We start from the raw sequence: 132276 nt of genomic DNA on the forward strand, positions 1-132276 counted from the left end.
GATATTAATAGATTTCTCAGACAATGTTAGAAGTTTTAATAGTCTAAATTTGGCTATTTACATAACCATTCACGTGGATCCAAGCTTCGTCGTCGGAAAAAAACTGTCTAAAATGTTGTTTATGAAGGATTGAAACCAATGCAATACTCCATGTACTTGATTTCATCTGTAGGTCATGGATAACCTGTTTACAATATAGATATAAACCTTTGATTTTTTCACAGCTTGGAATGCTTCCATTTGATAAACCTACTTATGATGAAAGTTTTCATGGTCTTTTTGAGGAGAATGGAATAAGCTTGCTCTCACATCATTTATGTTATCTGTTAAGACAGATGGTCATCCACTCCATTGAAAAGAGAAGAAATATTAATAAATTTACTGTAGCAAATACACAGTACGAGCGTCTTACACGTGTTACGGATATCATATATATATCACTAACAAGACATATCGCAAAGTGGATTTGGATTATCCTAAATTATCTTAGTTTTGAATAATGTTGAATAATTTTATTTTATTTTATATTTAATAAGTTAATTTATTATTGAGTATTATATAATATTTAATAAAACTGAAAAATTAGTTTAAATTATCTTTAATTAGATATAAAATCTCACTGTTAAAACCATCATTCAAAGCTTTGATACAGTCTGCTAAAATATCCATAAGAAATGACGACCGAGGATTTTTATGTCTTCAGTACATGATAAAGGTCGAAGATGGTCAAACTTGCTTTGTAGAATATTTTGTAAGTTTTTATTATATATTTATAACTTATTGTGTTTGTTTTTTACATGTTTTTAATACTACAAAACATTTTGACTATCTACAATATATGTAGATAAAAAGTTCAGACCGAATTAAAATATCGATTAAAGAAGCTACAGTTTAAGATCTTAAATTATAAGGATAGAGTTTACAGCTTTACACTTTTAGAATAATAAAACCATAGATTAAACGGGTAATAGAATAAAAATTTATTTTCACAAATGATTTTGTTGCTACCCGAGGCCATCAAGAGGGGAAGGAAATAGGGATTTTTTCCCGAAGCCATTAGTCATTCCAAACCCTGTAAATTAATGCTGGTTTTACTAACAAAAAATAAAATCTTTAAGACTGCTGTTTATTAAATACATAAAGTGAGTAGTCCAAAATTCAAAGACTGCCTATATATAGTTAACTTTCAACTGAATATTTTTTGTAAAATAATCTGAAAAATGGTTATATTAGTGACTAAGGAATATTTTGTGAATGCATAAATAGATTTTATGAACATTTTGGCAGAGTAATTGGTCTTAATTTATGTAAATTTTCGTTTATTTGACACTCCAGAAACAAATTTTACATAAATTAAGACTATTATGTATTTATGAAGATGCCCACCAGTGTCTGATGGTTAAAATCACTGAACATTTGTGGGTTTTGCATTCCACTGACAGGGAGTTTTCTGGGTTTTTTTTGTCTAACCTGTAGAAACTGAGATTTATAGAAAGTCTTCCTGGAAAGTATCCTACTTGGCAGATCACTGGTGTGTTGTGTTGCTGTATTTGACCATTTCTGAAGAAATTTCAGTCAAAAATAGGCAACACATTTTTATTTTTTTTAAAATATTATTACTATTTATATATTAATTGAGTTTATTTTATAATCTCAACTAGTTATTATTTATTTTCAGTGTGCACCAGAAGAAGATACTGTCGATTAATGATGTATGACATTAATTACATTAAAATTTTAAAGTTGTTCTTAAAAGAAATAAAAAATTAAACTTTTGTAATATGTTTATGATAGAGTTAAAGAATTTTTTGGAAAGAATTGTATTTTAATATTAAAATTTTATTTATAAATTAAAAAGTGTATTTGATTGGCTTTTTCTTATCCCTCATAGATTTTGGTTATAAAATTGTATTAATTATTCCAGTCATATTTTTGCTACCGTTGCAAATTTTCATAGCTATTGGGCCACATTAATGCATGGTCTGCCCAGTTACATCCAGGGCTGGACTCGGACATGGCTCTAAGATTCAACACCAGGCCCTAAGTTCTAGATTTATCTTATGTGCAAGCCAGCCCCAGTCATAACAGTGGCATTCTTAGACCCTCATCTCGCTGTTCATAACTAAAATTTGTTCTGTATCTGTATAATACATATGAAGAAATTTGATCAAAGATATCAAACGTGCTTAAAACGGCCCTTGTGCAACCAATAGAAATCCAGATATGTATCCATACCTTTTAATAATGGAACATAGTGAATGTCTGCGAAAGGATTGTTGCTAATTGTTACCGACAATTGCAACAATTACTATTACGAAAGCTTTTAAAGTATCTAAATTTGTTTTACATGGGCCTAAGTGAATAATCTGCTATGGACAAAGCAACTCAAACAGAAAAATTCGTTAAACCCAAACTGCAACAGGATGATGAGAATTCGAATGACGACCATTCTTCAAAATCGGAAGATGATGCCGGATATTCATTGATGCAACCTTTCGATCCTTTAAGGATAAAAACTGAAATAGATGACGATCTGTTAGATTCTTTATATTTGCATTCGTTCGAGTTGAAATTGGATCCTAGAGAAACGATTGATTATAAACATTTACGTCCCGAGAAATTCGTTCGGGATCTCCCGAAATATTTGGAAGGAAACTTTTTGGCTCCTAAAAATAACATTTTTGGATGGTTTTGTGGCTGCAAACAGAAAATGGACGGAGAAATTTGGAAAAATGTTCGTCCTAATATCTTTGTACGTTGTTGGAGAAGAGTTTTTGGGTGAGCGCTTTTCTCTTAATTTCATATAATTCGTTAAAACAACCCGAGTGGTGTTATCCACTCGGATTGTTAACAATGAGTGGATAACACCACTGAGTATTGGTCGTGGGTTCCCACCTCGCCAACGGTTGGCCACGTTTGTAATACTTGAGTAGGGGATAATTTCCCATAACAAAGTCCTCGGGAAGCATCCCTTTGGCACATCGCCCACGTGTCGCAATCTCGCGTACAAACAATCTACTCCAATATGCGGATAGCATCTAGGTTTGTAGGTCTTTTTTCCTCAAAATAATCACAAAAAATTTAATTTTTAGAATTTTATACTTATGCAATATATAATTTTTATTTAACAATACATTTAAATTATTAATTATTATTCATGTGCAGGACCCCTTATCCCACTCCAGACGAATTACTGGCTAGCATTTACAAGCATCAGAAGAGATGGGATGTGTTATTGGAGCTAATTAAATCTGAATAATTTAACCGTGATTTTTAACCTTTCTAAATGAAATTTTATTTAAAAAATTATAAATCAAACTTATATTTTCTAAGTAAAATTTAAAAAATGTGATTAAAAATTGCAGCCTCGTATTATCAATTCTATTATTAACAAGCTTTAAATAAATTCGGTTATATTTCGCTCATATTTAGTTAAATATAATTAAATTTAACTTATTGTTAATTAAAGTTTACATTTTTAACTAAATTTAAACCGAGAAATAATTGTTTAAGTAGAATAATTTAAGACTAAATTTTTGAATTTTTTTCTCTACGTTGGCTTTAAAGTAAGATTTTATGACTTTTAAAGATATAAAAGTAAGAATTTCGTTAAAAATTTCATGTTTTTTTTAACGTTCGAATCACGCAGAATCGCAATTTATTTATTTATTTATTTTTCTTAATTAACTCTTCCACGAGACATCAATTAATAACATTAGTAGAGGAGCGCCAAGCGCTAATTCCGATGAGATTCGCACGTTTGTTTGTCAATCCAGTCGATAAAGAACCCTCAAAGAAGCCACAACTTTAACACCGAACATCAATTTTTCGATTGGAGTAAGAAAATTCACAATCTCGAGGAGAAAAGGTGAGCAAAATTTTATATAAAATCCATTTTTTTAACGGTCGACTCAAATTTTTATTATTTTTTTTACTTCAAAGAAGAAAAAAAAAAAGACAGGATTTTTAGATAAAATTAAACACTAAGAAAATGAAGAAGAGTTTGAAAAGCATCGTGAGAATTAAAAATAAACCCGAAAAGTAGCAGAAAAAGCAAAATTCGTTACGAAAATGGACGATCCAGAAGATTATACAGAGCTTTTCTGCCCGTGTTACTCGTGTTGAAGATATACGGAATCTATCTAGAAGATAACTCGAGGTGTTTAAATATTTGGAAGTATATAGTTAGTCTGATAATATTCATTAAATCGTTAGTTACGTTTACTAACATCGTGTGTTACGCACTGAGAGAGAAAATCGTTACGGAAGTTCTCAATCTAACAACGGATGCCATGAGCGAAGCCATCATCTTCGTGTCCATAATATACCTGAACAAGAAGAAAAGATCCATCAAGAAATTACTCGTAAATATCGACAGAAAGTACCCAATTTGCAATCAGTTAAGGTTTCTACAAAAGCGTTTCACACTCATTTTGGGTTTCTTATGGTTTTTCTGCTTCGTTTTAGCGTATTTATGGTTAGAAGCAGCGATTCGTACATCGTTGGAAGTTTATTACAATAGATATTTCTTTGGAATTACGGTAAATAACGATTCGATTCATAAAAATCTTTTCTACTTGCCAGTTTGCTTAGATTCTCTTTTGTACGTTTGGATGGTGGTCTTCCCTCGAGGGCTCTTTGTCGTATTTTTCTCGTTCGTATGCACCCTTCTGAGTATCAGCTTCAGGACGATTAACGAAAACCTTCAGGATAAACTCGAAATTAATAAATATTTAAAGAAGTATTGCGAGTTATGTTGTTTGGTGTCTTCTCTGGAAGACATCTTCTCGCCTTTGGTGTTTTGGTGGTGCACGTCCCTCTTTCTGCACGTCACTTTTAACATGCACAGTACCATTATGTATATTTATAAGCTTCGTGCGGTGGATGTCTTGTCCATGATGTGCATACAAGTGATTTTGGATGTTTGTATTTTTTCTCTTATGTGTTTTGTCGCGGCTCGAGTGACTAAAGAAGCCGAAAATGGCGTTTTTATATTGTCTAACATTACCGTCACTCGTCTGCAATGCGAACAGAGGGTGCTGGAATGTTTTTTGATCAACGCTTCTATCAATCCACCTCGATTAACCGGTTGGAAGTGTTTCGCTTTAAACAGAGGTATAGTAATTATTGCCGCTAATATTATAGCCACTTATTTAGTGATATTGACGCAAATTTAATTGGGAAATTTGTCTTTGTTAATGAAAATCTTCTGTTAGTTTCGTATTGTCACGACCTTAACTTTGTTTACTCGGGTCCGATGATAGAGCACTCGATGACGTGTATCGATCGAGCTTTATTAATTGTTTTAATCGATCACCAATCAAATTTATTTGTTTGCTCGTAAAGTTTCTTTTATGGATTTATGAGTGAGCGGTAAATCGAATTTCGTAATTATTTTCTGTACCGATAGATGGCGCTACTGTATGAGGGAAATAATAATTTTTTATATAGAAAATGGGTTAAAAATAGAAATATTAGTCAAAGTAATTAACGATAAGGTTAATAAAAATGTTTAAAAAATAATTACAATTAGAAAAATAATTTCGCAGTCGACAGGATTCGAACCTGTGCGGGAAGATCCCAACGGATTTCTAGTCCGTCGCCTTAACCACTCGGCCACGACTGCAGCTAGGAGGAAAGTTCTAACTCGCTTACTTATAAAATCTCTAGATGTGTTTTTTAATAACTAAAATTTGTAATATCTTTTGGTCCTTATTAAATACCATCTACCAGTCTAATTTAGCCATTTTCTAATAATTTAACCACGTTGACCTCTTCGTTTGTATACAACACGATACGTGGGCTATCTGCCGAGGAAAGATGCGTTCCGGGAGGACTTTCTACGGAAAATTGACCCCTATTTGGGTATTATAAACGTGAAGAAAAAGCCGGAAAAATCCACAGGACCAGTTCGTTGGCCAGGCGTGAACCCACGACCAACAATGGTTCGGTGGTTTTATCCATTCGACCAACTGTAGGATCCCGTTGATGCGGCATTAAGTTCGAACTTCCCATTAATAAAACAATAAAAGATAAATAATGGAGTAACAGGAATTACCTTCGAAAGTTCACTACATATAGAAAACGTCAAAACAACAAAATATTATATTGTATTGTATTGTATCGATGTTGTATTTAAAAAAGGAAATTTAATTTAAATTTTTTTTGCACTCATTGGTCTTTATCCCCATTCGACGGGACACGGATGCGATCGTCGCGCCTGGCATTTCGCTTCAAAAGTCGAAAATGGGGTGAAAGTGGTGGGTTTTTTGGGGGCATTTAAAAGGAAAAAATAGGCACGGCCTTTAGGGGAGTGATATTTACTAAACACGGAACGAGACAAGGACACCATAACAACTAAATAAGCAATATAAAATTGAATTTTTAGAATTAAATTTGATTTTAATACATTTATTGAAAGATCTGATATCCCAGTTTTACGTGTATCAAGTGTTAAAAACAGGCATTTCGTATGCGTGCAGGTGTGAGATGTACAAGTGAAAGGAAAACAGGAAAAGGAATGAATTACCTATGATTAATTATTATAATTATAAGTATATCGATATAAAAGATAAAATTTTAAATGGTAAAAAGTAGAATATATTAGTGAAATATTTTAAATTTTATTGTTTTTTTAATTAAAGAAACTCGCTAAAATGTGTAGTATTTATTGGAGTAAAGCTTATTTTAAAAAAAAGTAATCAAGTATTTGTTTCGGTTGAATAATTTCTTTACAAATAGACAAAAGAAAAAACGTTGAAGGGAAAGTTATCGTTATGGACGAATTTATCTAGTGAAATTTCAACGGAAATTTTTTTACACGTGACCTTGTTACGTGCAGGTGATCATAGCGAATCTGATTAGGTGATTTTTTTGACACACGCGTCAAAAAAATGGAACATTGTTCAAAGAATGGGACAGATGTTCTGTTAACTTCAATATATTATTAAGCTTAAAAAAATATGGCATAAAATATATATTTGACAAAGATTTGCCTAATAAAATACTATTGTTAAATGATATAAAATAAGTTATACCATTTTAAAATATTATAAAGCAAGTCTGTTTAACTGGAGACGATATTTAAAATTAATGAATAAATAAATATATATATATAAATATTAAATCTTGTTTTTATATGTAAAGTTCGTAATTATATGACAAGCTCGACAATAAATGAATAGAAGATTATGTTTAACGTGTTATTTATATTTAATACACTGGTTTCGAATCAAACATGTGGCATATTTAATTAATTTAAAACCAGATAAACTACGTTGGCAAGGATAAAACATCGACGTTAAGTGTTTAAGAAACGCTTCCGTTAAACAATATATTGTGTTGCCCACATTGTAAACAAGCTTAAGAAATGTGATTCCTAAATAATACCTTGGAGAATGAACTCACCACAACGTTTAAAAAATTCTAAATTAAAATTTTAATATAAAGTTAAATGGGGTTAAATCTTTATAAATTCATCGAACCGGATTGAAGTTTTTTGACATTTATATTTAAAAAATAATAATCCGGTTCGATGAATTAATAAAAGAATTTCCAAATAAAGAGAACTTGTTTCTAAACGTGTTTTCTCTGTCAATATTCTCATTATGTGTATTCTTTCAAAGTATAGGATAGGCAGAATATACTAATTGTTAGAAAGTAGGTTAGTTTCGAATATAAGAAAGTATTACAATGACTTGCACCAACTTAATAAATGTTCTTCGAAAGGGACAATTTTATATATTTAGAATACAATCCAAATGTAATATTATTCTTCAGTAAAAGAATAGAATTTATACAAAAATAACTACATTTTACATTCATTCATTCTTAGTTATAACAATAAACAAATGTAGAATAATGTATAAATACGAAAATGTTTTATAGCTCTATATGTATAGAGAACCATTGTATATTTCATTGCTATGAAAAAAGTATGAGAAAAAATCTAATAAATAAACACATACTTCAATAAGGATATTAATTCTTGTTCCATAAAATACAAATGTTTATACATTTTTGTATTATTTATCTACGGTGTTTTATTTAATTAAAATAAAACAATTTATTTCTGTAATTTATAGATTTATAAATTGAATGTAGAGACAAAATACCATATTTCCATTTAACTTTCTGGGATTTGTAAAATATTGAAGCGGATGTTAAGCCGTGAAGCGTTGAATAACAAAGAAAATTCTGTATACCTATATTTTAAAAATATATTTTGATTTTAAGTAAAATAAATAAGATAGAATACTTTTAAAATAGAATATTTATTTTGATTTAAAGTAGAATATTTTGTACAACGTTAATATAGTTAAGAATATGTACATTGAAGCGTGTCTAAACAAAATATTCACGCGAATAAATCTATTAAACTTGTTGTAAGGGCAATAAATACAGCCTGAGTATTATGATGACTATTTTTGGATGATATAAGAAAAATTTAACGTCTCCGTTGTATCGATCTCCTTCCCAAAAAGTGACAACTTCCGTCATACATGTCAAGAGGATACAGATCAGCGGCTTGTACTTGTACTATTCCATCTTCACCCGAATCCATCCTCCTTACTTGTATGCCTGAAGTGTCCAAATATAAACATAAAAACGTATAAATTATTAATTAATATATTAATCACATTATACACTAACCTCTCGTTACTGTTTCTCTTTGGCTAAGTGACGTACCATACGTGGGTTTCATCTGTTCGTTGGGATGTAATCTTGCTTTGATCTCTTGATCACGCGCTTGACGACTCAATTTTCCGTAAATATAAACTTTCCTCAGATATAAACATATCATGATAAGACTAGCAGATAAAAGATTGGCACTAACCACTATGTGATCCCTATATTTTATAGGAAAATATAGAGTGGTTATAGGCCAAGCTATCCAAATGACAGCAGAAACGAGACAAGCGCTTAAGATCCAACGTGCTTCGCCGAGGTTATCAGTACTCCTCCACGTAACAAAACCAAAAACAATAGTAACGAATAATAAAAGAAAAACATATGTATGTGATACGAGCAATTCGTGCTCGAATGTCATTACCGGTTCACATTTCCATTTTCCATCGAACACGGTAATTTTGGGAGGCATCAATACTAACCATGATGCCATAAGAATTACTTGAATCGTAACAAGTCCTAAAGCAATTACTAGTAAACCTCCTGATCCAGGTAATCGAGAATTATCTTCCATCATTCCGTTACCATGATATCCCATCATTCTCCAAGTATTCATAACTTTTACTAGCATTCCAGCATATATGATTGAATATGAAAAGCCCATCACAAATCTTCTTAATCCACAAAGTACTGGTAAGGGTTCAATTATAAATACAAAATTAGACGCATAAAGTAATAAGAGTCCGACTAAAATTGTATATCCGAGAATAGTAGTGCCAACAGCAACAGGAAAAGCAGCTAAAAAATAGAGAGCACATATTGCGACAAGAACTATGCCCAAAGAAGAAAGAGCTATAAATACAATATTGGGAACAGTTTTAATAGATGTCAATAAAGGTTGACGTTCTAAAAATATAATAGAATTTGAAGTAATTGAACTTCCGTTTTTCTTCAAAGTACAACCGGAACAATTACTAATACATCTTCGAAATTGAATTAAGTCTGAAAATATGGTAAGGTTTCCGTTTTTCCAATCACCAACCTATTGAAAAATAACAATAAATTAAGCACTAATTAAAAATTTTTAAATCAAATCGTTCAAAAATTCTTTCTTACTTTCTCATAAACGTAATGTCCATTTCCTGCAACTTTCTTCAAAATCATAATATCATAATTGATGATAGTTTCTAATTCCTTTTGAATATGTCGAGCTAATTTTGAGCGGGCATCAATCACACAGTCGCTTAATTGTTTAATTCCTTGAGATTGGTTACAATTATTTTGAAACAAACGTTTCAAACTTTGAGTAATGACCGAAATTGATTGATATATTTGAAAAATATATTTACTTTGTTCAATATTATCACGAATCTTTTCTTTGCCACTGCATTGTTTTGAATATGTTTTGGATGTTGTACCTGTACTATTTAAACTGCATTTAAAAATATTTTGCCAGATATCTCGGAACCAATCTTCTGGTATATTTCCTTTTTTAGATGGTGAAAAAGTAGTTAGGAATTTATTAAAGCCAGGTATTTTGGGATTTTCTAGACGAATAGTCATAAAGTTGGCGTTTTTTGGTAAAAGTTCTTCAATCATTTGATTATCTGCCCAGCCTTCAGTTTCAATCCAAATCATTTGTCTTAAAATGTTTATTTTTCGAGCTGCCCATATAACATTTCTTGTTAAATAAATATCATCTAGCATTAAGATTACAACTTTAATATTTTGATCACTTAACATCGACTTCATTTGACTAGCAATATCATCACCGTTATTTCCTGGATGAAGAACCAGTGAATTTGCAATACACTTCCCTCCAGCTAAATTTTCAAAGTCGGAATAAAGTTTTCGTCCTTTTTGGCTTGCGCTATACATAACATAAATGCCTTCCCATCCGTAATTTAAAATAATTGATGAAAGTACGGAGGCATGCCCGTGATCATCAGGTAACGTTCTATAAGTCAGATGAGGAGCATCAAAGGATGTAATGAAAGATGTAGGTATGACTATTTGAGGTATTTCCATTGTTTCCAAAACTATAGCTACTTCTTTAGCCAATTCCTCCCCAAAAGTAATAGCTGCAACCACAGATTCAGACATAGCACTATTTTCGGATGCATATAAATTGAAAACTTGTTCTTGAGCTCTTTGCTGACGACCACAGGTGTCAAAGACAAGAGATCCAATTCTCTGCCATAATTCCAGATCTTTATTATATTCATCGAGAAAATGTTGCATTCCTATGACTATTTGATAAGACCAATCATTGATATCACCACAGGTAAAAAGATTTGGTCCAGGAGAATGAATTGGTAATAGAAATTGTATGATCCAGGAATTTTCAGATGATGTTTCCATAAACTGTTGTCGTTTTGATTTCACGGATATTGTAGAATCTAATTTATTAGCATAAACGGAAGAAACTGCATTAAAGTCTATTGCTCTATCTCCATAATACATTTTTTCTTTGTTCATCATTAATCCGCCATTTTCTTTGAATACTCCAACCTAAAATTTAAGTTTATCATAATCAAACACAGTAGTAACTATACAGAATATAAATTATCTTTTACTTACATCAACTATACTTAAAGTGCTGCCGTTGTATCTTTGAAAATGGACTATTCGGATATTTTGTGTCTTATATACAGAGGTATTTTTCGAAACTGCTTCCAGTTCACAAAAAGTATACAAAATTCCACGAATATTAGCATCAATAGTATTTAAACAGAATTTATCAGGTCTTCCGTGACAAATTGTTTTCCTAAAAATAAAGTAAGCAAAAATATATAAAAAAAAAAAAAAACATATGGTTATTAGAATATATTCAATGTAATTGATTCATAATGCAATTTGTATTTATCAATTATTCATATTATCAGAATGTTTTTAACTATGTCGTATTTCTTGAATGAGATTTACTTTCATGTAAACATTAATTAACAGAGATATAATTTTTAAAATTAAACATAAATGCGAAACATTTTCCAAATTCTATAATCGGTTTTATAATGATTATTATTAATTATTATATAATTAATGATATTAACTTACTTCAGAGCACTTAATCCTCGAGCAAAAATAAACACTGATTGAATAATTGCAGGAACTAACGGATCTTGATAAAGTGCATCTTTCACAGATGTTTCTTTTAATCCACTGTAACAAGCAGCTCCTCTACAGTTGTACATTGATGCCCAATATTCTCGAAACCATGGGTTTCTGCTATTGTTAGAAATATCCAGATTTTGAAAATATTTCAAAAATTCTTCTAAAAGCGGTGGTAACCATGTAACGCTCAAAGCCCCATCAGCAGCAGCGTATTTATTTAAAATATCTATATGATTTATTGCTAACCAAATTATATCCCCCTTTTTATAAAATTCTTCTTGAAGCCAATAATCAGCTCGTTTCATCATCAAATCTATATGTTCTTCATTCAATATGAGTATTACAACTCTGAAAATAAATGGTTGTTATACATTAAAGAAATATTATTTGAGAAATTGCAAAAGAAAAAATGATTACCTGGAACCATCTCTCGATTTAGCAACTAAACGGTGAATGACATTATCCACAACATTTGTAGTAGTAGAACTAAGATGAAGTTTATTCTCTATTGCTATTTTAATATTATTTTGTCCAGCCATTTCTTTAAAATTAATATATAAATCTTCTTCCTTCCACGGATCGTCGCTATACACAATAGAAACGTAATTCCATTCAAAATAATTTAAAATTTCCAGGAGACAACGGGAAAGAATGCTATTTGTTACACCTGTGCGAATAAGATAAGGATAAGTTTCGGGATCTTCATAAATTGAACTAATTGCATTAGGAGCTACTGTAGGGATAACTAATGACATTGTTACATCAGTAACTGGTTGTATGAGATTAGATGACTGTCCTATCACAAAACCAATCACTTTATTTGATTCAGGAAGGTTGAATCGATCAGGATATTGACTAAATATATTTGCCACATCACGTGATGTCTTTTCACGACTTCCACATGTATCCATAATTATACTGCCAAGTTTGATATCAGATAATAATTCTTTATTGTTATTAACTTGATCCAAAGCCCAAAGAAATGCTTCTACTTGTTGCACATTAGTTAACTTTCCGCATTCTAAAGGATTTTTTGAAGATTCATGGACAGTAAGACTGGCTGCTATGTATACATCAGCATTACTTTCTGTAACAACATAATCGGATCGTTTTCCTGGACATAAAGAACATTGAGAAATACATTCTGAAATCACAGTTTTTTCTTGATCAATTACCATTCCTGCAAGACTCTTCAATCCATTTTGATATACTCCTACCTAAACACAAGTATATAAAGTTCATTAGTATTCTTTTGTTTGAATTTATTAAAATTAAAAAAATAATAATTTACTTACTTTTTGAAAATATGGCCAGTTTGATTTCATCCTTTGTATTTTATATATTTCTATCGGTAGGTCTCCTGATCCGTCGCCTTTGAAACCAAAAACGTCATGAGGATCGTCGATTCTAGTAGTTTGCCTCCGAATGTATAAATTTAATAGTTGTCGAAGTTGACGGTGTTGTAAAAGTGTTGGACATAAACCACGTTCAGTTCTACACGCTTCTGATCTTAAAAGGGCTAAGCCTGAAGTTAAAGAAGAAATTGCTCGAATCACATTTACAACAGTATTCTTAGGTTTATTGCAACCAAAGTTTGAACAATTCTTCAAATTCCAATAGTCACGCAACCATGGATTTTTGCTGTTTTCCGGTGTTAAATGTTCGAAATATGACGAAAACTGTTCAATATTACTTTCCTTAACTCGAAAAATAAAACTTCTATCGGATAGCATTTTCTCGTATTTTACTAACATATTATTTTGTGACTGCTCAGTCCAAGAACCTGCACCAATCCAAACAAATTCTGTCGAATTTTCAGCTAAGTCAAATATAATTTTTGCCGAAGAACTACTTGTCCACAAAATTACGACTCGCGCACCTTGTAGATGAGCTTTTAGCAATTTACTTTGTAAATCAACGTCTCCAACTTTATATTCTAAAGCAAAACAAATTCCATTTCGATTACTCTCATCTTTAAAAGCCATAAAACTTTTCGAATGCTCTTCGTCATAAATAACAACTATGTAATTCCAACCAAGATGATGAAAAACTTCGGCTACAGCTCTTGCCATTGATGTTACATCTAGAGTTATCTAATTAAAATAAAAGTTATAAATTACTTAATGATAATAAGTTGAGTAAAAGTGTATTACATTTTTGAATTACAAAGAATTTTTACGTATAAGTTATTTTATATTTTTATATAATACAGTAGGCTTATTACATTTCGAGTTAATCTAAATAAGTATGTGTAAACTAAATATCCGAAATATGAAAATGAATTTATTCTGGAAGTTGGGGATTACAAAATGAACAATGCATTCAAAATAAATTTTAAAAATATAAACATATTTTAGCAGTCTATCAGTTTAACAAAATCGAATTTATTCCGTGGTCTGCTGCCTCTCCAATTTTTGTTTTCACACGTTTCAAAAAATTTCGGAAGTTTTCAGTGGTAAATTAATGGACCTTGTGCTAAATTCTTTTGAGAAATTCTACGGTGGAATTAGCCTCTCATGCCCCATTGTACACTTTCTGCTTTAACTAGTGGGGAATATTAGGTACATTGTTTCCTTGAGGAATGTACAGTATCCTATATTGATTAAAAGCATCAATTGTGTCTTTAGCTTAGTTGGACGTTGCAAATCTGGGGAAGAAAACGTAATCTCTATTCGGATAATTCTTTTTTAAGAATAAGATTAGTCTCTTCTTGTGCAATTCGTATTAAGAGCTTCCGTGTTAATGAAAAGTTTAGACGGCGAGAGAAAGGTTCGAGTCTACCTTCTAGGGTTTATAGCTAACCCACACCAAAACTTTTGTCAGAAACTTCACTTCTAGAATAACCTCCTTTCCTTTTACAGAATAAAAACTATTATTTCTTGCATATTCAGAGCCATCCGGTATAAAATAAGACCGGTTGTCCATAACCATATTCAGGTTGCTTTTGGGCCAAAAATTCCCTTTGTCGTTGAAGTAACCTTATTTGATTTTCTAATTGCTCTACGATGTATTTGAGTGCAAAATTCCTTTTCCTAATAAGAATATCCCTTTCCTCTAATATCCCACGCACAAATATGTGTGGGATGTTTTGAACTTTTGACCCAAGTCACCCAATTTACGGAGAGTCTCTCCGTAAATTGGCCCACCTTACCAACATCAACATTTGTTAGATGCTTATGCTTCGTTTCAGTCATTTTCACCTCCTTTTTTCACTTCCTTTAGCTCTAAATAGTATTTTCTTCTTTTCCACTTTCTTAATTATATCACATATCGTGTTATCTAGAATGCCCATATATTTAAAATATTCTATAGAGAAAAGTTTACCCTTCATCAAATTTCCGGTATAAAAATTTTCAATAATTTTTTTCGTTTATCTTCTTTTAGACCTGTTTTTTGAAATCGAAGATCAAACGACTTTTAAAGAATGAACATTAGGAATCGAATATGCAACTGATATGCAACGAAAAATTGCATGTTCAATGTCTTTTCGTGAATGCATGTATAGAAAGCAAAAATGAAATAAATTATTCCGAATTTTTAGTTTACACGCTTATACAAAAAGTATATTTTTTGTATTAACATTAATTAATTAAAAGTTAATAGCCAAAAAATATTTTCTAATATTAAAATAATTTTGAATTTTTTATTGTTAAATTCATCTTAAAACAGATATTAATCTGAAAAATAATAATGAAAAATGGGAATAACATTCTTGTTTGTCAGTTTTAAAGAAAAAACTCTGAATCCTAAACGCAAATACAAGTTTTTCATGTAATAATAGACTTGAATCCTTCAATATCATCATTAGTAAAATGCTGAAAATCAAGATTAATTGCAACCTTCTCTGTAATCTTCTTAACGTAGTCTATATACTGTATTATTAAACAGTTAACGCTATCTAAAATGAAATTTATTTAATTTTAAAACTTAAAAAAGAAAAAACTAGTCTTGAATTTTATTTATGCTAATTATTATTTACTAACAAATGAGAAACACTAAGCAAAAATTTCAGAAAGAGCTTTCTAATTTTTACAATTAATGAAATATTACAAAGTTTATTTTAAACTATTTACTATTAATTCAATATTATAAAAATAGACATAATCTGATATATGTGTAATACAATAGGCCTATATATAATACGTAGCATTATTAAAATATTTTAATACAATTTAAAAATAATATAGGCTATATATTTGTATTACTTTTAAATCCCATTATAGTATTTTAATAAAACAACAAGCAATTATTTATTGCGACAATGCCAAACTGCAATTTTTAATCATATTTTTAATTTATTTAATTTACAATATATGCTCTCCATCAAATTAGTACTGTTGTGTTTTAGCCCTGTACATCATACTTTTCCAGTTAGCAATAGAGTAGTGTCTATCATACTAAATAATATATAGAATGAGATGTATTTATTGTGTATAGTACTTGGTTTCTACTTTTAATTTTTGTAATATGGTTTAAAATAAAACTACGTTAGGATGGGGACAATTTGCTGTCCCATAAAAATCGATGCCCATATTATAAACAAAATTTTATAAAATAAATTTACAATTCAGAAATTTTGACAACTAAATGCTTTTGATATTTCACACAAACAAAAGCTTTTTTTACAAAATATACAGCTTTCAATCCTAAATAATTTGCCCTCGTATAGACATACAATTAAATACTAACAAATTTATTTTATTTGTTTTTCATTAAAAGTATGATTTATAAATATCTTTAGTAAAATTCAAAGTCTAATCGTAAAAAAGGAAATTATAACAATACCAAAAATTATACATTTCTATTAATAATTTAGCAGAGAATTTTTTCGAATATCGCAGTATATTTACATAGTATAATTTCAAAATTTCAGTAATAAAATTAAAATTGAATACATAACTAGAAAAACTTGAAGGTCAAATTTACTTAATTTATTTATTCACCTTCCACAATTATCGAGTAAGAAAATTAATTCTGAACAATTTTGTTTTTCATTAGTCTAGTTCTGGTGTATAATATGTAGGCCTATATGATAAAGCTATACAAATATCAATATTTATATAAATACAGTATGGTCTTGTTTTACGCGAGGTTGCGTATCATCAGGTATCACTTAAAACGAAATTCCGCGTAAATTTATGCTTCACCCCAAATAATCTCACTTAATTGCCTAGACTTGTGCCGAGCATGGCACGCCAAACTTTTTCCGGCGCGCATACCCTAAAAAGTAAATATCCAATATTTTCGCTGAATTTTATATTTTATTTTAATAGATTACAATTTTATTGGGTGGAGCGATGCCAAATAAAACTACAATAAAGAAACAACACTATCAACTGGTTTAGTAATAATGAGTAATAAAAAAATAAAACAAAGATCCTATTTTCAAGACATCTATATCTAATTCAGTATAGTTCAGTATTCAGACTAATTCAGTATGTCGCAGATATATCTATATCTGCGATATACTGAATTAGAAGCAAAGTTGCCAATTTAGTGGAAAACCGCTAAATCTAGCTTTCCTGTAACATCGTTTCGTCGCTAGACCAAATAATAATATGCCCCCAAAACTTTTGTTTGACACGTGATAAAGTTTAGCATCATAGGTTTGGAATTCTGGCACCTACACTTAAAATTGTTGCCCAACCCAGGCCTAGACACTTGTGCAACTAGTTACAATTAAGAGAATATGATTAAAATATGTTTAAAACGTTTTACTTATGTTCTTACGGTAATGAATATCTTAATCAAATGTTCTGGATATACAGTACAAAACAAAATTTTTTATTATACAATATTCAATTGAGAAAATACATGCAAAACCATTTGAAAAATACATGTATTTACTCCAGAAAGTAACAACCAGTAGCTCTAGTAACTGTGCACCACCCAATTATGCCATTTTACATAATTAGTTATTATTAATGCGCTTAGTCCATTCGTGTAGTGCATAAATTGTGTATCATGAAATCCAACTCACTAGAATTTTTAAATAAGTACAAGTCTTTTTATACTTTTTCAGAATTAAGTTATATTTTTTCCCTGTTAACACGAAAAAAGGCAGAGAAACAGTTTCTTACAGACACTTTTACTTCTGTTTTGTGACTAACCTTACAAGTTAAGTTAAAATTTATAGTCAATGCATGTATGACATATTAATATAATTATACTATATACATTTTATATAATACAAATATAGTATTTATTCTCTTCCTAAGGGCTATTATTTCGTTTATTTTGTTTATATTATTTAATTATACTACTAGAATATCAATTACTATTACATAAAAAGAATGCCTAGTCTGGATCTATCACTCCAAAAAATATAGGCTACATATAAATACTATATAAAGATACAAATATAGATTTTACACGTATCATTTGTTCAATCTTTTTTCTAAATTTCAGTACAAATTCTTACGTCTTTTATTATTTAATGTTAACTAGTTTATAATAATTCATTCAATACTTTATGTTTTTATTTTTATAACTATCAATTTTCTACCACAACATTCTTTTATAGTTTTATGAATAAATTATTTTTTTTTAAATTAAGTCTCTTCGTTAAATCATAATGATATTTAAAATAATCTTCTGTTCGCGATGATTATTAAATTTTAATTTCATTTAAAAATTGTAATGCAAACATTTCCTTTTAAATTTATATGCGTTAAGTCGTTAGGACATCAAGGCAAGGCAATGATGATAACAAGTGGGCAATCTCATTAGAAATGAAAAAAGAAAATTTTCGTTCTAATTTTAATTTCATGGGAGAATTTAACAGAAAGAAGTTTCTCTAATTAACTTAACACTAAAATTACAGTGAGCAGGTTTTTTCCCGAATGAATAGAAAAATCTCATGGAAAAGACTTAAAATATTGAGATCAAAATTTGAATGAAATCATACAAATCTGAAATTTTTCAAAAGCTTTATATGTAACACAAACTATATTAACCAGTATATTGACAAACAATTTATGATTTATTTATTAATATTGGGAATTTGGACAACAGATGTATAATTTCGCAATGAAATTAGCTAGCATTTCTACTTCCTTAATCTATTTCTGCATCATTTGTAATGACGAAAAAATAATAAAAAGTGACAGAACAATATCTGCTCTACTTTAAATTTCAGTCTAGTACAGTTAATTATATATTTAATTAGAAACAAATATAGCAAAATTTAAGATATAAAATCATGTAATGAAAACCAAAGAAAAACGTGCTTTTTCTGTGTTCAGTCATTTCTTTTAGTAGTATTGATGTTATTTAAAGGATCTTTTTGCTGAAGAATTAACTTACAAATGAAATATTTAGTATATAAATATATAAAATATATATAAAATTTGATATTTTTATTATTTTTTATTATTTTATTTTGTTAGTTCTTAATACAGGCGTTGTCACGAGGAAAAAAATTGCCGCCGCCAATATATGAATACAACAGAAATAAATGACAAAACCTATTAAAAATAAGATTGAAAATTTCATTTCAAATTAAAATTAAATAGAAATTTTTTCATTTCATTTTCATAAAGCATTTTCACCTAATATAATGCGAGTATCTAGCTCAAACATTTTCTTAAAATACTGTGTTAATGGTCATTAAATGTTGCGCAAACGGAATCTTACTGTATAGTATCATGTTGTATAATGTTGCTGCTTAGTTATAACAATTGCCGATTGTCAAATTAATATTTGAAAATTTCTCTTCCTCAAGCATAACTGGATTTATAATCGTGCTTATACAGTATTACATTATACTGTATCTTATAAATGATAATGCATTATACTATGTTGTACAGGTTGAACGACAACATTTCATTTTATTTAAGAAAGATTTATAAATATAAAAGACAAACTATTACATTAATATTACTTCTACATCTTTTAATGTAAAAGATTAACCTACATAAATATATTATCATTATTAATTATATTGTAATTAATTTTTGTATATACAACAATTACAGTATTTTCTGTTTATATAACAATTTTGAAACGGTTAATTTTTAAATTAAAACTTGAAAAATATAACAAAATATTCAACTTTAACTTTACATACATCTTACGTAGGGTAAACATTGGTATTTTCGTGATGCTTTTTAAATTCATCTACATCAAATAAGTAATGTAAGATGAGATTTAAAATTTTGCTCGCAGATAGAGTGGAATATATTAAATTCGAAAATTTTGTTCGTTTGAGTAAACTCTCATTTTATAAATGTTAGCAAAAGATTTCTATTGTAAGAAGGAAAAAACTTGGATATTTCTAGGAGACCAGTTTTATCTTAAATTTACAAAAAATAAAAAAATAAAAATAAATAATGCTGATAGTAAATGAATCATTCTTTGATAATTACGGTATCATATTTTTTTACTGTGTTGGGAGTTTAAATTTCCTTAGATATTTGGATAACGTTCTTAGCTTTCGATGTGAAATTCTAGATACATCAAACAATGACTATTCAATAATTAATTATTGTCGATTAGAGAAGTAAAATAATTATATATGTAACTTATAGATAATGTTAGTTGACCAAATCCTGTGTTTCTTTCATATTCTTTAGGTTCAAAAGAAGATACGACTAAAATAGCCAATATATCACGAAATTACTACTCGAGATGCCATTGAAATATCGTCAATGTGAAAAAGATAAACTTTTTAAAGCCACGAGGATGGAAAGTGTTCAATATACAAGCAATTCTTTATTGTGTGATTGTCACAATGCCGGGCTGTAATGCTCTCCACCTCAAATTAGTAGTGTGTTGCTTCTGTACATCATACTTTACTGTTAGCAATAGAGCAGGTCATCTATCTAATTCCTTTCGGAGAAAAAGTTTTGAATTGAAATAACGTGACTTCCGGCCCAAAGCAGAAGTTCCTATATAGTTAATTGGGCATTTTTCCCCTCTAAGCTTACCATATCTGGGCTTGACTTTCATCTATCTAACACCGTTCTCGAGATTAAAAAAGGACAGACGCCAGACACGAGAATGGGAATTTATAGGTCTACAATTTTTTCAAATTGCAGCCCAATATATAGGCTAAAATATCCTCTCAGGAAATTAGCAATGTATTATCACCAACTTACCCATGAAATCACGAAATAACCACCTGTACGCAACGTAAGAAATATGTCCCTAGAAAACTAAGATATAAATATATTCATAATAACAAAAAACAATGTTGTTATCTTGAGAATATGGTCCCTTTAAAAATATAGTTAACATTTTCATTTACGAAATACATGTCCGATAATTAAAGAATAATTAATTTTATAACGAATTTATCAATGTTTACCCTACATGTTATGTGTTTATAAATGTACACAGTATGTATAAATATAAATATCTTATATATTTACTGTAGTGTACTGTACATATAATGTTTAAATATTTTGTTTTTTTCATTTTATTTTTCTGTTTTCAGTTGATAAATTTTGTTTCAAATATTTTATGCTGTAATTATTTTATAACATAACATCATTAATTGTTCTCATTTAATTATAAAACCTTAATGAACAATAATTGTGTCAACAACGTAAAACTTCACTAACCATTTATTTCTAAACAAATTATAAAACACTTATCATTAAACTATTTCTTAAGTAACATGTTTATACCAATTATTTTAATAAAAGAAAAAACTGTTTTGTCAAAATGAAAAATAACCTGATTTTTTAAGTAGATTTGTTATAAATTCAATAATTAATTAACAATAATCTGATTATAAATTAGACAATAGCTAGAGTTTAAATCAAATAAAATAATAATAAATTATTAAAAACTTTTAATCATATTTCATTTGCAAAACCATGTGAAATAATTCGTTCATTTCTTATAACTCATTAACTTGCATGGTAGCATATTTAGCCTATAATTTCTTTCAAAAATATTGTATGTAATAAGAACATAATTAGTTAATAATATTATTCAAGGAATAATATCAAATGACAATAAAAGATTCTGAAATAAAAATGAATTATTCTGTAAAACTTATGCTTTCATATAAACATATTTATTGTATGCATGTACTGTACATAAATTACAGAATTCTGTAAAAGCTATTGAAATATTTATCACGCAAAATTTAATTCTGTTAACTTCTTGATGTTAACTTAGAATAGAGCTATCAAATTTCGTGGAAATTATCATTTAATAACGTTAAAGTTGAAAAATATTGCTTATCTCTTAACAGATTTTGATATTTTCACTAATATTTCAGCTGATTCTAGTATTTCGAGTTTCGGAGTTATTTTCAAATCTAGTTTTTCTAGTTGTTTAACTTTTCGTAAATTTTCGTATTCTGAAATCTAGTTTTATCTTTTTCTTGTTACGATTTTTTTAATTTGTTTTTTTTTTCTTTCTATCTACAATAATTTATTTGTTAGTTATTTTGTATCGAAACTTGTTCTTTTTCATTTAAAAAATGATTGTTAAAATATAATAATAATTTAATTTAGTCAAATGTACAAAATTATAAATAGGATACTCCAAAAGTTAGATAACCAAGATAATGAAGCTTCTAAATCAATAATGCAGCTATTTCAAAATGTAAATTATTTAATATTTTAATAAATTTTCAAGCTGAAGCATATTTTCATATCCATAAAAATAAAGAATAAAGTTTATTAAAAATTATGTTTATATTCATTTCAGTATTCAGTAATTTTTTTAAGTTCTTTTTATTGTTCTATTATATTTCACTTTTATAACTTATTTTATTAGGTTGGTTCAAAAAAATTATTTTTTCCCAGAGGAAGTTAAATGTAACAATAGGTTATATATTATGCTGCACTTTAGTCATTAGTTAAAGTATAATAATAAAAAAATTTCATTAAAATACATCAATTTGTAATGCTCAACTTGAAACTGAAATCGTAAATTTCAGTTTATTTATTATAAAAATAATTGTATTTTCAAAAATAGTTTTTGAAAATAAAGGAATTTTTATTTATTACATTATTATTGAATATCAGTCAAATACATTTATTTTATTTAAGAATATAGTTGTATTATATAAAAACTATATTTTATATAAGAAATGAATAATTTTAATTTTTTTAAACTAATCATTTCTTATTATATCAGAATTGTTTTGCATTAAAAGTATGCTAAATCAGTATTAATAAATGTATGAAAGTATTTTTCCAAGAATTAATTATCCTATTAATTTTTAATAATAAATCATTTCAAGATAACTACTATAATTATTGATATATGTGTTTAAACTCGTCCAACTGACAATAATTTTGTTTTAGATATAAAAATCATAATTTTCAGAAACTTTTAAAAAAAATGATAAATAAAATAAAAACATTGACATTCTGTAAATGTAGGAATGTGAGAATTTTAATTTAAAAACAGCACAGTATAAAGGATTTTATCCTGTTCAGTGTATTCATTTGATTTTCCAGATGTTATTAAATGTTATAAATTTCTTCAAGCATACATTTTCAATTCTCTGAAAATGTTTCATGAAAAATTAATTGAAATTTAAATGATATAAGGAGAACAAACGGAATATTGTGTTAATGAAGTATTTTATTAGTTAATTAATTAATTGATTTATTGTATTAAAAATTGTAATGTGTTAATCAAATTTTATATTTAAAACTTATAAATTTAAATTTAAAATATCTGATTGAGTTTGATCGCATTTTCATATTACAGAATAATATAAACTAACTCAAGGTAAATATAAATATTTATTTTTAGAAAATTAAATTATCGTTAAATTATTAGTTTTTCGGCAAAATTGACCGGTTATCATGCTTTTCCTATATTGTATAGAATACAACATAGGTAAAGCATGGTGACTGGTCAATTTTGACTCACAGTTTTCTTCCATTTCTCAACGTCTTGACACTTAAGGACCTCAAAAATGTAAAGAGAAAAAAAACTTACAGAATTCTATATATGTATATAACTTATATATATGTGTATGTGGTAGGATGTATATTTTGTATTATATCTCAGGATTGGATCTACCAGAAATTTTGAAAGTTGGCAGGATTATTTCTATATATGGCGCATTGATGCTATTAAATATTGGTAATTAAAAGTCAAGAGGATGGGAAGATAGAGATCATGTTTCATCTTAAGTAGAATCAGAATTAATAAAAATTTTACTCGTTATTGGCATTTACAAATCATAAGTCTTTTGCCTTTTTATAATAATTAATAATATAAAAATGTGTGTGGCGCTATCTGTTATAAGATTTTTTAAATAAAATCTCTTAACAGATAGCATCACACGCAATTTTAACTTTGTGCTAATGTGTCTTACTGCTTTTTAAGTTTAAATATTTTTTAAAATGAAGAAATTTCTCACAATTCAATTGAATTGCTCCTCTTAAGTTTTGTTATTATTTAAATTATATATCTTAATACAATTGAAAATTATTTTATTTCCTAATGGTTCCCTTAACATACTTGTTCGCGTGCCGGGAAAATAGAGTAAGTTTTTTTTTTTTTTAATTAAATATTATTTCTGCTTCTTGGCTTTTAAATTTTTTCATTTATTAAAAATTAAATTTATTTGTTCTAGAAATAATATATATAATGTGAAAATCTTACTTGAAGGTCATAAACATCTCTCTTTTCACCTCTTGCATCTGGAGTTACAGAAGTGATGTTGAGTGATGATAAAACCATTGAGGCAGCTTCTAATTCTTTTGTTTCTCCTACGGAGATAACTCCAATTACAGATTCCAATTTGACTTTAGCATTGATATCTGTTTTATCAGATAAGTAGGTAACCAATTGATGAGTTAATCGAAGAGGAGAAGAACAAGTATCTATCACTACTACTCCAAGATCTATTCCTGGAAGATACGTGATATTAGAGTTTATCAGATTAATACTCCAAAGAACTGCTTCTAATTCTTCTACTGCTTCCGGTTTAATATTAGTACTACAATCCAATGCGTTACTTCCCGGTTGATGAAGTGGTAACAACACAGCAATAAAGATATCTTCAGCTTCACCCAAAGTAAGAATATTAGTAATTTCAGGATCAGTTGACTCATCAATTCTTGACTGACGATTTCTAAATAAACAACTCAATTTTTATACTAATAATAGATAAAGTATATATTTAAAATTTAATTATAAAATTTCCCTATTTATAATTGAAACGGAAAATGTACATATTTAAAAACACGTAATTTTTATATCAATTTTAAATTGAATAAATTCAAAACTTGAGTTAATTTTACTAACATTTCTTTGTGGAGTTAGTTGGAAAATAAGAAGAATAACTAATATTTTCCATAGGTTATATTTTAAAAATAGAATTCTATCAAAACAAAGTTGGTTTAAGCAAATATATTAACTCAACTGTATCTTAAAATCTGATATTTAATAACAACCTAAAAACAAACAAATTTTTTTAAAGTTTACATATCTCGAGGTTCTATCAAATCTGGTTTCGATATTAAGAAGAAATTAAAATATTTTAGAGTCGCAAAATATCATCCGTCGTAAGTGTTTAGATTTTTTTATTTTCGATAAAATAATTAGTCTCGATAATTCTAGAGAATTATCTGGGTTAAAAAAAAATTTGTATGGCTTCCAGACTACATTACATAGAATACATATTTTCATTTACTGAAACTGTAATTAAAATTATTGATAGAGTATGTTTTAAATGTCTTTGTTTTAAAAAATCACTCTCACTTGATAAATCATATTTGCATATCACTTAAAAATCGTTTTCAAATGATACAATATCCATTGTTAATTGTTACATTAATTACTGTATAAAATCAAAAAGAGGTCACAGACATTTTTTCATTCAAAATTGAAATTCTGATTAGAGACCAGTGTTTACCAAATGTGGTATTAAAATCTTACAATTAATAAACGTGTTTTTCGACATTTTCTGTTTTTAGATCCCAGAAAAATTTGAAATTTGTGAAAATGTCTTGTTTTCTTTTCGATAATAATTTTGCATTATAACTAATAAGTTAAGTCACAATCTTAGTGATGATTAACATTAATTGTTTAGTTATTGTGTCCTAGAAAATGTATGAATTGCTAATAAAATATACCTTGGAGGTACTGTACATTGTACGGTACATTGACTATATAAGTATAGGTATAGGTACAATGTAAGGTATAGGCAGGGCCGGATTAACACACTTTGGGCCCTAAACATTTTCTTCTTTCCGGGCCCCCTCTCTCACCCACAAAAAATAGAGCACACAAAAAATATAAAACAATAAATAAAACAAAACTAAATAATGTGAAAAATTAAAACAAATCTTAAATTTTTATTAATAAAAAATATTTAGTATACAACAATAAATTTTAGTTTTTTCTAGAAAAGTTTGAATAGTTTGTTTATAAATTTTAAAAAATTGAAATTTATTTTATTAAATGTTTAACAAAAGGTAATGTTTAAGGTAATATTGTTATTGTTATACAATAACAATATTACCTTAAAATATTAATCGTTTAATTTAACCTTTTTGGTTAATATTTAAATAATATAATATTTTACCCATGAAAGATAAATTGAATAATGAAAAAGATAATTTAAATAAAAGCCAAGATAGTTTTAAAAAAGTAAGTACTGTATAGTATAAAAAAGTATAAGTATAAAAAAGTAGTATAAATATAAGTATAAAAAAGTAAGTATGTTTTATATAAATATGAATATCCTTGATTTAAAAATTCAGAAAAGTAAACTATCTTATTTACGAATCTTTTCAAAATAGACAGTTTGACCAGGCCCTTCAAAAAACTGGGCCTAGACATTTGTCTCATTTGTCTATGCGATGATCCGGCCCTGGGTATAGGTATAGGTACAGTACATTGCCTAAAACCGACGCTTAGAATACTTCAAATATTTAACTTTTCGTTTTAGTTTTATAAATCAAATGATCAGCTAGATGTGTTTCGAGAGCTGACACCAATCCTCCCAAACCCTTAAACGTAAAGTGAAAAAGAAAAAAGATACAGATACGAGCGAATGACTATTGCGGTATTGATGATGTTAAGAAAGTAGCATATCTTGATTGTTATCAGTCAGTTTATATTTATTAATTGTATTTAAGCAATATATTGGATCTAACAATTGTAAGCATCTTAACGTATTACTTTTCTCGTTTTTTAAAGATGTCATTACTTTATGTATTTTAAAATTTTTAAATGCTTAGATGTTCTGTAAGAGCTGCACTGTATCATTCGAGAACTGCTTGCAGCACATGAGCCGTGCTTTGACTGTTATTGTATAAATAATAGGAGTAAATTACAGTTAAATAAAATAAAGATTTGAATAAGATTTTTAATAACTATTTTGAAGAAATACCAGTTTTTACATTTTACTTTATAAACTCACTTGATTACTCAGTTGCTACTTTTCTGTTGGTTAAAAGAAAAGTTCGTGGAACTGTTAAATGTTTGGCAAATAATGTGGTGCTTTATCAATTTACATTAATATCTAATATTATTTATTAATTTTTTCAAAAGTAACAACTAAATATAAAACAGAGATTCTTAAAATATGTTTCATTATATTCACAATTCATATTTATTATTATTATTCCATAATTCTGGAAATTACGGATTAAAACTGTTCTCAGAAAGCAGATTACAAGCAATTATAATAAACTACTTTCTTTTTAATCATAAAAATGTGGTAATTTTAAATAAACTGCAACATAAATTTTCAATATTTATAAAAAACAAAAAAACTAAACATAATTATGTTTAGTGATTCGAAATTAGTCAATCAAATGGAAAGCATTGTTAATAAGACATGTTACTTGCAGAACAAGTTAAAGTGTGTTACTATAACTATAATAAATTGGTCCAATTTAATAACCAGGATGGACTGCTAATATCCTAGTTGTATAATTCAAAAAGTTAAAAATATATTTTCTTAAATGAATTAATATACAGTATTTTATCAATATTATAAACTGTAACTACACATTTCAATAGTATTAAATAGCGCACACAATTTCTTATAAATGGTTTTTTGCATAGAATGAGTAACCAAGTGTCGCTATATTGAATCGGTCCAAATTGAACAGCGTACTGTAGTCTAATTTAAGAGAAAGCGTCATTTTAATTTAAACATTGATGCATTCGATAACCAAAGTATTTCATATAACAAAATATTAACAAATAAATGTAGCTTAGCATGAAAAATTTGTAAAACACTTGTAAAGCAATTCTGACGTATTACAAAGGGCACGTTGCCTGGTGAAACGGCTTTAATATAGCTGGATAAGCAAACCAATGATGTTAGTCCGTTTCAAATAAAACGAGCTTTTAACGAAAAGTTATGAGAACTTAGCAATCAACATAAGAAAATCATATAAAGAAGAGGGGGAAATACTAGTTTAATTGTATTGTACAAAATGCTATTTCAGAACAACAGATGGCACCTTGTGATTATTTTATGGTGCCTTTTGCATTGGTTGATGAACTAACTGCTATACTTCTCAACTGACTACATAGTTAATTTTCTGTATAGTTCAGAAAACTTAGCAATAGTACAAAATTTAGGAGTAGGTCCAATAGTCTAATAGTCAGATAATTTAATTCTTACCTAGTGCAATGTCCACATCCTAATTTTGAACATGTGGATGATATAGTACGAAAATCAGTATCGTAGTTAATAACGTCATCATCTTGATACAAAGCAATCTATAAAATTAAATTACTTATTAAAGTACATTTCAAATACTATTAATATGTTATTATACAGTGCGTGTATATTTGACGCTAATTTCTGAGAAAATCTTTGTAGTTACGTAATTGTTGTTGCATTAATATCATATGAAAATTGTACACAAGTTAAATAAAATAGTAATAAATAATTAAGTTAATTAAATGACTATATTTATCGACAGAATTGCGGCTTCAGATTGATTGTTTTTCTATTTTAAATTACTTTTATATAATATTAGAGAAAAATTAATATATTTTTGAAACTAATTGAAAAAATTATCTTTAATTAATCAAATTTATCAATTGAAAGTTTTTGTTAATTCTTTTATTATTGCATCAATTTCTTGGCTATTGAAGTAATCGTTTAGTTATTAAAATTTCAAACAACCTTGTTAAATGTTTAAAAATCCAATAGAGTACTTTGAATATTCTATAATAGTTGAATAATTATACAGGCTATCTATAATGTTTATTACGTAAATGCTAACTAATTAACTCATTATTTTAATGAATTAATGTAATTTCAATTAAAACTCTAATATAAATTTATTTAAAATTTATATTTTAAAAAATACTTTTATTTTTTTTTTAAATTGATCATTAAACTTCGCACATAATAAAAATGCTAAACAAATTAAATATTAATCGCTCTTAATTCCAATCAGATCAATAGTTTAAAATTATTTACCAGAAATTATATAATTTTAAAACAAACATTAACTGGTATTTTTTTATTTATATTGAATCAATTATAAAATGCATCTGTTATTTTATTACAAATATCAGATGACTGTATTGTTGTATTGCAAAATATTTTGTTGTATATTTTACCAAAAAATTACAACAAACATATTTTTATACGCATTCAAAAAATTGAATAATTTTTATACATAAATTTGTAAGTTTTATTATTGTCATATAAAGTGAGATTATGACAATTTTAAATAACTATTATAAAGTTAACAATAAACAATTACTATAATGTTAAAATAGCAATTTACTATAATATAATAAACGTAATTTTTTTAATTTTTAGATTATTGATAATAGTTTCATGGCACTTCAATGAAAATAAATGTTTTCGTTACGCATAATTACAGCCAACAAACTAAACATTTGTCGACAAAACAATCTTTATTAAAAATAATTTCATTCCTTGAAAAGAAAGAAACAATAAAAATCGTTTGATTAGCTTATTTCCATCCACGGTTGGCTGGGACTATCCATTAATGAAAATAGCACGAAACACCATATACAGAAAGCCATACGAACGGACATAATTACGCTATTACGAGCAGCCTAATTCTCACTAGGGTCGAACACATAAATGACACACAAGAAACGGTATTCTGATCTATACTACAATGACAAATTATGGGGTAATCTATCTGGTTCACTATTTTTATAAAATTTTATTTTACACTCTATTATACTTTCGCTTATGTTTAAGCGAACATTAAAATATTTAAACAACATTCTCCTTACCTTTTGATAAAAGACTTGTTCGTATTTATTCTCATTCTTGACAATATATCTATTAAGAGATAATTTACAATTTTCTAGTTTCCCAAACGGAATATTTTCACTTTTACGTCCATCCAGTCCCGAAGGACTCCGATCGATGACACTATGTTGAAATTCTAATTTGTTTAAATAGTTAGAAAAAAATTCTTCTCTACTTGTATGATGAATCATTTCACAAAATCCGGCAGTAGAATTACATTTATCAATCCACACAGATCTTAATCCATGAGCAAATGAAAAAATATTATTAATAGCAGATAAAACTCGAGAAGTACGATATAATACTTCTGATTCGGTATCGTGAACTGCGATATTGTTGCAATTTCGGCATCCTTTGCGCTGCATTAAATATTCCTGAAACCATATATCGTCTCTGTTGTTGAATTCTTGCGCGGGATCTTTCAAACGAGACCAATAATCTTCCAGTTCTTTAATTTCAGACGGATGCGGTGCCACTGAATACACTCTAGTATTATTCATTAGTTCTGCCAATTTTATTAAATTATTAATTGGGGGTAGCGATGAAAATAGCCATTGCATTCGAGATGTCGCATCTATCATTTCAGTCATAGTATGCAAAAGACGTTCTAATGCTTTTCCCTGAGCAATTACAATGATACCTGTATGAGCTTTCATTCTGCTTGCATGATAAATAAGTATCTTTTTGAATAATTTCACTTCCTCGGGCAAAACCGTCACCGATTTGACACACATCTGATTGCTTAGTTTTTTCATAATCCTGAGACTGTAGTCATTATTTTCGTACAAAATGGCAATTCGTTCCCATTGCAGAAATTCAGCCATTCTTACCAATACCTGTTACATAAAAAAGTTTATTTAAATATAAATTTGAGAGAAAAATAGAATTTTCGAACATATAAAAATACATTTATTATTAAAATCAGATTTCAATAATTAATATTTGTTAACCTGATTTACCGGACGATTTCATAATTTTAAATTTCTTAAAATAATTAAAGAATGCTAAATCTTCAACAGTAGTTTTGCTATAATAAATTAAATTTATCGATTAATATCGATAGACGGAATCAATTGTGTATCCGTAAGATATACTAAAACTTAATAAAATGACTTAAAACACAAAGATATTTTTTGACCAGATACTGGTATACATCTTACTGATTTCAGTCACACATTCTTAAACTATTTAACTCAATTTTATTATAAAAATTAAAATGTAATAGACTAAATATATTAGATCTATGAAAACACAATATGATATTATGATTTGCAGTCGCAGAAATATATTTTTTAAGATCTAAATCGTAATGAATAAATACAAACATATCATATCCAAATAAGAAAATATACCAAGCTTTATCAATACTATTACAATTATCAAGCAATATTCTACTTAAAAGTGCTTTATATAGACTTTTGTGTAGCTTGATACAAATGTAACAAAACAAATAAGCTTACGTAAAATTTGTTATATTCTTTATCGTCGAGGAACACGTTTTAGAAATAGAATAGAATTATTATCCATATTTTATCAAGATAATTCGTAGTTTGTAAATAAAGTTTTGGTGGAAGAAAATTAACAATGGATCAAAAGCATATACTTATAAACTGTTAAAGCATTACATCTTAGAAATTTAGTTTTTACAAATTCTAACTGATCACTTAAATATTTAAAAAAGCGATAGCAATAATTAAGTTTAATAACAAGTTCTGGTCTATGTTTAAAAAATAATAATAATTTTGAGATGTAAATATATTTTATAGAAACCGCTTTACAACTTGCTATTAAGAATTTTTCTTTTTTTCTTCTTTTTTAATGATCTATTCAGGTTTTCATGGATATCTGATTTCAATTTGCTATTTCAGCCAACTTTCGCTAATGATAGAATACTAATATTAGTAATAACTTTAACCGAAAACTCGCCTGTGCCAAATAATCTGCTGAGAGATAAGAATACTGTAGAGGTTGATGAATTAAGTGATATTCCTGGATGGATTCGACTAATTCAATCCTCTTGAGTGAGTTTGCTTCATCAATTACTCCTGAAATTAACCAATTAAAACACAATATTTTACAAATTTGAAATAAATTAGTTTATCTAAAGAAAAAAAAATTTAAGTTTGATTACCTAAAATAGGAATGGTGATATTTGATACAAAACTGCAAGAATTAGGTCCCGATTTTAATATTGGGAAAAGACTTGTCAATTGTTGAACGGCTAAATCTTGATGACCACAACTGTCATAGACTCTCAATCCTATCAGAAAATTATAATTTATTTTTTAACGTTTTTTTTATAATTTGATTTAGATGTCATTTATTTATTTCCTACGCTGGATATGATACCTACCAATCTTAATTCCGGGTATGAAAGATTCATACACTTGAAAACCATTCACTAAACCGGAATTTTGATTAAGTATAGAAACAGACCATTTCATTGCTTCAAATATGGCCAGTCCTTCTGGATTTATTTGGCCACATCCATAAACACCTTGACCAGGGTCATGAACATTTAGAATTACTCCAATAATGACGTCGGCATCTGGAAGCACATCTACGTGATCTACAGATTCACCACACGATTCTGATACAAATTCTTGACAGTTTGTAATTACTATCAATGTGTAAAAAGTAACTAAAATGATCTCATTCATAGCCTAGAAATAAAAACATTTTATAAACTTTTCACATTTCCAAGATATAGTTGAGATAGCTCCAATTTTTACTTACCTTTACTTTTTATTTTCAAATAAAAAAATGCATTATGAAGACTTCTTTATCTAAAAATATACAGAAATTGTATAATTTTTATCTTGTAAAAATTAAAATTTTATATACTATAATTAATTTGAGATATTATTCCATTAATTTAGGTCTGTAACTTTATAGTCCTACTTTTAAAATTAATCAAAGCTGATAAGCTTCAATATTGACGTGGCCCATTTTCAATATTGAATTATTTGATCTATAGATATTATTCAAGACAAAACCAGTAATTTTTGATAAATAATGTTGGGCGTACTTTCCTCATCTTTGGTAATGATTAACTAGTTCAATCGCTAATGTAAGAAAAACACGAAAAAATCTAAAATGAAGGGTTGGGCTTTTTAAATAGCTACACATAATAGAAATATTTTATGTAATTTTTCATATCATTTCAATTAAAAATATAAGCTATTCATTATAAGCTTATTTCAAAACTGTTTAATACTTATCTTTAAAATTGGATGAGTGCTTTTGAATGTAATATAAATAATAATCAAAAAATAAAAACTGAACTATAAAGATATTTTTTGTATAGTTTAAGTTTATTATTTGCTTAACAAATTCAAAAATCAACTAATAATAAAAAATAACATAGACAATTTAAAGATAAACATAATTATATATATATAAAATTTAGTAATTTATGAAATATCAATTAAATGTTTTAATAATATTAAATTATTTTTAAAAAATTAATTTCATTAACTTATTAGTTTAAGCTTAGTTAAGTTTAAGCAAATTAAGCTTAAACCAAGGTTATATTCAAGACCCAAATTTTCTTTTAAAAATAAATCGGAACTGAGAGGAAATTAAATAATACTTTACTTGCAAAACTTTTAAATGAGCTTATCTTTACCTTTCTATGAAAAATACAAGCAAAGATCATTACACTGTCTTCATTTGAGTGATAAAATTTGAACAATGATTATTGGCTTCAGTACTTTCACTCTCTCACAAAGGATATCCTGCCAAATTAAAGCAACCGTATCGCATTTCTATGATTTTTTTGTTTGCGGAGGATATCATTCCTTTGCCACAAAACCATTCATGTTCCCATCTATTTTGTAATCATGAGTTCATAGTGTCGGTTCATTTTTCAAAACAACCAATGATACTTTTTTCAAAACCATGACCTAAATAAAGAACATGTTCTTTCTGTTATAAGACATGTCGACCTTTTCTCATCAGTCACCACACCTGTTTAGAGCGAAAATTATGCAAAGTCATTGGGACAATTTTGATTTAAAAAAACCGCATCCAGAAAAATTTAAAAAGAATAATTTTTTATTATTATTTTTGTGCAGAAAAATGTTGATGTTGTTTTACGAATAAATGTAATTCACAATTAAATAGTTCACATAAATGAAAACTAGCTTTTGGCCTCGTTATACTTTAACCTTTCACCTTTGTTTTCTTCAGACATAATGACAAAGACTAGGTCAAGGATTCGATTCTTCATAGTACTTGAATCAGGCTGTTTATCCTCTGAATATAAAATTCCAGTCGTAACGCCGAATTTAACAAGGTCAAGTTTAATTTATTAATAGAAATATGTTTCTAAAACCTTACAAGTAAAATTTGATCCGCTCCAATTTCTGTAATATCAAGAAAGTAGCTTAAATTTAATATTTTAAATTGTTCGTTTAGTATTGCTGCTATAAAATTACAAAAACCTTTTCTGTTAAAATTTAAACTATCTTCTATTTAAATATTTATTTATCTTACTATTATTTTAATTTGAATAAAACTTCTAGTCAATATATTTAAAATGTATTTTAAAAAATTCAGATATATACTTTAAAATATTAACAATATGAGCAGTGGAATAACTAGCAATTTTATCTCCTTAAATGAAGTGCTATTAGTACGGCTGCAGAAACGATAAAAATTGATGCATATTCTATTATATCATATCATTATACAATAGCATGTTAATCTTAGGTGTCAGGTTTTACCTCAATAATCTTAAATAATATAAATATATACTTCCGTCAAATTAAAATTTCAAATTAAATATATTTGGTATAAGTGATGTCATACATTCTTTATCATCATAAACTTATCATTGGGTAATTACAATCATTCCACGTTGCTCTTTTCATTATTTTTCGTAAATACAATGAAAAATTTTCAGAAACTAAAAAGCTGCAAAAAAACTAACAACTATTCATAATTTTTTCTTATTTTTTTTATAATATGCTGTAATAATGCAGTGTAAAGTGCTTCATTTTGCAGCGGTAAGTGAAACCGGAAAAAATAAACTGTAAAAACGATCTAAAATAAATAGTAGACGTTTATTTAAAATTAATTGTACCTATCAAAAACAAACACAAATATAAATACAGATAAACTTATCTAGAATCGCACGGAAACAAGAAAAAATTTGAGATAGACAGGTTTCGAGATATAGAGGTTCTTACACAGTAAACGGTAATAGGTTTGATTGAAGTAAGGTATTTTATTAATACAATAGCAAGTACAATATATACCTGTGTTAGATATAAATACCAATAAAACGTTTTTGACATATCTTAACAGAAAGTTTGTAAACAATCGAAGAAAAGCAGCATTAATTGCAATAATGCACTGTATTGCAAGAGTTGTTTCTCGAAACTACAATTTATATTATCAAATGAAATTGAGCTTTGAAATTGTAATTGACATTTGAGTCCATAATTTGAAAGTTTAGGAAATATAGAGATTTAGGAAGAGATAAACATGGAAAATATATTGAATTTAGGCTGAAAATGCAGGAGAAAAAATAAATTTCGGGATAAACATGTTTGAGATAGACAGGTTCAACTGTATATACATATTTTTCTTATACAATTAAAAAAATTTTCGCTGTTCTGTTCTGTCGAAACAAAACAGCATAAATATGAGAAACAGTGCCGAGGGCCTGGTCTGGGCCCCTTATGTCATGGGTTCTTAAGTGTCGTTTAACAGAGCTTAATAATACTTATAATTAAATACGATTTAGTGGCGTAAGTTAAACAATAAAACAGAGACTTACTATAGGTCTTTATTGTTCAATTTTTAATTAAATACATATGGTATATTGTTTATTTTCTTAAATATAAGTTTAAAAACGAAAACATTTAGGCCTATATAATTGAGGCTTTTAGATACAAATATCTAACAGTTTAGAAATATATAGAAAAAAAAACGAAATGAATGCATTTATTGGCGAGAAAAATCGATCTCAAATCATCTTAAACAACAAAAGAACATCATGAAAATTATAATTAAGCAATATTATATTATATTATAATTATAATTAAGCGATATTATATTATATTATAATTATAATTAAGCGATATTTAAAATATAGGCCCTATTGCTTATACTTTTAAATACATTTTTAAATATCGCTTAATTAAATTATAAAACCTAAATTATATATGTCTGACTTAGAATTTTAAATGTACAATACCGCTACGTTTAAAGTTCTATAAAATATACGGAAATATTTTCCATAATAAGAATTTAAGAGTCCTTCCATAGAAGAAAGAATGAAATAAGTCTGTTCATTGATCATTAATCATCATTAATCGTTGATTCATTAATTTCAAAAATAATTAAAGACGAACTGAGAAAGCTATGAGTCCTGAAAAGTGCTAATCGCAAAAGTCCTTTTTCGAAAGATAAATAAAGTTAATAAAACAATTAATTAATTCACTTCGCTTTCATATAATTAAACAAAATTTCGAAGCTTTTCTGTTTTCCCGACCCGAACTAATAGCCGGAAGTAATAGAGAACTTTTTAACCAGGCCTAGTTAGAAAACTCCGTGAAAATCCCCTGAAAGCAAACATTTAATGTTTTTTATTATAGAATTTTATAAAATAAAAATCTGTAATAAAAAACATGTTTTCTTTTGTTTTGTAATTATAAAAATAACAATAATAACTTTCTTACATGTTTCCTTTAAGGCCAAATAGAGGTGATCGGCAAAGATTCCCAACCTTTTTCTTGTATTAACTCCACATAGAAAACATTCTTTTCAGTCGATTCCAATAAAATTTTTGTCACTGCCCGTATAGTAATATATCAAGTAAATTATTAAATCACTTAATGATTTCCCCACATAACTTATTTGAAAATTATCTGAAATTCACGAAAAAGTGTAATAAGTATCTGATTTTTCCATTCACCCCTTTCTAAATTTTGTTGCCCCTGGTGGGGAATCCCCGCTTTAAAGTATAATAAATTAAACAAGAGACTATAAGTACAATTTTATAAAAATAAAATTGTATTTATAGAAAATTCGTTAACCATTCACGTATAAAAGGAATGATTTAAAAAAATTCAATTATAATTTCACTGTAATCTTACCTAATCGTACGGCATCAATCAACAGGAAGATCATTTTCAAATGTGAATTTCGCATTATTATTAATAAATGAATAAAAATTCCCGTATAATAACGAATACTCTTCTATCTCGGGGAGTGTTTCCGTCACAAATCGACAATGGATAATAATTCCCGATAAGAAGACTTTCGTGACTCAACTCTCTTCGAGGCGTGTCCCAAATCGCTGATTTTAAATATTAATGACATCCTTTTGATAAACGAGAAGAAAAATGAGCGGATAAATCCAGTTTTCGGTCGAAGACGGACCGAAATAAAGAATAAAATAAAATAAAAAGAACGAGATTAAAAGCAGACGTCATCAAAAAAAACAAACCATCGTCTGCTTCTTTCATCTATTACGCATGCGTAGTCGGATGATTTATTTTAAAAATATATTTTATATAAATATTATATCGTGTTTCTATATTTAGGAAAATTTTTAACGCGACTTTTATGAAACTACATCAATTTGCTTACATTATCTGACGATGAAGAATAAAATAAAATAAAAAGAACGAGATTAAAAGCAGACGTCATTAAAATAAAAACATCGTCTGCTTCTTTCTATCAATTACGCATGCGTCGTCGGGTAATTTATTTAAGAAAAATAATTTAAAAATATTTTTGTATAAATATTATATCATGTTTCTATATTTAAGAAAATTTTTAACGCAACTTATAAGAAAATTAATCTACTTCCATAAATCATCTGACAAGTGACGTCACGGCGTTAACTATAATATGAATTTTTAACTTGAAAGGCGGATTACGTCATTTAAAATGGGTGAAGCTGTTAGAAAAATTAGAAAGCGCTCAATTTTTTTATTTTTTTTTCTTAATAGGGCCTGTGTATTTTGGTAATTTAAAATGGATTATGATATTTTGAAAATCTGGATGGGTTTCAAAAAGTTTTTTTAACGAATTATACGTCTTTCTTGTATTACGTCATCAAAAAAAGTCTCCGATAAGGTTGGGTGTACTTAGATTTAAGGATAACCAGCAGGAAAGAATACAACTTTTCTGCTTGACGTTCGGCGGAGTATATTTATACAATTTCACATAGGAAAGAATACAAACGTTCCCATATCCAATACAACAACAACAGACCGCCAACCGCGACGTTGAAACATTGTCCTTCGAAATTCTTTTACCTATTTATTCTGCTACTAATTTACACAAATAAAACTTGTTTCTGCAATTTGAAAAATAAATTACATTATAAAGTAAGATTATACTGTTGTTATCCTTTCTTGTATAATTTATATTTTATAAAGTACATAAAAAAAGCGTTAATGTAAATAAATAAAAGCTTAAAGTTAAACTATTACACACTTTATATGTTTAATTTTTAATTAAAGATCGTCTTTTAGCTCTTTCTTAAATTATTATTCAGGAATTCTTTAATAATTTTTGGTAGATCGCGTCCTACTGATTGACAAACTTTACATTCAGTAACCTAAAGATAGTATTTTATTTTTTAAAACAAATATAATAAAATGTTATTATATAGGAATATGCTTTAGGAACCTCTTGCGGATCGTGAAACACTAATTAGTAAACATCACCTGACTTGTATCTATCAGAAATACATGTTTTTTCGATCTTCTAGCTTAAAGGACTTACCAACTTAAGACATTAACGAGATGTTAGTTAAACTAGGTCATACCCACCTAGTTCTATTTCGGATGAATTTCGAGATTCATATTTCTTAAAGGATAAGGAATAAAACGTATTCTTAAACAGTTAAGGACATATTTATTATTAACAAAAGCGGAATGGCGTAATGACGAAATTAGAAATTGAACTTCGTTTTAAATCATTGTCTCTATTTCCGGAATTATAATAATAGCTATCTTTTTAATTCTGCGCTGCAGGGCGTAGATCCTGTAAAGAAACAATTACCTCACTCAATTAAGATAAGATTGGGGAAACACCCTAAAAATTGACGAAAGAAAGAAACTCGTCTCGCACCTATTGCTCAAACATAACTTTACATTAACTTTATAAAATTGACAGTAAACAATTCTTTTTAAGATTCTTCGCAAGTATAAATGTGGGAGGTTCGACTTTTTCAGTAGGTGTTTCAAGGTGTTTGAGTGCCACAGTGTAGGTTTTTCTACTCTTCTGCATTGCGGAAGTTAAGGAGTAGACAAGATAAACACCCAAAACATGACTAATTTTGATACGGTTCTTAAAAATTCAGACTTTTTTTTTAATGTTTTCGTAATAATACGTGTCCTTCTCTCTATTACTTCATATAGAATTAGATATGACTCGTCCGGAAATGGTTTTGAGTCATCATCGTCTATACCTTTACTCATGACAATACTTTTTAGTAAAAGGGGGTAAACTTCTGTTAAGTTCAAGGTCGTTAGAAATGGATCCTTCGGGTTGATGACCTTATATCGCACGAATTGTCTTCGATAAAAATATCCTTTTTTTCGTTAAAAATAATCTAAAAACCAACTTGTCACGATTCTTCCTTTCCCTCGATTGAAGCATTTATATATTTAATAGAATTTGTATTTTTTAATTTTGTATACACGTTAAATAATAAAATAAAACATTCGAAACAACTTATTTATGTAGTAGAATAACAGGTTTTTTATTTTATTGGCATATATGTAAAATACCTAAACTATTTACATATTTCAGGCTTAGGTAGTAAATAATGAATCATAAAAATATCCGTCTATGTTTCATTTTGTTTTCCTGATTCAAGAAATAATATACTCGAGATCACATCTGTTAATACGATCTTCAAATTATTATTTTGAATTAAAATAAAAAAAATTTATAAGCTTTAAACACGGTAAAATATATCCTAAATTGCAAACATTTACTTAAAAAAATTGAGAAAAACTCAAAATATTTTCATGTAAATTCAAGGTTGATTTCATTCCTAGCGTAAATTTTTGTGGTCGATTGTAGATTTAATCACAAACCGTGAATTTATGTATATATATATTTATATATATTTAAAGTTCTCTTCTTGCTTTGAATAGGAAAGTGAAGTGACATCAGATAAACAGCGTATAGAGCCTGTCAATATCAAATTATTTAAAACAATGGTTTATACAAACATAAACAAAGAGTCATCCAAACGAAGGCGATTTCATGGTCTATAAAATCATAATACAGTTCAGACAGTAGCCCACCTTAACATCCGATTTTGTTCTCGCTCTGATTGATACAAGTATTGTTGTTGCTGTGCTCTAACGAGCGTGCGAAGGTACAAACCTTTGATACGATATACAGGAAGTTTGCATCTAAGCGTAAAGATTTTTAGTGGTCACTCTTCTTTAATCGTTTAAAAAATTTCAGTAAAATGTAGGAAAATTTTAAAAACTGTGTAAACTTTCTATTATTGCAATAGAACTCTCGTTACAGCTTATATAAATGTATACTATATATATATATATTACACACACAGACAGACAAGATTCAATTACTATGCATCTATGCTACAGATAATATACGTGTACAGTAAACTTTAAAAATATTATTAAACTTTGAATTATTTTCATTACTTAAAGTCAAAAAATATGCATATAAAGCAAATAAATATCATATAAATTAAACAAATAATTAATTATTAAATCACTTTTCTGTAATGAGTAGGCTAACGTTTTTAAAGGAATTACCTGTAGCAAGATTGTAAATCTAGAAATAACCCTTCGTTAAAAGCATCAAAATTAGTTCACACCCCTTTGTATAAAGGAATCTGAACCTTTAACAACAGTTAATTCATTACATTTGTTTGTACTGTTTAACTCATTTTATTAAAATTATTTAAAATTAAAAGAATCGTTTTATATAATATATAAATTATTACTTACCCTGAAATAAAGCAATTTTCTTTTATATAATTTTATGGAATGTCATTCTCGACAATTTCAACTTTTTCCTCCTCCGGATAACACGTAGGATGCATGCAAACTGACATATTTAGCAAGAGCGCGCGCGATCATGACAACACCTGAGCATCTAATAGTATCTCTCCTAGCAAACCGTCGCGTGCAAATTTTATCAAAGATCCAATCAGGTTTTCCGACATTTGCCGAACTTGTACGAACATTTCCTTATATAGATGACAGAAAACGAGACGTCACACATACAACTTTTAAGCATTTAAAACATTTTAGAATACGCCTTGTATAAATAATTTAACGATTTTATTAACAATTATATTTTTTATAAAATAGCGTAATTACGTTTTAAATAATTTGAAAAAAAGTCTTATTAATTGTAAATTAATTTATTAAATTTTATTGTGATTTTTTTTTTTTAGTATAAATAATCGAAAATGTATATAGAAAAACAAAGTTTTTCAGCAATAAATTGCATCATTGTACATGAAATTTACGAATTTCTGTGAACTGAATTATGTTTAAAGATTAATTCTTAATAGTTTAAAAATTAAATTGTAATTTTTCAACTGTTTATAACAAAAAATTTACTTATTTTAAGGAATAATTCCATCATAAAATGATCCTTTTTAATGTATAATTCCCATATAATTTATAAAACGTACTTGATTTTTTATGCTAATGGCAGTTTATACGCGTTTTTCAATGTTTGATTTAAAAAAATATTCGCATTAATTATTCAAATTTAATAATTTATAAACAAAATCTTTAAAAAAAAATATATATAAAATTTTATTTTAAAATTTCGGATGATTTACACACGAGAAAAACATTATAACACAGTAACATGTAAAAATTTAAAATTTTACACTTAAAAAAAGCAATAAATAATACTTAAAATGAATATAACATTTAAAAAAATTACATTAAAATTCGTAATAAGTTCGAATTAATTATATTTGATTTATAAAATACACTTAAGTTTTTTATAACGCGAGTTGCACATTAGTATATTAAGTATATATATTCACACTAAAATAACGCTTTTCGGCTGGTATTATTAATTTAAAATGCACGATAAAATTATTTTAAAACTTCCGAAAATTCAAAAATGTAGAAAAAATAATATATATATTTTTTTAAAATCTGCTCCTTTGTACATCCGAAATAACGCGTTGTTAAAAATAGCACACATTTACCATTAAAGCATTAGAGGTATGTTTACAATTTTCTTTTTTACAGTTTTTAAGTAAAAGAACCGAAAAATTTTATAAAAGATCGATTTACATTTACAATAAAACTTTCAAGATAATAATAATAATAAAAAAAACACACAAATCTTAGATTTGCATCGAATTTAATACATATTTATATAAATAAATGTTTGCACACTCGCTTGTCAGTTATTTACATACAAAAAAGGACGTTTTGTTAATACAGTAGAGCATCGATTATCCGACTCGACTGGGGACTGGGGTTGGTCGGATAACTGAAAAAACGGATAAACGAAAAGTATGAAAAAATACATTATTAGTATAGTATATTAGTATATCCCATGTAATTAGCATATCGCTATTAACCTACTTCGCGTTGAATTTTCTTCGATGTTAAGCCTAACAAATTTTTTTTTTTAAATAATAATCGTCGTTATTGTATGGTTAAAGATTATTTCTTTATTTTGTACAAAATAAATACAAAAATAAAGCAAAAAATAGAAAATTAAGCCTGGCCTCACTTTCATGGTCGAGCAAGTGTTGCCAGCTAAAACACGCAAAAATTTAACAAAATTAATATTAAAGTAGCCAAGACATAGCCAAATATTGTAGCCGCATCATTAGTGGACATTTGAATTTGCCGACTAGAACGCGGCGGTCGGTTAACCGATGTGGCGGTTGATCGGGGGTCGGATAATCGATGCTCTACTGTACCTTACAAATACTCTACAATTTTAATATTAAAAATTCGGTTAATGTTACCCTAGGTTTACAAAATGGCCGCTCGTCTCTGACTCCAGCATACAAAACTAGGAAACAGTGGGGACGCACGTTTTTCTAAACCTAACCTATTCTATTACCATAATTATTAGCAACTAAATTATTAGAATAGGTTAGGTTTAGAAAACGTGCGTCCGCACTGTTTCCTGGCTTCTGTATGCTGGAGTCAGAGACGAGCCGCCATTTTGTACACCCAGGGTAACATTAACCAAAAATTCTTTAACAAACTGTTTTTCTTAGTACTGTCATGTTTTATTGGATCTCACAAGATCCCAAATATATTGTTTTAGATAAAATTCAACATTAGACAATCTCTCTGATCTTTCTTCTGGTGAGACATTTCTCAGACGATACCTCATACCATCTAATAAAATACATAATAAATTCGATTAGAAACATAAATATACCCAAGTCTTTTAACATAATATCTGTTTCATTTATTCATATATCAATATATGATAGTAAAATTGACGTTATGTTTTTTTTTTTTGATATCCAGAGAAAAAATAAGTACAGTAGTATCAAAATTTACATTAAACCAGACACAAATCCAATTATTAAATATTGGATTGTGTCTGGTGTATGTATGTAAATATTATATGTATAATATTATAAAAAAAAAAAAATTTATTCTATTACTTTTAGTAACCATAATCAAGTTACAAATTCAAATTCTATGATTCTACAACGGGGTGAGGAACCTGAGGCACATAGAGTGAAGTCATCTGGCTCCTAACGTGTCATACGATACTAAGCTAAACCATAAATTCAGGAAGTTGAAATGCTCACTATTTGGTATGCTGACTCAGAAAGGTTTGCCATCAGTGTTCTAGAAGTACAGAAACTATAATTCTAGAATTCAATGTGCAATGATATGAGTCACAATATTTTAGAATTATAGGATTTGAATGTGTAATCCAGTATTTTTCAACCTTTTTCTAATAGTGTCATCCCAACTTGATAACGTTTATTCTTGTGGCGGCCCTACTTCTTTATCAATGTACGGTTATTGCCCTGTTTATACTTTAGTGATACATGTAAAAAGTGTTATGGCACCACTCACTATTAATTTGTAGTAATTAATATATTATTTTAAAATTTTTTTTTAGTTCGATAAACTAAATAAACATAAGCAAAAGTTAATTTTTAACTGTGTAAAATTTACTGATTTATTTACATTTATGAACTGCAAAAATATTTACAAATTTAGATTATTATAAAAGTATGTTTGATAATTATCTTATAACAGAAACTTTTTTCCTTTGTGTCTTTAATTAATAATTTAACATTAATTGAAAACTATCAATATTAGAAGTAATAGTAATTATCTATTATTACATAGTATCACTACTTCACTTACTCAGATTGATGAAAAAGTTCATCACAAACAAATAGAAAATAAAAATTATTGTTTGTGTTCAAATTTTGTTCATGTATAGAGAATACAAAATATCATATAATATTATAAAATTTAATATTTGTGTACAGTTAAAAGATCAAGCTAAATGATGAAGTAAAACACCTATAACAGTGGGTAAGATGACCTGTTCATGACTGAAGATGGTCTGTCAACCAGACCAAAGACATCAGTATTTCTCCAACTTTACCCACTGTTACAAGTATATTGCTTAGTTCATAGTTAAGGTATCTGATGAATGCAAAAAATGATAAACTTGTTACAACAACTACAATTTCATAACATGCTTCGAGAAGTAAAAATAATTGTCAGTTAGTTACGTACAATGTTCCCTCTAAGCTGCGCAGCTGCATCGCCACGCAATGCTCAAATTGTTGCTGCGCAGGCGAGCATGCACACTGATTTGAACTGTTGTTTACTTATTTCTCACTCTGTCTGCAACATGATTATTGCTATGTATATTTCGATTAAATATGTTAAATCATTGACAAAAGATAATATTTTGTATGGAAATATGTTTTAAAATGAGTTTTAATCTCTACTTTATAATTAATTATTTTAACTTTTATAGGAAAAAATAAGATAAATTTTCTATGTTAAATTTTACCGTAAGCCAAAAACCTATCCAATGCCAAACAGAAGAGGTTTTTGGGTACAAAGAATGTAACTTATCTTGAATAAGATAAAAAATTAAAATTCCACTTAATAGACAAATAAAAAAATTGCTTCTTTAGGTATAACAGTCATCACAGAGCAAGACAAACTGTATTCTGAAAGTGATTTTGAATCTTTTCAGAGAAACAAAATTCACGTGATAAGGAAACACATAAACGCAAGATCAATGTTAATATTAGTCTTCGTCAAAATTAACCAGAGGCAGAATCAAATACTTTTAAGAATTGAAAACTTTCAAGAATCAAATTTCTGAAAACTAAGTTCTAGAGAACAAGCAACAAATGTAATCTGTTGGAAACAATGAGAATAAGGTAATACATTTTGTCAGTTTTTCTTGTACGGAGTAATCATTAAATAACTAGTATCAATTATTTGAGAACATTGTACGTAATTATAGAGATTGAAGTTAATGATTAATTAGAATACTAAAATTCCTTAATAAAAGTCACATCATAGAATTTCTCTCTGTATTACTGCAATGCAATTAGAATTTCCAACAGCAGAGCAAGTTGCTAGTACTCGAACTGGCTTGAATGAACTAATAAGGATCACTTCCAAAAAGTATTCACAAATACCTAATACAAGTTCTCAGACACAAGAAGTTTTTACAATTGAATAGTTTTCAATTCTTGCATTCAAATACTCTCATCTTTAGTTGGGATCACTTTGGATTAATTTAAGTTAAACTTAGAAATAAAACGTTTCTTACATACTGTATGTAATAAAAGTGATTTTACTATAAAAATGAATGTGACTGTGAGATAAGCAGGGGGTCAGGGTTAATCCCTTCCTGACCACTTAATCTGCACGAGCTAGTAAAGCCCAACCTCGGTGTCGTTTCAGATGGCTAGGAGGGCAAAACATGAGTGGGGAGGTTGTAAGCAAGCCGACAGGTTTTTTTGGATAGACAGGAGACAGGTTTAACAAATAACAAATAGCTTTTGTTATATAATAAACCTCTAATACACATATAATAAAGATACTGGTTAATGCTTAAATGCGGATAATATATGTCTATCGCTAATGGTGATCTAACTAGTAAATTTGTCACGTGCCTAACTTCTAGAGGGAGAGAGTTTACGAAGGTTATTGAATGTCAATATACCTTAATATGCTGTTCAATGACAGTATGCGACGATCCTCTGGACTATGGAAGCTGAAATCAGTCTTATGTCTTCTATCTGTTTCTTCCTCAGACAGGACCGGGATGGGAGACACTGTACTCAGACTTTCCTGGAACGATTGCCCCTAACTTCCAGAGACAATCGGTTTTTATATGTTCGTCGTTGACTCGGTGCCAACAATGAACGTATAAAAACATTTGATGACTAATTAGCTGATGCGCAATGACTTGGGTTTTTTTCCTCTTCCGATCTGGTTGATGTGTAAGATGACATCCAATCGATTTCTGTGGGAACTTGCAGGTCATGAACCCCTTAAACTCAAAAATTTATGCCCTCAAAACCTGTGGGCTCACAGTACTCTTCGTTTTCTTTAAAATTATATTCCTTTTGGACAGTATAATTTAAACATTTGGATTTATGCTCTCTCCCAACCGACAGGGGTATTAAACCCTATCCTTATGACTAGAATACAAAAGAATTTCCAACGACATTATTAAAAACTGGATTGACAAAACTTCACGTGATGGTCTCAACAATTCAACACGTAACATCTAAATCCATGTATTTTTTGTGCCGATAGCATGTCTCAGCTTAGTTACAGCTAGCATTTGTGCTTTTGTCCAAGCAGCTAACTTGGCTATATACTCTAAGGATTCGAAAAATTCACTTATGCAAAGACCCTTTAACTGTCCCGTGAATGCAAGCAGCAAAGGAAACAAATTGCCTAGTCCTCCAAGCGTAGCCCGTGGATTTTCACCTTCCATTCTAAGCTAATATTTTTTTGAATCCTCTATCTAATGTAAAATTGGGCTATCTTCGCCTCACAAAAACCTGTCTATTGCAGACAAAACCTGCCTAAGCGAACCTGTTGTCAGTGGACAAACCTGTCAAAAGCCTGGAAGTTGGCTTTATCCCACTCCTGACATCAGTATGAGATAAGCAGGGGGTCAGGGGTTAATCCCTTCCTGACCACTTAATCTGCACGGGCTGGTAAAGCCTGACCTCAGCGATTGTTCCAGGAAGGTCTGAGTACAGTGTCTCCCGTCCCGGTCCTGTCCGAGGAAGAAACAGGTAGAAGACATAAGACTGATTCCAGCTGCCATAGTCCAGAAGATCGTCGCATACTGTCATTGGACAGCATATTAAGGTATATTGACATGCAAAAACATTTGTAAACTCTCTCCCTCTAGAAGTTAGGCACGTGATAAATTTACTAGTTTGATCACCGTTAGCGATAGATATATGTTATCTGCATTTAAGCATTAACCAGTATCTTTATTATATGTGTATTAGCTTTTGTTATATAATAAACCTCTATTTGTTATTTGTTAAACCTGTCTCCTGTCTATCCGAAAAAACCTGTCAGCTTACTTACGACCTCCCCACTAACGTTTTGCCCTCCTAGCCATCTGAAATGACACCGAGGTTGGGCTTTACCAGCTCGTGCAGATTAAGTGGTCAGGAAGGGATTAACCCTTGACCCCCTGCTTATCTCACATAACTGTGTGACATTTATCTGGTATAGTATAGATTAAAACAAAATTGAAGATACTAAAGCTTATTCAAAACAGAAACCTGCCAAAATATAATTTGTCACTATGCAATTCTGATTTACATAGGTTTTACTGTATATAGGAAATAAGTATAAAAGGAACATATATTATGCTAAGTAATTATAGTAAAAAATTAAAATAAATCTATTGAAAATTTTACTCAACCTTTCATTAATTCAAGTTTGTCCTGAGGAATTTCTTTTAACAGTTCTTTACTCGACATATTTTCACAACCAATTATTATATTTGATAATGCTTTTACAAAATCGTGATCTTTTGGTATTTCAAGTATTGATTTCCATCTTTCTTTAGGAATCCATACGAGTCCTCCTAAATATATCTAGAAATATAAGTAATGTTATTAATGTTTTAAATTATACATATGCATACTATATATTAAAATATACAATTTATACATTAAAGATATTACTATACTTTAAATGAATTATGAAAAATTATAACAGTTTATAATAAAACAATTTTATTTTAAAATACACTTGTGTCCAAAATTAAAGCAGCATGCACAACATGGCAAAAATGCAGAAATAAACAGCCTCTGTTGCAATGAATCATCCAAATGCCTTCTCTGAGGAATATCTAATAAGCTACTGATGTATCAGGAACAGTTCCTCACTGTTAAAAATCCTGAAAACAATTGTTTGTCAGAAATGAATGCTATATATACAGTCCACTTTGTCACAAGTGTACTGCTATCTTGCCTCATTTGCATAACACTTACATGATAGGATGGTACTTTGACTATTTAGATATGTTTTAGGCATTCACATTTCACAGTGTTGATTTTACACAGATTTAGTGTTTATTGCTTTAATTTTGGATATCAGTGTAATATGCAAACCTGCTATTTCTGAGTAACAGGTAGATATCAGTATTCATTACTTATTACTCGATTACTTGTTAGAAAGTAACAGGTATAGAATATATAGTAGCCAACTGTTATAAATGTTCATTTACTAAGTAGTTACAATTCGAATTTCTTTCAAATATAATTTTATTGAATTTAAGCTAGATTAGAGTATTTCTTTGTTGTTTTCGTTTATTTTATTTTGCTTCAATAGATGCTCCTAGTCAGGTTAATAAGGTTTTTATAATAAAAATTACTGTAGTTGTATTCTGAGAAGAGTTTCGTGGAATTGACAATAGTTTTATGGCAATTATATTTCAAGAGTTTTCTATTGAGGTTCTTTTTAGGTTAAATACTGACTTTTTGTTAGTTGTGAAACTGAAATGGATTAGTTGGTCTCTTAATCCATTGTAGAGTTTGTGACTAAACTAGCATTTCAGAGAAACTTTCTTAGCTGAGCTCAGATTTGGATGTTTTGTTATTTTTTTGCTTCATTTCTTCTGTTTGTTTTTATTTGATTTTAAGTTTGACTTTATGGAGGAATTTTCTGGGTTTGAGAATGAATATTTGCCGTTTTTCTATTCTTTAACAGCTATGATAAATTTTTTTATTGCTGAATTATTGATGGAGAAATAGCCCAGGCAATTAAAGAGGCATTTCTGAGGAATTCATTTTTAAAGTCTGATATGTATCAACAGGAATTTTTAAGATATTAACACAGAAATTTCAGACTCTTCTCTTAACATTGGCCACCACCTTGAAAACATAACTGAACATGTAATGTAGGAAGTGATGTATACTGTCACTGTCCAGATCAAAAAAGATTTAAAAAAAACATTCTCTTGTAATTCCTTAAAATCAATATGTACTTAATCTAATTTATTTTAAGTATCTCACTTAACCTGTAAAATAAGTTTCATTTTTGTGTGTTTTTGAATTGTCAAATTTCATAATTAAATATATAACCAATGATAACAGAACATATATAGAATGTTACGTCATTGCATATGTTTTGTGATCATTGGTTATATATTGTAAGTTGTAATCATTTAATCATCATTACTCTTCCTTTGTTATGTTGATTCAACAGTACCAAGTAATGAATACTTTAGAAAAAGAGTATTTGTTACTTTGGATCCAATATTAAATAAGATACAAAAGTAATGAATAATTACTAATATTAACACATTAATAATTTATTAAAATTTCTACTTGTAAACTTGTATTTAACTGTAATCAATAAAAATTATCTTTTGAAATACAGGATATCCATAAAGTCTATGTTAAGTTTTAGAAATTCATTTTTAAAACAGTGAAACTTACAGATGTAATTCCCTGCATCAAAAGATAGGCAAATGCAAACAGTTTTAGTCAGCATATCAGTACATCTCCACATGTGCACCTTTCGTTGCCCATAGCACATCAAGGCAATAATCAATTTTCCACTGAATATCAGGTATCATGCAATGACTTCTTTGATTCATTGTTTCAATGTTTCCACATCTCACAAGTAGAGTACACTATGTCCTTATAGCCCAATAGAAAGAAATCTAGAAATATTATGTCAGGTAAACCTGGGGCTAATGAGTAGGACAATCCTGATCTATCCAACAGATGGGAAATATAGTATTCAGAAAAGTGTGTATGATTACTCCCCAATGTGGTGGTGCACTGCCCTGCCGGAAAATGCAATCTGTCATCACAAGTGTGTCAGTGGACATTTCAACAAACATGTGGCAGAAAATTGAGTATCACCTAGATGTACTGTGGGTGATGAAAGGTGCACTTGTGGAGATGTACTGATATACTGACCAACTGTTTGTGTCTGCCTGCATTTTAATGCAGGAACCACATCTCTGAGTTTCATGCTGTTTTGAAAATAAACTCCTAAAACTCAACAGACCTTATAAACAGCATGTACTATACATGTAAGGCAAATTAGATAAATAGATTTTTGAAATTCACCACTAGCAGTTTTTGTTCTTAAATGATACCATGCAGAACACTTAAAATTATACTATTTATAAATTTTTATGAGAGAAAATGTTTAATTTCATAATTTTAATAAATTTGTTTCCAACTTAAAAAATAAGATTTAATTGAATGAAATTTTCTTTCAAATAATCTTTCCTTTTGTTTACACTGAAATAAAAAATAATTTAATAAATTTAAATTACTGTGGCATCTGGAAAATTTAGCTAAGCTCTCATACAGTGTTTATTTTACATAATAAAGAAATCTTGTATTTAAAAAAAATTAAATTAAAATGTAACATTCGATATCATTTGTTGTTACGTCCAGACTATATACTGATTTATAATTATTGGTTTGGTAAAACTTGTATAAATATAAAAATAGAAAATCCATAAATTCTGAAAGTTCTTGATTTTTCTATATATATAAATTTGGTTCTCATCTAGAATAGTCTATAATGTCTAATGAAAAGTTATTAGGATCAAAATAACATTTAGCATTAATCAAGTATTCTATTTATTTTAATATTTTTTAAACAAAATCAACTTTTTTTTAATTATTTAAAGTTTGTAAATAATTTAAGTTTTCTTGCTGGAGATATCTTTTTGTTTATTTCAAATTTTTACAAGTCAGTATTCTTAAACATTTCTACATACAATATTTTTGGTTAATGTTACCTATGGTTCCAAAATGGTGGCTCGTCTCTGATTCCAGCAAATAGAAGAAAGGAAACAGTGAAGACGCATGTTCTAGCCTAACCTAACCTAACCTATTCTAATAAATTGCCATAATTATTACCAACAAAATTATTAGAATAGGTTAGGTTAGAACGTGCATCCCCACTGTTTCCTTTCTTCTATTTGCTGGAATCAGAAACGAGCTGCCATTTTAGAACCATAGGTAACATTAACCATATTTTTATTTGTATACATTCAATTTAAAATGTACTAACAAAATATTTTAAGAAATAGATTAATAGAACATGGAAACAATATATATATTATCTACTGGCAATTATTTAAACAGTTGAAACAAGAAAATTAATTAAAATTTTGAAATACCTATTTATCTAACCTACCTTAAATTTGAAATAATCAAAGCAACCAATTTTTTTTTTCCCCCGAAATGTAAAAACAACATTCAAATAATTTATAAACAAATTTATTTGAAATTTTATGACAAGAAAAACACAATTATACAATTAACTAATAAATTAACTAATAAACTGACAGTAAGTTTACAAAATTTAAAAATGATCAAAAAAACATTGAAATTTACAATGTGAATAATATTTATCTTCTTATAGATTTAATGCAGTCTTTCATTATACAATACATTTTGATGAAGGAACTATATTACAAGTTTTGTTTATTAATTATAAATATTTATGGAAATAGTAAAAAACTATTTAAAATTCACGAACTTTTCCATCATTTTCTTCGAACTCATTACACTTTTCTGAAGAATTGAAATTTGTATCGAGCGTGCTGTTGCTCTGTCTGATTGCTTTCTCCCAAATCATTACGGAATTTGTTATTTTCTCCTGGAAAGTAAAAATATTTTAAAATTAAAACTAATTAGTAAGTAGATCATTTTACATAAAGATTATTTTTCATAAACTTAAGAAATCATTTACTTATAAGTTGAAGCCAAATTACATCAGGCTGTATTAATGCTACTAACTACTAATTAAATTTCAAGTAATTTGGCCCAGAGGTAGGTGTTAGTTGTTTAGAACATAATACAAAACTTAAGAGTGTTAATTTAAATTCACGTAACATCGTCGCGCATGCATCCTACAATGTAGAAACTGGAATCGGCAAATAGCCGTTTTTAACAAAAAGTTTAGAAATATTGACCAGCATTGTGCATGCACTTAAATTACGTAGCCCAAGGGACTGGATAGTAGTTCGCCCTTCTTTGCTGTTTTGTGGCAGCCTCACTGCCTGAATCTGTTGAATTTTTAGGCAAAATGCCTTACTTTTAACCATTACCCCACACCCTGGTCTGAGGAGACTTATGTAACGATAGGGATGTGGTTTCAAGGTAGGTGTTAGGCTTCCTCTCTTGATAAATTTAATAATTATATTTAAATTAACATTTGATTAATTTAGAAGGTTCTGGATGAAAAGAATTATTAAATTTATCACCAAATGGCACCTAATGCTTACCTCTAGGCCAAATTACTTGAAATTTGGCCTAGAGTACTTATAGTCTTCTCCGCAAAAGAGTAGATACAAGTAAACCTGAGTTGGAAGGACCTATGCCAGATCCTTCCAACTCAGGCCGACTCAAGTCTATTCTTTTGTTGCATGGACTATAGTAGCATTAATATAGTTGATGTAATCTGGCAATTATTTGGCTTTAATCTAAAAGCCAGGTTTGTACATGTTTATATTTGTACACTTATAAGTTAGACAGTTTGAAATAAAACCGAAACATCTTTATATTGAAAAAATATGGAAAAAAATCTTTAATTGTCATTAAAAATATTTTGCATGCTCTTTTTTCAAATATTTTGCAAAGTTAACATACAAACATTTTTTTAGACAAATAAGAATAATACAAATGAAAGTTTTACATGTTTATGTCATCACTTAAAATATTTTAATGTATATGGTCTTACTGACAAATTTTTCTTATTCTAATTTTCTCAGATTACAGTTTTGGAAATTTCAAAATATTACTAATATAAATTAAAAATATGCACTGTAAAATCCTCACTTTTATGATTGTATAAATTTTCTATTGAAAAGCTATACTTTTGTTGGCCATCTCAGTATGGTCAAACTATATATTTTCAGGCTTTTAACCTCAATTTATAACACCACTTATATGAAAAATTAGTGTGCGATTTAAAATAATTTGCTTAACACTTTTCCAACAACAGATAAGGTCATAAAGGTGAGGATACACTAAAACAAAAACTTGCAGCCAAAGCACGTAGACTAAAACGATACAAAGCATGTTCACTACAAAAACAAAAAAATAAATTATTCACAAACAATAAAAAACTCTTCTTCTTTGGTACACAAATTAGTACCAAAACAAACACTGATACACAGCACAGTGGCACATCAACAGAAGAATAACTCAACTTATTGGTCTTCTCTTTGGACCAGTGCTGTTATGCACAATGCTGATGCAGGCTGGATCAAAAAGGAGAACTAAAACTTGCATAACATACCAACTATCCCTGTGCTGAAACAAACACACACGACATTCACTATGCTGTCAACAAAACAAACATCTCAAAGATATATGGCGTAGACAACATTCACAATTTCTGGTACAAAAAGTTTGCATCGCTGCACCAGAAACTAGCTAAACACCTAACACATTTCTTCGTAAATCCACAAGACATACCAAAAATTTTTACTCAGGGCATCATCTATAGATGATGCCCTGAGTAAAAATTTTAACCTGACTAAAAACCACAGACCAATTACATGTCTTCCAACACTCTACAAATTATTGACATCCTGTATCGCAAACAAAACATACAAACATATTGAAGAACATGACATTCTTACAGAACAACAAAAAGGTTGCCTTATAAATCACAGGGGATGCAAAGAACAGTTACTCACAGATTCAGTCATTCTATGGCAAGCACACAAACAACACAGAAACATACACATGGCATATGTAGACTACAGAAAAGCATTCGACAGTGTTCCACACAGTTGGCTGCTACATATTCTACACATGTACAAAATACATCCGTCACTCATTGCATTCTTCCAAAACACTATGCAGCACTGGAGAACAACACTACATCTCAAGGTTCATAACACTTCCATACAAACAAACCAAATTTTTATTAGGCGAGGAATTTTTCAAGGAGATTCCTTGAGTCCTCTCTGGCTCTGCCTAGCCTTGAACCCATTATCCAACATGTTAAACAACACACAATATGGCTACAGTATCAGACATGAAAAAACAACACAGTTTACATTGTCATATCTCATGTACAGTACATGAACGACATAAAACTTTACGCATCCACACAAAAACAACTTCAACTCCTACAAATCACACATTCGTATACCAAGGACATACAAATGGAGTTTGGCCTAAATAAATGCAAAACATTTCACATAGAAAAAGGAATCCTGAAGAAAGAAGATTTTGCACTTGAAAATGGGGACATTATTGAATCCATGGAAGAGGGCGAGTTCTACAGTATTTAGGATTCCAACAAGCCAAACTAACAGAACATGCACAAATAAAGCAAAGATTAATTAAAGAATACCAAAGTAGGTTAAATGCTATTCTCAGAACACAGTTAAATGCAAAACACCGTAGTTAAAGCAATAAACATTGTCATCCCAGTACTCACATATTCTTTTGGAGTTATACATTGGACTCACACAGATCTTGAGCAACTCCAAAGGAAATCATCATCATCATTCACTAAGCATAAACATCATCATCCTAAATCTGCCATAGAAAGACTAACCCTTCCACGTAAAGATGGTGGACGTAGCCTGATTGACATAGTTAACCTTCACTACAAACAAATACAGACACTGAAAGAGTTTTTCTACAAAAAGCAAGAAATATTACAGTTACATAAAGCAGTAACTCTAGTAGACTCAAATAACACACCATTAAATTTACACTCACAACATATGGACACAACACAACATATAAAAAGCATAGACACCGTTAAGCAATCGTAGGCTTGATCAAAAGGCACTCCATGGCAAGCATCCTTATGACCTGGCCCAGAATTTTGTTGACAAAACTGCATCAAACAGCTGGTTAGCTCAGGGAGACCTCTTTGGGGAGACGGAAGGATTCATGATTGCCATACAGGATCAGGTCATAAATACTAAAAACTACAGAAAACACTACAAATCTCCATCTCAACACTGGAAAATAGTAACAACTACTCTTCTAACCTGTTGCCTGTGTGTATTCCCTCTTCATCCAAACTTGTAACTCAAAAAATAGGTTTTTACAAATGTTTTCAAACCACAAACGTTGGTTCTTCCTCAGGTAATACAAATTTCGTTGGAACTGCCGTTCGAATCACTTCAAATTCATCGAAAATACGTTTGAACGCACGTTTCCCATTTACGTCTTAATGAGGCATGTGCCTTTGGTGACCAACTCGGCTATCATAAATTACCGTTCATAAGGGCCTGCCACGCTAGTAAAAGCATAATCACATCTTTATAATTAATGCATTGATTATTCTTAAGGTTGGCTAGGTATATGGTGGCCGCCTCCAGCCATTTGATATGGTGTGGGTGCCGTGTAGTGCAGATAATTTTGGATTTATCAAATTCAGGGAGTACATCAGGATTGGATGCATACGTTTCCAGCAGAGTTGTCTTTCTTTGCCTCTGAATGGCTGGAGGCGGCCACCATATACCTAGCCAACCTTAAGGATAATCAATGCATTAATTATAAAGATGAGATTATGCTTTCACTAGCGTGGCAGGCCCTTATGAACAGTAATTTATGATAGCCAAATTGGTCACCAAATGCACATGCCTCATTAAGACATAAATGGGAAACGTGCATTTGAATGTATTTTCGACAAATATGAAGTGATTCGAATGGCAGTTCCAACAAAATTCGTATTACCTGAGGAAGAACCAACGTTTGTGGTTCGAAAACGTTTGTAAAGACCTACTTTTTGAGTTACGAGTTTGGATGAAGATGGAATACACACTGGTAACAGGTTAGAAGAGTAGTTGTTACTACAGAAAACACATACTCAAAGATACAACACTCACAAATGACACATGCAGAAAATGTCACATCATGCCAGAAACTATACAACACACCACTTCCGGTTGCAAGCTCTTGGCACAGACAGATTATTTACACAGACATAATCAAGTAGCAAATATAATACACAAAGAGCTTGCAAAGAAACAAATTAGTAGACATCCATAAACCATACTACAAATACATCCCACAGACAGTATTGGAAAACAACACACACACAAAATGTACTATGACAGACCATAATCACAGATAAAACAATTTACCACAACAGAACTGACATCACAGTCATTGATAAACACAATAAAATCACATACATTATAAACATATCCATTCCAAACACTCACAATGTACAAAACACACACACTGAAAAAGTCAGCAAGAACACAGAACTCGCCCAGGAAATAAAGCATCTGTGGAGGATGGATAGGGTGCTTATTGTACCTGTTGTTCTCTCCTCTACAGGTGTCATACCACACACACTACACAAAAGCCTGGGCACATTACAATTGAATAGAAACACATACATCACACTACAGAAAGCCACTATATTGAATACATGTCATATTGTGAGAAAATTTCTGAATACAGACACACACACTGATACACTTCTTTAATTTCTGTTTTGGTTATTATGCCTTGACTTTGGTCCGGCATAGTATACAGCCACCAGTGTTAACTGAGTATATCTCACATAACCCAACATAATAATAATAAGCGCAGAGCCCAAATGGTTAGGAGTTGAACGTTGAAATTTGAAACAGAGTACATCATGAGAATGTACACTAAGAAAGAATTTTTCGAAATTCCCCCCACGAGGAAGAGGGAGAGGATTAAAGATTACCCTGAAGAACTCTGCTTCTACTGTACTGTTTTAGATATGGTTTTTAGCATTTTTTCAGATACGGTTTTGAACATTTTTTTTAGACTCATCTAAAAATTCTCTAAATTAGCCACAGAAGAGGGGGACCTAATTATTGCACTCAATAAAAACAGGTAAGATCAGCTATAATCTAATAATTTTAATCTTTGCTATTGTTACTTTTTGCTTGAGCGATGCTAGGCTCATCTGCTAGTTCTATAATAAAAAAAACAAGTAAAATGGGAAGGCCGTATTTGGGACAAGACTATGTATCAGAGACTTACTAAGCGGGATCACTTTGACGCACACGGCGGGTCTCGTTCTCATTCTCCAATCGTCTTTGATATCGCTGGTTTTGAGTGCGATCATTCAAACTTTGCCAGCCATAGCCACGACCACAAGGTCTTCCACGATGCATTTTCATTGAAATTAACATATTGAATGTTGAAATTTCTCTCTGTTGCATGACGCCCTAGGTTGAATTTTTGTCAATGCAAAAATTTCTCATTTTTGAAAAAAATAGTGGTGGCTATTGTATTGTTTGCAATTATTTTTTTATTTTGCACAAATGAAATATATATATATTAATAAATGTAAAAAGAAAAAATAATTATATTTCAGAAGTTAGTTTTAATATAAAATTATAATGACACACCATCTAGTTTCAAAATGTTCCAATGACGAAACGAGATATCTCCGGTCAATCGATCGAAGTTAGCACGTGGCGACCAGAAATATGTGGGGAATAACACGGGACAGGTAAATGGGTTTTTCAAAGATTTGTTTGTCAAAATTTGATTTAGCAACATTTGCTTTTCAAACTTCCCAATGCACGTATTTGTCAAAATTCGATTTCACAATATTTGTATTTCCAACTTACCAACGAGCAACACATGCATAAATCTCGCTCTACTGCATGTTTGAAGAGAGTGTCGCCATTTTGTATTTTATTGTGTTTTGGTTCTCAGTCCCAACTATCTACAAGTCTGAATTTTTGTGTGTGTGCATGATTTGGGCACCTAATACTCTGTGCCAAATTTCAACTCCTGATATGTACAGTACTTCATACCTCTAAGCTGATAAGACAGCAGGCAGTACGATTTTATAAACAAGACAGTCTTGTCAAAAAAAAAAAAAGGAAAAAAACAATTTTTTTTCCTCATCCACAAAACTGTTACTGGTGTAAAACTCAAATAAAAGAACAGTTCCTCACGAACGCTTTTGAACCATAAATGTTAACTTTACCCCAGTGTTGGTTATTGCAGTTATTTAAGACATTTTCTCATTCCTGCATCCTTTTACAGAAAATAATTACATCAAAATCATATAGACTTTCCTTACATGCATATTAATGAAAATAAAGTAAAAAAGTAATTCAGTTTTTAACTAAAATTGATATTAGAAAAACTTACTTTTTTTTATAGCATCAATAGACATTTCAAAAAACTTTGACAAATTTTGTCTTAATTCTTTTTCATGTTCCAACTCCACTTTTAATGTTTCTAATTCATTCTTGAGTAAACAATAATCATTATATGAAACAACTGTTACTTCTTCCACCTCTTCATTGTCAGAACTTTGATTATTGCTTATTAAATTAACTTCAGAAGTCATTGTTTTACTTTTTTTTAATGTATTCTTTGTACTTGATTTATTTTTTGTTTTCGCAGTATTTTCTTTTGGCTTCTAAAAACATTAAATATAGAAAATTTTAATTACATTATATAATGTTATATAGTAAAATTATAAATATGAAGTGATATCATTTTATCTACAATAATTTTAATGATTGCAAAAAACAATGATTAGTGTTAGAACAATGATGAGGCAGTTCTTTAACTTAGAATTAAACTTTATTCTAATCTAAGACTATATATACACTTGTTCACACATCCATAACTTGACACGCAACTGAACAACAGGTTTTTACCTGCCTATAGTTGTCTTATGCAGGGTGTTGCCAGTTCATACACAGTTTGCTATATCGACACTTGCTTTAGTTTAGTATTTCCTAACAATCCTCCCCTCTCGAAGAGACTATGTTTACTTAGTGATCTCTTCGCTAGTTATATGTTTACAGTGGATCAGAAGTGGTGCTCTTAGTATTCAATTCGGATTGTTTGTTGGTGATGTTTTTGTTAACTTTGTAGACCCACTTGCATTTGATAATGGAACTGCCAGAAGGTATGGAACTTAGTTGTTGCCCCTTATGTTTTCTCAGGGATTCCATTTACTCCTCCATGGCAGCCTGCCATTTGGCTGAGTCATTTGATTCCATGGCTTCTTTATATGTTAAAAGCTCTACATTGTCCTTGACTATCTTTTCACCAATTGTGGCAGATTCTTCTATGGTTTTCATTTTATATTCCTTTCTGGGTCTCATCTATTTCTAATATATGATGCAGTATATAGAGCCTCTGCCCAAAAGCTTTCTCTCAATCCTGCTTGAAGTAGCATGCATCTTCCCATTTCCACTAGTGTTCTATTTCTTCTCTCTGCAATGCAATTTTGTTGTGGTGTGTAGCAGGCTGTTTTCTCATGCCTAATCCCTTTCTGTTTCAGGAAGTTCTGAAATTCTCTATTAGTATACTTTGTTCCATTGTCAATTCTTATTGCCTTTATCTTTCTTCCTGTTTTATTTTCATAGGCTAAGTATGTTTTGAATTTCTCAAGAGCTTCACTTTTGTTTTTCACAAAATATATTTCACACCATCTAGAATAATCGTCAATAAACGTAATGAAATATTTTGATCCACTTAATGATTTGGGTCTCATTGATCCACAAATGTCAGTATGAATCAATTCTAATATTTCTCTGCATCTCTCTTCATTTTGCTTCGGAAATGGCGATCTTATTTGTTTCCCTCTAATGCAGATTTCACAGAGGTCAAGTTCTTTTTGTCTTATATTTAGTCCTCTGACCTTTAGGTTGTTGGCCATGTACCATACGTCCCTTTCATTTTAGTGACCTAAACGTTCGTGCCACCTTTTCATTTCATTGACATTTGTTTGAGAGAGTTTAGATTCCTCCCACCTTTCTTTCACATAGTATAGCCTTCCTTCTTCAAATGCTTGCATGTGTATGCTTTTAGTTTTCAGATCCATAACAGTTGCCTGATTCTTTTGGAATAGTACACTGAATCCATGATCAGTTATCCCAACTGACAGTAGGTTGGTCCTTAGTTCTGGTATGAAGAGTGTGTTCTCTAATTTGGCTTGGAATCCTCCCTTTGTTTCAATTATTACATCACCACTTCCTTCGATTTCCGTTGTAGATGAGTTGGCCAAGTTTAATTCACTTATGTGGGATGTTTCGACATTAGAAAATCTTGCATTATCATGACACATGTGTGATGAAGCACCTGAGTCTAGACACCATTTATGATTTTCTTTCCTTTCATTTTCTGTAATATGATTTTCTTTCCATTCATTTGTTATAATATTAACATTATATGACTTCTGTTTTCGTGTTATTAGGCTTATAGTCATAGCTCTGTGTGGTTTTTGCTTGTTTCTGTGCCAGCATTTTCTAGCCTTATGGTCTATTTTTCCACAGTCATGGCATTTGAATGGTCCCTTATTTTCCGATTGTTTCATCTGTTGTTTGCTTATATATAGTGCACCCAAATTCTTTGAGATATCGGTATCATCGTTTCATCTTCTCGCCTCATACTCTTCTATTAGCTTTATTTTGAGTGCGTTTATCTGTATTTTCCATGTATCAAAATTTCTTTACACAGTGGTTCTATTCATACAACTAGTTGACTGGGCACTTTTTCTTTTGCAGACTTTACAATTCTATTTCCTTTTAATTCCCGTAATTTTAGTCTTTGATACTTAATTTTTCATTCCTGGGCCCATAACTGTTGTTAGAACAATGATGAAGCAGTCCCTTAACTTAGAATTAAACTTTATTCTGATCTAAGACTATATATACACTTGTTCCACATCCATAACTTAGCGTGCAACTGAACAACAGGTTTCTTCCCTCCTCAGACTGTCTTACGCAAATGTTGCCAGTTCATACACAGTTTGCTATATCGACACTTTCTTTAGTTTAGTATTTCTTAACAATTAATTTGAGAAAATACTATTTATTATAGTCAAAAAATTGGAAATTAATATTTTTTCCTATGGATTTCCATTCATTTATTTGAAAATTTTAAAAGAAAAAAGCTATTCATTCAAATTTCGATGTTTCATTTTTTTTCATAATTTGTATTCGCAAACATTCTTTCCTAACTAAAATTCTCCTTAAAAATGTAAGTCCTAATGATTGCAACCAATTAACTATATGTTAAACTTCTCTATCTCTAGATCAGGGATGTCCAACCAATCTATCGTAGTATACTTTTAAGATCAGCTTTCTCTGCATTACACATCTCTAGAAACATTATTTTAAAATAAAAAAAATTAGTCTTTTATATGGGCTGTTAAGTAAATATTACATTTATTGTAATACTACTACTACTGCATAAAATAGGGATTGCCAGGATTCCTCTTTTCTTAGCCAATTTCTAATAAGTCCAGTTGGTTGTTAAATATATCATAACATGACTCAATTCAACCCAATTAAATTTATGTTCATATTGCCTTTGCAATTTCTTCAACATTGTGAAAATTTCCTTATCAGTTATTATTGCTAAATAATATTGTAAATCCTGTCATTCCGTACAAATCCGCACTAATTTCACATCCTCTCTTTTTGCAATCCAAAGTTTCACTGCCCAAATGTTGCACAGCATTGACGTATTCAGTGTTCATGTGCGGCTGCTACCCCTCCCCACACAGCCATACTACCAACCATTTTAAATACAGATCTAATAATTTAAATTTTGTTGGTTTATATCATTTACAGTTTATGAGATAAGAGTGACAAATCTTGCCATTTTTTTGGTCACTCTAGTTTTCATAGATCCTTCTAAACTGAACTGAATTTAAAGATATAGTCAGATCAAAAAGGAGCAAGAGGAACAGATGGATTCCACAGTATTTGCAGATTCCCCGACTTTCCAGGTCTGTCCAGATCCTGAGTTAATCATCAACTGGTTTTAGAATACTCAGTGACGACAAATTAATTTAAGCTGAATTTATATTTGAGTATATCTCTTATGATCCGATTTGAAATTTAAATAATTTTAAAAATTAAAAAAATATATTAATTCTTAGTACTTACCAGTTTATTACCTAATTTAAAATTAAATTTTGAGAATTAATTAAAAAATAAAAATTTCTACTTAAGAGAGAAAAGAAAAGAAGAGAATGAATGGTGTTGGAATTTTTATTTTTAGAGAAAAAATTATTTTTTTTTATTGTAATATTCCAAAATTAAATTATAGGAGAAAACACAAACTGTAAAATAATTTCCTTTTTTTGTCCATTTTACATTATATTTATAATAATAAAATAATAAAATATTTTCTCAGTATTAAAAATTTTTCAATTCATTTTAAATCATTTGGTTAATGTTACCTATGGTTCCAAAATGGCGGCTTGTCTCTGATTCCAACAAATAGAAGAAAGGAAACAGTGGGGATGCACGTTCTAACCTAACCTAACCTATTCTAATAAATCACCATAATTATTACCATGTGTGATTTTTTCTAAATCAACGGTCAACTTCGACGAGATATTTAAATTTTGTAGAACAGAATTCCGTTACGCCTGAGGAAGAACCCAACGAGGTTCGAAAACGTTTGCGATTTACAGAGAAAGAGAGAAGAAGCACACCGGTCAAAGGCACTACAGTTGTTGATTCTAATTTATAATTATTACCAACAAAATTATTAGAATAGGTTAGATTAGGTTAGAACATGCATCCCCACTGTTTCCTTTCTTCTATTTGCTGAAATGAGAGACGAGCCGCCATTTTGGAACCATAGGTAACATTAACCAATAATTTATATATTAATTCTTTAAAGAAAACAGAGATTAACTTAATAGAAATTTATTATTTTTATTTATGAAATTTTCAATTTTTGTTTTCACTTTTGCTTATACAGAATTGGCTATTAGAATAATAAATACTATAGTATGAAATTTTAAAACTAATTACATTTATTTAGTTCTTGAATATTATTCTATTTCCATATACAGGTGCTCCCCTACCTACAAACAGATTAAGTACCCAAAGTTTTGTCACAAGTTTAAAAGTTTGTAAGTCAAAAACTAACGTAGAAAATAAACCAACATCTACAAACCTGTACATACGTAACATGCCAACTACTACCGGATTACATTGGGCTATTACATCATGATTATTTAAAATTAATTACTAAATAATTTGTCACTAGAGAGAGGCATTAAGTGCCGTCTCTTATTAGATTTAATAATTATAATTAAATTAAATAATTTAGAAAATTCTGGAAGAAAAGAATCAGCCTGGACTGGGACTCGAACCAGCAACTGAGAAGCAAGAATTCTTGTTTAAATATATCTGGAAGAGAAGATCAAACTGGAGGCTTGAGCAGTATAACTGGCAATGCATCAGTACGGTAAGTGACAGTTGTGGGTTCGAGTCCCTCTCTGAACCGATTCTTTTCTTCCAAAATTTTCTAAATTATTTAATTATAATTATTAAATATAATAAGAGATGGTACTTAATGCCTTCCTCTAGTGACAAATTATTTAGTACAGTAGAGAGTCATTAATCCGAACCCCGGTAATCCGAATCGCTGGTTATCTGAACAATTTTCAGTCGGACTGTGTCGTACTGAATCAAACGTTTTTGATACTAGATTTACTTCTAAAGTATAATTTTCATGTTTTTATATTCTTCAATATATTTATTTTGTTTGTACAAAATAAAGAAATAATTTTTAACAATACAATAGCCTCGATTATTATTATAAAAATTTTCGTTAGGCTTAAAATCGACAAAAATTCAACACGAAGCGACACGCGACGAAGAAAAATTCAACACGAAGCGACACGCAACAAAGAAAAATTTGAACATCGGACAGGTTAATATATTTTTTCGTACATAATTGGTTATCCGAACAAATCACTAATCCGAACAACCCCAGTCCCCAATTGATTCGGATTAACGACTCTCTACTGTAATTAACTTAAAATAATTGCAATATAATCACCTGATCTAATCCGGTAGTTGTTAGAACATTATAAACCTAGAAAGTAATTTGTACAAAGAATAATCACTTATTATTAATGTTTGATTCTTCAATGTACTTAACAGAATATGTTACACTCATTTACCTGTTTGCTACTGCTTAACAGTGGGTGTTTCAAATCAGTTTTTTTTCACCTAATGCACTTAGTTTTATAAAGTCCAATTTAGTTTCCAAAATAATAGAGTAACACTTCTTGTGTTTATCTCCACTTCTAGATTACTATTTTCACATTTTGGATGCATGTTTTGGAACACTAATTGTAGAATTTTATAAAAATTTCAAACAATAGCCAAAAAACTCCATTACTCTGTTACCAACTTTAACACCCTCTCACTGGTGGCAATGGAACCTTGAAATTTGCATGAAAATGAAAAATGAAAATACATGATAGAAATAAGCCCACATTTATTTATTTATTACTGGCCAAAAACAGACTATAATGCTACCCAACAAAATTTAAATTTTAGGCATACAAATGTTAAACTTATGAACAATTTGATTGTAAGTAGGGGAAATAAGCACCTATAAATTATAAATATATAAAATATGTGTATTTTACATGTGTATTATTGTTATATATATATATATATATATATATATATATATATATATATACATACACATACAGGGTGGGCCAGCGAAAACGAAATGACAGAGTGTTCGTGTTCATCCAAGCAAATCGCTCGGACAGATCGATTTTATTCTCGAGGGGACATCTTATGCAATAAACTTTTTGCGAATCTGAATATTAACTAAACAAACATTTCTTTTCGAAATAAATGAGTTTTTAAAATTTTTTGTTGTCTGTTGTATTCAGAATTGCAAAAACTTTGTTGCAAAAGATGTCCCCTCAAGAATAAAATCGACCTGTCCGAGCGATTTGCTTGGACGAACACGAACACTCTGCCGTTTCGTTTTCGTTGGCCCACCCTGTATATTTAATTAAAAGAAAATTTAATTGTATATAAAACTGAATATAATTGTATAAGATATTAAAATTTCTCTCTCTTAATTCGGATTATATAGCTATATATATTATTTTGCAATGAAAATTCACTCACCGAAGAACTTGTACTTGATGTATTACTAACTTTTTTAAATTTCTTTTTTGTATTTGGTGGCAAACAGATCTCATCAATCACATCTGAATGTGGGTATAATTAATGTTAGTCAATTTATAAATAAATAGTCCATAACATAATATTTAAAAAAAAATATACAGAGTTATTCATAAGTCCTTTAAACATTATTAAAAATTTATTATTCATAACAGATACTATATTTTTTTTAACATTAAAATAAAGATAAACTCTCCAAAATTTTTTTTCACATGAGCTCTGCTGTCGTGGCAGATATCTAGCCAATAACCAATTTCCTCCCACACAGGTGTCAGCATATCACAGCTGACCAAGGTCACGGCAATACAGTCAGAAGTTTCCAGAGATTACAAGGAAATGGGGACATAAAAACAGTGTCCTTAATAAATAATGAAAAAGTCACAAGAGGTTAAATCTGGTAACTGGGATGATCAACTCAAGAACGTATTACCATTTTGTCTAGTGCATCCTATCCAGTGTTGAGGCAAATCTTCATTGAGTTATTACACTTTATGATGGTAATAATCTGGACGGCTATTTTGTTGAAAGATGTAATTTCCAAGACAGAAAATGACGTTTCACATTTGCTTAGCACCATATTTGTTACTATTGCCTCCTAGCAACAAATCAGGCAACTATGCATGCATATTATTCATGAAAAATAAAAACTTAGAGTTTAACCTTTATTTCAATGTTAAAAAATTCATTTTGTGTCTGTTGTGTAGTTTATAAATATTAATTTTTTTTGCTTATTTTATAGTCTTATGAATAGCCCTGTATATATATCATAATTATAAATTAAATTAATATTAATTAAACAAATTGTTAAACACAAGATCGTGTTATTAACTCAATCACTTGGCTTTTGACTCCACCTTTATTTAGTTGATTTTCAGTGGTGTTTGCCATTTCTAACAGTAGTTTATTGTCAGTCGTAGAGAAACCGTGTTGTGCTAGATTGCAGTTTCTCTACGACCGACAATACACTACTGTTAGAAACGGCAAACACCACTGAAAATCAACTAAATAAAGGTGGAGTCAAAAGCCAAGTGATTGGGTTAATAACACGATCTTGTGTTTAACAATTTGAATAGCAATCTAGCACAACACGGTTTCTCTACGACTAATTAATTAAACAATTTAGAATAGTCTTATAAGAAAGGATTGGCCCAGAGCAGGACTCAAACCCGCAACTGCCACTTGCATTGTCAGTTACACTACCCAGATCTCAGTCTGATCCCTCATTTCCAGATTTCCAGACATATTTAATTTAGATATAACCATCCTTGTTTGGCTCCATTATAAAATATTGGACTTTGAGATGTTTAATGTATGTTCATAAAACAAATAATAAAGTTAAATCTTCTAACTTTGTCATTTGTCAGGCAGTTTCTGTATTACATAAAATTTCAACACAAATTATGCAAAAATTAAATAATTTGATTTTTTTTACATATTTAAATGTTATTGGAATTTTTTCTACTATAACAGTTCCCAACTGGAGTGCTTTAGCATACTAATGTGCCATGAGATAAATAAAAAGAAATTAAAGTGACAAATTTTAGTTTCTAAAACAATAACAAAATGTACTTTATGTATTATCAACTATATTTCAGAAATTTATACCAAAAAACTATCATAAAAAAAGTATTAAAGAGAGTTTTGTAATTGACTTGTTGATCAGTCCAGTAATATTTAATAATAAAGTATGCTACAGCCTTCACATGATTGTTTAAGTATGCCAAAAGTCCAGAAAGATTTGAAACAACTGCTCTATTATAATAACAATATCAATAATAAGAATATTGAAAATTTTTAACAAGAATTTCCAATATTTGAATTATAACAAGATAAAACAATAAGGTGATTGAGAGACAGACCTGAAGAAGAACTGTAAAACAGATAGAAAATGTTAATCAAAACATTAAACTAGTGCTGGAAAACAAAAAGGTTGGTGTATGATATTGTTAGAATATTCTCCAGTTTCAATTTATTTTCATATTTGCCACTATACAACAGCACTAATTCTATTAATGCACTGCTTCATAATGTCTGTCTGCATTTTTGATTGCATTCATTTAAAACTCAATCATCAGATACAGAAGATATGCAGACAAATACAAAATCACAAATCAAAATTACTGTACAATCAATGTTTTAACAGAAAGATTTAAATTAGTATGCACAGGAATAAAATTTATCAGATATGCATAATGGATAACTCTCTGCTTTAAACAGTTTCATAGGGGATTCATCTTGCTGGTCATCATTCACTTGGCTTGCTATAGTTCAAAAGTCCACCAAACCATTCCAAAACCAAAGTAGTGAGAAGGACATGTACCATATCTATATCAGCATTGTAATATATGCAGATTACTGGGCAAATAATGCTGCATTAATTAAGTCAATTTTGTGCCTGATTCTAATGTGCACTCCAATATAAACATTCAATCCAAAAACTCATATTTTAATTACAGCAAATGAATTAAGGACTAACAGCCTTCTCTATTTTTAGTCAAATTATTTTATATTTAACTATTATAATTAGCCTTAACATAGCTCACAAATTGTTTGGCTTTAACGTGCATCCCAATTTTTGAGACCAGAAAAGTCCAAAATAGGTATGCATTAAAATCAATATTTATCAATATTTATGTTCAAACAAAACAATGTAAACATACCATTATGTTATTTTGTAGGTCTACACTTAAAAATATTGGTAAAATGTTATTTAAATATTATTTATCCTGTTTGTTTTTTTTTGCTATAGAAATGATGTAACTGATGATGTATTTTTTATTTATTGCTACAGTACAGTAGAGCATCGACTATCCAGCTCAATTGGGGACTGGGATTGGTCGGATAACTGAAAAAAACGGATAACCGAAAAGTATGAAAAAATACATTATTAGTATAGTATATTAGTATATCCCATGTAATTAGTATATCGCTATTAACCTACTTCACATTGAATTTTCAATATGTTAAGCCAAACAAAATGTTTTTTAAATAATAATCATTGCTATTGTATTCTTTAAAATTATTTCTTTATTTTGCGCAAAATAAATACAAAAATAGAAAAAAAAATAGAAAATTAAGCCTCGTTTAAATACTGGCCTCCCTTTCATGGTCGAGCCAGTGTTGCCAGCTTAAACATGCAAAAATTTAACAAAAATAGTATTAAAGTAGCCAAGACATAGCCAAATATTGTAGCGTAACATCACTAGCGGACATTTGCATTTGCCGACTAGAACGTGGTCTGTTAACCAATGTGACAGTTGATGGGGGGGGGTCAGACAATTGATGCTCTATTGTAATTTAAAAGAATTGCTAAAATTGTACTTATTTTACCTACTAATTCAACTGATTAAGTTTTTTCTAAACATCTTTATTTTTATAGGAGTTTACAATATATTCTCTATATACAATCCTCCTTTTATGATTTATTTGTCTGCCACTATTTGTCATAAAGTAAACCTTGATTTCCCACATATAATTTCTAACTACTCCAAGAACAGCATATCATTCCTATTTCACTTTGCCATTTTCTCTTCTGTAATCACCAATCACCATGTTCTATCCACCAAAATCAAAGGATCAGCTCAATTGGAAATTTGAACACTGATCAGAACCTAAACCACATTGATGCAATAGTATTTTCCTTCATCTCAGATCAACTACTGTATATACACACACCAATTCTTAAATTTACACATGTGAATTTGTTCAGGATTTTATATATAACTTCTAATTATAATTTAATTTTAATTGAATTTGTAATTATTATTTTGTATGTCCATATGCATAATCAATAAAAAATATTTTTAAAACAAACTTTAAAGTGAAATATAGTTTTCAGATTTGGATAATTTATAAATTATCTGAATCTGAAAACAACTAAAAAACCAGTACAGGTATACCTCGGGTTATGTCGTTTCGAGTTAAGTCATTCTCGATTATATATCATTTGTCAAAAAAAATATATGGAAAAATAAAAATCAAGTTTAGGTAATTTTATTCAATTTTACATGTGTCCGCCACAAATATTGAAGTCGTAATATCACCAGAAAAGCATTAAAAGCACATAAAATCATATTAAAATATATTAACATTTACTGTAAATGTACATAATCATCATAAATCCTAGAGAACAAAATATGAAAACACATGAAATATGAATATCTGTCAAATATAAATGAACAAATGAACAAAATATGAATACAACACAGTGTTGTCATCTTATTTAGCAATCTTTAAGAGTTCAATATTGGCATTTTCCACAATAGTTCCAATATCTACTGTTTGGTGTTGTCGTCAGCGCCACTCGATATTGGTAAATTGAACATAAATTAGTTTATTTTCTACTATTGCAAAAAAATTTTAATAACTGTATTTGTTATTTAACCATACAAAATCATCTTATTTTATAGTGTCTTAGAGCAAACCACATTCACAAATAAAGAGTCCGTGATGTACTGTAAACATGTACATTTATAAGTGTGTACCGGTACGTACACATATTGGTAAATTTAGATTACTTTTTTTCTGTACTATATTAAAAACTAAAATTTGTTTGTAAGCTTAAAATAGATTCTTATTAACCATATATTATTAAAACTACATTTATAAATAAAATACAGAACTGGGAATGGTTATTTGTGGTTTAGTCTAGTGACAAGTAAATTTGACTTAAGTCGTCTCTCCTGGAACCAGTTACCGATGTAAGGTGAGGTATACCTGTATGTTAAACAATTTATGATATAATTAATATCAATTTTAAATAAAGTTACACTTAGTTAAGATTCATTAAAGTTTCAGTCTATAATTTTTGAAAAAACTAATCAATCAACAAATTGTCACTGACATCTTGAAATACTTATATAAATTATTTCAAGACTATGAATGGATGTTACTGCCTGTTACAAAGATAAAATAGCATATTATATGACTATGGCATAAATCAAATCATATTTTATACAGTTTACTAGCATATTTATAAATCTAAATATTAAAAAAAAATATATTTACAGTTTATTAATGTCTTTCTCTACTAATGAAAACGATATGAATAAACTGTAAAATTATATTACAGTACATTTAATCAATAATCTAAATTAAATATACCTGGCAACATATCAAATGACTGATGATGATTTGTATATTACATTAAAAAAAAATCTATTGTTTTCAACAAAACATTTTAAAGAAAAACTTGAAAAATAAATTAATAAACAAAACGGAAATAACACTTAATATACAAAAATTTAGGTTAAGACAGTTTAGTTTATTCATAATCTAAGTTTGGCATCATTAGTGAGCACATATTTATATAAAGATTTAATTTCCAAAAATAAAATTCTAACTATTTTAGATTTTATTTAAGACCTAGGATTAACTGACTGATATTACGACTCGTATTCAGAATTCTAAACTATCATCTGTAGAACATCAGTATCACACTACATTTACTAATTATAGGAAAATGTATTTATAAAAATCTACTACATTTTTATAATTTACTTTAATGATTCAAATAATAGTAAAATTTTTATAAAGAAAAAGTTACTTTTCGTAATTTCATTCTTATAACATTTTTTTCGATGATTTCTTAATCTTTCTTCTAGATATCCACTTGATGATTTATGTTTTTTACCTCTACAAAACCACGTGTGCTGTAATAAAAATATATTTTGTGTCTTGTAAGAAACAATTTACAATATATTTAAAATTAAATTTTCAATTACTGTATTTAATTTAAGATTACTTTTATTACAAATAAATATATTAGATTATACAAAAGTAATCAAAGTATTATTATTTTTCTTTGAAGTATTTTCAAGTTCAAGTTATTCTATTTTCAAGTAAAAATGTTATCAATCTAGAATTCCTTCAGACAACTTGATATAACATGATAGCTCCACTACATGGTGTTAGTATCGGACTAGAGAATATATTTTAAATTAAATAAATTAAAATTGCAGCCTGGTATTGTGAAAATGTCACAATAAATAGCACCAAACCTTCTTTGTAGTAAATTGTAAACAATTCTCCAGTAGTTTATTATCTTGATAATGACTAATGTTTTTGATCCTTCAGCTGGATCTTCTTCAGGTTGAACATAAACATTGCATTTTAAAATTTGAAGAAGATCCAGCTGAAGAATCAAAAACATTAGTCATTATCAAGATAATAAGCTACTGGAGAATTGTTTACAATTTACTACAAAGAAGGTTTGGTGCTATACTTCCACTCCAGTATTAATAAGTGAGAGTAGAACATCACAATAAATAATTGCTTGTTATACTGTATATTATTTATTAATTATACTATGCATTGCCTGCATTCAGGTATAGGACAACAAAAACAAGATCAAGATCAAAAACAAAAGCTAGAAACTGTAAAAGTGTCAATGTAATACTTTAAGCTTCTCAAGCTGTTCTAAAAGTTCTGCCTTCATTCTTGTCTTGCCAGGTGCAACATCAGATAATTACCAGAGGGAGTCTAGAAACAGCACATTACATATATTACAAAATAAGTCTTCACACCTTCAAGAAAACCACTACAACATATCTAATTATGCTTGCACATTTTGCTGAAATGTGGTTGTACTTTTAAATGAATGTATTCTTGTTTCAACCTCACTAGCATAATTAAATTGTAATTCATGGGTTCTTTATAAAGGATTTATTTATTGAAGGAATTCAATTTTATAAATTGTTAAATTTTGAAATTGACTTTGTAAACTATTTCAACATTTATTCAAGAAACTATTACATTTAATAAACTAATAATAAAACTTTTTTTTTCATATTATAAAAACACTACATTTTAAAAAATGCTATTCTATATATTCTGTTTAAAGTAAGTATATAAAACTTACATATCCACCATCTTCATCTTTAAGGAATGGAAAATATTTAATAATGGATGCTGCTAACTTTTCTTTCACATCTCTTGAAGGACTAAAGATAAAGTTATTTCCATTAATTTTATATATACAAATAAATAATATATTTCAGCTATTGAATATTTTTATAAAGAATTATTTTTTTTAAATAACATCATTATATAGATTTACCTTTATGTAAATATTACAAAAAAAAAATACCATTTGTTCTTATAATAAATTTGTTCATTTTAACTGGATTTTAGGTGATAGATACTGTAATATTTACAATAAAAGCACCATTAATTATTTTGATTGACACAGTTTATTTTTCTTAAACCTTGTGGTCCCTGTCAGCGACAATGAAATCAAAGTGGTCCCTGGTCAAAAAAAGGTTGAGAACCACTGACTTAAATAGTCATTCTTCTCACCTATTTAGAACTAAAGATTTCATTAAAATTTATGAAAGATAATTATAGATTAAAATACAATTGAATGCTTTTATTTGATACTTTTATTTTCAACTATTTCTGTCCTATAAAGCAATAAGAGGGTTTTTTTTCCTGTCCATTGTGAATTTGATAAGCCTTACCATAAGGCAGCCTGATAGTGAGGCACAGGACCAAATATATCAACCATTCACAAAAATGTCTGAGGACCTGATCCAGACTCATTGCCTCAGCCACCCAGCTTGATTTTAATGAAATATTCTATTATTGACACATCAGTAAAAGAAAAACCATAATTATTATTAGTCTACATAACAAATTATTACTCACTAAGGTCCAAATCTCTTTACAAGTTCTGCAACTAAAATTCTTGTAAACTTGTATCTGTAATCATTTGTAAGATTTTGTGTATTCAGAAGTTGCAAAACTTCTCTTCCCGAATTAGTCCTTTTAAGAATCTCTGTTATATTCTGCAAAGTTAAATTATTATTTTAAAATCAAATAAAAAGAAAATAAAACATATACATATTACTTAGAATTTTTTTGACAAATTTCCTTTTAATCCAACCAAGAACTTATTTCAGATTTTATTATTCATATATCAGAAATCTAAGCAAGTACAGTAGACACCCCTATAACATGCTAGATACGTTCTGTGTTATATGAATCCATGTTGTAGAAGTCACTTAAATACGTAAGCCAATCACAGCCCGGCACATGTGCAGTTAGGGGCCATGGCTGTTTGTAAGGTTTTCTTCCATAAAATTAATCGATTCTAGACTAATTTGACCCAACATTTCCAAATCATGTATAATTTTTTTGGCTATAATCCATATAAACTATGCTATAAACAAAAAATTGTAGGATTACTTACCGAGTATGCACCATTCGACGACGCCATTGCTTAAGCTTGTTTTCATCACAGAGCGGCTCGTCGAATGGAGGCGCATGTTTCCTGATTGGCAAATTTTTCGCAGAAAAATAACTTAACTTTGGAGACATCATTAATAAAAATATATTTTTTTATGGCCATTGGATAATAAATGTTTTTTAGTAGGTCCAGTGCTTGTTTAAACTCAAGGGTTTGTAAAATATCCACTATTAGTCCAGATTAGACCAATCCCGTTGCAACACGAGTCGGCGATGACGTTTTACCATGTTATACGAGTCTCTTTTAGTGTGTTATACGAACACGATCGCAATTTCTTCGCCGTGTTATACAAATCCGTGTTATGGGGGGGTCTACTGTAAGATCATTATAGAACCGTCCAATAGGATCACACACTATATTGGTATCAGTTTTCTTATTTTCACATATTTTAAAGTGTTATAATTTATATTATTTGTTCGATGTAATTCTGGTAATAAAAAATGTTTATAAATATTTCCTAACTATTATTACAACAGATAATTTTAAAAACAATCCATTGGTTTATTGTCTGCTAGAAAGACAGCATTGACATGTGTCAACTTTTAGGGATGTACTATGTAAACTTCCAGTAATTTATAGCAATTATGAACACGGACAATCAAATTTTGCCCTGAAATGACTCAATAACACCATGTAATAAATTTTTGGGAGAAAATGAATTGGCACATTCATTGTAAAGACATCATTTCGTAAGGATTTTCATAACATTGTGAGAGCAGTTTCAAGTAAATCATAGTAAATGGTAGAACATTTAAAGGTGTATTTAGTACTAGAATATTAGAATTTTTTACTTTACAGAAATTGAGTAAAAAATTATTTTCTTTAACATTATTTCTATGGAGAATTTTTTTATTTTCAAAAATGCATTTGAATCCCTTCTAACCTTGGTAGTAAATAAATAAAATTGGTTAATGAAATAAAGACAATTAGTAGATATTTTTGAAATAGGTGAGGACTTGAACCTTCAAGAGGATGTAGAAAATAATAAAGTTTTTAGGTTATAGGAGAGAAATTGAATTAACATCAATTATTTTTCATTAGAAATATATTTTATTGAGTTTAAAAAATTACAATTTAATCAAAAAGAATTTATCATCATCACATTTTTTAACTTCAACATTAAAAATATCAAGAAGAGAATTATTGAAAGTATTAAACATAGAGATCCTTTTATCACCAACTTTAATGAATTATTTTTCATTCAAAATCATTCCAAAAATTTCCAAACTCCATATTTTTTACTTCCCTCTTGCAGGCATATGTCCTCATCTATCACAAAATATCTAATAATAGTCTTTATTTCATTAACCAATTTTTATTTTATTATCTAGGTTGGAAGAGACTCAAGTACATTTTTGGAAATAAAAAAAATTTACTATAGACACAATGTTAAAGAAGAGCAGTTTTTATATTTTTTTTATTCAATTTCCAGAGTCAAAAATTCTAATTTTCCAGTATTATATGCACTTCAAAATGTTCTATCATTTACTATGATTTAATTGAAACTGCTTTCTCAATGTTAAGAAAAGCCCTAATGAAATGATGTTCTTTCATTGAAAAAATCTTGGCAAGTACCAAAAGTAAAAAGAAAATAATGTTTCAAAATTTTTGTTGCAAATTCCATTGACCCAGGAAATTTATTAGTCACCGTCATTTTTCAAGTACCGAACACGTGACTTTGATTTTATCACTGAGTAGTTCAGCAATGCAACTCTACATAAAAAATCCAACAGATTTTCTCATTTCTCTGCTTACACAATCTCATCATTTTGAATGAAGGTTGCTGATTGGTTAGTTTTAAAAATTTATGACCTAACACATGCTTATTGTAATTTTGGGCAACTATTGTGCATGCAAATACAATATACTGTTTTCCCATGCAAAACTAGATATCTCAGCTAGTAAGAATATTATTGAAAATGAATAAAAATGTTTATCAAATGAATTTACTCACAAAATTCCACAGTTCCTCTGAACGTGTTTCCGATGTTTGTTTAACATCTTCAGTTGCATTTGAAGACTGTAAACATTTATCCTGTGTGTCTTCAGTACATTCACTGAATTCCATTTTATCTGAATCATAATTTAGCTCCTTTTTCTGTAAACATATTAATATGTTTTAAATATTATAACTTATTTTATATTTACTTTGCATTAGTACAAAATGTTTTAATATATATTTTATTGATAAAAGTTTTATACTACAGGGTGGTTATAATTAAAGTTGCTCTACTCAGACCTGTCTAGAGCCTGTTCTCATGGACGTATTTTGATGAAACTCGGTATATATGTTATATGGACCATGGGGAAAAGGAAAATGCAAAAATATTTAGTTCGAATTTTTACCACTAGGTGAATAAATGGGGCAGGAAGAACAAAAAACAAAATGGATGTTTTGAATATGTAATTAATGCAAATGGATTGCACATTGAACAAATGTTGTGAATAAAAACCTTTTTGCATGTTTCCATTTTGTGTTTCTGGTTCTTCATGCACCATTTATTCACCTAGTGGTAAAAATTCACACTAAATATTTTTGCATTTTCCTTTTCCCCCATGGTCCATATAACATATATACCGAGTTTCATCAAAATACTTTCATGAGAACAGGCTCTAGGCAACTTTAATTATAACCACCCTGTACATTGTATATTATTTTAATTTAAATTATATATTACACAATACAAATTTGAAAATAAATGCAATAAAATTAGAAATTAGAAAGAAACTTTCACAATTCAGATTTTACAGACAACACTGTATTTTGAATTGTGATATAAATTTAACATAGCATAACAGATATCAGATGATCTGCCAGATTTATTGGGCTATATCAGACAGGTTGTTTGGTAATGTGAACAGCAGATTAATGGTTTACTATGTATGTACAATATAAAAGGATCTGTTACTTTGAATTTATATAACACATTACATTTTGGAACAAATCACATATAGCACATTCTAGAAAAAACTTATGACAGAGTTCAATAGCAATTCAAATCAACAGTTTGAGAATGCTGGAAAAACTTAAACTAAGAGAATAACAAGTGGAGAATTTCACTATTCAGAAGTAATTGTAGATTCATAATTATAGAGTCAGGCAACTCTCAAAATAAATTTTCTATTGGCTATTAATATGCCTCAAAACCAAACTTCTCATAACTACCTCAAATGACTTTAAGGTGACCGTTTTAACCATTTAAATTTTGTTGAGTTCAATTTTACTAGTGTCAATAAAATTGAAATGATAAAAGTCATCTTTAAGTCATTTGAGGTTGTTATGAAAAGTTTGGTTTTGAGACATTGTGAGAATTCAAGAGTAGAGAACAATATTATTTAATTTGATAAAATATTTTCTGATTAATCAACAATTTAAAGTACAGTAGAGCATCGATTATCCGAATACTGATCAACCGAAACATGAGTTAACTGAAAGCATTCCAGTCAGCAAATTCAAATTTCTGCTAGTGCTTTGGCACTGCAGCACTCTCCCCTCCCTTCCAACCTAAACTGTAGGCCTACTTTAATGTACTACTTTATGTAAGATATGTATTTATAAGACGTGTGATACGAAATATATATAGTAGTTTTGTGTTTAATATATTTTTCGTAAATGATTGCTTATCTGAAAAATCAGTTATCCAAACAACCCCAGCCCCGAATTCTTTTGGATAATCAATGCTCTACTGTAATATTTTATCATTAAAAGTGACACATTTGTCACCTTTGTGGGAAAGGGAACTAAAACTCCTTTTAAAGACATGTTATCACACATCTCTGACAAACATCTTGTTGTTTGACCCCCACCATGTCCTGTGAGATGATTTAAACTCCAAAACCTGAGGAGGGAAATTAGCATAAAAAGGGGAAAAGCTCATGAATTTGGGGCAGTCAATGAAATAAGAAGCTGCCATAATAATAGGAGACAGAGGAAGAAGACTCTGCCCAAGAAAGAGACATAGAAGAGGACAGCCATAAGAAGATTCTCGCATAGCCAAAGCTGTCAGGCCTTAAAGTCCCATCTCACTACTCTCCAGCCCCCTCCATATCAGAAAGACATTTTCATATATTATTTCATTTGGACTACACAGAGGTATTCTTTTTGTAGATTATTGTAAACTCTCTCATTCGTCATTTAGAGACGTAACACGTTTATTTAGTTTTTCATTTATTTTCATTTTATCGTTCTATATTTGCTATATATCTATTAAATTCTATGTGTTTTGTTAATGCTCTTACCTACTCATTCAATTTATACAGACATTGATCAAACTTACCCATGACTTCCCTCCCCACTCACATTTAAGACCCCTCCTATATAGTAATGTCATCCACCGTGAGTGGGTTCTAAAGATCAAAGGGATTATGATTATGAGCAACACTCTCATATCCCTGCCCGTATTCTCACAATATTAATAGCAAATAGAAAATTTAACATATAAAATGCTTCTTGTTTGAATTACTATCTCAAAATAAAGTTTTCTTTAGAGTGAAGAAGAAACTTCAGAAAGTCAGTTAATAATAGTTGGGAGCATCTGAGAGTTTACTAGTTGAGGTTTGAAGTAGATTTAAGACCAGAATAAGAAAAAATCACAAGTTATAACTTAATGTTGGAATGGCCAGTCAGTGGATATCTCAAATACAATACATGAATTATGTAAAGTAAATTTCCAAAATGCAATATATATTGTATTGTATGGTTTCCTTCTAGAAATAGTGGTTATGGTTTGGGTATGGTTATATATATGGTTTGTTTAAGATGTTTAAAGTAGTACAGTAAGACCTCACTTAATGGTGCCTCAATTAACGCTGATTCGATATAACGCAGTCTGTTCATAGCCTAAAAACCAGCTCAAAATTTACACGATTCAAATTATTGCATCATTTCATTGATTCGTATATAATACGATTATTTACAAACACGAACTAATCAGCAAAAGATGGCAATTCGTTGTAGCACTGTACTTCTCTTAAATCTATGTATGTTTGGTGCAATTTTGGAAAAAATACATCATCATGGATGCCATAGGAAATATCAACTTCGCTTGGCAAGTATTAACTGATAACTTCTTCCACACTCTGTTCGTGCATTTATGTCTGAAGGTATCCAAGAATTCTCAACAAGAAGAGACTATCACTGTATCATTAGGTTGACAATTTGGTCAACCTAATCGATACAGCAGGACTAAGAAATGTAGATGAGCAGGATATTGAAGAGTTATTGCAGGTTTCTGATGAGAGCCTTACCAATGATGACCTTCAAAAACTGGCAAAATAAGGAATTCAAGCAGGACCAGAAAATAGTGATTCTGAAAATGAAGAACCAAAAAAATCATTGATCAAATTGTAGCAAACGATCTAGATTTTGAAAGGAGGCAAAAGCAAGACAAGGCATTTTGTATGCAATCTCTTGCTACCAACATTTGCTTAAGGAAAGAAAAACAGCATGAAATGAAACTAAATGACTATCGCAAAAAACAAGAATTTCAGAAGAGCCAGGACCTTCATCACAAAAAATTAACTTTACATCTCTATGTGCATATGTTTATGTGTTATTTAACATATTATTATGCAGATTAATATAAAAATAACTTAAAGTAAAATCTGTTTATTTTTTGTCACCTGTTCCCCTTTCCCTATTTACTCTATGACCTCATTTACTCCCTAAAATGACCTCATTTAACGCTGTTTCGTTTAGCACTTTGTCATCTGGGAACATATTCCCCATTAAGCGGGGTCTTACTGTATATATATTCAAGATGATTTACTTGTAAATTATATACAATGTTTATTGTTTTTACACAATTGGTTGTATAAATTCAAAAAAGATCTTTCATTTTGTGGTTCCTAAGAATATCAAAGATAAATTTAACTTTAGCATAAATTAAAGTGTCTAAACTATTTATTATAAAGATTAGAATATCCAAACAATTCTAATCATTAATAAATTTTATAATCCAATATAACTAGTATATTATTAATAAACAAGCTATGAAAATATTTTGTTATTGTCACTACAATGAAGTAACATCATTTTTCACTTGGCATTTACATTATGATTTTTTATATAACAGTGATAAATGTAAGTTATGTGAACTTACTGTTACTTGAATGAGAGATACCTTCAAATTCTAAAGATGCAGTTCACTTTCTACAAGCTCACAGATAATTTTTTTTAATACACAGTATTAAAAAAAATTCATGACAAACTTATGTCAATAGAAACACTATTTATTGCACAGTAAGATCTATTATCACAAAAGATAGCGATACATATGTTAAACTCTTCTGAATCCATACTGAATCAAATACATTTTCTCCATACACAATTATGCTTACTTACAGTACTAATTCTATTACCTCATTTTAATGTTATATAAGACCAAGTGTTTATTAGACTAATATTTGTAATGGCAAATATTTAAGAGATGAACTTAGCTCAATCTCATTAGTCTATTATAACCTAATCATAGATACTTGAATAAAAAAATCCCAGAGAAAGTTATGCAGTGCTCTTCAAGAAATGTTGCCTTTCCATAGTGATCTCCCTCTAGTGATAGGAAAATAAAACATAGCACGAGAGATCACCCATTTTTAGATACTACACCTAAAAGAAGTGCATCTTACATTCAAGTAAATATGGTATTTTACTAATAATAATATTAGAATAATGAAAACATTTAAATAAAAATAATGTTGAAAGCTATACATAAGAAGTCAAAAATTTTCTGGAATTGTGGTATAGCATTGTAATGGTAGAGCACATGAAAATGCTTACCAAATCACCTTTAAAGAAGGATCCTTTGGCACACAGATACTTGATCCATCAATCCTGCCATTCTTGATTGCTCCACTGGAAGACTTCTTTTGTAATAGTCAAGAGTTCAGTCATTGTATTTGATCTGATGTCCTCCATGGTTGTAACACATCTCCTTGAGACAGACATATCAGTGTAGGGAACAGTCAAAAATCACTTGGAGCAAGATCCAGTGAGTATGGATGACAAGAAGTCTTTTGTCAGCAAGGAATTGTTGCACCAGCAAGGAGTGACTTGATGCATTGTCATGATACAGAATCATCCTTCCCATCACCTATCATGCCATTTCCACCATATTGCATTTCACAATTTATGCAAAAATTGAATATAGAAATGACCAGTAACATTCTGTTCATGTGATAAGAGCTCACAATGCACCACACTGTTCATGTCAAAGAATGCAAGGAGCATCACTTTTTCCTTGGATTTAACAAGGCATGATTTCTTTGATTGGAGAGATGATGCTGAGTGCCAGTCTGATAACTGCATCTTCATCTCTTGGTTGTAAGCAACTTAAGCAAAGACCCATGACTCATCATCAGCAACAATATTCATGCAAACATTGGGTTTTGTGTATCTTTTTCAAACAGATCTCCAGGAATTGGTATGCTACACTTCATCTGAATTGTGGTTAATTACTTTGGAACACACTTTGCACTGGTACATCTCAACTTCAAAACATCAAACAGAATTACGTGAATGCATCTGTGAAAGATACCAACTACTTGTTCTTACTCCATACTGATCATTCATAAATAAGAATGAATCAGTTATACTTTGGCAATCATTTCTTAGGTTCTGGATGTGGACAGCCTTCCACTGTGCTTGTCATCCTCCAACATCTCCTGTCCTTTCTTAAACCATGAAAAACTAGTCCTAAATTGCGAATTTCTTTAATGCAGTATCATCACAAACTTGCTGCAGGGCCAATAGCATCTATAAAGCAGATTTTCTCAATTTGCCCATGAACTTGATGTTCAAATTGCAACATGGCACTGAAAGACAAACATTCATTTCAAAATGAAAATGAAACTACCACTAACACTACACCAAAGCATGTTTGGACCAGTTGTAGCTGTGAATAGACATCATAATCTTCCTCCTATAACAATGCACACACACAATCTTATCTCTCCTTTGCTGTCTAGAAAGCAATTCCAGAAACTTTTTGACTAACCGTGCACAATAATAATTAATTATAATTTATTTATAAATTTATCAATATCAATACCAAACTTCTATTGACAACAACAAGAAGTTTTGATAGTTTATATTTTGAAATCTTACTATTATAGGTTCTTCCTCAGAAACTAAGGCCATACCAAGCGAATTATTTTTATTGTTGTTAACTGGCAATTCAGGTTCAGTAGCATTAGCTATTGCTTCAGGAAAAACATCCATCTGTAAATTAAAATATGATATTTTTTGCATAATTAACTTCAACACATATTCATTAAAAAATATTTTTCGTACGTATTCTACACACAATCATACTTAATTTGAAATAGAGAATGAAAGAATAACTAAAGATTTTTGTTCTAAAGTAAGTTAGCAGATTTTGTATCTAAAACTAAGGCAGGAGTCTATTATTAACAAAAATTATAAATTTACATTAGATTTATACGTTTACCATCTTAACCTCTTAACAGTGAGGGACGGAAATAGCCGTCCAAGGCGATCGAGTGGCAGTGGTGAAGGACGGAAATAGCCGTTCAAAAATTCTTATAAAATACCTGGACCATTTCGTGAAGTCGTAGAATTTTCACGAGTAGTTGGGTTCTCCAACTTTGTTTTGGAATATCCTTTAGTTCTCGAGAAATTACAATAAAAGAAAGAAAATTAAAATAAATATGAAATTTTAGACGGCCATCTATCGACATAAATCGAATTTAAATCTCCCGCCGTCATCTGATTGGTTAAAAAAATTAATATTCCTAATTGGCTCGCGTCAGAAAAAAGTAGGTGTGACTTCTGTAAATGACGCTATCGGGAGTGCACCGATGCGACCGGAAAAAGTAAACAGCCTACGTCATTAGTCTAACGGTCCTTGTCTGACCTACTTTTCGTAGAATCAACATTGGAGTAAGCTGTAGTAAAACGTAGTAGTTTATAGTAAAACGGTCTTCTCTAATATTCATAGTACTTTGTAAAGCTCGGATTTCAATTTAATAAGTATTATTTAGTTCAGAAACATTATAAATACATCATTAAGTAGGAGAATAACGAAAAACTTTATTTTTTAGTATAATACAATTTACAAAATCGAAAGTTCGTATATCGTAATATTATAAAAAACTACATCGAAACATACAAAGTCACCTAATTTACTTAAATTCAGTTCATTATACAACTGTAGATACTCTTGCCTTCCTCAGTTTCCTCAAAACAAAATTCGAAAACTTCAATTAATTCTATAAATATTTAAGCGCCATTACTATTCGAATTAACTGTAATTACAAATATAACTGAAAAATATTTTCGACATAAACCCTAGGCAATAATTATCAAAACAAAATTCTTCAAGTATAAATTTTTCTGATCGAGTAATATGTAATAATAGTTTTATCTATTACTCTTGCCATATTCAACTTTCTATGTTCACATCCATTTAGTTTCATCTAATTACACTTTAAATGTAAAAAAATCTACCAACAAATAAGTTTTCTAATAAAGATACTACTTGCTAATTAAAGTTTGTATTCTTCTTTGACGTAGTTCTACGTTTTAGCACTAAATTGGTAGACATGTCTAAATAACACGCTTATAAACACTAAATGCCATAAATGTTTCGAAATTAGAACTAGATAATTATATGCACAAATAAATTTACATGCCTTCATTTACATCCAAACAAAGATCAGTTCTCCCAAATTGTCGAAAAATAAATTATTTTCAACTTTTCTTTCTGAATTTAGAACTAATTCACAGTAAACTTTATGCCTTAAAATATCCATTGCAATCAACGCAAAATGTATGAATCCACGTAATAAAAAATTATCGCAGTGAACTTCGAAAAAACGAGAAACAGAATTATTAAACCGCACTTTACGAAATCTGGCGCGAACTGTCGTATACAATAAACAAAACGAAAATGCTCTTGTCCAATGTCATCAGGTGACAAAAAGTTTCTAAATAAACGCTAAAAGTTTTAAAGAATTCTTTCACAAAAACCGATGAATTTAATTAATACACAATAACTAAATCTGTTTAATAAAGGTTAATAATTTTCCATTATAATTATGCAAATTAGATATAAAAAAGATCATCGCGCAAATTCTCCCGCGAACCATGGATGACTCTTACGTCATCTGGATTGAAGTTTCCTGCAAAATACTAAAAATATTTATATAATTCTTTTACTAATCCAGTCAAATTTAAATAATATAAAATGTCTAGATCTGTTTAATAAAGATTATCACAAATATTATTACAAATATGCAAATTAGATATGAGATAGGTCACTAGGAAATCTCCCGCCAAGATAAAAATAGCTTTCGGTCACGTGTTCACCAAGAAATATGTTTAAAATTTAATTTTTCAGCTTACATAAACCGTACAATAAATGAGTATTTCTTCGAAAGAAGTCGATATACACGAATAAATAATAATTATTTAATAATGCTTTTATCCATTTTAAATTGATATTGTAAAAATTAAGCCATTTAATCTGTGTGGCTTTTATAATTTAGAGTTTCCGAGTATTTTACTGTGAAATTCAATTTAGTAAACAGAAACAAAGTTAGGTTATTAAGTATAAACAGCACAATACGATAATTTATACGTAAGTTGAGTGTAAATACAGAAAAAAAATCGAATTATATCAAAGATGGGAGAAACAAGCTTACATCCCCAGAACAGAGCTTATAATTCGTTGTTATTTTCAGCCTGTTTCTACTTCGACTGTTTTTTGTTGGTAAAAAGTTAATGTTTTAAGATGTTCTTAGTGAAGAAACATAAAAGTATCGAAATATAATATTCACACACACAAAAATATTCATGTATGTCGACATTAGAAATTTGAAATCAATTATAGAATGTCCTGGATAGAGATATCGTGTGATTGTCTGTTTCTTCTGTCTTATTTTGTTTTTCTACGTGAAAATAAGATATCTTTTATAACTATTGATAATATAAACATTTTGTTTCTTTATATATTACTTCAATTACAGCTGCAAACTTTAACACATGGAGCATGTGAGAAAGTATTATTGTATAGATTATTACATTTTTATGAATACACCTGAGACTCGTGACAATATAGGCCTATATTAACCTACTTTAAGTGTCAATATTTTATTTAGAATCATTTTAAACGTTATTATTACATCAAATTATGAAATGGAATGTTCCAAGTATAGGAGTAAGAGGGAGGGGAAAGAAGCCATGCGTGGGGAAAAAATGAGTTTTTATCTAAATTATAATAAAATTTACTTATATTTACGAGAAATATTGATAATTTTCTTCTGGAGAAATGTATCTTGATAAAATTAATTATCTATATGAATGAAACTTTCAATAATACATTAGATACAATGACTGACGTTCCTTTCTTACCCTTTCTGTAGTATGTCTTATTATTAAACATAGTTTCCTAGATTATAATGTGTAAAAAAAAAAATGGAAAATTCTGTTAATTTGTAAACGCAGATACTATCACATAACAAGCATACTGTATCCTCTCTATATTTAAAGTCAGTTATTCGCGTTTGAATTTTTCTAAATAAACCCGTTTAATCCGTAATTTATTTGACAGAAAGAAATTGTTTATGGCCGTATTTCATTTATATAATGTTTTTCTCGTGATATTATTTCTAATATCGGAAAAAAATATACATTTCTAATATGGACATACATCAATATTTTTAATTCTGAATATTATATTTCGATACTTTTATCTTTCTTCACTAACAACAAAGTACTTTTATTTTAAAAAAATAAGTTTTTACCAACATAAAACAGTCAAAGTAGGAACAGGCTGAAATTGACAACAAATTATAAGCTCTGTTCTGGGGATGTAAGCTTGTTTGTCCCCATCTTTGATATAATTCGTTTTTTTCTGTATTTTCACTCAATTTACGTAAAAATTATTCCATTGTCCTGTTTATAACTAATAGCTTGTCTTTGTTTCTGTTTACTAAATGGAATTTCACAGTAAAATATTCGGAAACTAAATTATAAAAGCCAAACAAATTAAATAGCTTAATTTTTACAATATCCACTTAAAATGGATAAAAGCATTATTGTATATTTATTATTTATTCGTGCATATCGACGTCTTTCGAAGAAATAATCATTTATTGTAGAGTTTTTATAAGCTGAAAATTATTCTGTTGTCTTTGATGAAATTTGTTACAATTTACTAATTTTTACAGAAACATTAAATTTTAAACGATGACATTAGTTAAAATGTATTAATTTGTACACAAACATTAAATTTAAGGCGTATTTCTTGGTGATCACGTGACCGAAAGCTATTTTTATCTTGGCGGGAATTTTCCCACAGTGATCTTTGTCATATCTAATTTGCATATTAATGATAGTACATTACTAATCTTTATTAAACAGATCTAGTTATTGTGTATTAATTAAATTCATCGGATTTTATGAAAGAATTTTGAAAAACTTTTAGCTTTTATTCAAAAACTTTTCGTCATGTGATGAAATTATTCACAGGTGCATTAAAATATGAATCAGTTCGTGGGAAAATTTTGTACAGTGGAGTCTGGTGTATCTGTTTCTGGTTTTTTCGAAGTTCACTGCGAGAATTTTTTATTACGTGGATTCGTACATTTTGCGTTATTTTTAACGGATAAAAGGTGGAAATTTTACTCTGAATATAGAACTTGTTTTTCAGAATATGCTACTTTACAAAAAGAAAAGTTGAAAATAATTTATTTTTCAACAATTTGGGAAAACTGACTTTTGGATATAACATATGGATTTACATGAAAGTATGTATTATTGGGCTACTAATTTATTTATGTTTATGTGTATTGTTGTACTGTAACTTACTTTGTTTTACTATGTTAGAGAAAGTAGGTCACACGTTGGATTTCTGACATAAAACTGTCGGCTTTTTCAGAGTGAAGCGGACCTTCTCAATGAAGTGTGTTTTAGGGAAGTTGTGCATTTTTTTTTCTGATGCATGCCAATGATGAAAATTGTTTTTAAAATTAAATATCGATCAATGACGATAACATATGTTATAAATGTGAAAATGAATATAAAAATATTTCTACATTTCTTTATTGTTTTGTTGTTTCTTATAGATTAATTCATTTAAATTTATTATATGTGAAGTAAGTTTATTTACAAAATTCTAATATTTTAATCCGCTTTAATATTTCGGTGTAAATTTGAACAACGAATTTTAAAATTTTAAATAAAAGATATACTGAAATTTTCTTTTATTTACAATGATTACGTCACTTCTACAGAAAGTAGAACACGAGACGACCTTCACCCACATTTCAGTCTGGGGGGAAAGGCCGCCAGTTGTAGTCATAACAACCTTTACGTCTTCTATTGTTGTGGATGAAATTCGTTAACTGTCAATTACATTTTCTTGAATTTGATTCGCAGGTTGGAAAAAATCGTCATTACTTAAATGCCTAAAACTTTAAAAAATTTTATAAAATTGAAAATAAATTCAAAAGTTTTGAAAAAATCGTATCGGATAGAAAATCAAAAAAGAATTTAATATAAATTTGAAAAAAAAAATTTTAGCAAAAAATTACCGCGAAAAAAATTCATATATAAAAAAATTATGTGACAATAAAGAACGATTTTTTCTTTACAAGACGTAACTGTTTAAAAATTTTTTTTCCTAAACGGAAACGAGAAAAACGCGTGGGAAAATTCTTAAAAAAACTCCCACGGTTTATCTCCACAACTAACTGGTAGAGCCGAGTACGACTGTTCCACTGTTAAGAGGTTAAATTAGATCAGGTTTCTATTCACATAATATTGCATTGTATATGTTAAACTAAATGCAACAGCATCAAGTTTAAGTCACTCCAGAAATCAGAAAGCAACTTGGAAAATGAAACTTATTTAGACTACATTTAGAACATAAATTCCTGAGGTCTTTTTATTAATTTCAGTTATTTTTCACAGACTTTAAATGATATGATTTCTGTGATAAATTACTAATTAAATTAACAAGAAATATTTGAACAGCTAATAACTTATTCTACAGAAGAAAAATGTCTAGTTCATATATAGCAGTATTTCTCACTATTCTAAATGACGACTATGTAAATTCTTTTTATTATAATCATTGATAACTTAAAATAATTCATTTCCAAAATATCAATTTCCTATACTCACTATTAGAGAGTAAATAAATATATAAATCAATAAAATAAATTATTTTAACAAACTTACCTTTTCAAATTTCGCTCCATTATTATATCTGTAATCTTGATTTTCAGCATTATTTAAATTTGTATCCATTTCTAAATTATTAGAATATCTGAAAGGAACTGAAAATAATAGCATTTAATATCATCTTTTTCTCAAAAACAATAGTTAAAACTCAAAAAAAAAACCTAACTAAACTTAATTTCAAAGTCAATCAGCTATTTCCAATCAATCTCAAGAAAAATAATTCTATATCGATCGCTAACTCTAGAATGCTAGAAAATATGCTAGATCAAATATGTACGAGTCAGAATCACATTTTTGCCTATAAAAAAATGTAAATGATATCATTTTTCTTTTGTTATAATTGCTTTTTTGTGCAGTTGATCACAGTTGTCTATAAGAGAGAACAGATATATTCATCAAGGGTTTGTGATTTCAGAGGACAGATGGAAAAGTGCTGAAGAAACAATGAAAATTACTAATGCAAATAAAGATTGAACTTGGAACAGTAGCACAGACACTACTTTAGCACCATTACAAAGGCACTATTTTAAAATAGGTATTTCAATAGTAAATTGTTTAACACAGGCAGAAAAGTTAAGTGTCTGCCTATTTACTGCAAACCAAAAAAAATCTCCTATGTCTAAGACATGTACAATTTCTTGATTGCTGTGTTCATTTGGGAAAGGTTAGGTAAACATATAGAAACCAAGAAATTTCACATAACTTTTATAGGCAAGTGATGTTATATTACTGCTAATTTTGCAAAATGTTGGTAATTATCTTAAATCTAATACAATGGGTGATCAGTTAATGAACATAATCCGTTCCAAGACTTTGTTTGCTATCCGAATTGTTCGTTAACTGATTATCAATTTACCATTAGTTTTTATGGGCTCTTCAATATTCTTTATTTCTCAGATGTGATTTTTGTTACTCCTTAATCTGATTGAGTCTTCTTGATTATACAGTATCTTTCTTAGATAAGATTGAACTGTGGCCTACTGTAGACCTGTTCTAGCCATAATGCCCAGCAGCATCAGACATCTGTCTACTCTCTGCCTTTGCTATTATACTCTCACTTTTCGGAAATAAAAACCCACATAAAACTTAACGAGTGCAGCCCGACAATCTCACGAATACTATAAAAAAATTGTTTCTGTCAGAAAAATAAAAGGTTGGAATTACAAGGGAGAGTTTCAAAGTTCAGAGGAATACTATCCGATCAGTATATACCGGGTTGAGCGTTGAAGTCGAAGTCTCCTGCACTCCGAAAAATTTCGAATTGTTGCCTGAAGACAAGGGAAGACCAATCAGTATTCGTTGTTTTACGTCGCTGCTTCTTGTGTTTGTTCTGTGAGGTGTTCGTTGTCCGAACATAAAAATCTTTTGCAAAAGTGTTCGTTATCCGAACTGTTCATTAACTGATCACCCACTGTATTTTATTTCAATCTTTTAGATTACTTAATAATTTATTAGGCTATTTGCTAATTTATTACATAAAATCAAACATTTTCCTGAACTAGAGAATGGTACTAATAAAAAAATACTATATCATAAATAAAAACACAAACAGAAAATTTCTGAATACTTATAAAATACATAAATGACTCACCAATACTTAATGCTCGAGATGAATTGTTCACTGAAGACATTGAATAAGGATTGTTATAAAAATAATCCTCAAATGAAGGATTTGAAACAAGACTTCTTTCAGCTCTCTAATAAAAATAATAAATTAAATAAATATATAAATATTAATACTTAACTAACTATCAGTATAACATTAAAATCAACTGAAAACCAGAAAATGGTTTAATAAATGTATTAAACATATTCTACTAAATTTATTATTAAAAATTAAAATAAATTTCAAAAATCTTTAAAGTCCAGCAAAATAATTTTATATAACAAATACTTCAACTTTTTAAAGTTGTCTTCAGATTTCTATAGGAAAAAAATTTCAATTTAATGTATTCTGATTTAAAGTTTTAACTAAAAACATCTGTTGTATGTTAAATCTATTAAAAAGGATAAGAGTAATCACTCTTAAGATTTTTTATATTTACCAAAGTCGGGTATTAATTACTAAAAATATATTAAAAATATATAATATTTGATAAAACTTTGATAAAATTCTAAGTTGTTTCTTGTACTTTCTTGACTTTTCATCTAAGAAAATAACGAACAATAACTGTTTTAAAGTCTTTTTAATACTGGTTTATTGTTTTTAACATTTCACCTTGGATGAAGAGTTGGGAAAGTACAAGAAACAACTTAATATTTGATAAAACTTTGATAAAATTCTATATATTTTTAATATAATTTTAGTAATCTATTATATGTTGTTATATAAAATTTTTCTAGCTGAGTTTAAAGGTTTTGGAAACTTATATTTTTGTTTTATTAAACAAATAAAATAGATTCTTATTGGCATCAACCCTTATATCTTCCTGTAAGGATCAATATTAACCAAAAGTATTAGGCAATTTTGACTTCAACAAGTTTTATATTACCCTATTTATACAATATAACTATGTATTTCATTGTAAGACAGCAGTTTCTGTTTTCAGGTAAATTTTTATAATTCTTGTTCCTTTCAGCCACTTGAGAATATGAAAAAAGCATAAGAATCTTAACTGGCATTTTAAAAATAAAAACTATTAATCTAACTGCACAATACAAGGACACAGCGGCGTACCCAGGATCTGAACTAGAGGGGGGCAACTCACATTAGTTTCGAGGAAGTGGGAGGAGGGGAGAGATTTCACCACAGATGGCTCTACTCTAGTCACAATATTCATTATTCAAACTGATACTAAATTGATGCATCTGTGCTATTTGTCTGTGTGTCAATTACCAAATTTAATTTTTCTTCTGGGGAGGGCAGCTGCCCCTCCCTGGGTACACTCTTGCAAGAACACTATATATTATGCATTGAAGCCAGATGAAACTTTTTAAACCTCTTGAAAAAATCTGGAACTTCAAATACAGAAATCAGCTAAATTTGCTTATACAGTCGAATCTGTATATCTTGAATCTCACGGGAATGAGAAAAAAAATTCAAAATAGACAGGTTTCAAGAGCAATACATACGCAGTAAACAGCAATAGATTTGATTTGAGGTACAGTATTTTATTAATACAATAGCATGTACTGTACAATAGACTACATACCCTTTTAAATAAAAATAAAATGGTTTTTATTTTTACCTAATATCTGTTAGGCATCAATTTATTGACCACTATTTCTGCTAACTTTTTTTGACTTCACAATCTTTTCAAGGTAAGCAATAGCTGTAAATGCATCCCAACTAATCTTCCTGACATTAAAGAACACCACATTTCAATGGTCTTTTCCACTTCTTTTGTGGTAATAACTTTAAGTGAAACTATCTGATCCTCTAGTTCATCATCGTTGTCAGATACCCCTTTCATATTTTCCACGATATCCGTATCTGTCAACATTCCACATGTTACCAGGGAGTTGTCCATGTCAAAAACTCTTCAAATGAAATATCTAGATTAAGTCTATTCTTGATGATTATCCACTTCATAAAAATCTTTTTGAAGTAAATCTGGAAATCTTTCACCATGTCAATGGTGTTTTGTTGTTCCTCTTCCTCGTTGTTTCTTTGCATAAACCCTGATTTTAGAAAAATGTTCTTGATTGTCCTTTCTATAATATTCTTCTCTATCCCACTGAAACTTGAAATGATTCCTTGATTGAGGGTTGTAGCTTAGATGTAATATTTAAAGGCAAAAATCTTAGTGATGTTTTTTGGAGTAGGGAGGTTGGAATAAGCATTGCAATTATCAATGAAAAAAAAAATTTTCATTTTTTTAAACACACAGATTTGTCAATTTCTTTCAACCAGATCACTGAAGATTTCACCTGTCATCCAAGCCTTCTGGTTTGCTTTGTATGATTTCACTTTTGAGAAACATCTGAGCTTTGCACAATAACCAATCATCAGTGTTGCAAGTTTTTCATGTCCAGTTTGATTAACTGATATGAGTACAGTCACATACACATCATTCTGTTTCCCACCTGAGTGCTCTTGTCCCTTGAATATTGCTGTTCTCTTGGGTAAACATTGGGAAAAAAGGCCCGTTTATCTGCATTGAAGAAATCTACTAACTCAGCCTTGATTAAGAGAAGAAAGTTCCTCAATCCACTCTTTGCAAACACTTTGAAGCACAGACACACTTTCACTGCAAAATTTCCTGAAGACAATGTTGTGTCTACTTTTAAAGCTCTCAAGCCATCCATTGTTAGCTTTAAATTCATTATGGCCAAGTCTTTTGGCAAAATCCTCAGCATTCCTTTTTAACATCTTTCCGCTAAGAGAAACTCCTTGGTCACAACATTGCAAAAACCATTTCCCCTGCTGGTGAAAATTTCAACTAAATTTTTCCATCATAAATCTCTTCCCCATGATCTGCATTGCATATATGCTCAGTTTTATTTGATTTGTTTCAGTAGAACCAGTCCATGCATGTCTAAATACAGTCAATTTAATTCTAACCACTCTGTATTAATACATTGTCTACATAACATATACATGTATCAATATTTAGGTTTAGTTGCTCTCTCCAATGACTTCAAGACCATCTTGCAAGGGTCCTGGATATGGAACAGCCCTCAGCCACCCCTCTGTTTTGCTCATACACCAGCTTATTGAAATGTGAAAAGTGATGAATATGTAGCTGAATATTAAACACATGTCACATTTGTAGGAAGTTTCAAGATGTTGACACATATACCCATAACACAGCCAAATGTTACACTTGTTTCGGTAGCTATGCTTTGACTTTAGTCCACATAGCACTTGGAACTACTATCAGCTGAGCATGACATTTGCAACATAACAATAAAAGCATATAATTATATTTTTTATGGCTTTATACTTATATATTCAGTTTTATTTAGGATTTATTTAGGGTTATCAGGGTTTATTTAGGGTTTATCAACAGGAAATATATATGTTTTATTACCATATATACCTGCTGTTTATGAAGAATATGTCATATCCATCATGTCCTTATATTTTTCTGATGTAATTACAATTCATGTAAATATGTAGTTTTTTTTTTATACAAAAGAAGCTCAAGATGCATTTTAAATTTGATGTATCTTTTGCCACTTCTCAAAAAGCTTGATATCATTTTTTGGGTAAAACAAGTACATTTAAAGTTAATTGTAAATAATGTAGGAAAATAAAAACAGTAGAAATCCAAATTCCTGCAACAAGACAAACACATTAGGAAAGCACTTCAACTCCATAAAGAATCCATAACTAGATATAATGGCTGCATTCAGCAGACTCAACAGTTCCAAAGCTGTTGAGTATTTTTCTGCTGAACACCCTCTACAGTAACACTATTTTGGAACATGTTGTGTTTTGACATCATATTTAGTAGCCTCTTTCATTTACACTACCTACTGCTAGCTGAAACTGACCAATGATGTCTGCTTCCTGTTCAAATGAATATGTCACTCATCATTCAACAGATGTAACTATATAGCAGCTACTGACAGAAATACCTTTTTGCTCAGTTACAACTGTTGACTCTGCCGAATGCATCCAATGTTCTCAAAAGGGAAAAATTTTTAAATAAACATATTTTTACTGTTAAACTGTTCATTGTAGAATGGACAATTTTTTATTTTTGTTTAATAAATTCTCTTAAATTACATTTACTTCTAATTATCATCCAATATTTTTCCTGGTTATCCTTTTTTAAAATATCACATTACCACCAATTGCCATACACTCAAACTTATTTTAAATGAGATTGAATTAATAATTTGAATAAAGTACAAGTACTTATCTTTACTTAAATTAATTCAAAAATTAGATACAATAATTTCATTTCTGTTGTAATTCTATAGTTTATCTCTCTCTCTAAAAACTAAAAACATTCATGTACAAGTATGTATGTGTATGGCAGTGATTCTCAACCACTGTGCCGTGAAACTCTTGAAGTGTGCCATCACTGCGAATACGCATACATAAGCAACGTCAGACAAGTGCAGTAGAGCATCGATTATCCGACTTAATTGGGGACTGGGGTTGGTCGGATAAGTGAAAAGTCGGATAACTGAAAAGTATGAAAAAATACATTATTAGTATAGTGTATTAGGCCTGGTTTAAATACTAGCCTCCCTTTCATGGTTGAGCCAGTGCTGCCAGCTAAAACATGCAAAAATTTAACAAAAATAATATTAAAGTAGCCAAGACATAACCAAATATTGTAGCGCCACATCACTAGCGAACATTTGAATTTGCCGACTAGAACGCGGTCGGTTAACCGATAAGTCGGTTAATCGGGGGTCGGATAACCGATGCTCTACTGTAGTTCAATTGGTTCTACCTTCCTAGGGCACGTTTGGAAATTGTAAACCGGTGTTACCGGTAACTGCCTGTAGTTACCAAGGTGTTTAGAAAATGTGACCTAAATAACCAATCATGTTTAAAAATCACTATTATGACATCACCAGTTGTCCTGCGGTACTTACTGAAGTAACCGTGTGTGCCGCCAAATTTTAAAATTATTAAAAGCGTACCGAGACGAAAAAAAGGTTGAGAATCACTGGTGTATGGCGTGTGTAATATTACCTGTAATTTTCGAAATTCTGTAAGAAAAACGGATCTTGGTCCAACTTTTGGTATTAATTCAGAAATCACATCTTTAGTTAATAGGTGAAAATTAATTCTGGTAACTTCGTTTTCTACAAAAATAAAAAAGGAAAAATTGATAAAGTTGTTTTCAAATAAAAGAAAATTTATAAAATTAGCAATATTTCAAAACAAATATTTCTCAAATAATTTGATTAGAGTCTCAAACAAAATTTAACAACATATTGTCTACTAGTACTAGTAGACAAGACAAGTTTAAATTGTTTTATGCTTCTCTGAAAATAAAAAAAAATCAAATCATTGTAATATATTGATAGATGTTAGTTATTTTCACTGTACATGTGAATATATTTTTAAATAAAATGTTCTAGAATATTCACTTTACAAGTACAGTGGAACCTTAACGAGCACCTTGCACAATGAGCAAAACAAATTGTAAAAATTTGCCTCGCTTAATGAGCGATATTTTGCATAACGAGTGACGAGGAGAGGGGAAGTCCTGAATTGTGCACATGCGACATGCTTCATCAGTCTGTGTTTAGCACTCATTCCGCTAGCATATTACTGTTGCTTGTGATCACATATTTTTCCAAACTTGTGTTCACACATATTACTTATAAACATCAACAACCATAGCCTGTTATATAATAAACATACCAAACGATATGCCAAATTCTTGAGTTATTAAATTTAATGACCGATTCCAAATTAAATTTTAGAAATGTCTGAATTAAAAATTAACTATTTATAACTATTAAACTTAATACGAGATTGAAACATAACTACCTACCTCTAGTCAAATTAATTAATTTCTAATATTTAATTATAGCCTTTACATAGCCCAAAAATTTGGCATATTGTTTGGCGTGTTTATCAAACATATTAACTGATTTTTTTTTGTTTCTGAAAATTGAATTCTCATTCCAGGATAGTTCATTCTGCGTTAGAAGAAAAGATGACGATGATTCATGCTCCTTAACAGTGTATATTGTACAATTTTTTTTAAATAAACGTTATACACAAAACATTTGAGTATTTTTTCGGTGCGGAACGCATTATTGTATTTTTCATTAATTTCTATGGGAAAAATTGTTTTGCTTAACAAGTGTTTTGCATTGACTCTGGAACAAATTATGCTCATTAAGCGAGGTTCCACTGTATATATATCTTTTAAAATATGTTCTAGAAATTATTTTAAATATTCTTGTTGTTTTTGAAAGAAGAAAAAACCCAAAGAAGACATTTTTATATGTCAAAAATGTTTGTTGTTAAGCTCAGGCAGGGCCTAAAGCAGTCATGGCAGTGAAAAAAAGTGAGAAAAGAGTTTACACTGAAAAAAAAGCTAATAGTGTTAAAGTGAACTAAAAGAGGCATTATTAAAAAAACAAACACACACACATTTTGTATCAATAACATTGCATATGATATTAGATTAATTATTTAGTAGGCTAAAAAAATTAAATATGAAAATAGTTAAGCCGAGTTTATACTCCAGAAAAGTGACCAGTAAGACTGCATTAAACCAGAATAGGCCCGCATTAAGTTTTCCTGTGCCCCGTAAGGAGTTCCCACCATTATACAGCAAAGGAAATGGAGGAGTAACAACTACCAGAATGTGTCTCCATATAACATGCCAAATTTCAAATGCCATTTATTTCAAGGTACATTTTTTGATTTTTTGTTAAAAAATTTGTAATTAATGAAGATTTTCTTTTGTTTAAGTCATGCTGCAGTTTCTGCACTTCTCTTGTTTTCTCCTCTTCATCACACTGAATTTTCTTTGCATCTTCCAATAGCCCCTGGACAAGACGTATCTCTTCAACGTTGTTTTTCTCAACAGCATTTCGTAGTCTATTAGTGGCTTCTTCGAACATTCTACACCTCATTTTCCTTTGCATTTCTTCTTTTTTTTTCTTCAACTTGGCTTCAAGAATATCAATTTTCTTTCTCTCCTGTTCAAGCACTTTTATTTTATCTTCCTCTTCTTTTCTTTTCCTTCCTTCTTGTTCTTTTTTCTGCTTTTCTTCTTCTTTCAGTTTACTTTGCTTGTCCAAAAAGCCTTGTAACTAGCATATACATTGCGGGCCAACCCAAGTAACTTCTTTGGCATTCGCACCAAAAGGCATTATTGTTGTATACATGGAGTCCATCTTTTACTAACAACAATGAATTCATCATTCATTCTGACATAGAAGCTCTGTCTTCTGTCAGAATCCATCTAGAAACGGAGAACCCTCTTTCAACATCTGCATTGTCATGGCTAAGAGCCAATAATGCTTTGACTACTTTAGCAACAGTTGGGTATTTTGGCATTCCAACAGAATTCTTCAGGTCAAATAAGTGCTTCCAGTAAGCATCAATTCTATGAGCTGCCTTCATATCAATTGAGTCAGTCTCCAGTTGAAGTAACTTCCATTTATCTGATAAGATATCCATTGGGACCTCAAATGGCAAACCATTTGCAGCCCTGGTAATGTCTCCACAACTTCTTTGCAAGATCCTTTCCCCATGGCTGCAAACACCTGATTGATTTCAAAGTAGTTGAGCCTATTGGAGATTTCTCAAGGAGATATTTACATGCATTAATATAATGCTTTTGCATTTGGTTCCTGAATGGTAAAGTGTCCTTTTCTAGCAAAGAATCCAATTCTTTTTTCAAATCTGAGCTGCATGTTATGTCCTGCAAGGGCAGAAGGTTCTTTGCAACAAACAGGGTTTTCTGATCTGGCAGTTTGCCCCTAACAACAGTTTTCATACACTCAATGGTTAATTAAGTACCCTCTCATGGTCGCTCCAGTGCTGCCAGCTAAAAACACATACCAACTAAAGTAATATTGGAGTAGCCCAATACATAGCCAAATATTGCAGCGCCACAGCACTAGCGAAAATTATTACATATTTGTCGACTGATAAGCTTTTTGTTTACTCGTGTTTTCGATTTATCACTGCTTCTGTGCATTGTGTTTACTACTTGTATTGTGTTTGTATCTTGTATCATATTGTGTTTATTGTATATTTGTCTGTATTTTGTACACTGTATTTTGTTTAATTATTTGTAACCCTGTATATTGTGTTTATTGTTCTACTTTCTGTATCCATGTTTAGTGTATTATTGTTTATCCTTTTGTATACCTTACATTGTCTTTATTGCTTGTATATTGTACATAACTATTCCATGTACTACTTTGTTTCACCCGGTTATGTTTTAACGGCACCGGGAATGTACCCATTGGTATTTGTTTAATAAAATATATCTGTATCTGTATATATCTGTATCTGCCCACAGATGCAACGCTGCTAGCGAACACTGTTCCAAATGACAATGTTGTTCTATCATAGTTTAGGCTGAGAGGCCAGATGGCAGCCTACTGCTCTGGGGACCTGGGATCGAATCCGAACAGGTCGAGAAATCCCCAAGAATATTTCGGGAGGGGGTCCGTTGGGATATGTCGGGCCCTGTCCCTCACCACCTGGTCACCCCATTGCGGGCCTGGCCGAACTCATAATGGGCCTACTAAAAGAGGCCCTCTTAGTGCCCACAGGGTGGAAAGAGATTAAAAAAAAAAAAACAAAAAGAAAAGTTTAGGCAGAGAGTGGAACTCGGGGGATTCTCCAATAGCGCACAAATTTATGAATATTAGGCTCGTATTAAAATATTTATATTGTTTTTATTATTTATATGTGCAATTTATTTAAGTAAAAATTATTTTATATATTTTTTATTTCTATTATTTCTAAACATGAATCCATAGTAAATTTATAAAATATTTGAAAAAAATTGATCTGGCATCAATTTTTCAGCAACCCCCACTTTGAGAATCACTGAATCACTAAAGAATAGTAGAAACGATCATTGGGAGAAGAAAGTTTGCTTAGCAACTTTCTTCAGAAAGTATTGTATTCCACACAATTTTCCGTCGCTAAAGCACAAGATTCTACTGTTATTATTAAATCAAATCTGTTAATGTTACCTTAGGTTCCAAGATGGCAGCTCGTCTCTGATTCCAGCAAGGAAACAGTGGGGATGCACGTTTTCCTAAACCTAACCTATTTTAATAAATTACCATAATTATTAGCAACCAAATTATTAGAATAGGTTAGGTTTAGGGAAATGGGCACTTGTGCAGTTTAGAGGGTTATTACGACTATTTGAGAGGTTTTCTTCCATAAAATTAATCATTTCTAGACTAATTTGACTCAATCATGTCCAAAACACGTATAATTTGTTGGAAATTAGTGATATAAAATATCCTATAAACAAAATATTGTCGGAATACTTACTGAGTGTACCCGTTCAAAGACGCCATTGCTTAAGCTTGTTTTCGTCGCAGAGCGGCACATTGGAAGGTGGACGCGTACGAAGAGTGTCACGTGAGATGTGTCGGTGATATTCGGTTACGTGACTACTCATCTCTGAAGAGTTCCTAATAACTTCTTTGTGGAAGAATTCGCTGAACTTTGGAGACATCACGTGATAGATCATAATATACTATAGTATTTTTATTGTAATTAGAAACGATTTATTATTATTATCAACAGTGGTGTAGCAAACATAACTGGCGCCCAGGGTGCGACACTTTATTGCCGACCCCTCTCCCCTCCAGAAACACACAGTTTGTCTTGGAGACAAGGACGACGCCAGGCAATGGGCCGGGGGGAGCAAGACAATGTAAATTGATAGAGGATATGAATTGTATGTAGGTAAAATAAAAACGATTCATAAAGTTTTAATAATTTACTATGTACCGGAAAAGAAATATCTTAATTAAAACATTATTTTTTAACTTACAAGAAGCCTAAGAAGATTATTTAAATGCTAAGTTTTAATTAAAATAATTTTTTTCAAATTTCTAGGGGAGGGCAGCTGCCCCCTCGGTGATGCCCTTGCTTGGAGACCATTTGGGCGCCCCTCTGCAAGTGGTGCCAAGTGCATGATATACCCCCTTGCACCCCCTCGCTACACCACTGATTATTGACTATATGAAACAACAAAGGTAACGACGACAATTGTATCATGATGTATATTATGATGATAAATATTAGTCAGATGCAACATAAGATGTTTAATGTCTTGTTGTAAATAAATATAACTCAATTTTGCTTAAGATATGAAAGAGATTAGGCCATTTAAAAGCAGAGTAGAATTATTAGTTATTTATTGAATTATCGTACATTGTTATATGTTGATTTTAATCCATATTTAAAATGAAATGATGTTTTAATATTTCTGTTAACGATGTTTCCAAAGTTCAGCAAATTCTTCCACAAAGAAGTTATTAGGAACTCTTCAGAAATGAGTAGTCACGTAACCGAATATCACCGACACATCTCACGTGACACTCTTCGTATGCGTCCACCTTCCAATGTGCCGCTCTGCGACGAAAACAAGCTTAAGCAATGGCGTCTTTGAACGGGTACACTCAGTAAGTATTCCGACAATATTTTGTTTATAGGATATTTTATATCACTAATTTCCAACAAATTATAAGTGTTTTGGACATGATTGAGTCAAATTAGTCTAGAAATGATTAATTTTATGGAAGAAAACCTCTCAAATAGTCATACCCCCTGAACTGCATAAGCAGGAATGGATTTACATAAGGGCATTTGGGGCCTGTGCCCAGGGCCCCCACAAAACTAAAAAAAAAAATTATGTTTAATTTTTTTTCTATTACCGCAACAGCCTAGTGTGGCCTAATCATGAGGGCAACAGGCAGAGAAAACCAAACCCGGGAAAAAACCTATGAAACATCGGAAAATTTCGGGAAAAAATTTCACATAGGTATTTTTCAGTTAAATTAAAATTAGTTTTACACAATAAAATATATGTATGTTTACAATAACCTTATTTTTAAATGAAATTTACAACTTCCTAGTTCAAATCTAATTGAAAGTACAGTATTTTGTGTAAATTTTCTAAATCATCAAATTTGCCTACTCTTAAAGGGGGGACCCCCACCGAATTTGTGCCCAGGGCCCCTGGATTGGTAAATCTGTCCCTGTGCACAAGTGCAGGGAAACGTGCGTTCCCATTGTTTCCTTGCTGGAATCAGAGACAAGCCGCCATCTTGGAACCTAAGGTAACATTAACAATAAGATCTATTTCTTTCTTTTGTCTACTACGCTTAAATAAATACAAATGCTAAAAATAATGCTGTACAAAAATCATAGATGTACATACAGTACTTACACCTTAATGCAGTGAGAGTGAATCAAACCGTCGCAGAGATCAGTCAGTATTTCACAAGGATACAAGCAAGGAAACCCACGTGCAAATTCCTACAGCATGTGCATAGCAGCAAGCCTTCGGAAGCACATTGCCAAATACTTTTAGCTTTTGTAACTAAAAATTTTTATAAAAAAATAGCCCAAAAGTTGCCGGCTCAAATTCTTCTTAACAATCCGAGATTTGACAATAAAATAAAAACCACCATTCGTACTTTTCCTGCAATAACTTTAATCACAGAAACATTTTCGGCCAATTGACAAGCCTGATGCAGATCTGTTAACTGATCCGAAAATAAGGACCGCAAGACTTAAAATACAAACATACTATAATTTACTGTCGAAACATTCATTTTATATGCAAAATAGTGCAAATTATGCAATAAATGATCTTGCCAAGACGGACGTTTTTTGCTCTTTCTGCCCCATGAACACTAAGAAAGCCTCTTTTAGCAAGCCGTTCGACCAAGCTCACGTTCTCGGCTGCCTCATACGTTCGACCAAACTCACAATGAGGTGGCCAAGTGCTGAAAGATGGGGGTTGACTTATCCGATCGGATTACCCCCGAAAAATTCCTGGGCATTTTCTCGATCTGTCCGGATTTGATTTCGTGTCCTCCAGAGCAGCAGACTGCCAACTTCACCGCTCGACCATCCAAGCGTCATACCAAGATAAACTATAAAAATTAATTTTCCCATATAATATTCCTACTAGTTATTAATTTGCTATTTCAAAAAGGATTTATCAAACTAAATTATTTAATTTGAAAGTTGACTAATCAATTTCGTTATTAAATCGATATGTACTGTACATTAGTAATAATAATAATAATAATAAAATTATATTATTATTATTATTATTAATAGATAAAGAATGCCTACATCTCATAGTACAGAAAGTAAACTAGAGAAACAAATTAAAATATTAAAAACAGATATTTTCGATTACATAAATTTAATATTATAAAAAAAAAAGTTAAAATCACTTTTCCTCTCTCTATTAAAACAGAAAAACAAAAGTCAATCTGATGAAAGGGAAGACTCACAGAAACACAAAAGCCCAACTGATAAACCTGAAATGTACTGTGCAATACATATTAGTATAATAATGAAATCTGAGCCGCTTTTGAAATTAAAGAACTGCGATTTGATAATTTTCCTGTTACAAAGGACTTATTATTTTTTCTACTTTTATTATTTAAGGATTAACATGTCTAAATTATAGTGCAGTGGCATAGCGTGGGTGTCAGCTACCCCCTTATTTAGATATTATTATTATTTATTGTGAAATTTTGCAACGCCCTTAAAGTGCCGCCCGGGGCAGGCCGCCCCTGCCGCCCCCACTACGCTATGCCACTGTTATAGTGTGAGAATACAGGGCTTGTTTACACAACTAGCCAACTCGTTCACCCTGTCGGAACTTTCGGTTTGCTCATTGCGTCAAAGGATGGCTTTATCGAGCTTATATTAGATCAGGATTCGGAAAAATCGTGATCTTGTCAGGACTGACACCAGTTACACTATTATTTCTAATCATGGTTTAACTCACAATTTATATAATATTGAATAAATTCGAGTAGGAGGGTCGCGAGTAAGTGATCTGGACATTGGCTAGGAGTTGAGTCATCGAATAGGCCACATAAAACAAATAAAACTTAAATTTATTAAAATGATAAATATAAACAGGATTACAATTATTCTAGGCAAAACAATTACAAATAATTGAGATAAATCAAAAGATACCGAGACCCTGACTTGTGAGAGAGAGAGAGAGTTTACAAATACAAGTATATTACCTCATTTATAATGTGATTGCTAAACTTTTCTGTATAGAATTACAATAGTTAAATAAAGAGATATAAAGAATTGAGGATTTCTCTTCTTCGAAAATGTGAACAAAGTAAAGAGATAGGATATAAATAATTATATTTAAAATTTAGTATTTTCTTATTATTTAGATAACTTTCAGGAGTAATTTTATAAAATTTAATCCTTCTTAATCTTTCCATGATGTTTTTATCAACAGTCACTTGGACTTTTTTATTTTTACAGCATAATATCGTAATATACACACAAGCGTCCATTTTGCTTTACACGTATAGCGGACGTAAAAGCTGCTTTATCTTCGCTGCAGCCACCTGTTGCAGCAAACATTTAGAAACGGTTCGCTACATTGCAGTGCTGCATTTAGAAAATACAATTTCAGAGAGTTCACTGTAAAGCGCTTATCGAGCACTGCATAAAGAAACGCGGCTTATATACATATACTGTACAGTACATGTGTAGATAGCGGTGTGACGTACGGTCACATGATAAGGTGTTTTCGAGCAGGCTGATCGCCTTTTTCCTCCTGAGCACATTTACAAAAGTAAATAAATAAATTCCATGGGAAGTGAAAAAAGCGACTTTTTCTCAGAAAAAGCTAAAAAAAGAGAGGAGCTATGAAAAAAAGCTAAAAAAGCAAGTCACTTTAAGCCCTGAGCTGCTAATTGAGACCAAAAAACTAAAATTTTTTTATCATATTCTTAAAGTTATTGCAGTATACTGTACTATACTTCATAATATGCATATCGTATCCTATCTTTTCTCTTTCTCTCAACTGTCTCTTCTATAGTTTTTGCAGGTTATCAAATGCTTATAATATGACCAAAATATACAATTTTTCTTAATTACTTTTTCTTCTCCTATCATACATTTGGAACCAAATTCATGCATTGGATAACTGGAATGCCAAAGTGCAGATTATAATTGAAACTTAAAATTTGCAGATAAACTTGTCAACTGTTTAAACTTATAAAGAGCATCTTTAAAAGAGTGAAAAATCCTTTGCATGATATTGATTTATTCTCTGCTATGGCAATGTTGAAATCATTAAAGACAAAAGCCTTGCATTTAATTCACTCCCATTTGTTCTGCACTTTAAACTACTATCATTAGGCACACCTACTTGAATTTTTACCTTAAAGGCTGATAAATATTAAATAATTCCATCCTCTTTTTATAATAAATCTCAACTATTTAAAAGCCAATTGTCAATTTTATCCAACTTTCATTCTCTTCTAACAAATAGAAGATGAAAATATTTAATGACATGTTTGAGAGATGATTGCTCAACATTAAAATTTTTTCAATTTAATTTCTTTTTGTCTGAACCTAACCTACTAATCCTAATCAAAGGATTATTATACATGATGGGAGTAAAATGTTTGAATGTATAGTTTTGATCATATTTTTTTCATTGTGCCTACCAATTCATCAAATGACAACTGTTCACAACCTGGGGCCGTATTCTGGTCACCGTTCTGGTCTCTCGACTCTCACAAGCCGGTCGCTGATTGGCTAATCCAAATGATTAGCCAATCAACGACCGGCTTGTGAGAGACGCGAGACAGTGACCAGAATACAGCCCCTGCTTCCATGTCTCTCTTGTGCTGCAGGCTTACCATATAATCACCTGACCAGTTTGATTTCACTGATCTGTTGAAGTAGCTTATAGAAGAATAGATTCATTCGTTATCTGAAAATCTCAGGAAGTTGCAAGATGGATGAATAGGACCAGGCAAAACTTTATTTAATGAGTTAGGGTACAGACAAAATATAGGTTCAGTTACCCTCTAGAAAAAATTCAAAGAACTGTAAACAATGTCTTACAAGATTTTACAAATTATTTTTTTCAAGGAAAACTTTTGAATGTTATAAATTTTGAATATATGATTCAATTCCAAATCCATCAAATCATTCTTAATTGCACTTCATTCCTTAGCAGAAAAGTGTGATTATGGAAGTTTTAAAGATGAAGTATATGCAGAGAAAATTATTATTGGTATACAATATACAAATATGAGTGAACAGTTACAATTAAGTCTACTTTAATCCTTGAACAAGCAACCTAAATTGCCAGACAGGCAGAACAAGACAACCAAAGTCAAGCCCAAGATAATGTATTAAAAAATCCAGCAAAGAGTTGCATAACTTTTCCAGATGTTATATTTTTAATAAAATCTCATAACTTGTATTATTAATCATAATAACAGATGATGCCACACACAATATAATTTATGAGATTTTTGTTACAAAAAAAAACATTATTATTATGAAATGACAAAAAAGGTTAATTTTGAGGATAGGGATGAGTTTTATAAAAAATTAAAAATGTTAATAATGAGTAAAATCTTCATTAAGTCTGACTCTCTCAAGATATGATAGATGATCCACCTCTATCTCCCCCACCCACTCAACCTTTAACTACCAAAATTTAACTGCATCAATGCCCCTTCACAATTATTAACAAATTCTAAGTTACCTATTAAGACTGTGAAATGGGATTTTGCAGTTTTGATAGGTCTAATTGTCAAGTAATTGTGAATTATTGCAAAAGTATATTAATTTAATGCTATTAAATTTTGGTGGTTAAAATTCCACCATATTTTTGTGGAATGACCAGCATGCCAGTATAATAAAATAATAGCATTGTAATTTGACTGACTTAAAATCAAAAAGTTTTTGTTTACAGGACAATAAAACAATTAATGGGTTATTGACGTGAGCAGTAGTAGCAGTTATAGTCTGTCTATAGAAAGAATCAACTTGGGTATTAACCAATGAGTATCAGCCATTGATTGTTTAGTTGTGGAAAGTTACTTCTGGTTTCTTCCTTGTCTGTTAAACACATCACCGTCATATACAGTGGGTGATCGGTTAACAAAAATAATCCGTTCCAAGACTTTGTTTGCTATCTGAATTGTTTGTGAACTGATTATCGATTTACCATTAGTTATGATGTTAATTTTATAATAAACCCTATGCTATCTATTGTGTTGTTTAATTCACTAAGGTCCATATCGTATATTATGTAGTACATATAAAAATGGTAAAATCAAATCTATAAATATGTAATTTGTTGGATTACAAGGTACTCCTTTTCAAAGAAGTTCCAGACTACAAGGGGTCAGTGGCAGTACTTTATAGTCCAACAAATTTGATCATCTGACACCACCTTGAAAAATGTTTGTCAGATTACCATTGGTCTACTGTATTAACCTCTTCTATTTTAAACTGAATTCCTCTATGTATATTACTTATTATATCTTTAATTTCATTAATAATATATAATGATATAGAAATTAAAATTAAGATGTCATCAACATACAATCTATAAAATTTTATATCTTGTATTTTATTAATTTTTTCGTCTATGTCAATCATTACAATCTCCGCTAGCCTCTGCCCCGTAACAAATCCCGTACTTATGCCTTCGTTTTGAATATAGTATTTTTTATTTATTTCGAAATAGTTGCTTCTACAAGAGAATTCAACTAGGTCTATAATCTCCGGTTCTACATTAATACATTTTAGTTTTTCTCCAATAATTTCCAATGCCATATAATATTGCATATTTAAAGTCAATTATGGGTCTAACTTTATCACCGACTTTATGGGTTTTAAGTTAAATGTTTATTTTTGGTGTACGATCATTATTGCTATTTAAGATAAATTAACCATAACAGAAAAGGAGTTTATTCAATTTTTGAAGATGTGTGATTCTACTTTTTAATTCTTTGTATATAACCTCTTTAGGATCTATTGGGAGTTCTCTAAATTTTTTGCTTTCTATCAGTTCGAGTTTTTTAGCCTTTACCCAGTCTAGGTTTACAATAATAATCATTTCTAATTTATTATCTGTTAAAAACTATGCAATTTTCCAATTTGACTTTTATACTTATAGTAATTTTATAGTATAGTATAGTATTTGTATGAATTCTCGATGTTTTTAAAAAGGTTTCTAAGAATCGTTATATCCCTCCATAAAATTACCCCCATGTTTCTGTGCGTTAAGGGATTTCCTTTTTAAAAACATCGAGAATTCATACAAATACCATCAACACATCTTGGAGCTGTCTGATTTAGTATAGTATAGTATATAATTTTATAGTAATTTTATAGTAATTATAGTTATTTTTAACTAAAGAATTCTTCCATTCGTTTGTCTCTGCTGTAGTTAGGTATTGAAATTTTTTGACAAGTTTATTATGTTTATTGGCTTCATAATGACTTAAAAATGAAAAGATTAAGAACCTAAGTCATTATGAAGCCAATAAACATAACAAACTTGTCAAAAAATTTCAATACCAAACTATAGCAGAAATAAACGAATGGAAGAATTCTTCAGTTAAAAATAAAACTCAAGTTAAAATTCCTGACAATATTTTAGAAACTATACGCAATGGCCTCAATTTTAACTGCCCTAATAAATGGGAAGTCCTTGACATAATACCGAATTTAGATCATACATGTAATAACTTATCTGAAATAGAATCAAAACTTGTAAAAACAAACTTAAGTAATAAGATAAAAAAAATATATAAAAAAAGAAAATGAAAAAACGTTATAAAGGACAAAAATTACTATAAGTACAAAAGTCAAATCGGAAAATTGTATAGTTTTTAACAGATAATAAATTAGAAATAATCAAAGCAGATTATTATTGTAAACCTAGACTGGGTAAAGGCTAAAAAACTCAAACTGATAGAAAGCAAAAAATTTAGAGAACTCCCAATAGATCCTAAAGAGGTTATATACAAAGAATTAAAAAGTAGAATCACACATCTTCAAAAATTGAATAAACTCCTTTTCTGTTATGGTTAATTTATCTTAATAGCAATAATGATCGAACACCAAAAATAAACATTTAACTTAAAACCCATAAAGTCAATGATAAAGTTAGACCCATAATTGACTTTAAATATGCAATATTATATGGCATTGGAAATTATTGAAGAAAAACTAAAACGTATTAATGTAGAACCGGAGGTTATAGACTTAGTTGAATTCTCTTATAGAAGAAACTATTTCGAAATAAATAAAAAATACTATACTCAAAACAAAGGCATAAGTATGGGATTTGTTATGGGGCCAAAGCTAGTGGAGATTGTAATGATTGACATAGACGAAAAAATTAACAAAACACAGAGTATAAAATTTTATAGACGGTATGTTGATGACATCTTAATTTTAATTTCTATATCATTATATATTATTAACAAAATCAAAGATATAATAAATAATATGCATAGAGGAATTCAGTTTAAAATAGAAGAGGAGGATAATACAGTAGATCCACGGTAATCCAACAAACATTTTCCAAAGCAGTGTTGGATGATTTGTCGGACTATAGAGTACTGCCACCGACCCCTTGTAGTCCGGAACTTCTTTGAAAAGGAGTACCTTGTAATCCAACAAATTACATACTTATAAAAATGGTAAGATCAAATCTACATGTATTACATAATATATGATATGGACTTAGTGAATTAAACAACACAATAGATAGCATAGGGTTTATTATAAAATTAACGTCATTAACGCTATAGCACTTGCAAAAAAATAATAACTAAACATATTGATGTCAATCAATTACATACAACATATGTAAGTATTTCCAAGTCGTACATACTATGTATGATCTTAATTTGAAAATGGATAAACAAATAAATTTATGGTGCATGCAAATATTCATCAATTTTCTTTTGTTTTACATTGGCTAAATGCAAGAGTAAGGCCTTGTCTGTCTCCTCAGAAGTGAAAGTTCGTAGTACAATGCACCATTCTCTTCAGCCCATTGCATACCAAGCTCAAATGCGTTAATCACATCTTTAGCTGACACTTGTGGAGTAGTTGCAATGACTTCGTCATCATCGTCTTGATTTATTATTGGAATAGAAACTTGGTTGACAATCTGCTCATCAGATATTTGATGGAACACACTTTCTTCTTCATCCATTCCACTATACCAGATTTCCAAATTTTCCGAACTAATCTGCGTTTGGGTAGCAACTTGCTCTATGACTTCCAAAGTAACACTGATTTGAGGAGCAGTGCCGGGAGTGGTGACAATTTCTGGCCATAAGTTTTTCCATGACTATGTAATGGCTGATGGGGGCAATGCATTCCAAGGATAAAGGGAGAAAACTGAGTCTTTCATGTTTAATTCTTTTAATGTTTTTTCTATAGGTTGGTCTTTTGATATGACTGTCAGCAGCAGTTTTTTCTTTTAGTCTTGCTTGACAAACTGAATGATATTCTGATTCATTGGTTGGATCAGTGCAGTGTAGTTTGGTGGAAGAAACATTGCAGTGATACATTTATCCTCTGTTGTTAGTTGTTCTTCGGACAGATGGCCAGGAGCATTATCAAGAAGCAGTAACGTCTTTTGAGGTAGAAAATGGTTGAAAGATCATAATCTAACTTCTGGCACAAAGCATTCATCAAACCATTTTTTGAAAATGTCTTTTGTCATCCATGCTCTTTTTTGTCCATAATAGTGTACAGGTAAATCAATGTTTTTAAATGTTCGTGGATTCTTTGATTTTCCAATGACCACCATCTTTAGCCCGTGCGTGCCCAAAGCATTAGCACAAGGTAATATGGTTACACATTCTTTGCTCACCTTACGTCCAGGTACAGATTTCTCATTATGTGAAACAAATGTTTTGCTAGGTATTACACACCAAAAAGGCCCTGACTCATCTGCATTGTATACCTGTGAACGGCAAAGATCTAAATCTTTCACTTTTTGTAAAAATCTCAATTTAAATGGCTCTATGCAGAGTTTTTCTCCTGTTACAGTCATCAAACATATTCCATGACGACTTTTGAAGCATCCAACCATCCCTTGCTAGCTACAAAGTCGTCTTTTTTTTGTTATCTCTTTGTAAAAAAAATTTTGTTTTCATGGCAACATGGGCCCAGAAATAGGCGTATGCCTGTTTCTTTCCTGAAGAAACCACAAAGCCTCTTCAAACTCCTGGATTTTCAGCTTTCTTGAGTGTCTGCCTTTTGCCTGGTCCACAGTCAGTTTTTGACACAAACTTTTGAATGTTCTTGCAGTTCTTTTTAATGTCATAAATTGTGGAACATCCTACACCCTATTCACTTGCCAAGCTACTAAAAGATTTATTACGATTTAGGCAGTCCAGAATCTCACTTTTTTCTTTAATTGTTAATGTTTTGTGCTTCCGCTTTTGGGTTTGCAAAGCCATTGCAACACATGTAGATATGCATTGTATGATGCGGCAACAATATATGAACGCGCATGATCTCATTCACAATCAAACTGAGACAATACGCTTTGAGTTTCAAAGGCGCCCTTCCTTTTGAGGCTACTGCCTCCGCCAAAAAATGTAAAAACAGGTAGAGCATCCTCTGGTATTATTGCCACTATCATATCAATACATTTAAGTAAAAAATAATAAAAAAAAACATGGCCGGCATTATTCACATTTAATAAATTTACAAAAATATAAATACAACTTCTTTACAAAGGTAAAACCTTTCTTTAGTCCATCTTTTCGCCTTGTTTTTTTTATTATTTTTTATTTAAATGTATTGATATGATAGTGGCAATAACACCAGGACACGCTACCTGTTTTTTACATTTTTTGGCAGAGGCAGTAGCCTCAAAAAGAAGGTCGCCTACAAAACTTTGTGAATTTTTATGGATTGCTGATGGTGTGAACAGCGAAAAGATGGACTAAAGCAAGGTTTTACCTTTGTAAAGAAGTCGTATTTATATTTTTGTAAATTTATTAAATGTTTAAGCATGCATTGACGAAGATTTGCCGTAATAAATGTGCTTTGTATGTACTGTTATAGGCATGTTGGATTAGACAGGGACCGGATTACCACAGGTCTACTGTATTAATAACAGTATAAATTATTTAGATATTATAATAAAAAGGAATGAGGACAGTATAAAATTTGATCCTTTTTAAAAAACCTTGCTCTGTAAATACAACAATTAAATATAACTCCAATATATCTTTTGTACATAAAACAAAACATTTTCAATATAGAATATACCAAAATTAAGACAAGAACCAGTAAAGCTACTAATATAAACAAACACATAAATAAGTTAAAAAAGACATTTTTGCTTGACGAATGTCCGAACAAAATTAGTATTTGGAAAAAGAAAATAAATGACAAAAAACAGGAAAGAATGAAAAAAAGACATGGATACATTGGTTTTTTCCTACATTAAAGGTTTTATACGAAGAAATTGACAGAAAAATGAGAAAAATTAATGTAAAACTAGAACCTAAATATGAAAAATTGCAATCCAGATTAAAAGCAAAACAATCAACGAAACAAACTAACCAAGCAAAAGAGGAAATGTGAAATACAGTTTATAAAATTCCATGTACTTGCAGTAAAATATTAATATTTATATAGGTGAAACAAAGCATAAATTAAATATAAGGTTGAAAGAACACATTGCAGACCTAAAATACCACAGATTAAATTCCGTATTTCACAATCACTGTTTATTGAATAATTGTAATATAGATAAGACCAATGCTGAAATTTTACATAAAGAAAAAAACACATAGTAGAAATTTTAAAGAAAGTTTTGAAATCTTGAAAACCAAAAACTGTATAAATAGAAACTTGAGTGTAAAAATAAATGAAAACTGGTTAAATGTCTTATAAAACAATCTTCATATTAATCTATAAATTATATTTGGTTTGACTGTGTTCGTGTTATTAAAATTGGTTATTAGCTAATCGGCTACCGCATATTGTAAAGATGTGCAAACTTGTGTCGGACTGCATCACAGTAGATAAAACAGTAACTGAAATTTTACTTCTGTAACACATTGATGTGTAATTTGTACAATAGAACTCAACTGAGATCTATTTGTCAATGTTCTTTTTAAAAAACATGTAATATATCATGTCTATGTAAAGGCAAGATTTAATATTGGAATTGTATATGATTTGTGTACTTATGTATTAATTAACTGTCTCTAAATCAGATGTACGTAAACTTTATATCGTTGGTGAAGCCTCTTTTGATTTTATTGTCGAGAAAAGTGCATTTTTAGTTTATTCTGAATCTCACTAATCAAAGTAGTGTAATAGTAAAACTTAAGGTAGGTTTGTATATTATATTCTATAAATTTCTTATAGATATATAATGTTAATTTATAAATTTGTACCTTATAAGTGTGTGTAAATACTTATCTAGCCAAATATAAAAAACTGCATTACTTTTATATACATGTATACCTTCAAGTCTGTAGGAAATCTAATGGTATGTCTCGCAAATGAATTTATATATTCAGATATATTTTTGTTCAAAAAATGCCTTTCTGTATGTTGTTACATTTTAAAAGAATTTTTTATGTATAATCTTTTTAGTGTTTAGTTGACTGATGAGGGGCAGTGTGAGCCTGAAACGTGTAGTAATACAGTAGAGCATTGATTATCCGACTTAATTGGGGACTGGGGTTGGTCGAATAACTGAAAAGTCGGATAACCGAAAAGTATGAAAAAATACATTATTAGTATAGTGTATTAGGCCTGGTTTAAATACTAGCCTCCCTTTCATGGTCGAGCCAGTGCTGCCAGCTAAAACATGCAAAAATTTAACAAAAATAATATTAAAGTAGCCAAGACATAACCAAATATTGTAGCGCCACATCACTAGCGAACATTTGAATTTGCCGACTAGAACGCGGTTGGTTAACCGATAAGTCGATTAATCGGGGGTCGGATAATCGATGCTCTACTGTACTCGTATCAACTGAATGAAGATGAGAAAAAGCCAAGCATTTAAGTAGTAGCACATTTTTGTGTTTGAGAGCCAAAAAAATATTTCAACACGTTTGTATTAAAACTTCATGTATAGAAGAAACACAAAAGTCTTCAATATTCATCTTTCTAATACTAGTAGAACAAGGTATCATGGTAGAGTCAATCTTTATCTCAAGGCTCTTCTCTGCCTCAATATGTAAAAAAAGTTGTATAAAACCATCTCAAAATAAAGATTGACTCTGCTATAATATAGTATTGTTCTACTGATTATTAGAAGAATGAATATTAAAGATTTTTGTGTATCTTCTGTATGTAAACTTTTAAATGTTTGGTTTAGAACAATATTTAAATTTAAACAATCTCATTAAATCCACATCTCAATTTACATAACTTACTATAAAATCTTTTTTTTATTCTCTTACATTCCATATCAAATCAACAGAAATTATTTTTGTTTTATACCATAATAAGTAGATGACTTACTATAAAACTTTATTTTTCTTTAAGATAAACATAACTTTATTCACTATGTTTATAATCTTTTCATTCCATTAAGTATGCTGAAAACACTTCTATTTTGAATATTTTGTAATTTTTATAGACTAATTCATCATACTATGTAATGTGGCAGTCTATAAAAATTACAAAATATTCAAAATAGAAGTGTTTCATTGTCAAATCTGATAATACATTAAGTATTCAAAAAGCTGGAGCCTAAATTTGACTGATTCGACAATTTTGACCTTTCGACACTATACAATTAGTCACCACAAACTTATAATTCTTTAAGTGGACGGCGAACATATCACGTATTGAATTTTCTAACAGGATAGAGGAAGATATGTGGACAAGCTACAAACAAGAGTCATCAGATTTACACAGGCAGCTCTCGCTAAGAGGTTAAATACGGATGAGGCCGTGGTCGCATCACTAGATACCCCAAAACCGTTTGCATTTGCTAAAATCCATACACCATGCTATAACTTGAGACTCGTAGTCGATAAATCGAGATCACTTATCCAATAGAAAATTCAATACACGATACACTCACTGTCCATTCAAAGAATTTTGACATATGGTTAACAGTGAGGGCAATTAGAATCATATTATAACTTATTATCAAACTAGTTTTACAATATTTAAATGATTTTTAAATAAAGATGTAAATTTCTTTGTTGCAGGTTAACCACCTGGGTTAATGTTACCTTTGGTGCCAAGATGGCGACTCGTCTCTGATTCCAGCAAGGAAACAGTGGGATGCACGTTCTAACCTAACCTAACCTGTTCTAATAAATTACCATAATTATTAGCAACCAAATTATTAAATAGGTTAGGTTAGGTTAGAACGTGCGTCCCACTGTTTCCTTGCTGGAATCAGAGACGAGTCGCCATCTTGGCACCAAGGGTAACATTAACCAAAACGCGCAACAAAGAAATTTACATCTTTATTAATTAATTAAAACACCCTTAAGTATTCATCAAAAATATACTCGTTCAGTTAACACGATAATTCCAGTTTATAAATATTGTTATTGTACTCACCTTCAAACACGTCAATGTATCTTCCTAAATTCCATGATTCTAAAATATTTTTAACGTAATTGTCCATAATTGGCAGCCAACTGAACTAACAATTATTTTACGATCCTCAGTAAAACATCTGAAAGTTTTTCACATTGTAGTTATATTCCTAATTATATATGTCTTAGTTAAATCTTTACGAACACTGAACCTTATTCATTCCGCGAAATGTTATTGTTCTTCCGGTTCTTACAGGACCTCTAGTGAACAATTTTGTAAGCAAAATATTAGCACGTGCTTAAATTACTGTTACTCACAATGGAAGCGATACAATATCTTTCTATAAATTCCACTAGATGGCGTTTCAAAATTTGCATTTTTTGTGTTAATTAATTACCGTGTAAAGTTTTCTACCTCTTTTGCCCTCCCGCACCTGTAGTGTACAGTACAATTAGTGTATACTGTATTTTGTAAGTTAATTTTGTAAGTTAATTAAGTTATGGCAACGCAACACTTGGAGGAAATGCCTTCCGGGAAGTATTTTCAAGAGTAACTGGCCCTATTTAGGCAAAACAGACGTGGAGAAAACCCGGAAAACACTTTTGAACTGGACAGGCAAACTAGCTATCGTCATCCGTCCTCTTGACTTTTATTCGGGGTCATTCCCCTGCCACACTAATGCCAATACGATGGAGTTAGGCATTCATAAAAGAGAATGATAATAATAAAAATGTTTATTTAGATATAAAAATTATACATGTGATAAAAAGAACAGTAGAATACAAGAACAGTATAATGAGAAAAATAAACAAAAATATCCATTTCGACAATTACTCAAGAGAGAACCTGTAAATTCAATCCACTAAATCTATCCTGAGGAGAGGAAGAGTTTACATATTTGAGTTAAATATAATACCGCATTTCGGTTCCTTGTTTCTTCTGAATCTTTGGCGGGGGCTGGCTGCTATTTCCTACATTTAGACACGAAATTTCTTGAGAGTTTCAGCATTGGGCGTTTATGTTTGGCCCTATTCATAGGATTTTGTCCTTCTAATAATTAGAGACGATTCGAGCCACCTGAGGAGAGGAACTTCCTTCTAAAACGAAAGAACGTCCTTCTGTGTGAGGCCACAGAAATAGTTCGAACCAAAAGAGGATGTAAAATTTAAAACCTTAAAAGAATTATTAATGCGGAGAAATAACAAGCTATTGCAAGGTGTCGGGTTTATCGAGGTCGAGACGGTGACGCCCGACTTTGACACCTCCGCTATTAGTAAGAGAAAGGATGGTGTCGGATAAACCATCCCGGGCAGACCTTTCTCGCGGATCGAACTGGTCTCGAATTTCACCTGGAGACAGGTGAGAGACCAATAGGGGAGAAAGAAAGGGGAAGCCCGACCAATTAAGAAACGAATCGAAAACGAAAAACTTACAAAAGCGCAGTTATTCAAGGACACCATTGTGAGTAATATATACTTAGGGAGTCGTTTTACTTTACGGGCTGTTATACAGTGGCGTGCCGTGACATTTGATGATAGGGAAGCTGTGTTTCTGTAAGAAGCCGACTTACAGGGGCAATCAATTAATTGCGCATCAGGGCCCGTTTGTATTCGTTTGTTCGATAAGCCAGTAAAAACCGTATACTTCTTTAAATGTATTTTTAATAGATTATCTGACGTACTTAATAAATAACAGTTCAATTATATTGAACTTTCTTATTAGATTCAATAAATTCCCTATGCCCTCTAAATGCCAATTCTTGACGGCCGGATGGCCGAGCGGTAAAGGTGGCAGCCTACCGCTCTGGGGAACCCGGGATCGAATCCGAACGGGTCGAATAATCCCCAGGAATTTTTCGGGGGGTGGTCCGTTCGGATATGTCGGGCCCCGTCCCTCACCACCCGGTCGCCCCATTGTGGGCCTGGCCGAACCCATAATGGGCCTACTAAAAAGAGGCCCTCTTAGTGCCCACAGGGCGGAAAGAGTTAAAAAAAGAAAAAAAAATGCCAATTCTTGTTTTGAGAAAAAACATATAACATCTATTAATTTAGATATATCTATTAATCGTAATTATCTCGTTATAATTTTCAATATTTATTTTATATTGTCTACCAATGTTAAATTCTATTCTATTTTGATATCCAAATTGGTTCAATTTTACGAAAGAATCGTCATTCGTCATAAATTTTATCGTCAAAATGTCGAAATTTTTTTGTTGACGTATTTATATTTAATTTAGGTATTGGTCTTTCTCTTTTAATAATGTTTTCTTTTTCATTATATGGTCTTGAGCCAAAACTTTTTTAAAATAAATTTTTTAATCACTAGCCACAATATAAGGGCTAAAATTAAAATTATAAAAAAAGCTTACTTGATAAAACAAAATGTGTGATGAATATACATACCTAGTACAAAAAATTCTCCAATTGTATGAATATACTTTTAAAGAAACTTATAATTAAATATAACTTTGTGAAGAAACGTACTGTACATAAAAATAACAAAATATTCTTTACTTTCTAAATCTTAAAACAATCCACTTAGTGAAATAGCTCCCTACGAGTGGCTAATGAATGGAATCAGAGACGGTCCAGGTAGGTGCGTGCGTGCCAAATCCCGAGGGTGCCGATACCGGTCAATGTCAAATGCCTCTTTTGTCGCATCACTAGTATATTTGAAAGGACGCGACAGGGTTGTTGTAGATTTTGAACGTTTCTCAGCATAGCTGTAAAAATCTAAATATGTTAAACTTAACAGATTGTCCGTTGTTCGTTTTCTAACAGTGGCGTGCCGTTATTGGAAGCGCTTCCCTCGTATTTTCTAAAATATAAATTTTCATATTTTAACGTTGTTTGAATTAATTAAAATTAATATTTTATTATAATTGCATTATGTACAGTACCTTATTACAAATTTCTATACTACATGTGAAATACACGATAAGATTGCTATTGTATATTCGAATATCAGTTGCGGAATGGAAGCTCTGTATTGTCGAAACCGAGTCAGCTTCCAAGCAACCAGATTATAGGCATTTGCGCATGCGCTTTACAGAGCACCAACCTCACACGGATTAGCTGGTGGAAGCTACACACGTATAACGCTTCCAATGTTTGTATCCAGGGGACCTATTCTGAGTTGTATCGTTAAACCAACGAATATGATAAAAATCAATTTCTATCGAAACCACGTAATTGGCATTTAATCAACTGTGAAAATGCTATTCTGAGTCGTACAGCACGTTTCGTTTTCGGTTCCTATAGCCAAGTGCGATGACTAAGCTTTTCTTATCGATCACTCTCGAGGTGTCGTTTTAGGAACGTAACGAAAGTAAAAAGAATATGGTGACTTTAGGTGTAAGGATGATATTACTTCACGAGCAATTGGAGATAGAGAAAATTAGCATTGGACGTCATAAATCTTGGTTTTTCGTCTTCGAGATAATGCTTTTCGGCTGAATGATACAAGCTTTAAAGAACTTTGTCGTTTTTCGAAGCCATTACTTTTACATTTATGCAATGAATTACGAAAAAAGCTAGAGCTAGGGCCGAATTTACAAGTAAGCTATGTAAGCTATAGCTTAGGACCTCGAGTTTCAAAGGAGCTCAAAAATTTGTACAAAAAGAAAATTGAAGTCAAATTTTGTAATTTGTTTTTTTTTACAAACCAACAAAATATACGTTACTTTTTATTTTGTGTAGTATTTAATTATATTAATAACCAGTATTGTTTATATTATATTTCTAGTGATCCCATTTTTAATATAAAATTTATTTGATTTTTATAGGTAGATTTTCTTAACTTTTAGCAGTTTTTTTTGTCATTGAAAAGTGACGAAAACGAAATTTTTAGTGTTTTCCTTTTTGAATTGTACTGTATCTTATTTTCTAATATGTTGCAAATACTTTTAAACAATGAAACATTTATGATTAAAATTAATATGTTTATGTTAATTATCTGTTTTGTGTGATCGACTTCTAAAATTGTAAAGGGTTGGTAAGGGGCCTCACACGGTTTCGAGAGCCTCGAAAGACATAAATCCGACCCTGACTAGAACCGAAGTGTTTTAATTAATATCTCGAACTGACAAGTTGTAGTTCGCTGGCTGTGGTATTCCTTCTTTGATGATATTTTAACAAAATCTTAGGCTACAGAATACTAAAAACTTTGAAAACGGCGGGTTGCAGTCACGTGGCAAAAATACAATGTTAACTAAACTGTGATTGGTTAAAGCGTAATAGCTATTGATAGCATGGAACCAGGGCCGGATTATCGAATAGGCAAAGTAGGCAAATGTCTAGGGCCCGTAATTCGGAGGGGCCCGGCTTCATTAGCCATTGCCTAAAAAAAAAAAACAAAAAAGGTCAACAGCCATCCGTGCGTCAGAAGTAATCTCTCCCACGAGATCTCTGCACCATCTAGAAATATTCCTAGGCCGCCTCTCATAGTAAAACTGATGTATGGTTGTGATTCATTTTCTAAATTTAAACTTATACGTCGCAACATCGTATATTCGATGTAGCGTTCGAGTTGCTCGAGTGCGAAGTTATTACAATTCAATAGTGTTTTATAAAACAGTTAAAAAGGGTGACACAACGGTGTGACTTGGGGTGACACCACGATCAATGTTGCCGTTCCTAGTACATTTGTACTTTTCTGGTACATTTTGCGTTTTCGAGAGCATTGAAAGTACACTTAGATTTTTAGTACATTTTGAGTACATTATAATATTTTAGTACCATTTATGGTACAAAATAATATTTCATGCCTTAATTAACGAAAGAATCCGAAAAAATTAGTTCAATAAAGTCTCACTAGTGTCACTACTTGTTAATTTGAATTATCCAATCACAACATACACATGGCTTATGTCGGTGACGTCAACAACATAGATAGTGTCACGTGATCCAAACAATTCAAATCCGTCAAACAAAAATAATGGACAGGTAAGGAAATCAACGATTTTAAACTTTTGTCGTCAATAATATCAAAATAGCCGTTAAGTCAGAGTCGAATTATTATAGAAAATAGTTTTGAAATTGTACGAGTATAAATAATATAAATACTTTTATATTATTTTCTACCATTATAATTTAATTCTTAAATTATGAACTTCAGTTTTAGTAATTTTGGTAGAAGAAATAACGGTTAAATTTCAGATACGTATACTGTTATGGCTGCCCTTCCGGAATCTCGATAGTATTTGCGATTAGAAATGCAAATTTTTAATTTTCTCGGGCCCGAGGACCCACGTTCTAACCTAACCTAACCTATTCTAATAAATTACTAATAATTTGTTAATTTATTAGAATAGGTTAGGTTAGGTTTGAACGTAGGTCCCCACTGTGCGGCCATGACAGTATACATATCTGAAATTTAACCGAATTAACTTTTGTTAATTTGAATTTGTCCACGCATATTTAGTTTATAATTTTTTTATCCATCACTATTGTATTTTTAAAAAATTAGCTTTAATGCTTGTGTTAAAAAAACCATACAACATATTTTCATTAAAAAATTTTATGAAATATTTTATTTTATATTTAAATATTAGCCTTTTCAAGTCACACCTTGATTATATTTGTATTTCAATAACAGAGCATTTGATTTCGATCTCACGAAGATTTAAAGAATTTCGATCATTAAAAAACTGTTAAAAAAGCACTCATATTAATGCTTTTTAAATTTTTTTTAAAAATATTTGTGAGCAAATATATCGATTTGCTTTTTATTTATGTTTTCACGTACATTAAATAATTTCCGACTAAGCATTATTACAATATAGTGCAATGTTTTGTCTAATTTCTAATTTAGATACATCAAGCGCAACCAAAAAATAGGCTACATTGGTGCAGCACAGAAGAACTTACATCCAATAACCGTTAAGCCTACTCAAATTCCCGTTAATCCTGCAGTGCTTTCTTCGAACAATGTTTCTGCAACTGCTGTTTCCGCCATTTCCACAAATATGAGGGATATAACTTCAGCTTCTAAAAGTACTAGTTCTCCAGTTAAGAAACGCAGGCACATTGAGAAATCAGCATTATCTAAATCGTTAACTCAGGAAATGACTAATTTGTATTCTTCTGAATCGGAAGTTGAAGAAGCTGAATTAGACTCATCTTGTATTGAATCTGGTAGTGAAAACGAAGCAGGATCGAATGGTGGTGTTGTGAAAAAGGATGATAAATCTGAGAAGAAAGGAAAAAATTATCCTCAAAATTTTTGTGACAAGTGGCTACAAATGGGAGAATTTAAGACTTGGCTAAGACGATCTACAGTATACCCAAATAAAGCATTTTGTGCAGTATGCCAAAAAACCATATCTGGAAATGTTTGTCACCTTCGACGACATGCCACCAATACAAAACACAAACAAGCAATGAAGAGCCTTGAAACAGTAAAATCAGGAGGCCTACTAGAAGCTTTTCAAAGAAAATCAAACCAACAAGAAAAATTAGAAGCTGAGCTGAAATTAGCTATGTTTTGTGTAGAGCATAATCTTCCAATAAAGATTATGGATCACCTTCCTAAACTTATCCAGTCCGTATGCCATGATTCAAATATTGCCAAAGACCTAAAAGTAGCCCGAACGAAAACAACAGAACTCATTAAAGAAAAATTATCTGCGAAAAGCTGCGAAGAAATGACTTCAGTGTTACAAAATGTGAAATTTTCCTTAATTATTGATGAAACGACTGATATCTCCTCCACCAAATGCTTGGCAGTGATTGCTAGGTATTTTGATAACTCTTCTGGAAAAGCAAGGGATCGCTTTATGGGACTGTTGCAAGTTCAGCAAGCAACTGCTGAAGCTATCTATCATTCAATGATGGAACTTTTGATAAATTTAAATATTCCTGCACAAAATATGATTGGATTTGGTGCGGATAATGCCTCTGTGATGATGGGTGAATCTGGTGGTGTGAAAGCGTTAATTAAAAAGGACAATCCGAATATTTTTGTTCTTGGATGTGTATGCCATTCAGTAGTAGTCAAATGACACATACGAATCACAAAAATTGTCAAGTAAATAATTTTACAAATAATTTATTAATACTTATCTTATGATTGGTGGAATTTTGATATAAATTAAATTTTAAGATATGGTTGAATTTATTTTAATGCTAGGATCGGTCATGGAAGCATACGGTTTTATTATTACCTACGACAGTAACAGAAATTATTCTGTTTCTCCCCGTTTGTACAAGTCACTTGATAGCTGCATTGCTGCGGTAAATAATTTTTCTTTCGATATTCCTGATAATTTTCCTATTGTTTTGCGTTATTTTAAAGTTAACGGAGAAATATGGAAAGGTAATGGAAAATTTGGTTTTGTAATTGTTGATGATGACGGAAGAATAAACGAAGTTAGTAACAACTTATATCTGTAGCGCTTCGCCGCTATTAATTATATGTATATATTTATGTATTTTTTTTTTGTTCGATTGTTCTATTTATATGTTTGTTTTTTCGTTTATGTCGCGTCGCGTATATGTTGTTGTATCGGGTTTTAGATGTAACGCACGGCCATTTTGTTGTGTACCGTACCGTCTGTTGTCGTCATTGCTGTGCCGTGGTTTTTGATTGGCTATTTGGAGGGTCACGTGGGAGGAAAAGAAAAAGCTCCCGGATGGTGGGAGATATAAAGGGATGACTTCCACGTGTCGAGGCATTTTTCATTCTTCTGTTTCGTGGATCGGGGATCTGGAGCGGTGAAGATACGAGAGAAAGGATTCGAAGCAGAGCAGCCGATCAGGAAGAAAAAAAAAAGGACAAGAACCAGCGAGAAGAATCTCATTTCGTAACTACGTGTCCCACGAAATACGGCGACGGTATCTACCATCTTGTAAATGTTTGTATAGTTTTTTTAAGGTTTAATCGCGTATTAGTTTTAGTCTCGCGATTAATTACTGTTGTAATCCTAGTGTTATTGTCATCCTTAATTTTGTTAAGAACGCTGTTTGCCTGTTTAAATCAGGCGATCATTTCCCCCTTTTTGTGTGTGTAATTAATAAACCTTTGTTTGTTTATCTATACGCTTCTACCGACTATTCATTTCCACTTCCTTTCATACCCGCAAACCACGTGCTTGCGGAGACTACATTGGCGTCCGCGACAGGATAGTGAATAGTCGGTTTAGCGTACATCCCCTCATTTCATTTTCGTTCAGTCCGTCGCACATTCCAGGCCCTACTATTTGTGTAACGTATTCGTCGCTGCGCTGCACATCTTCGGGTTTGAAAATTTTTTCTTTTCCTTATGGAAAGCCATACTGTAGTATCATCCGGATTGGCAATGGAGGGGATCAGTAATGTCCCTATTGTTACCGGGTTCATGGGGATGATCCCATGCTTTACGAATTCGCCAGGCGATGTTTTGGATATATGTCGCTTCTTTCAAACGGTGGAAAACGTGGCGTCTCTCGCAGGTTGGGAGGAGCAAGTCAAAGTAACCGTGGTTCAGGCCAGGCTTAAGGGTGAACCGCTGTCGGTGTTTTTTGACCTAAGGGACCAAGGCATCACGAGTTACGACGAAATAAAGAGGGGTCTCATTAAATGCTTCGATCGGAGGGACAAAGAACAAGATCCTTTCAGTCAAGTCCTAAAAATAGCCCAAAAGAGAGGAGAGAAAGTCTGTGAGTACGGAATCCGCATAAGGTCTTTGTTCTCGCGCGCCGTGGCTCATAACAGCAACTTGGCCACGCTCCGGGATAACGCTGTGAAAGAGTGTTTTTTGAGAGGTTTGGCCACTGACATCCGGAGGCAGGTAATGCAAAAACATCCGGACACCTTGGACCAAGCGATATGTAGGGCAGAGGAAGAGGAAGAGATTGAGGCGGCTTGCGGAAAAGGGAAAATAATGAGCGAGGTGTGCACGAATTCAGAACATAAGGTTTCGTCCTCTGAGAAAGAGGATGGCGTGAACAGCCGTATTGCAGAGCTCGAGGGTCAAATACGGGCATTGACGGAGTCGGTCGCATCGTTAACAGAATGTATGAAGGGAAATGGGAATCCCGATAGAAAGTGGAGCAATGAGAGAAGATGCTATGCTTGCGGGGAGAAGGGGCACCTGGCTAGACAGTGCAATAAGCGTAGGCATTTAAACTAATGGAGGGCCATTTGGGAGGTCAGACAGATGGCCAGAGCGTGAGATTGGAACTGACCACGAGGATCCAATTATCCAGACGCGGGTTACCGACAATCGAAGGTCTAATATTAGGTACCATGGTTACTTGCCTAGTCGACACGGGCGCGGAAAGGACCGTTATTAGAGACGAGCTAGCTGAAAATATAAGAAAACAGAATAGAAACTGGGTTGTGTTTAATGATTCCTGTATAAGCGGAATGTCAGGTGCTCTCCTGAGAAGTGATGAGGCTGTAATTATCGATTGTAGATTCGAGAACGGGTGTAGGGTATGTGTTAAGGCTCCTAGTTTGAGTTTTCCAAAGGGGACGGACTATGACTTAATTTTCGGCATGGATGTTATTTGCCAACACCCAGAGCTGCTGACTGGCATCAGAGTAGTTGTGAATAGTACGAACCTGAGGGGAAGTGGGGATTTCTCCATTAATATAAACACTGAGCTAGGTGATAAGACGGAGTTATGGAAGTTGGATCACCTTGAGGAGAAGGTTAAGGAAAGGGTGATTGATGTGTTAAAAAGGTATCCAAACGCTGTGGCTAACGAAGTTTCAGAGTTATCGGGGACCAAAGATCACGTGCACTCCCTTGAATTGACGTCTGAGTGTCCGATAAAAGTTAAGCAATACCGTATCCCATACAGCTACTTGCCTGCCCTCAAAAGACAAATTAATGATCTCCTGAAGGCGGGAATTTGCGAGGAGAGCACGTCAGAGTGGAACTCCCCGATACACGTCGTTCCGAAGGACTCTGGCGAGCTCCGCGTCACTCTGGATCTGAGGAAGGTAAACGAAATAACGAAAACGCAGGTTTTTCCGATGGCTAGGATCGATGACATATTGTCTCAGCTTAATGGGAATAAATATTTTTCGGTTCTAGACCTTAAGGCGGGTTATTTTCAGATCCCCTTGGATCCCAGGGTAAGGCATGTTTTCGCGTTCTCCACACCTTGGGGCAAATACCAACTTTGCCGGATGCCTCAAGGGGGTAAGAACAGTGGGAGATTTTTTCAATATGTCATGACGAAAATCTTGGCTAAGTTCGTAGGGAACTCTTGCTTCGTCTTTCAAGACGACATCGTTTTGTTTTCCCAAACATTAGAGGACCACCTTGATTTGTTCGATCGCGTCATCAGCACCCTGAATAGCGAAGGCCTTAAACTTAACCCAAAAAAATGCCAGATATTAGCGGAAGAAGTTAGTTATCTAGGGCACATAATTAGTAGGGAGGGAGTACGTCCGGACCCGAGTAACATCGAATCCATAAGAATGGTGAGGGCGCCCCAGAGCGTGAAAGGTGTCCGCAGTTTCCTTGGCGCGGTAGGGTTTTTTCGAAATTTTATACCGTCCTTTGCTGACCTGGCCGCACCGCTTACCGAGTTAACAAAGAAGGGAAAAAAATTTGTGTGGGGTCTGGAGTGCCAGCAAGGGTTCGAAAAGTTGAAGGAAGCCATCGCCACACCGCCATTATTAGCACACCCTAATTTTAATGAACCCTTTTTCTTACACACCGATGCTTCTAAGATAGCGGCTGCTGCAGTGCTAGAGCAACGCAGAGAAGGGGGCTTAGTACCGATCGGCTACTTCAGTAAGAGGTTTCAGGGGGCTGAACTTAATTACTCGACCATAGAAAAGGAGTGTTTGGCCATAATCATGGCCCTGAGGCATTTTAAGTTTTTAATCTTGGGGCAAAGGACAATAATTCTCTCCGATCACAAGCCGTTGGTCTTTCTTAGTAACATCAAAAACGGAAGCAATCGCTTAATCAGATGGGTGATGGAGCTCATGGATTATGACATCGAGGTGCAGCACGTTAAGGGCGTGAATAATAATGTGGCGGACTTTTTGTCAAGGAACGTTAATGGGGTATATCACGTTGAGGTAGGGGCCACGAAATTTGTTATCCCTGATAGGTACGATATACGTTTGTCGCAAGACAGAGACGAATTTTTTGGACCTATTAAACGGGATTTAATGAGAACTCCTGATGGTAACGGCATAAGGAGTAAGATGCCACAGTATATAGTAGTGGACGAATGCCTATATAGGCAAAGTTATTTCAGGGCGCGCGATCAGTATCACAACCAGGTCTGCGTGGGGGAAGACATTTCCAAGGAGTTAATCAAGGCTATTCATAATAATAATCTGTCGGGGCATTGGGGAGTACGGAAGACGATGATGAGCATCGAAAAGCATTATTATGTCAGAAACCTAAAGGATAAAGTAGAGGAAGTGGTTAGGACCTGTGAAAAGTGTCAGAGGCACAATATTCATAAGGGAAAGGCCCCATTTCAGGAGAATGAGGTGGCTAATGCCCCTTTTCAGAAGATCGCCGTCGACATCATAGGTCCCCTTAATACGACGAGTCAAGGGAATAGCTTTATCCTTGTGATGATCGATATTTTCACGAGATTTGTAGAGATTCACCCCTTAAGAGATCAAACTGCGTGGTCGGTTAGCAATGCTATCTTTAACTCAATAATCTGTCGTTATGGTGCACCCGAAACTATTATCTCGGATAGGGGGACGAATTTTCTTTCGTCCCTGTTCTCCGATTGTTGTAAGTGGCTTGGGATCAAGAGAAACATTACTACAGCCTACAGACCGTGTTCAAACGGGTTATGTGAAAGAGTTAACAAGTCGCTAATAGAGATGATATCAAAGTCCTCGGAGAGAGGAGGGGCGGAATGGGATGAGATGATTTATCCGGCCTGCTTCGCTTATAATAATTCGCACCACTTGGCAATTGGCGAGTCGCCTGCATTCCTGTTATATGGAATAGATCCCCGCATTCCAAATTTCGAACAACACGTCGATGAAAGCACGACTGACGAGCGTAGGACGTTTCTCATCACAAAACTTCGTGCTCTAAGGGAGTCGGCAGGGAAACGCGCTACCAAATTTAACGAGAAAAGAAGAGAATACGGGAGTAAGGGGCGAAAATTGGAGAAGTTTTTAGTAGGACAAAAGGTCTGGGTGAGAAAGAAGGGGGGGAAGAAAAATAAATTCGCGGATAAATACAAAGGACCCTTCCGCATCATTAGAGTCGTGAACCCGACTACGTATTGCGTAGAAGGGTGTAACTTCAAAGACAGGGAGACTGTCCATGTTGACCGTATAAAGATGTGCTACGGTGAACCGGTAGAAAAAACTAGGCGTGGGGAGAGAAAAAGGGGAGGAAAAAGGCAACCTAGCGATCATGAAATAGAGGATGAAGAGGAGGGTCAAGATGGGAGATGGAACAGGAGATTGAGGAGCAGTGATGTTAGGGTAAAGGGTGTTGGTAACGACGTTCCGCAGGGGAATAGCGCTGACGAAGGCATAAGCAAGCGACCGTACAACCTAAGGCATCGTGAGATTGACTTCCGTAGGCTACACTACGGTAGTTAATCGTCTCCGAGGGGAGATATGTAGCGCTTCGCCGCTATTAATTATATGTATATATTTATGTATTTTTTTTTTGTTCGATTGTTCTATTTATATGTTTGTTTTTTCGTTTATGTCGCGTCGCGTATATGTTGTTGTATCGGGTTTTAGATGTAACGCACGGCCATTTTGTTGTGTACCGTACCGTCTGTTGTCGTCATTGCTGTGCCGTGGTTTTTGATTGGCTATTTGGAGGGTCACGTGGGAGGAAAAGAAAAAGCTCCCGGATGGTGGGAGATATAAAGGGATGACTTCCACGTGTCAGGGCATTTTTTTCATTCTTCTGTTTCGTGGATCGGGGATCTGGAGCGGTGAAGATACGAGAGAAAGGATTCGAAGCAGAGCAGCCGATCAGGAAGAAAAAAAAAAGGACAAGAACCAGCGAGAAGAATCTCATTTCGTAACTACGTGTCCCACGAAATACGGCGACGGTATCTACCATCTTGTAAATGTTTGTATAGTTTTTTTAAGGTTTAATCGCGTATTAGTTTTAGTCTCGCGATTAATTACTGTTGTAATCCTAGTGTTATTGTCATCCTTAATTTTGTTAAGAACGCTGTTTGCCTGTTTAAATCAGGCGATCATTTCCCCCTTTTTGTGTGTGTAATTAATAAACCTTTGTTTGTTTATCTATACGCTTCTACCGACTATTCATTTCCACTTCCTTTCATACCCGCAAACCACGTGCTTGCGGAGACTACATATCATTCGTTCGAGGAATGTTCGGATGTTATGAGGGAAGTTTATGTTGAAAAGAATAAAAAGAATATATTAATATTTAGAGAGATAAATTGTGGATCGAGACATTATAAATTTATTAAAGTTCATAAAATCGATTGATATGTATTTTAAACATCCAAGTAACTGCATAATTGCCGGACTGTCACAATGCGGAAAGACTACATTAGTAAAAAAAATTATTCGTTGTAAAATTTATGATAAACCATTTAAGAAAATTTTATGGTGTTATTCTGTATATTTGCCGTTTTTTCGAGATGAAAAAGAAATTACATTTATGTATGGCCTACCTGAATCTGTACAAGGATGGGATTTGGTAATAATTGATGATTTGATGCACGAACTTGGTTCAAAAACTGCATTTCTGTTTACAACAGAGTCGCACCATTATAATGTAAGCGTGATCTTGATAATGCAAAATTTGTTTCCAAAAAATAGAATTATGAGAGATATAACATTAAATACGCATTATTTGATTTTATTTAAAAATAATCGGGACGAAAGTCAAGTAAGTTGTTTGGGCAGACAAGCTTTTGCAGGAAAATGTAATTTTTTTATGGATGCATATAAAAAAGCAACAGAGAAGGATTTTGGTTATTTGTTATTGGATTTTCATCCCAAAACGGACAAGAAACTTTCGGTGTGGGATTCGTGTTTTCCGGATGAACAAGGTATTGTTTGGATATATTTACCGATAAAATGAAAAACGTAAAGAAAAATTATCATATGCTAGCATTTTTAGCCAAAACTACTCCTTCTCAACGAAAAGCGATATTGAAAGAGGCTACTCCCGATCAAGTTAAAGTTTTGTGCGAAATATGTGATAATTTGCGGAGGGGAAATATACCCGCTAATGTTCATAAATTACGAAAATATAAAAAAATAATTAGGAAATTAAGTGAAAAACAAGTCCCTTTAAATACCAAGAAAAAAATTTTGGTTAATCAATCTGGTGGATTCCTTCCTCTTCTATTGGCACCGCTTTTGTCTATGGCAGGAGGATTAATAGGTAAAGTAATAGGAAAAAGAATTTAATGGCAAAGCAAATGGCACTGGTTCCTCCCGAATTGTTGGCTGCGTATAAAATTAAACCTGAAATAAGAATTGGAAATAATATCGAAGAATTACTCGAGAGTACTGATTTATCTGACGATAGTAAAGTCAAATTACTAAGTCAGTTGATTTCGAGATATCAGAGAACCGTTCATGCTCCGAAAGAGCCAGTCAGAGTATCTGTTGTGTCCGATGAAAATCAAGAAGTGCCCGATGAAAAACCCTCTGCTGACGATAATGGTGAGGATGCATTTATTAAACAAATAACTATATCTGTACCGCAACTATATCAAAAATATATTCCCCACTTAATTGACAAATTGAAACAAAATCATTACGGATGAAATACAAAGGGTGAATTAACAGTTAGTAGCAGCCCCGTTGTGGGCAGTAATATGGTGGATTTAATTTTCGCACTTAATGAGAAATCGAAAAACGCCGTTATCTCCAGTGGGCTTTAACGTTTTTTGGGAAGCTGTAAGAAAAATAAATGTTCCCAGAGAATGGATAGGAAATAAAGGTTTGGCAACTCTACCCGAAATCGGCGAAAAACCAAGATATCAACCGACACCAGTCGAAAGTCCCGAAGAAATTTTTTTTACAATTTCTCCAAGAGTATTTTACCAGTGGAAAAAGTCATCGAAAAAGAGGAAGAAGAGCCTCGAATGGAGAAACTATTGAAATCAATATACTATAACCCGAAATCTTCGGCATCGTTCAGAGGAGTGAGTAAACTAGTTAAAGCTTCTAATTTATCGAGATCTACTGTCAGAAAATGGTTATCTTCTCAACCTATTTATTCTCTACATAAACCTGTAAGAGTTAAATATTCTCAAAGAAAAACTAAAGCTTTTCATCCTAATGATTTATGGCAGGCTGATTTAATTGTGTTAAAGCAATTTTCCCGATATAATAAGGGCATAAAATATTTATTAACAGTAATTGATGTATTTAGTAAATATTGTTACGTTGTGCCAATAAAGGATAAAAAGCCTAAATCTGTTTCGGAGGCATTTCAGATTATTTTTAAACGAAATATTCCAAAAAATGTACAAACTGATAAAGGAACTGAATTTTTTAATAGATTAGTAAAAAATTTGTTTAAAAAATATAAAATTAATCACTATTCGACTCATTCAGATACTAAAGCCTCTGTGGTTGAGAGATTAAATAAAACTTTACGAAATAAAATGTATAGATTATTTACTTATCGTAATTCTTATCAATATATTGATAAATTAAACGATATTGTAAAAGGATATAATAATAGTTTTCATAGAAGTATCGGGATGGCTTCATCCGAAGTTGGTCCATTGCATTACGGTACAATTTTTGGCAGGCTATATGGTACAAAAAGGAAAAGTAAATTTAAATTTAAAATACGTAAAACATTTAGTCGCGGATATCTGCCTGGGTGGACAAAGGAAATATTTGTTATTCACGATCGATTTCTATCGCATCCTCCGACTTACGTATTAAAAGATACACATAACGAGATTTTAGAAGGAAGGTTCTATACCGAAGAATTACAAAAGGTAACAAAATGATGCAATCAGACTTTTTCGTAACGTTAATAAGTAATGCAAGTATGGACTTGTTTCCTGAGAATACACAGTCTCGTTTTATGGTGAAAATGAGTCCACCTATTAATTTACATGGAAATTGGGGTGTTGGACTTACAGAAGTTATTATTCCAAGAAATTGGTTTAATATATCTAATCACAATAACGATTACGTTGTTACATTTGAAGAAACTGTAAAAGAAAAAGATGAGCTACTGCCAGATAAATCGTATATGATTCCATTAGGTGCCATTACAGATGATAAGGGGAAATTGATTAATATAATAAATGAAAATATAATTAAAATAACAGGTTCTAAATTAGCTGAATTTATTTTTGACGAAAATAATCAAACTGTAAATATAAATGTAAAAGATGCGCATGAGTTGCATGTTACTGTAGATCATTCGTCAAAATTACTTTATATGCTAAATTTACCCAACAAAGATATTGTATTAAGGGGTAGTTCAATTTATAATTTTCGATTATCAACACAGGATTACTCTGGACAATTTTTTACTTTTGTGGAAAAAAATAGAAAAAAACAAGTAATTAAGAAAACTTATAGAGATGAAAAAATATTTATTCCTATAGGGTTATATTCGTCTCCTGAAAAATTTCTGGGAATTTTTAAACATGTAAAATTAGCATTACTACCAAATAATAAGGTTATTTTAAAAGTTCCATTGAATATTTCTGTAAAATTTGGAAATGAATTAAAAGATTTTCTTGGGTTCACAACTGTAAAATTTCCACCCGGTGAATATATAAGTCGCTATCCTATTGAAATGTCTGCAGGAATTTCGGAAATTTTTATTTATTCGAATATTATTGCTTCTCATCATGTCGGAGATATAACTGCACCATTATTAAGAGTTATACCGGTTATGACTGAGAAAGAAGAACAGATAAATAGAGTTTACCCGACACCTTTGTATTTTCCGTTAAAGAAAAATTATATTGATATTATAGAAATCGAACTGAGATCTGTGGGTGGAAAAGAAATTGTTTTTTTTGGAGGAAAAACAATATTAATTTTATCTTTTAAACAGTTATAAATATAACCTAGTTTTATTTGCTTGCATTAGTTTGTCTTTGAGAGCGGCAAAATGAAGCTCGATCCAAAAGTTTGTATAAATTATTACTGCAATCAAGCAGGAGGTACCGTATTGACTCCCGATTTAATATTCAGGCACCGTTTGGGAATGGGAGGAAGAGGTTATTTTTCAGGGCCCCAAATACAGCGTGGTTATGGATTTTTTGGAGATTTATTTCGTCAATCTATACCCATCCTTAGGAAAGTTGAAAAATATCTTGGACGAAAAGTATTAAATCTTGCCACGGGTGTTGGATCAGACGTAATTGCGGGAAAATCATTTAAAGAGTCAACAAAAGCGCATTTAAAAGATATCGGCAGCGAAATCAAAGATGATATAGTTAAAAAAGTACAAAGTGGATCGGGTATAAAAAGAAAACGATTGAGAAGATTAGTTCAGTCACAGAATAAAAGACGGAAAGTACGAGATATATTTACCGAATGAGAAAATGGACCCCCATTCGTGCCCCTGCACTAAAAGTGAGTTGGATTTATTTAGTACCGTTTCGACTCAACTCGCTATCGACAGTACATCGGAAGTTATAGTTCACCCAATTGCGACAATTTCTGACAGTCGTGCACCTATTGAATTTTATGTATCCGGTTCTGGTGAAAATTATATCGACTTACATTCAATTTATCTGCATGTTCAAGTAAAAATTGCCAAAAAGGATGGAACAGATGTGGGAGCTGATGAAAAAGTTGCACCTGTTAATTATTTTTTAAATAGTTTGTTTTCACAATGTACTGTTTTTCTAAACGACAAGCAAATTATTTCAAATGTTAATTACCCATATCGGGCGATTTTAGATGCCCTATTATTTTATTCAAAGGATGCTCAAAAAACATTTTTAACAAGTGCATTATTTTATAAAGATACTGCGCAATATATGGATTCGATAGAAGAAAATAATGAGGGATTGACTAAAAGATTTAATGTTGCTAAACAAAGTAAACTAATAGATTTAGTAGGACGATTACATATTGATTTGTCGCATCAACCTAAATTGTTAATTAATAACGTAGATTTAAGAATTAAATTGGAAAGATCTAAGGATAATTTTGCTTTAATGGCATCTAATGATAACTATAAAATTATTATTAAAAATGCATCTTTAAAAATTAACAAAGTAGATGTTAGTTCATCTGTTCAAATAGGCATAGAAAAAGCATTGCAAACGGGTGTCATAAAAATGCCATTTCGAAGAGCAGATATAAAAGTTTTTACTTTAAGTAGCGGAATACAGTCTACTAATATCTCAAATGCAGTAATTGGGCAATTACCTTATAGAATGACTATCGGTTTAGTTTCTAATACCGCATTTAATGGAAATGTAAAATATAATCCTTTCAATTTTAAAAATTACAATTTAAATTATATATGTCTATTAAAAGACAACCAAATGATCCCATCAAAACCGTACACTGCCCGATTATACAAATAGCATATACGCAAGAAAT

General features: G+C 30.7%; 5 protein-coding genes and 1 non-coding gene across 6 annotated transcripts in view; 3 read left to right on the forward strand and 3 right to left on the reverse strand.

The window, feature by feature from the left end:
• Rad1 (Radiation insensitive 1) overlaps window positions 1–1831 on the forward strand; it is a 10629-nt gene extending 8798 nt beyond the window's left edge. The window contains exons 7-8 of the mRNA XM_067269858.1: window positions 607–751; window positions 1679–1831. Of these exons, the coding sequence (XP_067125959.1) occupies window positions 607–751; window positions 1679–1708 (175 nt within the window). The 3' untranslated portion in view covers window positions 1709–1831. The remainder of the gene's footprint in view (window positions 1–606; window positions 752–1678) is intronic.
• Window positions 1832–5544: 3713 nt separating this feature from the next.
• TRNAS-AGA (transfer RNA serine (anticodon AGA)) lies at window positions 5545–5626 on the reverse strand. The gene has a single exon. It is a non-coding gene; the product is annotated as a tRNA-Ser (tRNA).
• Window positions 5627–8254: 2628 nt separating this feature from the next.
• LOC136974879 (uncharacterized) lies at window positions 8255–37415 on the reverse strand. Its single transcript, XM_067269853.1, has 15 exons — window positions 37045–37415; window positions 32675–32724; window positions 32292–32601; window positions 32070–32198; window positions 31832–31983; window positions 29920–30774; window positions 28313–28410; window positions 24328–24799; window positions 13038–13835; window positions 12160–12959; window positions 11686–12090; window positions 11209–11395; window positions 9745–11139; window positions 8653–9670; window positions 8255–8580 (listed from the first exon to the last, which is right to left on the reverse strand). Exons 3-15 carry the CDS (start codon window positions 32596–32598, stop codon window positions 8447–8449), a joined length of 6750 nt encoding a protein of 2249 aa, XP_067125954.1. The 5' UTR covers window positions 32599–32601; window positions 32675–32724; window positions 37045–37415; the 3' UTR covers window positions 8255–8446.
• Window positions 37416–51837: 14422 nt separating this feature from the next.
• LOC136974876 (uncharacterized) lies at window positions 51838–114034 on the reverse strand. The gene is made up of 12 exons (XM_067269851.1): window positions 113819–114034; window positions 94436–94548; window positions 89429–89534; window positions 87835–87932; window positions 81736–81849; window positions 75586–75729; window positions 73031–73170; window positions 72246–72327; window positions 70932–71037; window positions 65330–65412; window positions 58551–58824; window positions 51838–52077 (listed from the first exon to the last, which is right to left on the reverse strand). Exons 1-12 carry the CDS (start codon window positions 113883–113885, stop codon window positions 51983–51985), a joined length of 1422 nt encoding a protein of 473 aa, XP_067125952.1. The 5' UTR covers window positions 113886–114034; the 3' UTR covers window positions 51838–51982.
• Window positions 114035–119765: 5731 nt separating this feature from the next.
• On the forward strand, window positions 119766–120800 carry LOC136974880 (zinc finger protein 862-like). Its single transcript, XM_067269854.1, has one exon. It carries the CDS (start codon window positions 119766–119768, stop codon window positions 120798–120800), a length of 1035 nt encoding a protein of 344 aa, XP_067125955.1.
• A 10464-nt stretch (window positions 120801–131264) lies between these two features.
• On the forward strand, window positions 131265–132149 carry LOC136974882 (uncharacterized protein F54H12.2-like; the record flags this gene model as incomplete). Its single annotated transcript, XM_067269855.1, has 1 exon — window positions 131265–132149. A coding segment is annotated over exon 1 (885 nt), but the record flags the coding sequence as incomplete, so codon positions are not given.
• Between the last annotated feature and the right edge of the window lie 127 nt (window positions 132150–132276).

Source organism: Centruroides vittatus, unplaced genomic scaffold, assembly GCF_030686945.1.
Source record: "Centruroides vittatus isolate TY-2023 unplaced genomic scaffold, ASM3068694v2 contig_358, whole genome shotgun sequence".
Taxonomy (NCBI): domain Eukaryota; kingdom Metazoa; phylum Arthropoda; class Arachnida; order Scorpiones; family Buthidae; genus Centruroides; species Centruroides vittatus.

What these genes read in the sequence shown, in the direction of transcription:
- LOC136974880 (XM_067269854.1), top strand. Translation starts at nt 119,766, where the DNA reads ATGAGGGATATAACTTCAGCTTCTAAAAGTACTAGTTCTCCAGTTAAG.
- LOC136974876 (XM_067269851.1), bottom strand. Translation starts at nt 113,885, where the DNA reads ATGGACAATTACGTTAAAAATATTTTAGAATCATGGAATTTAGGAAGA. An exon ending in CAGAATTTCGAAAATTACAG is followed by an intron (nt 89,535 to 94,435) that starts GTAATATTACAC and finishes TATTTTTATTAG; the next exon opens with AGAGCTGAAAGAAGTCTTGT. An exon ending in CTGAGGAAGAACCTATAATA is followed by an intron (nt 75,730 to 81,735) that starts GTAAGATTTCAA and finishes ATATGTTTACAG; the next exon opens with AAAAAGGAGCTAAATTATGA.
- LOC136974879 (XM_067269853.1), bottom strand. Translation starts at nt 32,598, where the DNA reads ATGAATGAGATCATTTTAGTTACTTTTTACACATTGATAGTAATTACA. An exon ending in TAAAGTTATTACTAATATTA is followed by an intron (nt 30,775 to 31,831) that starts GTATTCTATCAT and finishes TTTATGTAACAG; the next exon opens with GTATTGGTAAGAATGGCTGA. An exon ending in GAGATGTTTATGACCTTCAA is followed by an intron (nt 13,836 to 24,327) that starts GTAAGATTTTCA and finishes TATTTTAATTAG; the next exon opens with ATAACTCTAGATGTAACATC.